General features: G+C 44.2%; 6 protein-coding genes and 1 long non-coding RNA gene across 14 annotated transcripts; 4 read left to right on the top strand and 3 right to left on the bottom strand.

Moving 5' to 3' along the window:
• Nucleotides 1–15,418: 15,418 nt before the first annotated feature.
• On the top strand, nt 15,419–16,635 carry G0S2 (G0/G1 switch 2). The gene is made up of 2 exons (XM_050957088.1): nt 15,419–15,495; nt 16,009–16,635. The coding sequence occupies exon 2, from the start codon at nt 16,040–16,042 to the stop codon at nt 16,340–16,342; it is 303 nt and encodes a 100-aa protein (XP_050813045.1). The 5' UTR covers nt 15,419–15,495; nt 16,009–16,039; the 3' UTR covers nt 16,343–16,635.
• Nucleotides 16,636–27,976: 11,341 nt separating this feature from the next.
• LOC127052942 (11-beta-hydroxysteroid dehydrogenase 1-like) lies at nt 27,977–33,760 on the top strand. The gene is made up of 6 exons (XM_050957086.1): nt 27,977–28,285; nt 28,952–29,082; nt 29,847–29,958; nt 31,118–31,303; nt 32,150–32,293; nt 33,540–33,760. The coding sequence occupies exons 1-6, from the start codon at nt 28,198–28,200 to the stop codon at nt 33,758–33,760; spliced, it is 882 nt and encodes a 293-aa protein (XP_050813043.1). The 5' UTR covers nt 27,977–28,197.
• Nucleotides 33,761–39,932: 6,172 nt separating this feature from the next.
• Nucleotides 39,933–49,312, top strand: LOC127052941 (11-beta-hydroxysteroid dehydrogenase 1-like). 4 transcript variants are annotated; one of them, XM_050957083.1, is made up of 7 exons: nt 39,933–40,092; nt 41,479–41,564; nt 42,556–42,686; nt 43,926–44,037; nt 44,575–44,760; nt 46,869–47,012; nt 47,910–49,312. In XM_050957083.1, the coding sequence occupies exons 2-7, from the start codon at nt 41,480–41,482 to the stop codon at nt 48,128–48,130; spliced, it is 879 nt and encodes a 292-aa protein (XP_050813040.1). In that variant the 5' UTR covers nt 39,933–40,092; nt 41,479; the 3' UTR covers nt 48,131–49,312. The 4 variants fall into 4 exon arrangements, with proteins under 4 accessions (XP_050813040.1, XP_050813039.1, XP_050813042.1 ...); XM_050957082.1 differs by having other exon boundaries at nt 41,476–41,564; XM_050957085.1 differs by lacking the exon at nt 41,479–41,564.
• A 1,834-nt stretch (nt 49,313–51,146) lies between these two features.
• Nucleotides 51,147–79,430, top strand: TRAF3IP3 (TRAF3 interacting protein 3). Of its 5 annotated transcripts, none has more exons than XM_050957077.1 (15): nt 51,147–51,436; nt 62,060–62,192; nt 63,046–63,103; nt 63,384–63,408; nt 63,951–63,980; nt 64,270–64,365; nt 69,077–69,148; nt 69,566–69,706; nt 71,059–71,196; nt 71,905–72,040; nt 73,077–73,139; nt 74,539–74,598; nt 75,478–75,626; nt 78,600–78,713; nt 79,194–79,430. In XM_050957077.1, exons 2-15 carry the CDS (start codon nt 62,075–62,077, stop codon nt 79,275–79,277), a joined length of 1,284 nt encoding a protein of 427 aa, XP_050813034.1. In that variant the 5' UTR covers nt 51,147–51,436; nt 62,060–62,074; the 3' UTR covers nt 79,278–79,430. The 5 variants fall into 5 exon arrangements, with proteins under 5 accessions (XP_050813034.1, XP_050813035.1, XP_050813031.1 ...); XM_050957078.1 differs by lacking the exon at nt 51,147–51,436 and adding an exon at nt 51,495–51,737; XM_050957074.1 differs by lacking the exon at nt 51,147–51,436 and adding an exon at nt 59,003–59,347.
• Nucleotides 51,246–59,039, bottom strand: LOC127052946 (uncharacterized). Its single transcript, XR_007774909.1, has 2 exons — nt 58,941–59,039; nt 51,246–51,444 (listed from the first exon to the last, which is right to left on the bottom strand). It is a non-coding gene; the product is annotated as an uncharacterized LOC127052946 (long non-coding RNA).
• An 84-nt stretch (nt 79,431–79,514) lies between the features above and the next one.
• C5H1orf74 (chromosome 5 C1orf74 homolog) lies at nt 79,515–84,312 on the bottom strand. The gene is made up of 2 exons (XM_050957087.1): nt 82,597–84,312; nt 79,515–81,782 (listed from the first exon to the last, which is right to left on the bottom strand). Exon 2 carries the CDS (start codon nt 81,650–81,652, stop codon nt 80,852–80,854), a length of 801 nt encoding a protein of 266 aa, XP_050813044.1. The 5' UTR covers nt 81,653–81,782; nt 82,597–84,312; the 3' UTR covers nt 79,515–80,851.
• A 1,961-nt stretch (nt 84,313–86,273) lies between these two features.
• On the bottom strand, nt 86,274–100,722 carry IRF6 (interferon regulatory factor 6). Its single transcript, XM_050957090.1, has 9 exons — nt 100,677–100,722; nt 96,735–96,785; nt 95,038–95,214; nt 93,503–93,707; nt 90,443–90,565; nt 88,471–88,617; nt 87,827–88,219; nt 87,221–87,339; nt 86,274–86,858 (listed from the first exon to the last, which is right to left on the bottom strand). The coding sequence occupies exons 3-9, from the start codon at nt 95,209–95,211 to the stop codon at nt 86,637–86,639; spliced, it is 1,383 nt and encodes a 460-aa protein (XP_050813047.1). The 5' UTR covers nt 95,212–95,214; nt 96,735–96,785; nt 100,677–100,722; the 3' UTR covers nt 86,274–86,636.
• Between the last annotated feature and the right edge of the window lie 7,784 nt (nt 100,723–108,506).

Raw genomic sequence — 108,506 nt, 5'->3', positions numbered from 1 at the left:
TGCACTGTAATGCATGTGAAAAACTCTACAATTAGCCAGCAAGTGGACTCCGAGCTATGAATTTACACTTCAGCTTTAGGAACATCTAAGAACAGTGAGACAGTTTCATAGATAATGTTCATGTAGATCATTATAATCCAGACTGATTCTGAGCAGCTCAGATGTTTACCTGGAGGGCATATATCCTGACAGAAGTTTGGAGATTAACCTCATTATTAGCCCCATTTTACAGATGAGGAGTTGAGGCACAGAGAAATTAAGGGCCATGTTTTCAAACGAGCTCAGTTCCCATCTAGCCATCTAAATAAGTGGCCAGATTTCCAAAGGAGCTCATTATCTAATGTGCCAGGAATAGAACCCAGATCTCCCAAAACCCAGTCTACTCCCTCAACCACATCCTTCCCTGTTTTGGATCCAATTCTGATCTCATTTACATGATAGCATCAAAGGCCTCATTTAGTTCTGAGCTGCTGTGATAAAACTGTCCAGTGTTACGCGAATACTAATTCACTCAGAGTTGGATTGAGACCCACCAACTCATTGCACACAAGAGGCTAGCGTGCTGCTTGGAAAGTAGTGGCTTTCAGGCACTGCCTCTGTGTGCTGCATTGGAGCAGATGCAGAGAGGCAGAAAGCTGTGTGTTCGTTTGCCAGTCCCCCAAAGCCATGCAATTCTCTGTTCTCACTCCCTTCTTTTAGGGTGAGATCCAAGCCCCATGAATATCGATGGCACCCAGATGAGGCCCTTAACCCACTGAAACAACCACCCCAATAGATATCTGGTCTCCAGCTGTTAAAGCTATTGCACCACAACACTGGCTGTTAAAAAATTTTGACTTTTAGATCCTCAGCTGGTGTATGCTGGCATAGCTCCATTGGCTTCGCTGAGGATATGCCAATTTGCTCAGGCTGAAGATCTGGCCCTTAATGTAGAGAGAACAATGAAGGTTCTAAAATAATCTGTCCCCTAAGGCTACAACATCTGAAACCTTAGCTCAGAGATTTAGGTGTGCCAAGTATGCTGTGTGGGCAGGCAGCAGCCCTGGGCGTGCCTGCATTGGACAGACTGTTCATAGGCTGATTAATAATGATGTAATACCACATTTTCCACTCTGGAATCTTCATCCAGAAAAGCCTCACCCCGCAGCCAGCAGCTCACAGCATGTCAAAACCAAGCGACTAAAAGTCCCCTGGCAGATGTAAACTCAGCGTCTGAACACTAGTGGCTTTGTGGAACACTGCATGTGGAGCAGCCTAGCTGTGGGACCAACCCCCAAACTCCAGATCCAAACCCTCCCAAGCAAATCCACCCATGGTAATAACAACATTTTGCACTCATATAACACTTTTCAGCAGGCCCCAGATGATAACAGTGACCTAACATGCCAAGTACCAACTGGATCCCTGTATCTCCTGGTGATAAATGCCCCCACAACCAAGCTAAGATGGGACTTCAGAGCATTGGTACCTAAATAAAAACTGTACCGTATCCTTCGGGACCAACACTGACTAATGGACCAAAGAGAGGCTTAGAAATCAGAGATGGGTCCAAACCCTAGAGCTGACCCGCTACAAACCTTGAGGAAGTCTGGATCGGAGCTGATCCCAAATCTGTCGCTGCCCCAGACAACCACTGCATATGATAAAGCCAGTCCTGCTGCAGGCAAGAGACCATCAGGCAGCCCGTGCCTGTGACAAAATGCAATGCCCCCCATTCTGAATGCCTAGCCCATATATCAAAGGGTGCTCTTGTGATCAAAGCACTGAAAACTGAGGCAAAAGAAGATTCGGTGACTTGCCCCAGGTCACACAGGCAGTGTGTGGCAGAGGTAGGAGTTGAACCCACCTCTCCTACCTCTGCCACACACTGCCTGTGTGACCTGGAGCAAGTCACCAAATCTTCTTTTGCCTCAGTTTTCTATCTGTGAAATGGGGCTAATAGTCTACCACAGAGAGGTGAAAATAAATTCATTAACATTTGAGATGCCAGGGAACCACATATGTCTGAGCACCACTGGTGTGAAGTACTTAGGGACTGTTCTGATCTGTTTTGGTGGGAACTGGATCCGGGCCTTAATACTCCATGTGAAGTTTGTTATCATAGCACCCGAATCCCATTGTGCTAAGCACTGTACAAACATAGAACAAAAAGACAGTCCCTGCCCCAAGTCTTGTACTCATTTTCCTAGGGATTTCCTCTAACGGCCCCTTCCAGAGCCAAATTGGTCACCTCGGTAGCAGCACACTAGACAGCTTGGACAGCACTGCTCGAAGTGTCCTGCGTGCTCTCCCCACTACATCCGGGGATCCTGAGCATTAGATGCCACATACCATGGTGATTCACAGCCTGATAAGGGGATGCGAAATCCCAGCCCACCATAAAAGGCAGAGTGTTGCAATTCTGTGGCACAGACGGGGTGGAGCAGAGAAACATAGACAGACCCGCAAAGCAGCTCAAAGTCTATACAAAATGTTTTATTCCACTCACCACCTTCTGCCCTAGGAGAACACAGACAGGAAGTAAACAAGCATCTGGTTAGTCCTGGCTGAAGCAGGAGCAAAAGTGAGGAATAGCCTGATTTCAGGAAGGTGGAATAACAACAGCCACTGTAACAGAACTAAGGCCTCTGGTGTAGGATGGTCCGGGGATGACAGATCTAACCTGGGAGTCAGGAGAACGGAGTTCAACTCCCCGCTATACCGCAGACATGTGCAATGTGGAAGAAGTCACTTACTCTCTGTGCCCTCATCTATAAAATAGGAATAACAGGCCTGCCTGTTAAATACTAGTGAGATAAGGTGGGTGAGGTGATACTCGTTATTGGACTAGCCGCTGTCGGTGAAAGAGACAAGCATTGTGGCTTGGAATCTTGGCTCTCTCACCAACAGAGTTGGTCCTATATAAAGATACTATCTCACCTGCCTTGTCTTTCTCATATCCAGGGGCCAACCCTCCTCCCACAACACGACAAATAATATTAAATAGCAGGGAATAAAATATATTAAAGACTGGGGAAGCATATAAGTACCTAAAACAGATAGAACTGCAGCACAGTCGTGCAATTTTATTTATTTATTTATTAATTAAGAGGAAGCATCTGTGGACATAGGAGGGGATTGGAGGGACACAACGCCAGACAAGTTTTAAATGTGTTTTTTTTTTTATCGTCTACAGCTGCACTCCCACTTGCTGAGGTCCCTTCAGCTCCTGCAAGCTAAGCAGGATTGGGCCCAGTCAACCCCCAGATAACTGACCTTCAATACAAAAATGAGTCACGTCAGGAAGTGGTTGCGGTGATTCAACAGCTAGTGCTCTATCCTCTTAATCAGCACAGAGACGGTGCCCCAGGGTGGTGCTAGGCTCCTGACAGTGCCCTCTGTGGGGTGCAACCCCCAAGACACCGAGTACGCATGGCCACTAACGATCTTATGGCACTTTTCCCCTAAGCTCGTTGTCCTGGCTGGACTGACCTAGGATTTCAGTTTTGCCTTCCTAAACTCCCAGTGAAGTTTCATTTGGATTGGAGAGTCTCCACTTCCTGCCCTAATCTGCGGGTTAGTGTTGCTGCGAGAAGCCAGATAGCGTCCATATTCCACCGCAGAGGCAGCACTTTGGAACAGGAAGAGCTCTCTGTCTTGAGAGGCTGACTGCTGAGCAGCAGCTGCCAGACAGAGCATCCATGTTCACGTTGCTGCCAAAGGGACATAGATTTTAAAAGACTCCATCCATCCTGCACTAGCAACAACCAATGAAGACGCTGCTAGTCTGGGTTCAACCGCAATGTGGAAACGGCCAAAGTGGGTTGAACATAAATGCTCCACAACCCGTTCCCTAGGAACTAACCTCCCAACAGAGGCAACTGATGGAGCAAGGGGTGGAATGATCACTCACACTTCTAAGAGACACACACAACACTCTTCTTCAATTAACACTCTCTGCAATACATTGCATACTGGCCACACAATATCACTGCGTCCTGCCCAGCCTAGGTGAAAGGAAACAGATGTAGGTGCCACATGTCCAAATTCCATGATTAAAACTAGAGCTGAATGTTTACTGGCAAAGTTAGAATCCCTGGCAGCAGAGCTGGAAAAGCCCAGCACTTTACCTCCCAAACCAGTTGAGTATCAATGCCCTGCACCACAGGTGCTGGAACTAGGGGTGCTGGGGGTGCAGCAGGACCCCCTGACTTGAAGTGGTTTCCATCATTTACAGGGTTTATAGTTTGGTTCAATGGCTCCCAGCATCCTCACTGTACAAATTGTTCCAGCACCACTGCTCTGCGTGCGCACTCCACAGCTGGAGCCAGCATAAACCCAGGTACAAATTCACCAACTTCAATGACGGTACACAACGGATGAACTTGGCAATGACTTTTCTTTTTTCTAAAGTCAGTGGGAGCCAAAACTCATGAGCATGCAGCTACTCCATGAATGGTTTTGTTTTAATTAATTTATTTACTCTTTCTGATTCAACTTAAAATTATTATTAGAGACTAGCAGTTTCAAGGCATATAAAATGACCCCGAAAGGAATAGACAAGAACTCTAGTTATGTAAGGAAATACTATCTGAGTCCATAGCTTTTGATACAGATCAGATGATAAGTTAAGACGGGAAGTCTTGAATGATTGTTTTCCTTTATTTTTTGTCTAGTTTCTCTCCACAGCTCCAGGTGGGAGATAAACTCAGTTGAAGGACAAGGGATGAAACGGCGACAAAGCTGGAGAACAGCATGTGGAACTACTTAAGCCTCTCTTGAAAAAATCTAAAACCTGTTACTGTAGAAAGGATGATGAATAGGTAGAATTTATATTAAACCATTTAAAAAAGAAACAAAGCTGTAGTTTGATATCATCATCCATCAGAAGAACTCCAAGTGCTTTACAAATGGGGTGACCAGATAGCAAGTGTGAAAAAATGGACGAGGGTGAAGGATAATAGGCACCTGTATAAGACAAAGTCCTGAATATCAGGACATCTGGTCACTCTATTTACCAATGCTTAGTGATCTTCACAAAACTCCTGCCACATAGGCAACCATCATTACAACCATTTTACACATTGGAAAAATGAGGCAGAGAGGTTAACTGACTTTCTCAAGGCCACAAAACAATTCATTGACACAACTGGGACTGGATTCTAGTAGTCCAGATTCCTAGTCTACCCTGCTCTAACTACTAGAGACCCCTTCCTTCCCAGAACTGTGACTAGAACCCAGCTGTCTTGACTCTCAGCCTGCTCCTTGAAGCACTAGGCAGATGTAAAACACAATCCCCCAATCATCATATCATCTGTTTGATGCTGTGACATGGTAGTTTCAGATACTGTATCAAAGCTGAGGTGCTAAAATGAAAATTGTTCCCTCCCCATCCAACCCACTTCCCTCTGTTTCTCCTCTCATTTTAAATAGAGCTGGTCAGGAAACTATTTTTTTTCCCCTGCAAAAAATTGTCAAATTTTCTTTGGCATTACTTGGGTTTTCAATGCCAGATGATCCTGGTTTTCTAATGAAAGCCCAATAAATCTCAACAAAAATGGATGGTTTTTGTGAAAATATCCATATTGTCAGAAAAAATCAATTTTCCGTTGAAAGAAAAGATTCGGCAGAAAATGTTTGACCTGCTCTAATTGTAGTCTCTTTTCCGTTATCCAAGAGTTCATTCCAGAGGGCTGTGCCGCACCTGGTTATGTAGGCCAATGTCTTTGCTTAGGATTTGAATGCAGTGTAAGTCAGATATTGATAAATAGCCTCAAACAGGAAGCATATCAGGCCTGCTTATTTATTGCTTTGGGCAGACAAGCTCTGAAATGATCCACCCCTCCCAGTTAGCAATGGCTCAGAAGAAACCACTGTCTGATTAACTGGTCAATGGGAAAACATATTACTAGATATTAGTCAACTGATCTATGCAATTGAATTGCCCAAATGGCTGGGAATGGACTATTTTGCAGTGCAGGTAAGTTATAACAGCTAGACCTCCCTAGAGAGAAAACAACAAGCTTGGGACTAGAGCTACTGGAAAAATTTCCATTGAAGTTTAAGTTCTAAAATCAAAACAATTTTTAGTTAAATCTAAAATAAAAAACCCACTTTTTACAATTTTCAAAACACAAAGATTTTTCAACTTTTTAAAAAGAATTGAACAAAATGAAACATTTCCATTTCTTTTTAAATTTTTCATGAAATATCCTTTTTAACCAGCTCAACTTGGGGGACAGATTAAACCAGTTCAGGACAAGTCCACACCCAAACCTTCCCCTAAAAGGAATTTCAAATGTTTAGGTAACTTTTTCAACCCATTTTTTTTTTCCATTTTCATACCCTTCCAAGCTTCCTGATACCTTCTCTAACATTAATAAACAATTTTAAATTAACTAGGCAGTCAGCAAAATAGTATTCACTACACTTTGTCTAGCATGTAGCTAAAGGAACAAATTAAAATATGTCTGTAATATGTGTCACTTTCAATAAAAATTCAAGTTAGTTTGCAGCGTGTATAATAAAGATGGGTGGATTTTTTCAGATTTTTAAATTTAAACAAAAAACAAGAAAAGCCTTTTTGTAGGAAAAAAGGTGAGTTTTCTCCCTCTTTCCCAAACAGCTGGTGTATATAGTCAATAGTTTATAATCTACGCTCAAAATGTTTTGTCGCAGTCCAGTAGCAGCATAACATGTATACCGCTGGTCAGATTTGATGGATAAGGGCATGGAGTAGAGCTAGTTGCAATTTTTCTGTTGAAATATTTTTGTCTTTGACAAAAAATGGCTGTTTGACCAAAATGAAAATTTCCACGGATAATTTTTACTTTGAAATTTTTCAATTTCTTGACAAAATCAGTTTCTTGATTGATTCTTCAGTTAAAATTGCTGATAAACATTTTCAGGTTTTCTCAAAAACTTAACATTTTTAGTTTTGCTTGTTTACAGTTTTTTGTACATATGTAATTCTTTTAAAACTTCTCTGAGTTTCTGTTTGTTTTAGGTTTGTTTGTTGATTTTTCCTAAGTTTTCTGAGAAAACTTATGTAGTATTTTTTTGATCCACTTCAGTTTGAGGATCAGTCTTTGAGGAAGGCAAGAGGCAGAAGTCCCACTACTGAATAACTCAGGAGTGACATTAATGAAATCACTCAAGAACCACATCCAGATTTTCCCCATCCACAAGGAACAGCTGGCCCAACACAGCACTTAATGGGAGGGTTACAGAGAACAAATGAGGAAATCCAGAGATGAGTTCTGCCTGCCAAACAGCCCAGGAACCCAACTGAAATTGCAGTTTTGAGCAGCAGTATGGTTGACAATTACCCATTTTCCACCTCTAAATGCTGATTTGTACACACAAATGTTGGCTTTACACGTGCAATTCAGGCAGCCGCTTTGGAAAACTGGGCCTTGTCTGTGAACGCTTCTGATCCCATCTAGGCAAAAGGTGATTTGCTTCATTCTTTTTGCAACCATTGCCACTCTCAGAACCACAGACCACGTGCCTTAGTCTGCTACCTGACTTCCCTACCAGTCCCAGCAACTACATTTTCCAGACACTATTGCCTTTATTATGTAACTTCTACTCCAAGCGGGGAGCCATCAAATCATTTACCTACTTGAACACGTGTTTATTAGAGACAAAGTCCAAACGCATCTGACCCTTGCCCGTATATGGGACATGTGGAACTGGGAGATGTGGCAATGGGCCCTTCTGCTTTAGCAATACAAGGATGAAAACAGTGCTGTGCAATATTTGGGGAAATTTCGCTATCTGCCAGAAAGTGGGCATTTCCCTATGTCTGACTGGGCTGAGCTTCTCTTGGAAATGAAATGCAAGATACTTGTGCAAAACCAGCATTTAACTGAATCATATTTGAGAATTTCCCTCCAACTCTTAAATAAGCAGGGCTGGATTTCCAACACACACAACAGCCTGATTTGCCTCTTTCTGGTCTTGTTGATAAAGCTGTACCAGTTTAACTAAAGGTGGCAGGCTGTATCGATTTAGTTAAAAGGTGCATCTTTGTGTGTGGACATGCTTACATGAGTTTAAACCTGGCTTGCGTTGGGTTAGCTTTCACGGATGTAAGAGCCTTCAGCGCAAAGTTGCACCTGTTTAACTAAATGGATGCAACGTCACACTTTGAATTAAGCCAGTGCTTAAACAGAGCAGAAACTGAGGGTGTGTCCGTCTGACAGTTCACTCCAACATTTGCTACTGCACAGAGGGGCCAACACCTTCACTTCCTGCAGCACCCTGAGAGTTTCCCATCCAAGGCCTGACACCGTGCTAGCCTGAAAGCCCTGACAGGATCACAGTGCAATATAGTGTGACTGCAGGCGTAGACAAGCACATGACATCCTATGTACTTACTGATGTGCCTTTAACAGTGCTGACGGCTGGACCGCTAAGGATACCAAAGCAACATCACTAGGGCTATACTACAAGCTGTGGAATGTTTACAAACATAAAGGGTCATTAAAGATCAACGCAAGGAGCTCAGCACAAGCCCTGATGGTCAATATAACTTTACGACTCAGGATCATTAATGAAACAACAGATCAGCAGCCAGACCTAGGTTCCTGACGCTCCATCCCTGCTGATGTGTCTGCAGGCATGAGCGACACAATGCACCTGTGGGCTTTACTGCAGCAATAAAGATTACACAAGGACACTTTCCTCGCCACACAGGTCTTTGATCGCAAAGGTCCCCGATAAGAGCTCCGGCATTTTCCTCTCTGGGATGGAGTGACAGGGTGATAGGTCCAACTTTGGCAAGAGAAGGGAGAGAGCAAATTGCACGCTTAGATGATCCAAACAGGTCTGAAGTGTTGAGCCGTGCACTCATAAGGAGGATGCAGGGATAGAGATGGGGTAAGGCACCAGACTGGGATTCTGCTGACACAGTGATTAAAAAAATCCTGCAGCACTGAATCTGAGCCTGGGGCAGCTGACATGGGTTCGGGTTGCGGGGCCTATACAACATCAGCATACATGTTCAGGCTCAGACTGGAGCCTAGGCTCTGAGACGCTCCCCCTCTGGGGTTTCAGAACCCTGAGTCTGAACATCTACATTACAATTTTATAGCCAAGAAGCCTGAGCCCTGTAAGGCCAAGTCAGCTGACCCAGGCCAATCACAGCTGTGCCCTGGATCTTTTCTCACAGTGCAGCCATACCTTGAAGCTTCTGTTCCTTGCTCTGCCACTTGGTGTGTAGCTTTAGTCATGTCACTTCACCTCTTTGCTTCTGTTACCTCTCATTGGGTAAGTCACTTCACCTCTCTGAGCCTCAGTTTCCACATTTGTAAAATGGGGATAATTGGGGTGGTGAGCTTTCATTCATTACTGTTTGGGAAGGTTTTGAGATGTTCCGATGGAGCGTGGTGTACACACATGCACAAATGCCTAGATATTGATGCTATGGTACCTGTGTTCTTTGTCAAAACTTAGAAAAAGGGAAAGGAAATGATGAGGTTTGCTAGCTTCCTTGGCTCTGCTCTCAAGCTACGCTAATCTACAATACCTGCACATGACAAATCCTTTCCTGTCACTTACTACAGCCTCATAATTGCAATATTTATTTGACTGAAATGAAAACTGAAATCTTAATAGCAAATGACTAATGCCACCAGCTGATTAGCTATTATGCACTCCCATCCTGTACACAAATCACAGCATTTATGCCCACATGACCAAATAAGAAAATAGTCTTATTTGCACAGAACTATGCGCTGTCCTGTCCTGTGGACAATAAAGGTGTGACCTTTTTTAAAAGAGTGGGTAGTCAGAAATTGTAAAACATTTCCCTTCTTATTCAGCACAACTTTGAGAAGCAGCTGCTCACTCTTCTGACCAAGATGTATTTTTTCCTGCTGGCACTGTAGAGTCTATGCAGCTCTGGGACACAAGGCTGGATTTTGTTGTGCCTGAAGCACACCAGTATTTTGTTGTTGTTGTTGCTGCTTTAGACCTCATTATGTCTAATGGAAAAACACCACTTGCTTGTCATCACATTTGCTACATGCCATCCCACTAAAACAAATCCTCAACATTTTAGCTATCTTCCACCCCCCACATTCCTTGCCCGTTGCTAACAGGATTAGACAGTCTGGCCCAGGTTGCATTTAAATAGTTGCAGATTAATTGTTTTCCCGGGGCCAATGTACATGGATTCTTTTTCCTAGGGAACTATTGCGATCTCTCAGCTTTATTTTCCTTGAAAACCCTTTATCTTTGATTATGCATCTTGCACTTTAGTTAAAATGGATTTATCCAGATTCTCTGTAACAGTGATGTCCATGTGTCTGGCCCCCAGATATTGCTAGCTCTAAAATAATTTAATTAAAAAGCACATAATTCCTATTTATTTAACTCCATTTGCAGCAGGGTACCCAGTTAAGAGAGTTAACTGTGTTGTTCTTTGCTTGTTATGTTTTGCAGCTTGGTTTCATAGCTTGGTTTCTTAGCACTGGGATTTCCCCTCTTTTCCATTATACTTATTTTCTCTCACCTTGAACTCCGCAGTTCTACAGACTTGGTTTGACAAATCTTTCCCTTCAGACTGGCTGCTCAGCAATTCCCAAATCTTTACAGAAGAGGGGAGATCAGTCACCCTCCTATGTTACAGAGCTCAGAATTCACCCTGCTCCTATGTCCATAATGACAGGTTTCAGAGTAGCAGCCGTGTTAGTCTGTATCCACAAAAAGAACAGGAGTACTTGTGGCACCTTAGAGACTAACAAATTTATTTGAGCATAAGCTTTTGTGGGCTACAACCCACTTCATCAGATGCATATGATACTGTAAGTTCCATTCTATGCATCTGATGAAGTGGGCTGTAGCCCACGAAATCTTATGCTCAAAGAAATTTGCTAGACTCTAAGGTGCCACAAGTACTCCTCGTTCTTTATGTCCATAATAATCATCTTCTCAATTCCCTTTGCTGTTCACTCCTTTTAATGTTCTTCCTGCCACCTAATTAACATCCTGTTAAATTTCATGCCCACAGCAGCTTTAATCTTCAGGCATTAACATTAATCATAGACATTAACCCTCTGCATGACACTGCTTCTCAAGTGTCTCCTTCCCAGTCTGAACACGAAAACTGCACCAATTTAACTAACTGGTTTTTAAAGGTCTGGTCTACACTTAGAAATTAGATTGGCCTAAGATACATTGCTCAGGGCTGAGAAAAATGTTGCATCTTGAGCACTGTAGCTAAGTTGACCTAACCTTTAGTGGCTAGGCTGACATAAGAATTCTTCCATTGACCTAGCTACTGCCTCTCGGAGAGGTGGATTAACTCATGAACTACAGCTATGGAAAAACACCTTCCATTGATGTAGGAAGCCTACACTACCAGAGTACTGTCGCAGCTGTAGTGTAGCGATGCCCTGATCTGATTTAGGGCTTCTCCATCCAGGAAAGTGGTACTGGCATCACCTAAGGTGTGAATTTAAACGAAGCATGGTTAAAATAAACCAAAAGGAGCTGCTCTTAAACTGAAATAAGAGTGTCCATACAGAGGTTTGCACCAGTTTAAGCTGATTGGCAACAGGTTTCATTTAAAGAAAAATAACCCACTTAAGCCAAAATAAGAGCAACCACACAGGGGTTTGCAAACTGATTCAAGTTGAACTGGTGCAACTTTCCTGTGCTGACAAGGCCTCAGTTAAACTTGTATAAATGCCTTTGGTTGGACACTCAAATAAAATTAAGAGCAGCTAAAATTAGTTTAATTTAACATTAAGATAATTAACAGTAGCCCCTCTAAATCCAGTTTAAACGTATCCACACAGTGAGGTTGCATTGACTTAACTAATGGGATGTAAAAAAAAATATTTTGTTAAATAGATGCAATTTCTGGGTGTGATGTGCGGTGGGATTGCTGCCAACTCACTGGATTTGATCACGAATCTCATATTCATTTCTTTTTTTTACCTCTGTGACTCCAGGGGCTGAAGCTTTATGTGAAAATCTCATTCTCAGCTTTCTTTTTAAAAACTAAAGTGGCTGCAGAGAAAAGCTGAGGAACAAACCTTAAATGCTCAAAAATCAGAAGGGAAGGGGAAAAACAATTTTTTTTAAATCTCATGGTTTCGGGGAGCCTGAGTCATAGTTTTTGAACTCTTGGGATTGCCAATACAGTTGATTAGTTTCTGGTTGCATCTGCAATGTACTAGGCTCTGTACAAACCGCAAAAGGCACAGACACTTCCTCAAGGAGCTAATACAAAAAGCTATGACCAGTCTCCCTTTCAGATCAGACTTTGTTCCTTAAGGAGCCAGTACAGTCCTGTCCTGTCAGACAGTGGCTATATAGCAGTTAATAAACAATCTGGTAATAATTACAATGCCCCTGAACTTTCTCTATTTGCTGTCTCCTCGGCATTTTTCTCTGTAATGCTCACTTTTCAATGTACTGAAGGAGAAAAAAAATGTCTTAAATATAGTGATCAGCTGTAAAATTTGTTGCCAAGTTGGAGGAAAAGGTAAAGAATGTAAAAAGAGCAACCACAGATACCAAAGAGAACCAGCTGGTTCTTTAGCAACCTTTGCAAAAAATCCAGCAATTCAGTTTCAAATGAACTTGGGGAATCTGTGCATAAAATAACAGAGCAGTTTCAATATCATAATCTTTCAAGGGTCCTTTCCCTGACTGACCGTAACCTGTTCCCAACAAGTAGCACCAGCAGTCCTTGGAAAGGAGAGGAGAGTGTTACAATGGTGAAGAAATTATAGTGCTTCTGCTACGTGCAGGATGTGTGGGGAAAGCATGTGAGTGACTCACTGACTAGCCCTCGCTCACATACTGAATGAAACTCTGGGACAGAATAAAGTCCCAGATTTCAGTAATAAGTATCTGTACATGTTAACCGCTGTACATTTACACCATGACCCAGATCCTTGAGACTGGCTATTTAGTGCCTCATGCAGGTCAGGGTTATAGGTAGGGGGACAAGCCACCTTTATGCTCTTTCCCCCCAATCACTCTTTGTCCCACAGTGTTGTCCCAAGGATCCTCACGGCTACTCCAAGTTGCACTGGCTGCCTGCAGCCCCAAGACCATGCTCCCTCCAGTCCTACACCGGAAGGTCTGAGGAGTGGAGGAGGAGCCCCCAACTGGCTAACACTGCCTTCTTGGCTGCTTCGTACAACCACTGTAGCTCAGAACAACTTTAACAGTACCGTTGCGTTTGGGCACACACACAGTCACAGTGTACAAAGTGGGATCCACAGCCACATCCCCACCCAGTGGCTCTGCTAGAACAATCTCTTTGACCCAGCTGTATATTACACTATTTTCTCAATGAAACTTCACTTCTCTTTCCACTATAATCAACCGGACAAAATTTCCCTCTTAGCTCCACACAGTCAATCTTGACTCTGATATGCTGTTCTCCCTGGCAGATCCACACATGGGGAGCGAGAACAGACTACCTGTATCCACATTCAAAACTACCCTCTGGATATGAGAGGAGAATTCTGCCAAATTTCCCAAGCAGCTCTGAGGGATCAGAAGGCATAGCTCCCGCTGCCTGCTCTCAGCTTTAGCAGGTATTCAGACCATCAGTCCATCGAGCTGCGTAAGGCTCTTTCAGACAAGGAATCGTTCTGTACATTGCTCAGCATTCACTGGCCCAATGGGTGATGTAATCTGCTTTATGCTGATGATGCAATGCTCTTACGGAGCAGGCAGCAGAGGAAATGTCCAAGTGCTACAGACAGTGTCATGCTTCCCATGAACATAGCGTACTGTACTTTCACACTCAGTTCAATAGAAAAGATTGCACGCAGCTGGCTCTCTTTTGGTTTCAGGATCGGAGAACTGAAGGCAAGAAACCACATTCAGCAAGTGGGGTGGGTGGGATGCAGCAGAGAAAGGGAGGGTATGTCTACACCAGGGGTCCACAACCTTTCAGAAGTAGTGTGCCGAGTCTTCATTTATTCATCCTAATTTAAGGTTTCGCGTGCCACTAATATATTTTAATGTTTTTAGACGGTCTCTTTCTATAAGTCTATAATATATAACTAAACTCTTGTTGTATGTAAAGTAAATAAGGTTTTTAAAAAGTTTAAGAAGCTTCATTTAAAATTAAATTAAAATGCAGAGCCCCCCGGACCGGTGGCCAGGACCTCAGCAATGTGAGTGCCACTGACAAGCAGCTTGCGTGCCGAAGGTGGCACGCATGCCATAGGTTGCCTACCCCTGGTCTACACTACACAACTACAGGGCTGTAGTGGAGATGCTTCCTACTTGGGCAGAAGGGTTTTTTTCCATTGGGATTCTGTGTGGTTAATCCACTCTGAGAAGGGGCAGCTAGACTGATGGAAAATTTTATTATATGCAGCATTTAGTTCATGTTGTAACTGAGACAATCCATGTAATCATTCAACATGCTCAGGATTCAGCTGCTAGTTTTCGCTGCTTCTTTTCCTGCCCATGTTTTGCTGTATGCCTGGGCTGTGCAATTTCAACTATAAAGTACCAAAAAGAGAACGATCAATGCATTCCCCAAGCTCCAACATACATACTGTAAATCAAGGGTTCTCAAACTGGGGGTTGGGACTACTTTGGGGGTCCCAAGGTTCTTACATGGGGGGCTGTGAGCTGTCAGCCTCCACCCCAAACCCCACTTTGCCTCCAGCATTTATAATAGTGCTAAATATATTTTTAAAGTGTTTTTAATGTGTAAGGTGGGTCACACTCAGAGGCTTGCTGTGTGAAAGGGGCCACCAGTACAAAAGTTTGAGCACCACTGCTGTAAATTACACTTTTCTGAAACACTAGGGCTCTCCCTGAACTTGATAAATTACCATCCAATGGAAATATTCCCCCTTTAAAGGTACACTGCTGCTGACTTTCCCCAAGTACCGGGAGGGACATTACAACGCTTTTTACACCAGTTTAGGAGAGACCTGGGCCGGTTCCAAACTTTGTGAATTTCCTACATCCTTCCCCCGAAGGTGGTGATTCTGCAGCTGCCCCAACCCAAGGCGCGACCACCCCTGCACGCCCGCCCACCACAAAGCAAACGCACCAACCAGCCCACTCCTCCCTGGCCGACCGCCCGAAACTGGAGAGTGCAGAAACGTTTGCTACGTGACTCCCATGCTCCAAGCCTGCCCAGAAGCCCCCTCCCGCTCCTTGTGCCCCGAGGATGGGTTAGGCGGAGTGATGCCTGCGTGATCCGGTCGTGATTCCCCCTCCCCTTCATGGTGCCTCTGCTCCGCAGCCGGCGACCCCAACCCCCGCAGCGAGCTTCGGAGCAGGGGGGCGGGCGGTCACCCAATAGAAACCCCGCTGGGTGCATGCTCCCGGGGCGTGCACAGCCCTGCTGGTCCCCCGCCTGCCTGAGCGAGGAGGAGCCGGCCCCGGGAGGGGAGGAGCCGCAGCCACCGGGGCCATATAAGGCTCGGGGTGCCTAGGGGAAGCAGCTGTCAAGCTACAGCGGAGAATTGAGCTGGATCCCTCGCTGCCAAGTCGCGGAGCAGAGCGCGCCCTGCGGTAAGTACAGCGGCAGCGCGGTGTGGTCCCAGGCCCGCTGAGAAAGGGGAGTTCAGTGGGAGCCCCGGGAATTTCAGACCCAAGCACTGGCGGCTGGGACAGTCCCGATATTTGAGGCTTTTTTTTTTTATATGGGCGCCTATTACCCCCACCCCCGTCCCGATTTTTCACTTATCTGGTCACCCTATTACTATTGAGCCATGTCTGGGAGTTCTTCAAACTCCGCTTTGCAACGGGGACTGGCCCCTGTGGCTGGAGAACGGCTGAAGGGATGGATCCCTGTGCGGTGAGGTTTTTGTACTGCCCATCACCGCCCTAGCTGAGTGTCTGCATTTTCCTGAAACAGACACTGGGCAATGACGGTGTTAATTAGCGTTCCTGCGTGTACCTTGCTGCCTGTGCGCACGAGGCAGACTCCGCTTTCTCTTAGAACCAGCCCTGCTGCATGCAAAAGGAAGCAGCACTAAATAGCAGCTGATGGGTTTCTTCTTTTTTTCTTCTCTTGCTCTCCAGGTTTTGTGACCTTCCAGGTCTGTGGCCCCAGATGGAGACCATGCAGGAGCTGATTCCCTTTGCCAAAGAAATGCTCAGCCAGAAGCCCAGCAGCAAGATGGTCAAGATCTATATGCTGGGCAGCGTGCTGGCTTTCTTCGGGGTGGTTATCAGCCTGGTGGAGACAGTCTGCAGCCCTTTCACCTCTGAAGAGCAGCTACAAGAAGAGGAGAAGAGACTTTCCCTGGCCAAAGAGCATACGGCCCCCCAGAAACAGGGGGATTTGATCGTGGAGAAGAGCAAAGAGCAGGATGTAATGCAGAGGAACTTAGTGATCAGGCAGCGTGCATCCTAAGAGAGACTGCCCAGTCAGTGATAGGCGTGCACAAGAGACTGCTGGCCTGTCTGATCGCCAGGTGTGAACTCCAGGGAGAAGGGAATTGTCACTGACTTCAGACGCAAGGGACTCTAGAGAAGGGACTATTATTTGCTGCCATGCAGCAGTTGAAAAATGCCACCCGTTGAATATGTACCCTTTTGTTGGTATAAAAAGGTGTAAGGTGCTTGGCCTTTTGCACCAACATGTTTTTTATTATGAATAAACCTTACAAATATATTTTGCATTATAAATAAATATTTTATACATTACCAAGCCTCTGTCTTTTGTCAGTCTCCAAAGAGGGATGGAGTCTTAATTCAGCTGAAGTTATTGAAATAAATTTTTCACAGCCTAATGCCTCCTGCAGGGTGGTGTTTATCAGGGCACTTAGGGAAGCATCCTAAGTTTGGCAGTGAAACAGTTGCTGAATGCTCTCACCTTCCAATTAGTATAAACACACACTCAACAGTGGGAGACCCTGGGTGGTTGGTTTCTTTTCTCCCCCTTTCGTTTTCTAAAGCCTAATTTTTTTTTTATACAAATCCAGATGTTCACATCTCTATTTACAGAGGTTGGTTGGTTTGGGGTTTTTTTAAGGAGGGAGGCAGGGGCAGTGTAGCCAGATGTTGATCTGTTACATGGGTGTAAATGCAGAAAGGGATATCTTCTAACAAGCTGCAGGACTAATGAAAAGAGCCTGATCCTGTCTCCATTAATGGTTATGGCAAAGCTCTCAAGGACATTAATAGCCACCTCTTACATAGTACTTTTAAGTACCATTATTCCCGTTTTGCAGAGGGCATAACAGACACAGAGCAGTGAAATGACTTGCCCAAGGTCACCAACCAGTCCAGTGGCAAAGCTAGGAATAGAACTCATGTCTTTTGAGTCTCAGTTCAGTGCTCTACCCGCTGGGACACACTGTTCTCACCAGATTGTCCTTTGATCACAATTGTCCTGCAATTTCTCACCTGCATGGTCTTGAATGCAGCAGACTGTTAGCACTACATGCTTTAATTAACAAGTGAATAGGTTAACTGTTTCCACTGTTCTTTTTTTTTAAAAAAAAATAAGATTGGTGCATATATGCTACATGTAACACAATGCTAGCGAAGTCAATGGGTCATCGAAGTATGGGAGGGGCACATCATTTTAAATGTTGATTTCTACTTGCTAGAATTTAGAAGCTGCAATGCTATCTCCAATACCCCCAAGGAGGCACGGCAACCATTTCTCACACTAATTTCCTGCCGGGCACACATCAGGAAAACACACAAGCAATGTGCCTCTGTCTAGCCACAAGGGGAGAAAAGATCCCTTTTCTAATTGCTACAGAAAATGGGAGACCATGGAAACAAAAAAGATAAGAAAGCAGGAAGGAACATGCTAGAAATATCCTGTATGGTTTCTAGATGCTAGTCTTATTTTAAGAATAAAAACATCCAACTTCAACCTTTCATCCATGTAACCAACACCTGTTGTCAAAAAGGGCACATTATATGGGGAGAATGTCTCTGAGCCTGTAAAAACTTCATGTTCTGAATTAAAATGCAAAGGTGCACGTACATTTTCCATCTGGGAAAAAACTGAGATAGAAGTCAACATAAAATAGCACTTGAGAAATATCATGTTTTATGTGCCAATCAAGCATTCCTCAGGGTTTATTTCCTAGACATGACAGACAGGGGCCAATGCCTCAGTCGCTTCACTGGGTGTTGCATGTGCAAAGGTGAAGGCACAATTTAGCCTGAAGAAAAGAGTTAGCTGAACCATGTCCCTGAATAATGCTAGATCAAGGACACTGATAGTTTTACAGCATACACGGATCCTTATGCTGCAGAAGGCCCGTGGCAGTAGAAAGAAAAACTCTGGGCCCATACTCCAATCCCCTTACTCACCTCACTGTCCAGTCCTGTACCTTACTTCAGAAATAGTCTCACTGAAATTGATTTTCATTGTGTTTTTACAGCTCCTAATAGCACAGGTGTGAATGTGATTTAAGAAAGAAGCCAACTGGGTCTTGACTTTATTCAAGCCTTTATGGCTTCAAACTCTTAATGTCTTATTCATTCACAGGACTAGACCTGCTTCACATGTTATACCTGGTTCAGGACAATAGGGAAACCTGGAAAATTTCTTCTTTGCTGTCATAACAGTAAGCCCCTGTGATGCAGAGTTCAGAGGCTTTGGATGAAGCCTCTCTGTTGAATGACCTGAATTTAATATGAGCCAGCAATTACTTTTATCAGCCTCCAACTCTGTGCAAAGGGGCACTTCATTTTGTCTGTGATGACTGGGAGAGGGCAATCCTGTCCTTCCACCCGCTCTCCCTTTGAATAAAAATAGAGTTATCTAATTTCAGGGTTTATGAGCTTACAGCAGAGAGATTTGTGCAACTGTCAAAATAGCTGCACTTTAGGCGGTTAATGGGATTAGACAGCTAGAATAGCCATGACTACGCCAGTATGTCTAGAATCTTCTGAGCAAGTCCTTCCTTCCAGGATGCAGCCTTCTGATCTACTGTGATCCTGGAGGTCATCCCCTTGCAAATATTTCCCCCAAAGGTCAATCTGAAAGATCAGTTCTGTATCTCATTGATTCTGCAACATGAGTTTGCACTTAGTGCACAGAAAACTGTGGCTTTCTACAGCCGTGCAAATTAGGCAAGTGTCAGTGGCTAAACTGCCGTGCAATAATGCCAGTGCAAAGTTTTACATCAAGCCATGTGTAGTAGTTCCAGTGCTTGTGAATTCAAAACAACAGTGGTGGGTTGCAGGAATCACCCACTAAAGAAGAACAGGTTTCACCAACCCTCTCTTTCTTCATTATGGCTAGAATTTTCAAAGTAGCCTGTCCTTTTAGTGCTTCAGTTTTTGAACCCCCAACTTGAGGCACCTAGCAATTTAACACACCTTCACTTGGGCATCCAAAAGCAGGAATTCTTGTGATGTTTTGGGGCTATACAAACAGCACAAACACTGTCTTTTGCAACTAAACGCCATAAGCAAATTGTATGTCAGATAGAGGATAAAGTGTTGAATCTGCATCATACATGTCCACTTGCAACTTCCAAAAAGATAGAGGGATTTTTTTTTTAACATGGGCTATTGGGATATAGCTAAGAGCACTGGGATGGAATTGATTAGAGGGAGATGTAGGCTCAAACTCAGGAAAGGTGAAGTTTATGGTGTGAAATAACATCACTTGGACCATTTGAAATTGGACTGCGCTAAAGCATTTAGGGCTAAGCTTTAGGAACAACCGGGCATTGTCTGACGGATGAATGACATCCCCTAATATGATAAGTTTTAATTTCTATTATTCTGTTCTGTTTAGGGCATATCTAAATTTGGCTTATTCTAAACAATGAATCAGGAAAAATCCCCTAGCACGTTACATCCCCAGGGAATGCAGCTGGAGTGAGATCTGGTGTATAGCTTCCCGCAAGCTCACCAGGCACATCTCAAAAGAGGTTATGTTAACGATGAGACTTCACTCAGGCCTTGGTAGCATGACGGTAGCGTGCTGCAGGCACTGCGACCTTCTCTCACCTGCCAATGGACCGCAAGAGCATGAGTGGCTGGCTTTTTAGAAATGCCTAACTTGATATTTGCACGCTGGGGTCTGCTTGGTTCAAGGGCCTCCCAACTAAATTTAGGACTTCAGCAATCAACAACTCGAGAGAAACAAGCCAGGATTTTTTTCAAGGGCACAGGAAACATGGCCAGTGTCCAGGGCTCCCCCGGGCAGGCTGTAGTCAGGGTCCTGGAGCTTATCTTTCCCAGGAGTGAGTTGGGCTAGGTCACCCAGCAGATATGAAAATCACAAACACACTATTCTCCCTGTACTAGCGACGTGCAAACTCCGGTGGTACTTGTACGTGGGGAGCGCTCACTGAGACCTTCGAACAGGAATACCACCTGAAACCTGCCCCAATCTTACCTCCACACAGGCCTTCCCACCTTCTCTGCTTAACACAGATCTTCACACCACTTGCCAAGCACTGTCCCCATTTTGGATAGGAGCATTCTGCTGCTTCATTAATCCAAGGTTTAGCACATAACTGGGATGAGGCTTGACACTGGAATGAGGTTTTTCGATGAGGTGAAGTGGTCTGAGGAGTGGAGTGCCAGTCCCTTTGGAACAGTGAAGGCAGTCCCATACCTTCTCCCTGAAGAACTAGCAAGGCGAGTCCCCAATCTCGCAGAGCACTCTGCTAGGGGCGTCCCCTGTCCTGTCACCTGAACATTGCACCTCATCCAACTGCTGCCCCTGCAATGGCTTCACATGATCGCCCCCAAAGCACAAGGCCCTCAAGACTCATAAGAAACACAGGAGCTGCTACTGAGCCGAAACCTCTCAGATACACAGCAGATTCCCACGCACCTGCCACCGCATTTGCATTGTCCAGCTGCTTGTTTTCCCAACTTGCTCTTTTGTGGTTTTGACTGAGTTTCCCAAATCACCTCTGGAAGCACCCAGTGGCTCAGGGGGCTGAGTGAACTGACTGTCGTCTCAGGCCCATGTGAGTTTGAGACAGCACAATCAGCTTCCAAAAGGCAATGGTGCAATGTTCCTCACAGCCACGTTCATACGTGGCATTGCACGGTGACGGGGCTTGGGCTCAAGGACAGGACGGGGGGGAAGGTGTTTGAGGCATAAGTAACCCTTCTTGCAGCCCTACTGTCTACGCTGACCATGCAGTGAGACCTGCACCTACACAAGCACATGTAGAAAATATTTTTCAGTGCCAGGGTACTCGTGTGCTGTGCACAGGGTTCAATCATTTCCAGTACGGGATTCCTAGGGGCAGCTACCCTGATGCTGAAAAACAAACACTACGTTGTCCTGGGAGCTCAGGTTCCATGGCCCATTCAGTCCTAACCCCTACTAACACTGGGCCAAGCAGTACCATCGTGATGCACACCTCTGGCCACTCTGAGCTGCACTGTACCCAGGGGCAGCTCCAGGCACCAGCACGCCAAACGCGTGCCTCGGGTGTCAAGCTAAGGGGGGCGCTCTGCCAGTCGCCGCAAGGGCAACAGGCAGGTTGCCTTCGGTGACATGCCTGCAGAGGGTCCGCTGGTCCCGAGGCTTCAGCAGACCTCCTGCAGGCTGCCGACGAATCCACGGGACCGGGGACCGCCTGCAGGCAAACCGCCGAAGGCAGCCTGCCTGCCATGCTAGGGACGGCAAAATACCTAGAGCCGCCCCTGACTGTACCTGCCTTTCGTTGAGCAATGGTCTAAGGCTCGATTGTAACCAATAATGACCAGGAAGTAACATGCCCATATCCCATTCCCAAAGCCCAGGAAGGTCTCTCTTTAGTAAGCACCGAAAGTTCAGCTGGCGACATCAGCTTTTTTCTTTATGATGTAACAGAAGCAAAGCTGCTTTTTTAAAAAGCCATTTTAATTTCTACTATTTCTATTTAATTTCAAACTATTGCGAATCCACCAGTTTTGCCTTGCATACATAAACCTGACTACATGTTTTCTTCCTGTTCACTGTATTTGCTTCTAATACTCAGGCCAGGGATGGCTTGTGTGGAGAGGAAAGCTACAGTAGATATGATTTACAGCTTCACTGACCATCCATCAGGACATTTAAAAATGCACCTTTAAATTTACATTAGATCCTCTCTCTAACAGGCTATGGGTTTCAAGGAGTGGAAAGCATCCCCTGTGCAGAATGGCCAGCATGTCTATGCACCATTTATTTCCTTCAAGTGGGGCATAAATTGGACTTACAGGGTACAGAGCTGACCCTCTGCACCAGGGTGCATTTCTCCAGAGGGGAACAAATACAATAATGCCGCTGACGTTGGTTCAGAAGCAGGGCCACCCAGAGGATTCGGAGGGCCTGGGGCAAAGTGAGGGAGCTGCAGTGCTTGTACTCACCCGGTGGCAGTCCGGGTCTTCGGCGGCATTTCGGCGGCAGGGGGCCCTTCAGTTGCTCCGCATCTTCAGCAGCACTGAAGGGCCCCCTGCTGCCGAAATGCTGCCGAAGGCCCGGGACCGCCGCCGGGCCAGGGCTCGTGGGGCAAATTGCCCTACTTGCCCACCCCCACCCCCCAGGGTGGCCCTTTTCAGAAGTGGCTGCGTATTCTGCATGCTGCCAATGGGCTCACTTCAAGGGCACTCCTCACTTGCTCTCATAAATACTTTACTATCAGGTTGCTGGTTTTTCGCGATGTGTTCTGCATACCTCTGAGCTAATTTAGAAACTACGGACGAGAAAGGGAATGAGAGAGGTGGTGCCTGGCACACGTGCGTGTTAGAAATGTGACTGATAGTTATAAGATCTGCCCCTTTGGCAGCCTTCTCAACCAAGGAGGACGTGTTCATAGCAGCAGCAGCCGCCGCCAGGAAGGTGCTGTTCACAAACAACATTCTACATTTGGAGAGCAAGCTTTGCTGCCTCAGTTTGGTCTCCAAACATATGAAACCGAAGCCTCGCTCCTTGATAAAAGGGAGATGGTGGCCGTTCAATGCAAACCACGTTCCAGCTACAGTGAGCGAAAGCGACAACGTGCTCTGAGTGTAACAGAACTGGCTGGACAATCATTTCCCCCTCCCCCCCACACCCCCGGGAAAAGTTATTGAAAGCAAATTGTTATATAGTTCACAGCAAAAAAGTTAGGGATGTGTTTACGAAAACATCATATAAAAGCCATTTTCCACTAAAAAACGGTTTTGATGGAAAATTCTCCACCGGTTCTAGAGCTCAATCCTGAGGCTGGAGTCTGAAGAATCCAGAGTAGGGTGGGTTACTTGTCACTCTTTCTGCTTCCATCCTTTCCCTGGCTCTCCTAGCACCTGGCAACCAACCCTGAGGCCTTGTAAGGCTGACAGCAAACCTGAAACGCAGAGCTGATCAAATGCTGCAAAAAAGAAAAATTGTGTGGGGATATGAGGCCTCTTCCTCCACACACAGGCCTGGAAACCAGGGACTCCTGGGTTCTAAGCCCAGTGCGGAGACCAGGCCCTGGGCAAATCACTTCTTTTCTCTCTGTAACTCTTTCCCTGGTTTTGCAAAATGAGAAATAGCAACACTTGTTTACCCCTTAATCCTCCCAAAGCACCTGGGAGCCAGGCAATGTCTGTACCATACACAGAGGGTGTAAATAGCTACACAGAAGGGCCTTTTATGTTTAAGAGAGGTGTTAGATTTCAGGTAGCACTCAATCCCCTCCCCTCCCTGTGAGCTCCTTCAGTTATTCAGGGTAGCAATCTAGGAAGAGCATGTTAATTACACTAGCAGATGATGTTAAACCGGGGAGGGAGACTGTGAGCCCTAGTGAGAATAGACAAATAGGGACCTTGAGAAAGATGGGCAGGAAATAACAACAGAAGACAGAACATCAGGCGAGCCTAGAATCTAACCCGCTTTAGGAAATGCTGCTAAACTTTTCTCTTCAGAAAAGGCTTTCCCCCTATCACCTCCTCCTCACCAAACACCCCAGTAAAAGCAGCCTGAGACCAACAAGTCAAATAACCAAATAAACAACATTTTAAAAAACTCTACCCCCAAGCAAAGTTTTTGCCCTGAGAAGGGAGATGAGCCAGAGACTCCATGGAGCTCACTAAGGACTTCACTATTGATTTTACACAGAAGGCAATCAGATAGCATAGTGCTGGCCGTGGTGTAAAACCAACCATTAGATTAAAGTGTTCTTATTACCCCAGGGATTAGTGGGTGCACTAAGCCACAGATGCCAAGTGGGATGGAGGAACCTGGGAAGGGTGACAGTCAGCCGATGAGGTGAGCTCCCGTTTCTGCGTAGCCTCCAAAACAGGCCCGTGTGATCTGGGATTGCATCTCATTCCCTGCTCTCCGGTGATGCCACACCAAGAATACTGGGCTCAGCTCAGTTGTATATAAATGTTTAGATAAAGTGAAGGGATGGAGGGATCTAGAGGAAACAGCGAGGACCTAAAGCAGTCCAGTCTGGCAAAATAATGGGCAGGTGCTAATCCTCCGTAAGTATTGAAAGGAAGCTCCACACCACACCATGGGGGGAGATGAATAATTAGGGGGGGGCAATAGAAATAACAGGAGGCAATTAAAGAACAAGATATTTGGAGTAAATAGCAGGAAGGCAAAGCCTCTTGAGTGAGAGCCAGGCTGCAGAAGAGCCCCCCGGGGAAATGATGGAAGACCCACTGTTTCAGAGGCATACAATTATACTGGATAAACCTGGATATTGAAATTATACTGGATAAATGTCCTATCGAGGACAAACCTTCCTTGCTGGAGAAGGACTGGGCCAGATAGGACATTTTCCATCTCTAGATCCCATACGTCTATGGTCAATGCAAATCACTAGTTCCCCACAGGTTTCCATACCAACCAGTGCCATTAATGGTTTCTTCTGAAAAAAGCCCAGCTATTGGGAGGTACTACAGAGGCCAGCAGCCAAGAGCCACTCACCTGGAGAATGAAAGGTGTGTGTTAGCACCTCCCCCTATCCCAGCAAGCTCCCCCCTGCCCACCTGTTGCAATTACAGTAGCGCCAAGAGCAGCCTGTAGGTTAAAGCTCAAAAGCAGCTTTGTCGGGAGGAGGATAGGATCCCTGTCAACAATACACAACAGCCTCGGGACATGGTTGGGCAGCACATGAACCAAGCAGGGCTGTCCACCCTATGCATTTCACCAGCCCTGCATGTTACATTGCTTGCACTGTTAAAAAAGCTGTCAGCCCACTGCTCAGACTCTGAAGCCCACCCCCGTCCATGGGCTTCAGAGCTAAAGCGCCATCCATGCGGCTAGTTTCAGAGCACTAGCACAAGTTCACATCTGACAGCTGTATAGACATACCCAAAGAGCACTGGACTGAGAATCAGCAGACAGGGATCTATTGCTGGCTCTGCCAGGGACCTGATGTGAGACCTGGGGCGAGGAATTTCCCTTTTCTGAGCCTCTGTTTCCCCTCCCACCCTTTGCCTATCCTGGGTATTTAGATTTCAAGGTCTTTGGGAGCAGGGACGGTCTCGCTGTGTGTGGGTTTTTTGGGCACAGCATTTTGCATGACAGGGATCTGAGCTCAGCTGTGGCTCTAGACTCTACAAATACAAATAACAATAATATCCTAAGAGAATGACTTGCCCTTCCCACATAACATACGTATCTGGCCCGCATTGCTGTGGTATCTCAACGCCTCACCATCTTGAATGTTTTTACCCTCAACATCCGCCGAAGAAGTAAGGATGTGCTATTGTCCCCATTGTACAGAGGAGGAACGGAGGCAGGGAGAGACTAAAGGCCAGATTTCCAAAGGTATTTAGGGGCCTAACTCCCATTGCAATCAGTGTAAGTTAGACACCCGGAAACCTTCGCAAATCTGGCCCTCCCTGACTTTTCCAAAATCACACCAGAACTCTTCAGAAGAGCAGGGAATTGACTCCACCTCGCCCAGGTCCTAGAGCCCTTGCCACTGGACCATCCGTCCCTTCCACAAGTGCTGCAGGCAGTAGCGCCGGCAGCCTTTTTGGTGCCCTAGGCAGCAGAAGGTCCCAGCCCCAAAATGGCGCCCCCGACAGAAGCGGCGGAAGGTCCCACTCCCAAAATACCGCCAACAACTGCAGCGGCTGGATGTTCGTCCACAGCAGTCACCCCCCCCCCCGAAATGTCAGTGCAGTCGCCTAATGGGTTGCGCCAGCCCTGGCTGCATGTAACAGAGAGTTAATTATTTTATTGTTGAGCCAAAAAAAGGAAGCGGCCAATTCCACAAACTCAGGGGTAGAACAAAAGAAGACAACCGGGGAAGTGGCAGGATTTCCCAGAATGCAATGACATTTATCTGACCAAAATGTATTCTAAGTGCTTCTTATCAGCAGAGGATAAGTTAAGAGTGAAGAGAAATCTACACTTTAAGAGCAGTGTCCCACTGGCAGCTGGACAGACCTCCTGAGTCTATTAACAACCCAAATCATTTGTTCCTTCAAAGTTATAACAAAGCAATGTCCCTGGTTCATCACTGAAGGGTTGCTTGTGTGTGTGCTGTGCTGCACACAGCCACTGATTTGTTATTGTAGGGTTGCTCCTGAGTGCTGAGTTGGTTATAACCCCTGATTGGTTATAGAACTGGGATGTTTGGGGAGGGTGCGGTACTTCAGGTTAACTCATTGGCTATGTGGAAGAGGATACGCACTGAGGTTTCTCTAAATAGATGGGGATGGGGTGTACAATTTCAGACCCAGCCGGAAGGACCACAGGAACCCATTGCATTGTGCATCTGTAACACAAACCATCTTGCCTTGCAGACAAGGCTTTTATCCTTGTAAAGAGAGCTTTCTCCACAGGGTCCAGAGAGGTAATCTCGTTAGCAAATGCTGTAGCCCATGAAAGCTTATGCTATAATAAATTTGTTAGTCTCTAAGCTGCTACAAGTACTCCTATTCTTTTTGCCACAACCTATATGTGCCATGGCACTGAGCCCAGAACAGCACATAACAAGATGTACTGTACTGTCCAGGAAGATCCCAGAGCTACAGCTAGGCTGATATTAGCTTAAACCGACACCTATTATAAGACCTCTGTAATCGACTTTGCTGAGACACAACACCCTGAGCCTTTGGCTGTTGCTCTGGAGTACTCTTTGATTTTTCCTCTTTAATCGGAGAATGAATTGAGTGCTAGTGAAAGATGCTGGACAGATTCCCCCAGACAGCAAAGACCTGCGTTTACCCATACAACAGGGTACAGCATGCACAGCATTCCCAGCCTCCATCCTGAACTGGAGGGACCACATCTAGCAGGGAGTTCAGTCCGGACTCTCTGAAACCCTGGCTCCTCTGGTGAGAGCACCAATTAGTGGCAGTCAACTAGACAATAGGATACAACAAGCTAAATTTGGAAAGCATCTTCTGAACAACCTGGGGCCTCCAGCTCAGCAGCCACAATGGCGACCATTTGCTGACTCAAGGCCCTAAAGGGTCTGTCTACACGGCAGCTAGGGGTGAGCCTCCCAGGGCTGGGAGGCAGACTTGCGCTGGCACGGCTTGAGCTAGAACGCCAACCATAGCAGTGTGGCTGTGATAGCTCAAATGGCAGCTCAGGCTCTCACGCTCACCCAACCCCTTGGGTCAGAGCCTGAGTCTCTGACCGTGCTGCAGCATCCACACAGCTATTTTTAGCACACTAGCTCGAGCCTTGCTAGAACAAGTCCGTCTACACAGGCTGGAAGGCTCACTCCCCAGCTGCAATGTGGACACAACCAAAGTGTGTTAATTAAACGATACCCAATCCAGAGCACTGCAATGCTGAACCAATACCCCCAACTGGTGGTTTTCATGGGACCTAAATTGCTTTCCTTGTGCCTGAACTGCAATACAATTGTAAGCTCCTTGGGGCGGGGTCTGTGCCCTCTTATATGTCTGCAATAGTGCCTGAGTGCAGTGTCAATGCTTAGCAGACAAATGATAATACAACGCAACGTTCTCCCACCTTCAGTAGCAGTCTCCAATGACCCTACACTGAAATCTGATGCTTTCCAGCAAAGGCACACCTCTTCCAGGATGTTGTGCAAAATTCTGTACATTAACGTAGGGACAGGAAATATTAAATAAACTGGCCAGAACCAAAGCGAAGCTGTCACTTAGCCTGAGATTTATCAACTCTGAAGAGGAGCAAATTAAAGGTTTTGATGGACCCATCAGTCCCACCACCGTGATTTTCCAAAGGTTGAACCTTTGGGGAGCTGCAGTCGTTTCACTAATAGGTTTTTAAAGATTAGGCATTGGCGCTTCTGTCTGGAGCAGATCTGCAGAGGAGTAATTGTTTTTTTCCTTTTTCTTTCATGCTTTATTATTTCCTGATTCTGCAGTGGGATGGGTCTGTTGAGAAAGATTTTCATTCCCTTTGTAGGATTGGTCTTGGCCTTCTGTTTTTATTCAGCAAGGGAGGATTTTAAACCTGGTAAGTTATTAAAAGTGAATGTATTTTAAAAATTAAACAGAAGAAGCCACGTTTGAATGTTTTACACAGGATGTGTACAGAGCCTGAAATGAAACATGTCTGGGCATTTGTAATGCTGCAGATAAGAGAACACTCTGCTTTGCAGAGCTTTCGAACTACATCAAGCAAGTAACACAGAGAAATATTTTCTTAGGAAACAGGTGAAGTAGGAGTTCTTATTATTTAGATTTACGGGAGCTTTTAACATTCAGTTTCACATGGTTTATGTTTGTAAAAAAAGCTAGAAAAAGGCTATTTTACAAATATATATTTTTTTAAAATATTTAATAACTTTGAAAATATCTTTTTTGAAAATGGCTGGAAATTTTAATTATCACAAAAAATAATTCATATCCTGATTTGCAATGTGATGGGTTTTTTTAAATGATCTGGCCATGTCCGTGTTAATATTGCTTTATTCACATTAGGAATTTTAACTATTCTTCTTATTGCAATTTTCTTGGGACAAGGCAGAGAGTTTGCCTGGTGCAGGGTGGGCATGCTGGTTTGGGCAGGTTGGATTGACTTGTTATCCACTTTGGTTTCTTGACCCAGAGGGCACGGGGCGGGGGGGAAATCTTTCTCTGGTATCCTGGTAAATTAATATCCCTGGGCCTTGCTTTTCAGAGATGCTGAAAGGGAAGCGAGTGATTGTCACTGGAGCAAGCACTGGAATTGGAGAGCAAATGGCTTATCACCTGGCACGGATGGGAGCCCATGTTCTGGTCACAGCACGGACGGAAGCCAAGCTTCAGAAAGTACGTACCAAGCACACACGCACAGGTCAGTCTTATGTCACGCACATAGATGTACAGACACGCATGCACACCCACCATTGCAATTGCGTGATATGCGGATCAGTACACTCACATGCTGATTCTCACACATGCACAGACATACACACATGCTTGTGAGTGTGCAAACACATACACGTATCCATGCTCATGGTCATGCACACGCATGAACTCTTCTTTTAATACATGTGCTGGTATCCGTGCTTACACCCACTCATGTACACAATCTCATGTGCACTAGCACACAAGCATGCACACTCACTGCATTGCAGTAATATACACACGCCCCCACTCATCCTGCAGGCACAGGCTTCCACTGCGGAGCAGACTATACTGGTAAATAGCCAGGTTGCTTCAGATTTCCATGGTACATAGACTTTGAAATCCCAGGAGGTTCCAATCCCATTCTCGGATCCTTCAGTGCCCACTGTTTAAAACCAGAGCCAGTGTGTTCAACATAGTAACACTTGGCAGGCAGAATGTACTCATTCTACCCACAGAGCCATGTCTATCTAGGGTGACCAGATGTCCCGATTTTATAGGGACAATCCCAATATTTGGGTCTTTTACTTATATAGGCTCCTATTACCCCCTATGTCTGTCCCAATTTTTCACACTTGCTGTCTGGTTACCCTATGTCTATCCGACCACAGATGTAACACACTGAGGCTCTCAGAGGGTCATCAATGGGAAATGTGTTTCTACAACATTCCGTTCACGTGTTCCAGGTCATCACCCGGTGTCTGGAGCTGGGCGCAGCCTCCGCGCAGTATGTGAGCGGCAGCATGGAGGATGAGGCCTTTCCCGAGCATGTGGTGAAGAAGGCTGAACTAGTGCTGGGTACGTTAGCAGCTCACTGTCTGGAAATTGCCATCTGACCTTTAACAAGTGATCAAATGCAGAGAGATGTGGCCTCACTCCTTAGCCACATCACTGTCTGCCACATTCAAAAAAAACAAAGAAGAAGGGCAGGAAAAATAGGAGGGATGGGGAAATGTCCTTCATCCTTCTCATTACATTTGTGTATGTGTGTGTAATGAGAATGAAAGAACAAAGGATTATATTCCTATTTGTGTCTCACATCACAAGTGACCAATCCATACATTTAGTAACTATACTGAGTTATGGTTACAATTATTATTAAATGTATTAACAGGCCACTTGTGAATGTGAGATACAAATAGCATTGGAGAGAGGCAACCATAGCATAGACAGGCTCTGTGCATGTACCCACCCCAGCTCTGCCAATGCAACTCTGCCCTGATTAGAGCCATCATCTGCTGTGTCAGTCTTTGTCCTGCTAATGGACTGCAATCTTGCCCTGCTGGCCCCCCCATGCTGTTCAAAACCTGGACCCATACACACAGCTCTACCACTCAGGCTTGATCTCAAGGGCACTCTTGATTGCAGTCCTACATCTCTGTAACACACTGCTCCTGGATCCTCATCCCAGAGCAGTGGGCATTACATTCCTAGGCCTTCCGTGCTCTTTAAACTGTAGCAACCCTGCTACGCCAGTTATAGGTCACTGCACAAAGCTGTACAAAGACACACCTGTCTGCTCTCTCTTGCCACACATCCTGATGCTGCACCTGTGGGCCCACATGCAGGTCAAGGAGGACCTGTGTGTGTCCCCGCCACCCACTCCATCCTAAATGAGCCGAAAGTACAAATCACAACAAAGTGTTTTTGTAATGTATTCTGAAGATTTGGACTTGGTGAGTGCGCACCACCTGATTGCCACATACTGGCAAGCAGAATCAGGATTTTGACCCAGCTCTGCAGAGATGAAAGGCCTGTGCAGTGACTCAAGAACTTCCCTTAATATTAAAAATAATAAGAACAATAGATGTATTTCATTCCAAGGAGTAGATTCCTGCAGAGATTCATAGTGACTATAGGAAAAGATATGTAGCGTACACAAGCGGTGTGCTCTGCACTTCCTTCATTCTCTTTCCCCCTAAATTAAAGCATCACTGGCTCTCCTCTTGGCTTTCAGGAGGCCTAGACATGCTGATCCTCAACCACGTTGGCAACTCGTACTTCAATTATTTTGACGGAGACGTGGGGCATGTGCAGAAGCTTCTGAAGATTAACTTTCTCAGCTACGTGGCCATGACCGTCTTGGCTCTGCCCAGGCTGAAAGACAGTGGGGGCAGCATCGTGGTGGTTTCATCCATGGCAGGTGAGCCATCAACGGGGGCAGGCAGAGACCTTGGGGCTGATTTTCAGAAGTGATGGGCACCCAAAAATCCAAGGGATGTCAATGGGAAAGGCAAGTACTCAGCACCTTCAAAACGAAATCACTCTTCCCTTGGGTTTTGCTCCCCCTCATGCTTAGTCAATAGAAACTGAACACCTTGTTGTGCTTCTTGATCACAAGCAAAGGGGCTCACTGGAGGAGCGAAGCTCAAGCACTTCAAATATTGGCATTACAGTCTGACCAGAACAGAGCGGAAATATGTGGCTCTCTCTTTGTATGGGCTATTTGACTGACTAGACAGGGTCATTTTGTTTCTGTGGATCAAGTTCAATAGCCGGCTGACCCTCTAGCTGATGGTTCGCTGGCTTACGTGAAGCATCTTAGGTGACAGGTGTCCCTATTGTAAATCTGCCATCTTAGTCAACCCCTTGCTGGTGAGCTCAGCTGAGGAGCCAAGAACCCAAAGGGCCACTGAGACTGATTCAACATTGTAGGTGATCTCTCTAGGTCAGGTCTGAGCACATCAGTTGAGAGCACTGAAGGTGGGAAGCTTACGCTGCTGCTGCCCTCTCTGTGCATGAACAGGACGTTTGGCTGGGCTATTCAAAGGACCTTAAGAGAGTTAAAAGCAATAGGATTTCAGTGCCTATTTACCTTTGTGTTCTCTGAACCCCCCAGCCTGTGTCTCTGGGGCAGTTGGCATGACACTTCACCGGCACTCAACACACTTGGTAAGAAAGAATGTTCCGTTTAGTGCAGAATCAAATAAATCTTTATGCAGCACTGCAACAGAATTTAACCGTGTCAACATTGTTGCTCTGTGTCTAGGTAAAGCTGGGTTTCCATTTACCGCTCCCTACTCTGCAACAAAGTTTGCCCTAGATGGGTTTTTCAGCTCCTTGCGGCAGGAATTAATCATTCAGAAAGTTGATGTTTCCATCACGCTCTGTATACTCGGCTTCATTGATACAGGTAAGATCAGTGCCTTGCTGATTTGGAACTAATCACTCTCCAAGTTCAAGCATTTTGAACTAACTTTCAAGCTGCTTCACAACTCTCCCCTCCACTCCTTCTCTTCTCTTGCCTCTGCTCCACCAAAGCTACTTGTCAACTCCCCACAAACATTCTTGTCTTCTTTCCATGTATTTGGGGTGTCATGAATGTCCTCTCTGGACTGATCTGGAAGGACACTACCCCCACCCTCCTCCAAATCCTAGTCTCAGCCTGGCCTACACAGAAATTTTATACCAGCAAAACTGTCAGTCAGCAAAAAAAGCCTGGCATAATTATTCTGACAAAGCCAGCAGTGTAGCTGCAGCTATGTCAACTGAAGAGTGCTTCCATAGACATAGCTAATGTCATAAGGGGAGCGACAGCAATAGCAAAACTCATTCTCTGGCTCTACTGCGTCTACACTAGGGGGCTATGCTGGAACAGCTTCAGTGACATAACTATGATGGTATAAAGCTCTGTAGTGTAGACATACCCTCAAGACCCATTTCTGACTCACCATTTCAAAGAAATCAGCCAATGAATAATGGCTAGGCCAACCTGACGTGCAGTTAGGGTGAGTCTGCGGGCCAGATCCTCAGATGCCATAAATTGGCATAGGTCCACTGAAGTTAATGGAATAACACCAATTTACACCAGCTGAAGATGTTGCTATATATTTATGTTCTGATGTAATTACAACGTGAATATATAAAAAGTGAACATGCACGAGAGTTGCTTGCAAAATGGGAGCAGCAGGGGGGAATTCACAACATTTTGCAAAATTCTCTTCCTCTGTTGAAATCTCCAAATTTGATTGTGTCTTGTCTTGTTTTTACAGGCTCTAGTATGCCTATCAAAATCATTGAAAGTGAGCTGGCTCCCTCTCCCCAATCCTTGTGTGGCTCATCTGCTTAAATCAGAAGCTCTTGGGGGCAGGGATTGCATCAACCTTTACATCTGTACAGGGCCTAGCACAATTGAGGCTCTTGTCTAGTCCTGACTGGGGCCTCTAGTGTTACCACGATACATAACAACAAGAGTGGGGTTATGCTGGCTGTTCCCAGGCTCACTAAGCCACGCAAGGCCCAACTCATGTTAAATGGCTTAAAAACAACAATTAAAATAAGCAAATCCAAGCTGGGTTCAGCTGGCCCCGGAGGCGCAGGGCTCACTAGGGGAGAGCACTGCAAATCTAACCAAAGCTCCCTTTGTTCTATTGTGCTAGAAAGTGCCATGAAAGCAGCTTCCGATGTGGTGCTGGTGTCCCCTGCACCGAAGGAGGAGTGTGCGCTGGAAATCATCAAGGGAGGTGCCCTCCGCCAACGGGAAATTTACTACAAATACGCAGCTACCAAAATCCCCCTCTTGATCCGGGACTGGGCTCCAGAACTCTTGGATTATCTGATCAGAAGAAGCTACAACATGGAGAACCTAAAGAAAAATTAATCAGTCTGAGTTCTCCGGTGCCTTTCTGCTCATACCTGTCTCTGGGGTTACCTTAATCAAGGCCTGGTATACTGTGGAGCTCCCTAGCCCAGGCTCCTTCTCACTGAGGCAATGCAATGCTGAGATCCCTCATCATGTGACCCTGGGATCACATGGCATTTTACAGTCCTGAAAACCAATGCAGCATGCCTAGGGTTGCCAGATGTCTGGTTTTCGACTGGAAAGCCCGGTCAAAAAGGGACCCTGGCAGCTCCAGTCAGCACTGCTGACTGGGCCATTAAAAGTCTAGTAGGCACTGCAGCAGGGCTAAGATAGGCTCCCTGCCTGCCGTGGCTCTGCACGGTTCTCAGAGCCAGCAGCATGTTCCCCCTCTGCAGGGGCGGTGCCAGGGTTTCTGGCGCCCTAGGCAGAATTCGGGGGGCGGCATTTTGTGCGCTCCCCACAGGGCACGCGGGAGCTTCCGGTTCGATTCCCATCGCGCTGCCGAAGAAGGACCCTGCGCCGAAATGCCGCAGGCAACAGCGGCAGTCACTGAGCTGCTCAATTGCCTGCCGCTGTTTCCTGCAGCACGTCGGAAGAAGGTCCTTCTTCGGCGGCGCAATGAGAGTGGAACCAGAAGCTCCCGTGAGCCACGCGGGGAGCGCACAAAATGCCGCCTCCCGAATCCTGGTGCCCTAGGCGACCGCCTAGGGTTGCCTAATGGAAGCGCCAGCCCTGCCCCTCTGGCTCCTACGTGTAGGGGCATCCAGAGGGTTCTGCACACTGCCCCCGCCCCAAGAAACAGCTCTGCAACTCCCTTTTGCCATGAACAGCGGGCAATGAGAGCTGTGGGGGCAGTGCCTGCAGATGGGGCAGTGCACAGAGCTGCCTGGCCACGCCTCTGCATAGGAGTTGCAGGGGGACATGCCACTACTTCTGGGAGCTACCTGAGGTAAGTGCTGCCCACAGCCTGCACCCCTGACCCTCTCCTGTGCCCTGACCTCCTGTCCCCAGGCCTGATCCTCCTCCCACCATCTGAATCCCTCAATCCCAGCCTGGAGCACCCTCCTATACCTCAAATCCCTCATTGCCAGCCCCACCCCAAAGCCCGCACCCCCAGCCAGAGCCCTCACCCCTCCCAAACCCCAATCCCTTGCCCCAGCCTGGAGACCCTCCTGCCCTCAGAACCCCTTGGTCCTAGCCTGGAGCACCCTCCTACACCCCAAACCTCTCATCCCCAGCCCCACCCCAGAGTCTGCACCCACAGCAGGAGCCATCACCCTTCCAACCTCCTGCCCCATCCCAGAGCCTCTTCCCACACCCTGAACCCCTCATTTCTGGTCCCACTTTAGAATTCACACCCTGTACCCCCTCCCACACCCCATCCCCAGCCCAGAGTCCTCACCCATACTCTGAAACCCTGGAGTCCTCCCGCCCCCACCCTCGTCATCTCCCCCCCCCCCGCACCTCCATCCCCTGCCTCAGCCCAGAGTCCCTTCCTGCACCCTGAACTCCTCATTTCTGGCCCCACCCCAGAGCCTGCACCCCCAGCCAGAGCCCTCACCCCCTCCCATACCCCAATCCCCTGAGCCAGCCTGGGGAAAATGAGTGAATGAGGGTGGAGAAAGTGAGTGATTGGGGGGGGGGAGATGGGTGAGCGGGGGCAGGGCCTAGGATAAAGGGTGGGGAAGAAGCAGGGCCTTGGAGGAGGGGCCGGGCAGAGGCGGGACAAGGGTGTTCAGTTTTGTGCCAGTAGAAAGTTGGCAACCCTAAGCATGCCACTCCTGTCATTACCGGATACAAGGCATGCACTCCTGCTCCTGCAGCTGGGAGCATGGTGAAGTCATGCGGGCCTTGAAAACGCATGTTTTGAAAAGATTTCTGAATTCAGTGCCCTGGGATTGCATTTCCTACTCTACCTCTTCCTTAGCTCACATTTCTCTGCATTTGAACAGACTTAAGGACTAACTGACCTCGCCAGCAAAATGCAATGGCCATTGCCTTTACCTCACCCACCTTGTCTCAATATGGTCTTTATGAGACATTTTTATTTAAGGGAATTAGGCTCCAGTTGCACCACCGATTGTTAGTCTATGTTAGGGGTCCCCAACACAGTGCTCACGGATGTCATGGCACCTGCTGGGGCATCTATCTGTGCCCACGTACTGGCCGGTGGACGAGCATCTGCTGAAATGCCGCCGAAAAGCGACATCACCAAGAGGCACCACCACTGAAATGTCACTGATTTTCGGTGGCATTTTGGAGGCAACGCCTCTTGATGACGCTACTTCGGTGGCATTTTAGTGGCAATGCCTCTTGATGACGCCGATTTTGGCAGCATTTCGGCAGATGCTTGTCCACCGGCCACAGTCCTCGATGGTCCTGAAAAGGTTGGGGACCACTGGTCTATGTATATGTCAGCTGTGTATGAAGAGATCTTTGCAGAGAGGGAATGATTATTTTATCCCATAGCTCCCTCTCCTGGTGCATAAAATCCTTGCAGCCGGCAGATTTGAAATACACAGAAGAGAGGCAATGCCTTAACAATATTAGAACGGCCTTTGTGATCAAGCAGACTGTGGGAAGGTCATTTCCACAGCAGAAATCTGGCAATGTTTGTTTTAAAATTTTTGTTTTGATTTTTTTAAGCTAATAGACAGCACTTTGTATTTTAAATTAAGATTGCAATTCCTTCAAAATTTCTCTAGATCAGGGAGCCCTGGCTGTAAACATGGAAAACCACAGTATCTGTCCCAGGAAAAGTCAGACAATTTCTACTGCAGAAATGTATCAATGTTTACTCAAGAGAAGACTGCCCCCCACCCAAAGCCAAGTGGCCTGATTTTCAGAGGGGCTGAGTGCCTGCAGGTCAACGGGAGCTTGGCATCCAGGGGCGGCTCTAGGTATTTGGCTGCCCCAAGCACGACAGGCAGGCTGCTTCGGCGGCTTGCCTGTGGAGGGTCCGCTGGTCCCGCGGCTTCAGCAGACCCTCTGCAGGCATGCCGCCGAAGGCAGCCTGCCTGTCGCCCTCATGGCAACCGGCAGAGCGCCCCCCGTGGCTTGCTGCCCCAAGCACACGCTTGGCGTGCTGGTGTCTGGAGCCGCCCCTGTTGGCATCTCTAAAAAATAGCAGGCCAAGACCTAACAAAAACTACCCAGCATTCCAGCAAACCCCATTGCTTTAGCTACAGTATCTGGAATAATATAACTGCATAATACAGAATATATAGCAAAAGAAGTATCCAGAATGTCTCTGACCCCATTTCTGACTTCTTAGGAACTGGATTATGGTTACATAACAGCTGGCATTTGTGGTGACTGGCAGAGCAAGCAATCGCCATCAAAGGTGACTGCTAGCAGACAGCAGCGCTGGCTTTCTGTTTCCCTTTTTGTAGCAAATAATTAGTGCTGATGGAAATTTTCCAAATTTAAATTACATTTTTCCCCCCATGTACAACAAAATTGAAAAATGTTCATGAAATTGTTCCCCTCTTTTTCCAAAGAACTCTAATAAAAGTGTCATTGTGAAACTATCTCCTGTCCCCAAATCTGAGCTGAAGATTAAGGAGAGATGGCTGGACTCTGCACCGTGGGATTTGTTCATAACACATGCCCAAGATTGAACAAAGCATGAAAGACAAATCTCCCACAACTCCACCACCACCCTTCCAGCCAGCCGTGGCCCTACAAACACACAGAGCTGAGGAGCATGTACCAGGGGAAATGTTGTGACATGAATTCATTATTAAAATAAAATTCACTAACTTTACAGTTGTGCATATTCCCCCTCCCCTTCCTTTCTCCATTACATCTTTTTGGCCCATACTACCTGGATGCATTGCCATTGACTCTGGCTGAGGCCTCATCTACATAGGCAAGCCACACCAGTTTAACCTGACGGTACGTCTACACTGCAAACACTACAACGGCACAGCTGTAAACTGTGCCACTGTGGTATAGACACTTTCTACATCGACGGAAAGGGTTTTCCATTGCTGTAGTAAACCCGCCTCTCGGAGAGGCAGTAGCTAGGTTGACAAAGGAACTCCTCCATCTACCTAGTAGGGTCTACATTGGGGCTTAGATCGGCATAGCTATGTTGCACAGGGCGTGATATTTTTTACAGTCCTGAGCAATGTTTCTGAGTTCTAGGTTTAGTGCAGGCCTAAAGTGTGAATTTGAAGACATAGTTGAACTGGTGTGAGCCCCTGTGTGGACATACCTATTTTGGTTTAGGAGTGGCTTTCTCCAGTTAAGTTAGGGCCTGGGTCTACATACAGTTTTGTACTAGTATAACTATTTTGGATGGGGTGGTGATTATACATATTACAGAAAAGTAGTTATACCGGCACAAAGTTATTCTGGTGCAGGTTATTCCCCCCTTCTCATATGGGAGTAGCTATCCCAGTATAAAGCATCTTTGTACAGTGTAACTATGTCCACACTTGTGGGGTTGTACCACTTCAACTATACTGTTAGCAGCCTGATCTATGCTTACAATTTACACTGGCATAGCTATACTGGTGAGGGGTGTGATTTTTTTTGGGGGGGGGGGGGGGGAGAGACTGATTTTGCTGTTCTTGTATAAGCCTTAATGCAGATGCATTTATACCAGCATACAAGTGTTTTTGCCAGTACATCTTATGTCTCTTGGCAATTGGTGTCAGCTATGCTGGCAGAAACACTTCTGCTGGTATAACCTGCATGTACTCCAGGAGGGTTTGCTGCTATAGCTATGCCAGTAAAACTTTTCTAGTGTAGACAAGGTTACACAGAATCATAGAATATCACAGTTGGGAGGGAACTCAGGAGATCATCTAGTCCAGGGGTCGACAACCTTTCAGAAGTGGTGTGCCGAGTCTTCATTTATTCACTCTAATTTAAGGTTTCGCGTGCCAGTAATACATTTTAACGTATTTAGTAGGTCTCTTTCTATAAGTCTTTAATATATAACTAAACTATTGTTGTATGTAAAGTAAATACGGTTTTAAAAATGTTTAAGAAGCTTCATTTAAATTAAATTAAAACACAGAGTCTCCCAGACTGGTGACCAGTGTGAGTGCCACTGAAAATCAGCTGTGTGCCACCTTCGGCATGTGTTTCAGAGGTTGCCTACCCCGATCTAGTCTAGCCCCCTGCTCAAAGCAGGACCCATCCCCAGACAGATTTTAACCCCACTTCTCTAAATGGCCCCCTCAAGGATTGAACTCACAATCCTGGGTTTAGCAGGCCAATGCTCAAGCCATTGAGCTATTCCACCCCTCATGGTTAAAACAATATAATTTTTATGTGTAAACAATTGTGGATTGGGAACAGGCATAAGCCACTCTTAAACCTGGTCAACACTAGAAAAGTGATATAATTTTAACTGTTGGTTAGAAGTGTGTGGGCGGGGGTTATTTGCTTTTTTACTGAGATTGTTATACTGATGTAAACCCCAATGTGGATGCAGTTTTAACACTGTAAGTTGTCTTATAACTGTATAGCTTATTTTGCTTCCCAAATGGAAACAAGCTATACCACAATAAGCACTTTTATACAGCATAACTGCATCCACGCTAGGTTTTTCTTTGCAACATAAATATAATGGCATAGTTAAAGCAGTAAAACTTCTTAGTGTAGACCAAATCCTTAAACTGAAATCAGAGCATCCAAACAGGAGTTTAATCAGTGTGACTATATCAGTTTAAAAACTGATTTTAGTTAAGCAGGTGCAAACTTTCCAGTGCAGATAATGCCTGAATTTTGTTTATTTACACCAGGACAGAATTTGCCCATCTCTTCTTATTCACTTCCTCCATCCTCCACTTCTCCCCCTATCCACCACATTTCCATTTTCTATTTCCTTTTTCTAATTATTATTCTCCTAGTCTCCTTTCTGGGTCCCTCCCTTTCTCTTTCTTTATGCCTCTTTCCTTTCTTGCCTCTTAGCCAATTAACCAACCATTCTCCCTGCTGATCTCCACTTTCACAGGACAAACAAAAAAGCCCTACGAAACACTAGTTGAAGATTCATTTAGGGTAACCAGACAGCAAATGTGAAAAATCGGGACAAGGGGTGGGGGTAATAGAAGCCTATATAAGAAAAAGACCCAAAAATCAGGACCATCCCTATAAAATCAGGACATTTGACCACCCTAGATACACTACTGTTGTTCCTCCAAGAGGAGTTCATTATTTTCCGGTAAAAACTCCACCTCTTTTCAGTGTGCAAACATGCTGATGCCTTCCAAAGCAGGGACAGGGTAAACACAGCAAGAGGCAATCCACTCCAACTCTTGCCATTTTCGCTGATGGAGAGCAGGTCTGATACAGCAGGTTAAAGACTTGATGGACGCAGACTGGTTTTAAAGGTGAGCATATTTTTTCTGTCATGCAGACACTCACAATCAAAGTCCAAAGTTTATATATGGCTGCTTTTCTCTGAGGCAGCTTCGCAGGGTTTGCCTGCTGTATTGCTTGACTCTGTGGAACCCTTGTTTTTAGGATCTGGATTGTTTTTCTAGTTCAGTTTGTAAAAGAAAGGATGTTAAATGGAATGAGATTTTAAAGGGATTGTGTTTGGAAAACAATTCCAAAAAAAGAGCCCGTTTGAGTTTCACGCTGGAGCTGAGCAAAGCTGAGACGTTGCCCAGACTTGTTTTATTGCAACTCCCCAGATAGCTGAGTTCTGAAATTGCGCTGTTTGCGGACAGCACTTGTATGCATAGAAATGCACTGAAAACATTGCACTGTGCCTCCCTGAAATGCAAATTCCACTCAAAGGTAAATTAGTAGCAGTAACTTTCCATTCGTTTTCTATAGAAATTTAGGATCTGATCCTGCAATCCTGATGCACTTACTTCTTTGCCCTAGCCTTAGAACTCCAGCCCTAATCTAGTCCACCAGAATTCACTCCTCTGCACCTTTAAACACCTCCTTAAGAAAGCCTTCTTCAGAGAAGTCTGCAATCTCTATTTCCCCAAGGAAGGGTTTACCCACCCACTGGAACTACAAGACTTGGCTCACATGACTGCTCATTCACTCTGGTTTTTAGTGCATTCCTTCCCTGCATGTGTGTGTCATCTGTCTACATATGCTCCTTAACGCATAGACCGTGTCATTTTATAAGTATTAAGCATCTAGCATATGGTGTGTATTATACAAGCGGTAATAATAAATAGCAGAATCCTGCAAAGTTTGTGCTGCAATCACTAGAAAGTTCTGCCTATATTTTTATATGGCCCTCATTCCTATAGCATTTGAGCACTTCCCACTCATTAATGAATTTATCCTCAAAACACCCTCCCAGAGGTAGGGGAGTACCATCCCCATTGTATAGACAAGGAAACTGAGGCACACAGAGGTTAGGTGGCCTGCTCAAGAAAGTATCTATTAGAGCCAGTACTTGAACCCAGATCTCCTGAATCAAAGTTCACAAACCCACCCTTCCTTTCTCAGAGGCTGGTTCCTTCTAACAAAAGGACACTTTTCCTTCAATGTGCTCAGAGAACACAACGGCAGTCCATAGCAGGAACAGGGTGCAACAGGAAATATGAAGTCCAAAATGACGCTGTTGTTTAAAGGTTAATGATTGTTAACCTGGCCAAAAAGTAAACAAAGGCTATGACGTACATTTGCAGTTGAACTTGTTTTCAAAGCTCCTATCACTTGCTCTCTCCATTTCAGAATATTTATATGCTTTTGTGGCAATCAGCTCTTCAGGGTTTGTCTTTTTTATGCTTGTTTTTCTGCAGTAGGATGGGGCTGTTGCTAAAGATTCTTGTTCCATTTGTGGGATTGGTCTTGGCCTTCTGTTTTTATTCAAAGGAAGATTTTAATCCAGGTAAGTGATTAAAGCAAATGCCCTTTAAAACCATGACAGCAAAAGGGCACACTTGAGAGTTATAATAATAGATCTGCACAGAGACAATGCTGCAGTTTCATGAGCCTTTCAAATTCCAGACTGTAGCCTTTTGAAATGAAGTAGTATGTCCAGGAATGTCACCTGAAATGGTATTCCTTTCTCTGGTAGAAAATGACAAATTACACAGTAGTATAAAAGTGCAGACATAGTCTAGCTTCCCAGATGAATAGAGGGGATTATTTGGGGCTTGCTGGAATTTCCAAGGTAAGTGATTTGAAATCAACAAAGTTATAAACTGTGTTGATACTATTGCTAATAAAAATAACTGGACACAAGGTTTAGCACCATGAAATCTAAAATGTTTCATTTTCAAATTAAAGATGAGCCTCAGCTGCAAAATTCAGCTCTGGATAAAAAACATCTTCACGGTGAGATTGTTTTCCATTCCATCTAGATTTTCATTCTGAACCTATCATCCTGGTAGAAGAATCCAGGGCCAGATCCTCAACTGGTGTAAATCACCATAACTCCACTGAGGTGAATGGAGCGATGCTGATGTACACTAGCTGAGGAATTGATTCTAGGGGCTGGGCTTGCCCCATTAGAGAGGTCCGTTGTGAATTTTGGATCCAAACTTTTAAAGCTTTGGGATCTCGGATTTTACTTTGTTAAAGTCATTAGTTTGTTTAGTTGTTGGAGTTTACAGCTAGAGCAAACTAAAACTAGATACTAAGATTTAGTAGGTTTAAAATGGAAGTGATAGTGCATCAAAACTGTACGTTTGGGTGAGTTTCCACTGCTCCCTTGATGGTTTTTTCCCTTGGGACTGAGAGGAATAGGCTGGGTTGATCTGAGGCTGGACTTGTATGGTTTGGGACAGAAATGTTGGTTTCACTAGTCTTTTGGGCACAAGTGTTTTTGTGGGTGATGTTAGTGGGACATGTAACATTTGCTATTTGCTACTCTGCAGAGATGCTGAAAGGGAAGCGAGTGATTGTCACTGGAGCAAGCACTGGAATTGGAGAGCAAATGGCTTATCACCTGGCCCGGATGGGAGCCCATGTTCTGATCACAGCACGGACAGAAGGCAAACTTCAGAAAGTACCTGGCTAGCCAAACACTCCTGTGGTGCCTAGATACTATGGTGATGGGTGTATATATATATATATGGATGTTTGTTTAAAGAGATATGCACGTTCAGATTCATACACAGTTTATAGAGATGCAATAACATCTCAATGAAGATTATAGGCTTTTGTTGGAAAATATCCTATTTCAACTCCCACACGCTGCCATTTTAAAGCCTGTTTTTCACTGACCACTGCAGGGTTTCTTGCACCTTCATCTGATGTACCTGGGGCTGGCCAACGTAAGACACAGATCACTGGACAAGATGGAACCCTGGTCTGACCCAGCCTGGCAATTCTTATGTCCCTGCCCCCTCCACTCACTAATTTTTACACAGACAATTCTTCGCACAGTCAGTTTCTCATGTGTTGCTTCTGCCCAGAAGAAACCATTACTGAAAGTTTTGAGGTCTATTTGAACAGGGCAATTTTTGAGCTGTGAGATTTTGAGAAAGTGGTGATTTCTCACTTCTTGTTACTTGTTCTTATGGTTTAGCCCAGTTGAACACTGTTGAATGCAAAAGCTCCATGCCTGTTTTAGCCCCTGATTCTGCAAAGGGACCCATTTGCCCTGCTCCTGGCCCCTGAATGGAGACCAATTAGTGGATTGCATTGTAGGATCAATGGTTTATACATAGCTTCTTGGTTAAAAAAAAACTAGTGCACAGAGCTGGCTTTACCAAGCTGGAGTGCTAAAAACTTTCAATTATCAGAGCTTGAATTTTTAGTTACTAACATTTTTAAAAGATAAGCAGAATTGAAGAGAAGTTATTTTATTTATTTTAATAACCCATTATCTTCTTACCTAAATATTAACAGGAAAAGTTGGCAGACATAACTGCTAACACCTGACTGCTATGCTGGGGTCTCCAGTGTGTTATTACAAGGGCTGTGCAAAAATAACCATTTGCAAAATTCCATGACATTTTTTTTTTCACAATTTACAGCCAAGTCAGTGTTTGCAGAATCAGATGTTTAGTGCTTGCTGTACTTTTTGCAGGCAGAGCTACAGGACCAAATGCCTGCCTGGTCTAATTCCATTGCTGTCAATGCATTTATACCAGCTCTGAATCTCACTCAGTGAACACAGACGGGACTTACCCAAGTAGGAGAACATAATCACTCTGCCTACTGAGCCACTCAAGTGTCCCTTTGAAATGCTCAGAGTACTAACAGTGGGGAAATCCATGTCTACATGTTGCATTTGTCTCAGGTTGTCACACGGTGCCTAGAGCTGGGTGCAGCGTCTGCTCACTTTATGAATGGCAGCATGGAAGACATGGCACTTGCAGAAGACGTGGTAAAGGAGGCCAAACAATTGTGGGGTACGTTAACTGCTTGCTGTCGGGAAATCACCACCTGCCGCTTTCACAGAGGTGCTTTTAGCACAAGAGACAAATAACCCCAATCTTATTTTTACTTCTCACTAAAGCCCAGGCTAGAAGTATAGGTCTCCAGAGATGAAGGACCACTACACTGATTCCATGTATTGCTGACACTGCTATGGTCACTTCAAAATATATACTTATAATAAGTATTGTTATTAACATTGCTGGCAGCATACACTGGATGATGTGGTTACGTTGTTTACTTTTCGTTCTTCACAGGATTTTATAGACAAAAAGGATTTTTGATTTTTGAGATACACTTACATACCCAAACCACTGATGCAACACAATGCGAGGTGTATTTCGTCTCTGGAAAAATAACAACCTACTATAGCTATTAGTTAAGGGAGTTTTCTCCTTTAGTTCAAATGGTAAAAGGAGAGTGTCCTGGGTTCAAATGCTGCTGGCATAGGTTCATTAAACAGTTTCATCATTTTCTTCTAGCTGAAGCTAAAACACCCACTTTGCTTTCAGGAGGCCTGGACATGCTGATCCTCAATCATATCGGTTACACCTACTTTAATTACTTCGATGGAGACGTTGAGCATATACGAAAACTCCTGGAGATTAACTTTCTCAGCTATGTGGCCATGACAGTCTCTGCACTGCCGATGCTGAAGGAGAGTGGGGGCAGCATCCTAGTGGTTTCATCTACAGCAGGTGAGAATGAACCAGGCTAGAGATCCTTATGTTCACTAATGCTTGATTCTTTCCTTTGGTTTAGTTCCTCCTGAGATTCAAAGGAGGCTTCTTCTGACATTGTTTTTCAAAAGAGAGGAGGAGGATCACCTGAGAAGACTAACATACACCTCTACCTCGATATAACGCTGTCCTCGGGAGCCAAAAAATCTTACCACGGTATAGTGAAACCGCATTATATTGAACTTGCTTTGATCCACCAGAGTGCGCAGCCACGCCGCCCCCCCAGCACTGCTTTACCACATTATATCCAAATTTGTGTTATATCGGGTCACGTTATATCGAGGTAGAGGTATAATTGATTGGGACTATGGGTTCAATGTGACAAAGTCTGTTTACTCAATGCAAAAACAGTCTGTATGATTCATGTACTCCCCTTCTTCTGACCCCACTCTGCTGAGCGGCAGCACGTCTAGCATCTTGCAGATCAGCTTTCCAGTGGAGGAGAAATCCATGATGCAGTCTGGGTGTACTCCAAGTGCACTGGTTTTACTTATGCACATACACCGCTCCTAAAATGAGATGGTCAAACAGTGCATAGGGCAGTCTCTGCTTCCAGAAATCTCAGCCTAATGCCAATGCCTGGTTCCCAGAGAGCAACTATGCCTCAATAAGAACAGGAGTACTTGTGGCACCTTAGAGACTAACAAATTTATTTCAACATGATCTTTCTTGAGCTATAGCTCACCTCTTTGGATGCATAGAATGGAACACACAGACAGGAGATATTTATACATACAGAGAACATGAAAAGGTGGAAGTATGCATAGCTACAGGAAGAGTCTAATCAATTGAGATGAGCTATCGTCAGCAGGAGAAAAAAACTTTTGAAGTGATAATTAAGATGACCCATAGAAGGTGTGAGGAGACTTAGCATAGGGAAATAGATTCAATTAGTGTAATGACCCAACCATTTCCAGTCTCTGTTTAGGCCTGAGTTAATTGGGTCTAATTTGCATATTAATTTGAGTTCAGCAGTCTCTCTTTGGAGTCTGTTTTTGAAGTTTTTTTGTTGCAAAATTGCCACCTTCAAGTCTGTCACTGAGTGGTTAGAGAGGTTGAAGTGTTCTCCCACTGGTTTTTGAATGTTATGATTCCTGATGTCAGATTTGTGTCCATTTATTCTTTTGCGAAGAGACTGTCTGGTTTGGCCAATGTACATGGCAGAGGGGCATTGCTGGCACATGATGGCATATATCACGTTGGTAGATGTGCAGGTGAACGAGCCCCTGATGGCATGGCTGATGTGATTGGGTCCTTTGATGGTGTCACTTGAATAGATATGTGGACAGAGCTGGCATCGGGCTTTGTTGCAAGGATAGGTTCCTGGGTTAGTATTTATGTTGTATGGTGTGCGGCTGCTGGTGAGTATTTGCTTCAGGTTGGAAGGCTGTCTATAAGCAAGGACTAGCCTGTCTCCCAAGATCTGTGAGAGTGAGGGATCATCTTTAAGGCTAGGTTGTAGATCTTTGATGATGCAATAATTGACTCTAAGTATGAGTCCAAGGCATGGAGCAAACTCTCCCTTTTCTGAAGCTGCCTCTACACACAACCTGGCACAACCAAAGACTAACATTACCACCATGTGTCTTCCTAACAGTAAACATTCACTTGCACACTAAACAAAAGATCTTGTAAAACTGCATAACAGCGCCACGTGATAATATCTGCCATCACAATACATATTGTTTGTTTGCTAGGTTGTGTGTTGTATACAGTAACTGATATATATATGGATGTGCGTTCTATGCAAGGGTCACATTTCTCATGAGTGAATTATGGAGGTCATTCAGACCTCATGCGGATAATACCTTTATATCACCCCATCTCATCATATATTTTGTACATGCCACATATTACAGAAAAACTGTTAGGAATGTTTTACCCCCTTCCCCCTCATCTCAGTGTTACTGGATTTACTTATATCCTTCAGCCTATTGAGATAGTTAGTTCCTGTGAGTCAAAATATGACAGCTGCTGAAGGATAAGAAAGTCAGAATGACACGTTTTTGCTTCTGTGCACTGAAAGTATTTAGCCTCGTAAACATTGTTGTTGCATCTCTCTCTAGGTAAAATTGGAATTCCATTTGTTGCTCCCTACTCTGCAACTAAGTTCGCCCTGGATGGATTTTTCAGTTCCTTGAGACAGGAATTAATAATCAAGAATATCAGTGTTTCCATCACGCTCTGCATCTTGGGTCACATTGCTACTGGTAGGATCAGCACACTTATTTGGCCTTGCTAATTAGAAGGGCTTGTACATAACAGTACCCAGGCATGAAAATATTACTAACATCCAGAGAGTGGAGAATAGTGTCCACATGTTACCTTTTTTTTTTTTTTTTTTTTGGTAGTATGAATGTTTTTAATGAAACACTGTACTTTTAAAGAAGAGTTTCACTATTCTCCTTAGAAGTTTTTACAATACTGAACCCAAATCTCCTAAAAATTCATTGCTTCAGCTACAAAAATGAAGGAACTGTTTTTAATTAATTCAGTTTATCACCTTAACTTTCATGCAAACCTCTTTAGTACATCTCAAAATTGCATCAATGATGATTTTATAGTCACAAGAAATTCAGCCCAAATATGAGTGTCTCAGACTTGCTAAGGAAATTATTATTGTATTTTTACAGCACCAGTAAGTGCTAAACACAAGTAAAAGATAAGATGTAAAATTTTCAAACACATCTTAATGACTTAGTAACTTAACTCCTATTTTCAAAAGGGACTTAGGCATTTAGGACACTGAGTCACCTTTGAAAAGGGGACTTGAATATTTCTGAAAATGTTGTTTATTTACTTTTGCTAATTTTATTACTAAGTTATTCAGGTCAAAAGGCTTGGATAACAACAATACAAATTTTCCAGTTGTATAATTACTCAAAAAGCAGAGGAGAAGTTATACATCTCACCAATTTCCCTTTTTTTTTTTTTTTTTAAGTTGAAGTTTTGTTGAAATCTCAACATTTGGTTTTTTTAACCCACTCTATTTAATAATTCATTTTCAGAATGCCAAAATACCTCCTTAAATGTTGAACTTTAGATTTCATTGCTCTGCACAGGTTTGTGATGACAGTTCCCTTTCTTGTATTTCTCCTTCTCCCCAGAAACTGCTGAGAAAACTGTTTCCCATGTGATGCAGAAACCAGGTGCACCGAAGGAAGAGTGTGCACTGGAGATTATCAAGAGTGGAGCACTGCGGAAACGGGAACTCTATTATCCATACACCGCTGTGAGAATTCCCCTCTTAATACGAGACTGGGCTCCCGAATTTTTGGACTCACTCACAAGAAATAGTTTAAATGTGGAAAATGTCAAAAAAAGTTAGCTTGTCACATGCAGCAGGGCCTAACTAGAAAACAAACCTAATGGCACGAACTTCAGCTAAATGGGGACATTTTATTTTCAGTCTAAATATTTTGGGTGCTATCTGCAAAAGCATCTAAGGGACTTAGTAGCAACAAATCCGATTGGCTTTCAATGAGATTTGTACATCGAAGTCACTCATGTGCTTCAGAAAATCCCATCTTTTTTTTTTTTAAATATTTTCTCTCTGGAGATGAAAAGAGGGGGCAACTTGAGGCCTCTGAAAAGCAGCAAATTCTCCGCCGTCTGTAGAACAGCATTAGCAATGTCTGGGTTCATGTTTGTGGGGATGGGGTGTGGGTATCACTCACTTTCAACCAGGACAGCAACTCTCAGACCTTCCAATGCTGCAAACAGCCCACACTGGTTTCAGTAGCATACCTCCCATTTGCTCTACTGCACAAAGTTGCTTAGTAAGAAATCTGCTTTTTTAATTGTCCTTGCAAAACCTAAGAGGATCTCATTCTCCTCTCACTGTGCTCTAACTGAGTCAGCATCAGGTCCCACAGCATTCCTTCATGCTAAACACTAATTGTTGTTGTTAGTAATATTTATCTGCATTGTAATAACGCCTAGAAGCCCAAGCAGGGGTTGGGGCCTATTTTTGCATTGGACACACATCATAAAAAAAGACTTCCTGTCCCAACAAGCTTACAGTCTGTAATTCACATTAGCAAGATTGTATGTGTATAGAGGCCAATTGTGCATTCCATAAACACCCAGAACTCCCATCAAGCCAGACTTCAAATTCCCACCAACTTCAGCAGTACTCGGGGCAGAACCTTTAAAGTTTAGGGATCACATCGTCCAGCTCTGAAGTGCAGGTGCCTCTGTGGTTGAAAACAGCTGCATTTCAGGGGCAGGGGAAATGTCCTAAGCTCTGTGAAATTAGAGGTGGAAAATCTGTAGCAGCACCAAGAATGTATAGCCTAAAGAGGCTGCAACCTCATTTTGAAGTTCTAATTGAAATATACATCAGGAAAGTATAATAAGAGCTATAAAACTATTCTTGCTGCTGGGCAAAGCACAGTGAATTTATGTTTGTTAAAAATTAAGTGCAGTAGGATAGAAACTCATCAGGAGTCTCATAAATCATCAAAATTAATAATGTATAAAGCATAATGGAGTAAAGAGGATGTGAATAAATGAGACTTTGTGAAATGTGTATTTTACTCTATTCGTTTACTAATAGTTGGTCTATTACTTTGGTTGTTTGCAATTTTATAAAATCTCACAAAAGTTTGATCTAAAAATATAAATAAAAAATAAAGCCGTGAGACACAATCCAGCAGGTTCCAGGGAAGCATGAGGAAATCAGGGGAGTTTCAATGAAACACACAAATCTGAAATGGATTTGTGTTTATTCTCTTGGGGCCAAAACTAAGTTCACTGAAGTCAATAGGAGCCCATCCATTGATTTCAATGAGCTTTGAATCAGGTCCTTGCTGCTGAAAGCATTCTGCTTTAGTTAACAATGCAAAGGGCAAATCACAAAAACGTGCTATGAATGTGGTGAAATTTTCCCATGCTTTAGCCTGGAGTGCATGCATTCACTGGTTTCGTGTCCAAAGGCCTCTCTCTTCTGAGGTAGTTCTTTTATTGGCAGTGGAAACAGCAATAACACCTAAGCTCAGCCTAAACTTTCTCGCCCAAACTAGGCCGTTCCTAGGATTTCCCTCCAGGACCTCTCTGTTCCAGCTACTGTTTCCTCACTTCTGCCCACACCTTCCTCTCTCCTATTCTGGGTGGAATCACCTACCCCCACGACCATCACAGTGAGTCTGTATCAATTCAGTCCGCATTGCCACCTGCTGACAGCAGACCCCAATACACGGATCCTCTCACATCCTGGTACTGAAGCAAAACAGGGACTGTAGGCTCCTTATTCCCTGCAGGTGAAAGGTGTCATCTAGAAGATATCCCATGGAATGGAGGTGCCTCAGAAAGCAATAATGGCTGAAGGATGTTGGGTTAATATTGGGCAGCAAATTCTAGGTGGCCTACTATTGCAGTCACATGGCAGATCGGTGGCCAGGGTGACTCTGGGCTCCATACACAGCGAATCAGGTGAGCAGGGAGACACTAGTCCCTGAGAACACACCTGGAATAGTGTATTGAAGTTCCAGGCCCAATGTCTACCAGGCTGAGCTCTACCGGAATGATGAGTGGCAGCAGATATTCCCCTCTGACAATAATAATTGGCGCCCTCTGGGCCAAATAATCCCACAGGAATTTCAGAAACATCAAATAAGAAACTTAACAAGGATGGTTGAAATAGGGGGGCAAATACAGAGAAAGCAAGAGATTTATGGTGAAGGGAAAGGGGGTCTGCCGTTCAGCCCAAATAAGGATTTATTTTGGGATGTGTAAATCCTGGAAGCAATACTAAGGGAGACTCTTGCTTTTTATTCTAGCACTGTTTAGCCATAGATTTGGCTCAAGCATCACTTCTGGATGAGTCCTTAGAAAATAAGGCTGGAGCTATCATAAAGAAGATGGCTGCCTTAGAGTTTCATTTCCTTCCATGTTTACCTGGACACATCTGTTCGGTGGGGAGCGTTCACACCAGCATCACTCTGACCTTTGTCAACTCTGCCGCTGGCCTAACCTCAGATGGCAGAAATAGGAATTTTGCACTACAGAAGACTGTTTACAAGTAACACTACTTTCCTTCCCAACTTCCCAACATGCATCTGAGGAAGTGGGTATTCACCCACGAAAGCTCATGCTCCAAAACGTCTGTTAGTCTATAAGGTGCCACAGGATCCTTTGCTGCTTCCCAACACCACGATTCCTCATGCCAAAGGTGGCAAGCCAGAGTCAGTCACAGCTCATCCTGCACAGCTTCTCAGGACAGAGCACCGCCTGAGGGTGCAGCGGCTGATAAATGGAGAAACAGCAAAGGACACTCCTGGACCCTGGCGATAGTGGTATGCAGCCCGTCCCACCACAAGATAACCGAACAACTATATTGTGCAGGGCACCAATGCTCCAGCCTCTCCTACCATGTCACAAACTCTAAGCAGAGACAGGAACCTGGGTTAAGTGTTGCGGCTTAGTACATTTCCTGTTTTAAAAAAAAAAAAAAAAAAAAAGAGCAGCAAAGAGAAGTCATTCAAACAAGATGTCAGTTGCAATGTGTTAGCACCCACTAACCCAGGGCTCACCCTTCTCCTTTCTGGCATGGGGCTTAAATGAGGCCGGGGAGAAGAGCAGGGCCTCTGAACATCTGGCGAATTCACCTAAGGGCTGCCCTTGCTGCGTAGAGGTAAGAACCTTTAGATCTGTGGCTAGCTATGGATGTACAGAAATAAACGCTGACCCTGTAAAGGGAGGCAATTTGTGTCTTGTTCTTTAACCCGGAGTTTCAGCCTGCATGATTGACACTGGGAGGTTGTAACATGAGCCAGCAAGGGATTTTTTTTTCTCTTGAAGTTTGAGTGTTACAGCATGCAAAAGAGAGATAAAGGCCACGCTTATTAATTAGGAAGAGTAATTTTGGGTGGCCACGGAAGAAAATAAAACCCATAAGTCGCCAGCAAGGGCTCCGAAGTTTGCTCAGCTTGGGGGTGAGTACTAGATCACACGTTTCTTTACGTTTCTTTCTTGCTTTAAACGTTTGAAGGTATTTTGTGTTTAAATCAAGCGTATAAACAAGTCCCACTTCCTGGGATGCACAATAAGCAGGCTCTGTAAAGAATGTAGTCAGAGCAGGTGAGAAGGTAGCTGAGCAGCTTGTAATGAGAAAGAGTCTAACAAATGCAGCCTTTGAGTATATGTCACACACCCGGATGAATAGGCAGCAGCACTCATATTCAGCACTGGACTGGGCCATTTTTTAAATATGAAAATATAAGCAGAGAAAAATATCTTTTCCAGGGCCTGAAAAGTTTGGAGGCCAATTGTCTTTTTATGGGGAGGGGGGAAGGAGTGAGTTCACATCCAGATCCAGTTTCTAAGGGTTTTCAGCTCTAGGGTGTTGGCATAGGCCCAATCATTATGTACTTCAATGTCAGCGAAGCTGTTCACCAGATCTACCCTCAGCCTGCTGTGCTGAGGAAGATTGGGCATGAGAGAGAAAGCCCAGAACAAGGGGCACAATGAAACTATTAAGTCAAGAACATAAAAGCTGTGTGGAAACAACATTTTAAGTGTTTTATGTGAGTTGCCCAGTTCTGTTATTTCTCCAGCTGAAAGTCTGCAACAATAAAAACAAATGAATAGCAGATTTTGATGAGACGCAGAGGGGGACGAGTGGAAAAATTAAGTGAAAAAAAGGACATTTCAGGGACAGTGAGAGGTTCGAGAGTCAGCAGCATCTCCAAACAAATAATGCAAAAAAAAAAACCCCTCAAAACCCAAAAGTTCAGGGCCATTTAGAAAGTGATTAATTTCAATATTATCTTGGAAGTCTTCATTTTCCTAGTTGGCTGGGGGAGCGTTTAAGGTGATGCGTTGATGGCTAGTTTGCATATATTTCTCCTACATAAAAGCACAAGCTCTTCGGATTGTTATTAAAAGGCTGTTCTCATATTGGAAAGGAGTTCTTCCAGTTAAAGGAAAACATTTCAGTGACATGCTCTGGCTGTGCCATTATAAAAAATGTGTTTATCTAAAGTGGTTTTTTATAGGCAGCTATACTATTCTGTGGGGCAGATTATCATCAAATCTCCTCATCTTTCCTCCTCCTTCCCCAAAACCTTACAAACTTTTTAATTGATGCCACTAATTGCCCTCAGTGTTTCCATCAAAGTCAGTGATTTTCCAGTTGTTTGGGACAAAGAAATGCTAGTGAAATCGCTTATTTTTATTTGCGAGTGAACAAAATTTAACCTGTTTTTTCAGAGACTAATTTTTCTTATTTTTTCTTCACTTTAGTTGATACATTTTTTCTTTCAGGCAGTCAGACTCTCAGACTCAAGAGTGATGGGAGCATTATAAGTACCTGGATAGAGAGTTCCCAGAACTTTGAAAGGATTTAGATAGGAATTTGATCTTATCTATCTACATCTCAATTAGTCTGTCTTTCAGCTCTGAGTGCAAGAGTGTATGAAGCTGTCTAGTTTACTAAGACATTAAGGACTGGAACAAATGGTTGCTATGAAACAATATAATATATGTTAATGAAAATCTGAAAAATGTTTGCTAGGAATGGATATTACTACCACACTCTTAGCCTACTGGTCCAGTGGCAAGAGCCCATGCTCTGAGACTTTATGTATATGATGGGTGCCAGTTTATGTTCTTTCCAAGTGAAAAGATGCTGGCATATGTCCTCCAAAGCTCTGTGATCTGATATGAATAGGAAACCTAAAGCTGGAAGAGAGCAGCCTCTCCCTATTTCCAATCTCAATTTCCAACCAATCACCAGACACTATCAAAAAATTATTTTATTTTTTGTTTAAATGACTGTAAAAGGGCTGACTGCTCACAATTACACTGGTGTAAATCAGGAGTGCCTCCACTTAGTGATGTTACTCCCAGTTGACTTCTATACAACTCAGAGCAGAATGTGACCCTAAGGTAAAACCTTGGGTACTTATCAGAACTGCACCTTAATGATTGAATCATTTGATGTTCCTCAGTCACTAAGGCTGGGATTTTTCAAAAGCATTCCGCGTTGGCCTAACTCTGCTCCTGTTAAAGTGAATGGTAAAACTCCCACTGACTTCAGTAGGAAGAGTTAAGTCAATGCTTCACACCCACTGAAAATCACGCCCTATGGGTATGTTTACACTGTAGCTGGGAGCATGTCTCTCAGCCCAGGGCTTGAGCTCCTCTTTGCCTTTTCCCTTCAGTCAGGGTCTGTAGCTCTGGTTCTTAGTTTCCAAGTGTTCTTGTCAAGTGTGTCTTCCAAGCTGACAGCAACCTTCTTCATATCTTCCTTCAGCATCTCAAACCACCTTTTTTAGGAGATCTTTGTCCTGTGTCTACTAGTTTTTGAACTCTCTGGCCAACACATCCTACATCTTGTCATTTCACATGACCCAGTCATCTCAGTCTATACTCACTCAGCTTTTCTGTGATGGAGGCTACCTGAATCCTGGCTTGTATCATTTCATTGCATAGCTTGTCAGCTCTTGTCTTACCCAGCACCTGCTTGAGCATTCTCCTGTTGGCAGTGTGAAGTAGTAGTTGTTCTCTCTGTTTCACTGGTCAGCATTCTGACTCACATATCATGGCTGACTTAATCATGATCTTATACACTTGGCTCTTTAGTTTACCTGGCATATCCTTATTGCAGAGAATTCCTGTCAACTCTCTCTATTTATACCAAGCACTCGTCAGGTGATTCCTAACATCTGCATCCACATCCCCATCATGGCTCCACAGTATACTGAGGTATGTAAGTTATTGCACAGCCTTTAACTCTGTACATCTAGTTTTACTGGCATCATGTTGTCCCTCCCAACAAAGCATTGCACGTATTCTGTCTTTTGTCAGCTGATTCTTAAGCCATTTTCTTCTAATGCAGTCCTCCATAGTTCTAGGTCCTTTTCCAGTTTGTATTCATCTTCATAGCACAAAAAGTATGCTCCATGGAGCCTCTTCTCTAATGTCTTGCATTGAGGCGTCCATTGCAATCACAAACAGGACTGGGTTTAAGGTGGATTCTTGATGTAGAGCTACACTCTCAGTGAATGCTTTTCACTACTGTAATGCTATCTTCATACATATCCATCACAGTCCGAACATGTGTCTCTGGTAGATTGCACAACCGAAAGCATCACCAAAGCAATTTTCTAGGAACCTTGCCCTAAACCTTCTCTAAATCTACAAACATCAAGTGCAGCTCCAGGAATTTATTCCCATACTTCTCTTGCAATATTCAGGTTGCTAATACTGCCTCCATTGTTGACCTTCCAAACATAAATCCAACTGGGTTGTCATATATTTGATACTCCAGCTCCTGCTAAAATCTTTTCTCTAATTCTTTCTAGCCATTTCACAGTGTTACCCATTAACTTGATGGTGTGACCCTGAGAGCCCCTTTATGCCAATTAGCAAAGAGTGCACCCAACAGAATATTTAGCCAAACTATGTCTCAGAGTATCCTAAAAAAACGCGTGTGATGTATGTACGGGTTGTGTATATAGAGTTATGTATTTATGCTGGAAATATGTTCTTAAAATATGTTGTGGAGGCAGCTGATAAATTAGCCTGCCCTAGACAAAGGAATGTGGATTTACCTGTCTGCATGGATCAAGCAAACATTGGAAGAGAAAAACATCATGGCTTGATTACAAGCACAGGCCAATAGAAAGACATTTGTATCAAAGGTAAACAAAGTGATCAAGTGAATCCAAAAAAGCAAATTGACCCAAGGATGAAGAAGGGGCTTGGCACTTGCACCCCGAAGAATAAGCAGCAGGGGAGAGGAACTTTGTCTGGATTTATTTTCAAAGAACACATTTCAAAGGCTTTTTGGACTAAGGAGACAAAGGGATCAGCACCCTTTGATGCTGTGAATGGTGGATCCTTCTGCCTGAGTGGCTGGGGTGCTCATAGCTTGATGTGAGTGAGAAAGCTGCTCAGGCAAAGATTGTAGCTTGCTAAAGTTAAGTTTCAGTCACTAGAAAGTAGGTTTGGTTTGGTTTGTAACCAGACCTGTCTCTTTTCTTTTGCTCACGATCACTTAAATCTATATTAACGTATTATTAGTTATACTATAAACCATCCCCATCCTGTTATATTAAAGTGAGGCGCATATCCTCAACTGAGCCAACAGGCTGAGGTGTATTCTGTCTCTTTCAAGACAGGAGACTTTGTTCATTTCGATGAGTGTCCAAGTGAGAGGGACTGCAGGCTGCAGAAAGATGCCTCTAGGAGACTCAGGAACCAGGGTTCACTAAATGTTACCTGCAAGGCAAAGTTTAGAATGGCAGAGTCTGGAGATATTTGCTGGTGAGGTGGACAGAGTGGTGTAGCAGGAGGCTGTCACACTGTTTAAGCTCCAGAAAAACTTTCTCTTGCTGAGGCAGAGCGGTAACACAGTGAGCCTATGGTTCTGGACTCCCTGAGAAGAGCATGACAGATGGGTTGGTAATTACTACATTCCTGCACATCTCCTTTACCCTTGAAGATAGGGACCAATGTGCTCTTCCTCCACTTGTTGGGCATTTCCCAGTACAGAAGGTTGAAGAAGTCTGTCATCATCACCACGACCTCATGGGTGAATGCTTTAAATCAGGGGTTCTCAAACTAGGGGTTGGGACCCCTGAGGGGGTCACGAGGTTATTACATGGGGGGTCACGAGCTGTCAGCCTCCATCCCAAACCCTACTTTGCCTCCAGCATTTATAATGGCATTAAATTTACAAAAAAAGTGTTTTTAATTTATAAGGGGGGGTCGCACTTAGAGGCTTGCTATGTGAAAGATCACCAATGCAAAAGCTGGACAACCACTGCTTTAAATGCCTCATTTGGTACACCGTGCACTCCCACTGCATTCCCATGTTTCATCGTCTTCAGTGCTGAGGTTCCACACTGGTCATAGGTCTTATGAAGCTGTTGCTTGCGCATACTTCCCACAACTATTTCTTCGCATTCTCTTCACTGAGCAGTTTCTCATAAAACCTTGGCCATCTCCTAATGATTTCGCTATCTTCCACCAGTTCTCTTCTGCGTTCTTCTTTGACACACTTCGCAGCTGCCAAGTCTTCTGAGTTTCTTGGCTAATCTATATATTCCTTTCTCCCCTTCCTCTGTTAGTAGTCATGCATAAAAGCTTCGAAATGCTTTCCACAACTGCGTTTGTTTGGGGGGGGGCGGGTAGCAGGGCTTGAGCTAGTGTGCTAGAAATAGCAGTGGGGAAGCTGCAGCTCCAGTTACCAAAAAACTACCCACGCTCAGACAGGCTTGAGAGTCCATCTGCCATCTGAGTTGCAATGTCCACACTGCTGTTTCTAGCATCCTAGTTTGCTAGCAGGAGTCTGTCTCACTGGGTGGGGAGTATCGTTTCCAGCTGCAGTGCAGATATATTCTAAATGGCCAGTTATTCAAAAGAGCTTCGCACTCAAGGGCTCCTATTATCCTCAGTGGGTATAGAGAAGATTCTCCATCGCTCTGAATGGGAGCTGCTGGCTCTGAGCACTTTTGAAAATCTGGAGACGGGAATTTTCTTTTTTCACTCATTTGCATCAACCCACAGTAACTCCACTGGAGTCAATGGAGATAAAACCAAGGTGAGTGAAAGGAGAACCAAGCCCTCAGCTTGGATCCTGTTAGCTAGTCAAAATAAAATGGATATTCCATCCCAGGGCTGCAGTGTGATACTCCTCCCCGCAACGCCCAGAACCGAGCAGGGCAGACCCCTCCATCACACACTGTGTGGGCACTAGGACCCAGGCGATGCCCTCCACCTCCTGCACCCCACCAGCTATGTGTCCTTGAGGAAAACGTGCAGGCTAATAAGGAGGTGTAGGAGGGAAAATGTAACATTTTAGGGATTTTGTCAGTGTATGTCATGTTATGCTCTGTTTTCTCCCTCACTGGTGAAGAGAAGACCCAAACACCTTCCATTTGGCCACAGTCTAGTAAAACAAGTAAGAGGGAAGCTTGCAAGTGAGCAAAGAATTCTGTAGGAGGAAGTGGAGGGAAGGGATTATCATTCACTCTGCACATGTACACACTGTAGGGAGGTAATGCCCAAACAAAGGAGCTCATTCTTAGGGCAGGCCTCTGGTGCAACCTACCTGCTTTGCTTGAACTAGACACAAACAGAAGTGGACGCAAAGGGACAGGGCTGAGCAGTGCCATTCAGCTCTCCTGCTTGCTCTCCCCTCATCTGGAGTCCAACAATGTTTCTAACAAGAGTAAACATTCATGTATTTAATATTTACAACAGAAGGGGACGGGAGGCAGTGCCACTAGCCAGGAGAATTAAGGACACGGCATTACAGCCAGACAAGCTTTGGTGAGGAAAAGGAAAGAAAAACGTGCAGAGTGCAAACTGGAATGTACCATTTAAGTCAAGCTATTGCAAAAGGTGAGTGGAAAGGAAGAGGAGCTGAAATAATGCAACACTCAACATTAGGGTGACCATTATCTTCAGATAGGGCTCTTAAAACTGATGAGACAGAAACAACATGGGATTTTTCCAAAGGTTCTGTAGAAAAACCCATGCAGACAAGCTCCATGTCCCAGGCCTCTCTGGGTGTGCACAGAAGGCAAACAGGATTTAGAAATACGTGCAGCTGCATGAAAAGTAAATAATATAATAGCAAATTTCCTACATCTATAGTTAGTCTTTGAAAACAGCGTGGAAAAATATATGTATGGAGGAAAGGAATGCAAGGCCACTACTACGGAAATACCAGGAGCCATTATTCTTGCTGCAGTCTTACTCTTTTAGGTGGGCCAAGGGGTTATAACTAGGAGCAGCAGACTGAAACTGAGCAAAAAAAAATTTAGACTAAACAGCAGGAGGTATTTGATAATGGCAAGATCTAAGATTGAAGAATAAATCTCCCAAGGAAGGTGGTAGAAACTTCATCATTTTGAACATGACTGAAACTGAACTGGATAAAGCACTGGAAAATCTACTTCGGGAGCAATCCTTTATTAGCTCCCAAGTGCGTGCATGTGTATATTTATCTATGGCTGGGGGTAGAGAGATGTCGGGAAAAGGATGCCACCTGCATCCACTGAATAAGGAGAATATTCCTAGAGTTGGTGTCTCTCATACATTTATTCAGCCTCCAGCCTGATCATTTGTTTTCACTTAAAATGTCTGTCCCTCCCCTACTCCCTTTGCTTTCATTAGGATAGAACTTCACCAAAGCAGCCAGGAGATCATCACAGGTTGGTGTGTTGTGTGTGGAGCCGTGGACAATATGATCAGTCAAACTGAGACGTCCCCGCGCCGGTGCAAGCGTCTGAGTGAGAGTTACGATGAGAAGTGCGAGCGCTGGCAACGGACCCGTGAGAGCTTGTGGAGGAGAAACAATGTCACCACATGTCGCCATGTGAGGCAATGTCGGAAAAAGGAGGCAGAGGAGCAGTCCCAGAGCCCACGCCAGAAAGAGTTCCTGAAGAGAAGGAACTTAGCCACCGAAGAAGAAAAGAAACAAGTGAGGTTTCTTACTGGGACACCGGTATCTCCGAGACTAGAGTGTGCAACAGGCATCCCCAAGGAAGCATCCTGCTGGATGGATTTGAGGTCACCCACATCCCTCCAGGTAACAGCTGCAGCTATGACAATCGTACTTTTCATAGATGGTTGGCTACTTACTATGCCATTGATAGTTACATACTATCCAATGTTCACTAGAATCAATGGGAGTCTTTCCATTGACTACAAGAGGTTTGGGATTACGGTCTAAATATTTGATGGCAAAAATTGAGAATTCAATAACAAAAATGGATATTTCCTTGACGATTCACAAACTTGATCAAGGGCAAGATTTTGTCCTGTCACTCTTGTTGTGTTCCTCTCCTGCTTTCAAAATCTTGAACTTTGACCCAGAGGAAGATTTGCAGCCATTTCTCGTAGTTCAAACCTAAATTTTGGTAGCAAAATAATTGTGCAAATTGTGCAAATTGATTCTCATTCTCATCAAAAGATCTGAGATGATCACTCTAAGCAGTTGGCTTTCTTTGGATGAACCTATGGAAGCATGGCTTCCCACCAGCATCTTTAGTGGGAGGAATTTTCTCATGTTGAGTTAGTAATGAGTGTCTGATTGTGTCCTAATTTCAGCATCCTTCTTACAAACTACACATTATCCTATATTTAGGCTTGGAAGTATTAGATTTTTATCAGTAAACATTGGTAAACATTCATATCATCACACATATACAACCAATAAAGTATTTTCATTGATAGTAACCAAAATTTACAGATAGGTAAAGTTTTAAAAATGCTGTTTGAGAACTTATTGGCGTTTGATTTAAGGATATTTACATTGTATATTTTGACAAGTAATGTTGACTGACCCATAATTTCTCTCAGCTGTGAAAAATTAAATGGATAAAAATCAAAATGACTCTGCCAAGCCTACCGATGTTATACGCAGCCAGCAGTGAACCAGATGAGCCAATGCATTTAATAAAACCAGATTACGATCATACATAAATGCTCCAGAGGCAGACAATCAGGTCGTACCTTCTAAACTCACAGCCTTTCAAATGAAATAATTCCCCCATCTGTTTTCGTACCTAAGTAAAGTTATCCAAGGGTCTTTTAACTTAAATGAACAACCAAGGACAATAACATAAAAGCACAGACATGCCCTGGGGGCTCCTCTACAAGGCATGAGTGTGGAGGATAATTATTTACCTCATGCTACCGTTTACTTCTTTTGATCGCTGGGTTTAATTACATGCCAGACAGCAAGACCTTGGAGCAGGCGTTCACATGCTTGCAGCCCATGTGCCTGTAACTTTGGCTGCAGAACTACTCTCATCCTAGTACCTGCAGGGGGCTCTGAGGAACTGAAGTAAGGGAGAAAAGAGTTCATGCTCTTACTTCCAGAGATCCTGGAGAGGCACTCAGATATAACTCTGATGAGTGCAGAACAAATATCTAAGCCTACAACTAGCCAGCTGCTAGCAGTAATGCTAGCCAGGAGCTAACTCAGGGCATCAAAAACTCTTTTCTTAATCTCCGTGTGGTTAGTGAAGCAACTGGCCTCCTGGCCTCTCAGAGGCACTTTCTTTCCCTGCTGCTTCACAGTCTACCAGCAGTTAGCAGGTTCCCCCACTGCCCCATCAGTGTTGCTGAGTGGCTTCACCTTGCACTGACTCCAGTGGGAGTTGAGGGTGCTCAGCACCTTCTGAAAAATTAGGCCTCAAACCCAAAAATCACTGTATCCTTCAGTCTGCACCCATGTTATTCCCCAGGTCAGTTGCACAGTCTATACCAGGGGTCGGCAACCTTTCAGAAGTGCCGTGCTGAGTCTTCATTTATTCTCTCTAATTTAAGGTTTCGTGTGCCAGTAATACATTTTAACATTTTTAGAAGGTCTCTTTCTATAAATTTATAATATATAACTAAACTAGTGTTGTATGTAAAGTAAATAAGGTTTTTAAAATGTTTAAAAAGCTTCATTTAAAATTAAAATGCAGAGCCCCCTGGACCATGGCCAGGACCTGGGCAGTGTGAGTGCCACTGAAAACCAGCTCATGTGCCGCCTTTGGCACGTGTGCCATACAGAGCAGGTGCAAGGATGTTTCGCGCCCTAGGCGAAACTTCCACTTTGCGCCCTTCCCCGTCCCCCCACCCTGAGGCACTCCCCGCAGCAGCTCCCCACCACTCTCACCCCGAGGCGCCCCACCTGTGGCAGCTCCCCACCCCCCCTCCACCCTGAGGCACCCTCCACCCCGCCATAGCAGCTCCCCCCCCTCGGCCTGGGGAGCCGTGCGGCAGCTGCCCACCCCAGCTCACCCCTGCTCCGCCTCCTCCCTGAGCACGAAGTGGCTGCTTCACTTCTCCCACCTCCCAGGTTTGCAGCACCTAAGCTGATTGGCGCCACAAGGCTGGGAGGCGGGACAAGTGAAGCAGCGACGGCGTGCTTAGGGTGGAGGCGGGGCAGGGGTAAGCTGGGGCGGGGAGTTCCCCTTTGTGCCACCCACCCCCCTTACTTGCTGCAGGCGGCCCTCCCCGCACCCCCTTGCCCCAGCTCCCTCCACTTAAATGCCGGCGATGACCGGGGCAGCCGAAGATCCAGCCGCCACAGTCGCCACCAAAGAAAATGCCGCCTCCCAAATCCTAGCGCCCTAGGCGACCACCTAGGTCACCTAATAGGTTGCACTGGCCCTGGTGCCATAGGTTACCTACCCCTGATCTATACAATTCAAAGTGACACCATGCCACTTGGTTAGTTGCTTCCCCTTCTCTCTCCTTATTTTTAATAGGCCATTATAAAAATTCAACTCTCATTTCATTTCAGAACTACAGAACCTCCATGGTCCTTCACAAACATCCCCAGCACAGCCTCAATGATCCTCGCATGCAGAACTGGCACTCCTGTGGCATTTCATCACAAAACATCCTCCCCAAAGACATCTCCAAGCTTAGCCGAGGTACAAGAAGACTGGCTAAATGAGGCTTAGGTTTTGCAAAAGGGAACTCAAGCTTACTGGGATCTGGGGCTGCATTTTATTTAAACCTCTGAGGTTCAAGGGAATCACCTGGATTATTTTGGTTTGGATTCCCAAAGCAGGCAGAGAAAGTGGATCTGTATTGATAAAGAATCCCCTCAGGTGCCAAATCACAATGTGCTGGAACCTGCACCTCTGAAAATCAATGGGTGTTTTGCCTTTGAATTGCATGGGAGCAGGATCAGACACAATACTAACACATGCCAAGAGTTCCTGTTCCAGTGTTTAAGGAGGATGTTCTGTATCAGCCAAATCTGACATTTTTCCCTTTCCAAACCCTGCATGATAAGAATATGTTGATTCACCAGGTGCTATTCTTTGTGCTGAGTCAGTAATGACCTCGGTGCCCCAGCCTGCTGCAAAATGGTACTGTGCTGTAGAGGGAGCCATCATTGCATACAGACGTAAAATGGAGGCTCTGAACACTTACGATCATTAAAATCTCCATTGTGCTTTTCTCAGAAATAGACGTGTTTGACAGTAGCTTGGCCAAATTTTAGCTTAGGTAAATTACTTAAATTCCACTTGCATTTTCAGCTGCATACTCCCGCTCTAAATTGTTGTGTTATGCTGCCGTGTGCAGTTTAAACTGCCATGTGTCATCCCAGAAATGGCTACATTTCTGTAATGGCTGAAATAATCCCTATATATAGTTGGTAAAGTACTTTATTAGCCTTCAGAATGAAAGGCGCAGCTGTGAATGAGGGGTTTTATACTAGCTATCTGCTGACAATTTAGGAACCAGTAGCCCACCCTCTCAATTTTATCTTAACAGGCACTCAAACATTAACAGATTCTAGTGCAATAAAGAAAAATTCAAGCCAACAAACAGAGTAAGTATTTTGTCATCTATTCTATTAGGAGCACATTTTTCCTGCTTCTGCGGGGCTGGGGATTCACGGATTCCTGAAAAGGCACTTTGACGTACTTAGATGCAAGGTGCTATACGAGTGAAAATAATTATTTTTATTGGCATTATTTATTGTTCTATGAATCGTCATATGATTGCTCCTCTTCCTAGCAAGTATTTTCAGCGCACCCATTCTTGTGATCTTTTTCATAAATCTGTATCACGTCCATCTTAAGAAAATCCTTGTCTTTTTTTTATTTTAGCTGTGGCATAGCAGTGCTAGATAAGGTAAGCAAAATGTATGAATAAACTGTACGGAAATGCCTACGAGAATCCTGTGGTCCTAAGAAACATTAACGTTAATGGGCCAAATTCTGCACTTCCAGGGTTTGAACAGTGTCAACGAAAGCAGGATTTGCTCCTGATTATTTCTTATTGGAATGTAGATGACAGAGATTGCTGGAAACTAATTTACTGACAGGAAGATCTATGACAGTACATCTAATGCAGTAGACAGAGAGAGTCTTGTTCCAGGGAAAGCACTGATTGCAGTAAAATACCTACTTTGGGTTGAGCCAATGAATGACAGAACAGCTATATTATTGCACAAGCCTAAGCACAGTAAAGGTCTGTACAGCTTATTACCATTGCCCAGGGAATGTGATAATTTAGGGTTCCCATTTAATTCTTGTTAGAACTCATACCACTGATTGCAGTCTCTGGCGAAATCTTTTCACTTATGGACTAAGTGATTGATTTAAAAATATAATCAAATAGAAGGTTTGCACCAACTGAATTTGGATTTTACTACACTTCTCTTTCACTTTTAGGAAATCATTCAACTTTCCAACTACCTCAAGGTAAGCACAAAAATGATAAATATGGTTCTAGAAATGGGTGGAAGGTGCGTGTGAGGATGTAGCTTTTACTAAACTGGTATCATGCACTTAGTTTTAAGGTGGCCAGAAAAACAAAAGGAGCAGCTACTGAAGCCCAGGGAATAGGTTCCCAAAACACAGTGAGGAGTGAAAATAGCTCTAATGAGTCCTAGAGGGGAAACAGGTCACCCCTGGATGTCCAGATGAACTAGGGTCAGTGAGACACATTCAGAGCACCTATATTAGCCTAGCTTTCTCATTTTGCCTACAGGAGGCGTTACATCGAGAGCTGCTGCTGAAGCAGAAGATGGTGATTTTACAGGAGCTTTTATCGACATTGCTGCAAGCATCAGAAAAATCTTGGAAGGTACCAAATGGCTATGCTGCGTACAGATTATGCCAGGATCTGCCAGGGCAGAGTCCCATGCGTGCAAGGGGGAAAACTCCATCAGGTCTTGCTTATTTCTGCCAGCTGAATTCCAGTTCTGTTTCTGGTTTTCTAATTTTTGGATTATCCTTCTCTCCTAAAGGAGAAAATGGTATAGCTCTGAAGCTGAGCTGTGTCTGCAAGGGGACATGACTGAACTCAGAACTATTTAACTTGTGAATATCATTGTCCTTCCTCACAAAATTGTTTCATTTTAGGGCCAACTGAAAAACAACTCTCCATTGTTATGAAAACTTTCTTCTTGTTTGAAATTTTCACTCCTTTTTTTTAATGCTTTTTTTGAACAAAAAATGTTGGGATGAAACGTAAGTTTTCATTAAGTTTTGAACTAAAAATGTTTCTCGTTGTGTTTCTTTTTTAAAAAGTTTTGAGGATTTTTCCCCATTTTCTGTCACTCATGTTTCTCCTCCTTTTCCAGTAGGAAAAAAGTCTAAGATCGGGGGAGGGGGGGAGGGGGAGAAGAGATCATAAAAAAATCTTAATTGCCACCCTGAAAAAAGTTTTCACTTTGAAACAAACTTTTGTTTCAATTTTTTTGAGGGGGAAGGGGAGACCAAAAGATTTGAGCCAAAATGAATTTTTTCACATCATTTTTCATTTAGATTGAAGCACCATTTTTCAATTGAGAAAACACTGACTTTTAAAAAAAAAAAAAAAAAACAACCACCCCATTTTGTGTATTGAAACAAAGGGGGAAAGAGGGATTTTAACAAGAGGGATAGCCTCCGTAAGCTCTGCAACAGCTTGTTTCTGTGTGTTCTCCTGCCAAAAGCTGTCAAGATGAGTTGCTAAATAACAGTGCCAAGAATGAATCCAGAACCGAACGGAGCAGGCGTCTCAGTTTAAACCGCCAGCGTATGGGAAAGAATTTCATTCTGATGAAGGTGCTAGACACAATCCTGGAGGCTGAATATATCTATTTATCCACCAAAACAGATACAATAGAGAGAGCAGCAGAGCAAGCTTCTCCCATGCACTGTATCTCAATCCATTCTTGATATATGTTGGAGGGAGCCCCTTCAAGTTAAAGTCTGTTCACTTCTTTGCTGCTCTGTTGAGACAAGCAAACAGGAGATGACGTAGAGCCAGCTGCGGCAGCAGTTTGTGTTATATGGACACTCTTCACGAAGCACAGGCCCGGGGCCCTGAATCAGCAAAACACTTAAACACACCCTTAAGTGTTCTGCTGAATTAGGGCCTCCATCCCGCCATATCTAGTTGCCGTGGCTCATCAAACAGGTAGCGGATGGTAACAATTTCTGACTTCAGCTGACCCAGAGTAGATTTTTTAACCAGCAGCCTGGAGGTGACATTAAGCAACTACTTCTGAAAAGTGTAAGCCATTATGGACTAAGTCATGAAGCAAATTTTAAAATAGAAATTTAAAATCAAGTTGCACTGCAAAATATTTGCTGTTAAAAAACATTAATTTGGAACTAGACTGAAAAAAAAAAGATCTGACATAGTTCTGTCAGAGCAGAGGAGCCAAGTGATTGGGTGAGATGGAGCAAAAAATGTGTTAAGATGTACTGCGGTTTGAGACTTCCTCCGTAAAATGCTTCTGACAAATATAATACTAGCAGGAAAAAACACACTGACACACACGCTGGCAGGAAGTAGCCATGAAACCTCAGATTAGAAACAGGTGGGTGCACTTTGCTTCTTAATGTCTTTGCTATAGAAAATAGATTTCTCTGCTCCCTCTGCTTTAGCCTGTCATGAGACAATCAAAATGTATTTGTTGCTGGTGGTGTAGCCAACAGAGCAAACAAAGTAAATGATATTTAGAAATTGGTCCTCTGGGAATAATTTAGCACATAGGATGAAAAGAATAGGCCAGGGGGAAAAACGCTCAGAGAGGCTTCTGCAAGACCATGGCTGGCAAATGAAGTTGCCAGACTCTTAGAGGTCCCATCTGGAAATCTCTGTATAGCATATTAGGTGACAGTTGCCATGTCCATAACTATCTGAGGCACCAAACCTTGAGGCAGCATTTTAGAACCAGTAGCTCCTATAATGGAAAGTCTGAAGGGAAAAGAAAAATGTGATCATGCTATACAACAATGGTCTGGTCATAATTACACTGAGAATTCCTGTCAGATCCTACTTAATATTTGTGGGTGCATCTAGACCAATATAATGAATGTGTTCATCAGTACAACAGGAATATATCTAACAGTTGGGCCAAGGGGCTACATTCAGGACTGTAGGGTTCCATTTCCTCTGGGTTTTATTCCTAGCTCTGCCACCACCTTCAGCAACCCACATAACCGATCTGTGTCTCCGTTTCCTCATGTGCAAGCAGCAGGATAACAACCGGGCTGTTGTAAAGCTTAATTACTGTTTGTAAAACACTTTGAGACCTTCAGACGAAAGGAGTTAGCTAAGTTTCATATTGTTACGGTAACTAGTGCTGATTTTTTTAGACTTGTCTTTTGAAGTGTAAAAACACCACTGGAATATATTTTTTCCCATCCCCCAAAATGCTGTCTGACCTTGGGAAATTTGGGAAATTTTCTGCATAGTTTAAAGACTCTTTCCACCCACTCGCTGCCACTTTCAGGGTTCACTTTTCTCCATTTTATTTGGCATGGGCATGGTGTTTGAACAAAGGGAATGCAGTCCAAAAACAATGCTTAAAATTGCTTCTTTAAACCAGGAATTTAAAATGACAGGTTTAAAAAAAGCAAAGAGGGAGGGAACATTAGATACAGTCTACCAATCATTGGCTAGCCAGGACACCACAGAAAACATGCTGTGATTCGCTGACAGCTGAACAGGGATGCAGCAGAGGGAGGATTTTGCAGCCAGGTATTTTGGAGTGGTGACTGACCATAGATGTCCCAATTTTGGGGAGCCCAACCTGAGATCCAGAGTACCAAGCATCCGGCGCTTCTATTCACTCCACATAGAATTGAGGTCATCCAGTCTCTGAAAATCAGGCCCGAGGGGTACCCAAGGATTGAGGCATCCAAAGTCAGCAGCCACTTTTGCAAACACTGGGCCTCCGACTAACTCTGAGCTCCCTTCTGTGCCACCTTCAGGCTGTTGAGGCAGGGATCTGCGAGAAGTGTGAGCTGCCATCTTAAGAGAACTCAGACCTGAGGAACAACCCTAATGTAACTGTGAGAATGAACAGCTAAGAGGGGCATTTGTGGTGTCTTCTTAGCAATCCCTTCTGGGCTGGTAAATACAACCTGAGCCTTGTCAACAGTTTTAAGTTTCGCCACCATGGGTATGTTGGTCAGGGGTGGGTTTTTTCCCCCCACACGTAACCATCATAGCTGTGCTGGCAAAAGCCCAGTGTAGACACAGTTATTCTGGCGAAAGACTCCTTTTGCAGAGTAGAGCTTACTCCATTCAGGGAAATGGTCTAAGTTACGGGGACCAAAGGGCTCCTGTGGATGAAAGCTGCATCTCCATTTGGGGGGAGGAGGGAGTTTGCTGGTATAAATCTACTAGTACCAGCAAACCCTGTCAAGTATAGACAAAGTCTGATTCTCCCATCTGGCCCTCTGTGCTCTCTTACTCATATATATAGAGTGGGTGAGAAATGCAACCACTCTGACTTGGCAGTGCTTTACATCCACTTTCCACAGGCTTAAAAAGACTATCAGTAGAATCTGGCATGAAGTCTCTTCTGGTTGCTTGCATCTAAAAACATCTCTCAAAATTCCACCCCCTTCTTTTTATTTTATTTTATTTGTTTTTTACAATTGGTCTCTAGTTTGTTATGGGAACTGACAGCTGGATTTATTGGACTTTACACTTTTGGGGCTGGGATGCGCAAACATCTCTGTGTTGACAGAGTGCCCGGCCTGCCAGGGCTCGGATTTTACTTGGGACCTCTGGATGCTACCATGATATAATATTAAATAATAACCCAGTGGATGTTAAGCGTGGCTTCACACAACAGTGAGCGGCAGGGGTGTTGACATCCTTCAGATCAGAGGTAGAAGACGAGAGTCTAGGCAAGCACTTCGCTAGAAGCCTTGCCTGGATTTGCATACACCTTGCATTTTACAAATCCAACTGCAAAACCTGATCAACATTGGAAAAAAAATATGACTCAGTTTCCCCATTCCTCTCTCCACCCTCAACAAAGCTCCTTGTAGTACAAACCCAATCTGTTTTCTATGGAAGCTGCTGAGACAAGATGCTGCCACCAGCTGGAGCCGTAAGCCAAAATTTTGTTGCAAGATTGAACCGTGAAGCAGAAAACAAGGCTGTGTGGGCTGGCTTCGGAGCAGTTCTGTTCTCAGTACAGATTCATCCAGAGCAACCATGTGACTCCTTTGCACCTTTAACTTTTCTGAGAGCTCCTGCGTTCCTATAATTGATAGAGCTGGCTAGGAAAAAATGGGGAGGGAAGAGGAACTGCAAGTGTTTCCTTTTTTTTCCTTTTTTCAAAACTTTGAAATTCTAAATTTTTCCCCGCTTATTTTCGAAATTTTGAAAGTTATTCTAAACTTTGACTTTGAAAATAATTTGGCCAACCTTGTTATGATACTAGGAGCAAAAGAAAAATCAGAAACATGAGTGAGCCAAAGTATGATGGATTCACTTAGAAATCTGCAGAGGTGGTTGTGTAATTCAGTATTCCAGACCTTGCCTCAATTGTTTCTTCCAGGGTCAGCTGAATGAACACAAACTAAAGGGTAAACTGAGGGCCCTTGAAAATCAGCTTCACACCTGTGCCCAGGTAACGTATGACACTTTTTTTTAAAAAAAGCAAAGAGAACAGATAGAAAAAATTGCATCCAAGTAAAAACAAAGAACAATGTAATTAGATCAGGTCTTACTTTCCAGAAGGCTTGTATTAAATAGGGTGAAAAAACTGTTACATTGTTTGCTGCAGCTTGTTGCATTTATCCATGTACGTGCTAATACTCAGATCCAGTGAGATCACTGAGACTGGGCAGTACCCCATCAAAGGTAGTGGTGTTTGAGACATTTAAAACTGAATCAGGACAAAGTTGTGGAGAATGTATTAGAGAGAGAGCAATCCTGAATTGGATTCTGGTGGATCTTTTTGAATTTCTAGGCTTGTCTCTCACCAGTGGGTTAAGAGTCCATTGATCATATTTAATCAACTGTCAATTCAATTGTCCCTTTAAAGAATTACTCAAAGGACAGTGTGAAGAGGATTCTGATGGAGATGGAGGACCAAAAGCAGACCTACGAGCAGAAAGCAAGAGAAGCTCTGCAGAAGCTGCTGGAGGAGAAACTCCAAGCACAACAGCAGCTACAGAATACTCAGGTGAGGAAAATGAATCCCACAACAGATGTCCTAGCTAGATGGATGGGCCCGTTTTCAGGCTGCTGAAAAATATAATCACACAGCCAGTTCAATAACATTGGGCCCAATCCTGCTCCCAGTGAAATCACTGGAAAATCCCTGGGCTTTAGTGAGAAGAGGATTGTCCCTTTTACCATCTTCAACAACTGTGCAAAATAATATATTTTAACTACTGAACAAAGGCAAAAATGGTTGTCCTTCCCCTCTGCCCCCTACCCTCCAGCCCCATACTTAACAGTGCAATGCCTCATAATAAGTTTGGGTGCGTGTGTGTAGGCATATTTCAGTTGTCTGAGCCAAATGATGGGTGATTAAATAACATGGTGGAAAGGAGAAATGCTGCTGCTTTGGGCAGCTTCATGGTTTGTAACCTCGATGTTGCTGTGTTTTTTAAACATACGTCCAGAGCTCTGGCCGAGTGCCCTTTGGTGTGGCTTTTTTTAGACCAAAATCCTAACAAATAATGCATGCATTCAATGAAGTGGGTATTCACCCATGAAAGCTCATGCTCCAATGTGTCTGTTAGTCTATAAGGTGCCACAGGACACTCTGCTGCTTTTACAGATCCAGACTAACACAGCTACCCCTCCGATACCTAACAAATAATGTCACAGAGTCCTCCTGTGCCACATTTGTCCACTGGGCCAGTGAACAAAGTAGCATTTTCAACACTGGAAAACAAAACACTATGACAAAGCAGCACAGAAATAATCTGTTTTAAATCTACAGAAACACACAAGAGTTCAGGTAATCCCCTATGTCAAACTCACGGCAGTTATACTAAACATTCCTCTTGTATATACTGTCATATATGTACCTTTAACTTCCAGAATGAAAAGCTCCTGCTTGTTTCTCTCCCCCCCATCAAGTGGCACCGTATTCTAATGCATCTCTGTGCTACTTCACTACACAGAAACAGGGCAATGCAATCATGTTATATTACAAATGCCCAGAACCTCCTTTCCCCTTGCATTTCCCAGAGGTGTTACAGTGCTGTCAGCATACAACCTTGAAAGAGAAAACCCTACACATTCATGTGTGCGCACGCTTGGATTTTGCTGCGCTGTATTCATTTCAATGAGGGGAATGGGGAATATTTAAAGGAGGGGCACCAGGTTGAGTTCATTGCTAGTTCTATCAGTTGAGCTTGTGCCTGTAAACGTATAGGTGCAAGATAAAAGCCGGCATTAAACAGATACAAGAGCTGTACCAGTTTAACTAAACCAGTATAAAATCACACAGTGCAACAACGTTGTGTGTAGATCAGTCCTAAGCTAACAACGGTGCGTCCTGGATGTTGTTTTGTTCTTCAGAGGACCCTGGCAGTCACAGAAGATGACTGTGCTCTCTGGAAAGAACACTATGACACATTAAAAACAGAGTGGAGTGAGACAGTCACTAAGCACACTGAACTGGAGAACAAACTCCATGTTTTGCAGAACCAACTGCAAGTAAGTTCATTCTCTACCATATGGTTGTCTTGTTGCCTCTGCCGCTCTGCTCAGGTTGTCAGAGACCACGGATGTCTGACCATGAACGGGTTAAATTCAAACACAACTCCACCATGGCAAAGGTTTTATCTATATCCTCTTCTAAATCACAGTATTTAGGTGATTATAAGATTTTCCCCAGGCTGGAACTTTGTTTTAAAAGTCTATATACTCATTAAATCTCTCTATGTAATGTCATGTGCGCCATATGACTTTAACCCTGATGTCCCAGCCATCTAGTTCAGGTAACTGAATTCCCCTTGAGACTGAGTTTCACACTGTGTTCTTTTGTGTGGCATTTCTATTTACTGTTAAATAGCCACCATATTCCACTTCAGAAGAGGCTGGATTGCAATTATAGGCCAAGTGGGTCCTGTAGCAATGGAATCAATTACACAATGAAATACATGTTTCTAGGTGTGCAGAAACTTTGGCATACACCTATGCAGGCCAGAGATTGAGGCTAATTTGAAAACAAAGCCTTTCGTTTTTTGGTTAAACAATACTGTGTTATTTACAAGTCAGACAGGACCAGATTTTCAGAGATTTTGAGCACTCAGCTCACTTTGACTTCTGACAACCAGGCCCACATTGTGTTTTCTTTGAATTGTTAAGTATAACTTCTTTACCAACCAATGCCCTGATGCTGAGGTTCTTTCTTGAATATAGTGGGCAGACACCCAGAATGATCAGCTCTACCAGACCCTGCGTAACTTGGAGAGTGAGCGTGAAGATCTCTATTCGAGAATCGAGGCTCTACAAGCAGACAACCAGCTCAGAATGGAGCACGTCAGTGCAATGGAAGGTACCGACTTTGCAAAGGGAAGAGCAGGATCAGTAATGGCAGAGGTTTCTCCCTGACAAGTTACCTTCAGGAAATACTTTAAGAATCCCAGTTGCTAAAGCTCGACATAAAAAAATACCTTCTTTTAAGCATTTTGAACATCTCAGCTTGGAAGCAGACTCTGGTTTCCAAAAGGGATCCTAGATTAAGTTTAATCCAATTTTCTCCACCTAGCATGACTGAGCTATGAGGAGGTCAAGTGAGTTTCCCAAAAGAAAGGGTGGGCTGGGAGCCAAGAGATCTCGGTTGAATCCCCAACTCTGTCACAGATTCTCTGTGTGCTCTAGTCTACAGCAAGTCACTGCATCTTTATGCCTCAATTTCCCTATGGTTGTTTCATATGGTTGTTGACAAATTCTTTAACATTTGAGCTGCATGGGAACAGTGCTGGGCATTATGAGGCCATAAATAAATGCTAATCATATTGACAAGTGGCAGTTCAGACAAGCAGTATCATGCGTCTGTCGAAGTGGGTATTCACCCACGAAAGCTTATGCTCCAAACGCTGTTAGTCTATAAGGTGCCACAGGACTCTGTTGCTTTTTACAGATCCAGACTAAAACAGCTACCCCTCTGATACTTGATAGTTCAGACAGGGGCACTGAAATTCAGTTATTACTAATGTGGCTATTTTAAGTATATCAAATAAAAGTAATGACTGATAAATGACTAATGGCAGCCCCATCTACCTAATGGATTAGGCTTGCAAAACATAATATAAACTAAAACCAAAACATACAGCATTATTAATAGAGTGTAAAGAGCACCAGAGCTGCCATCACTGGTTAAACGGCATTTATCTGGGCATGTGTGATTAACAGGAAATCGCTGGAGTCTTAAGGGAAAACATTAGCTCAGTAAGGCTCTCAACACCTTTCATTCCACTGTACAGAAGTTGTACAGATTTGGGGAGAAGAAAACCTGCAGCATTTACACAGATTTCCTCAGAGATTTTTTTGTCATCCCTGACTACTAAAAATTAATTTGTTAATTTCAGGTAAATTGCAAAATGAACAAAAGCAAAAGCTGGCGCTGGAAGTGACAATCACTTGTTTGCACAGTAAGTAGCACTGCAGGGCACAGGCCTGCATTTTTTAAATGCATTAGGTCTGATGCTGCTGTTGCAGTGTAACTCTAGTGAGCTCATGAACCCTGGCTTACATGGATAAGATGAGAGTTAGGCCCACTGCTCTGTGAAATGCCCACTACAGGGAAATGCAAGAGCCTTCTCCAGTTGCATCTGTTCTTCTCCATTCATGGATAAACTCCCCTGCACAGAGACTGACTGGATTGTCTTTCCTATTCGTTATATAAGAGCAGATTTGCCTATCACCCAGAGTGACTGTGATTGGCTGTAACAGTTATCAGGTTATCAGAAGGTCTCAGCTGATTGATTCTGCACACAGAAAATCCAGAGATCTGGAGGGAGGGAGCGAGGGATGGAGGGAGGGTGTGAAATACACCCCCCCCCCCGCTCATCTCCACTAGGAACATCACCAGCGCTTGGCATTGATCATTAGCACAACTCAACCTCATTTTACAATGTGTCTTTGACACAGACTTTATCCCAGATTGTCTTAAATATTAGCAGAGGGAGAAAAAGTACAAGAGAAGAGGGCAGAGAAGACTGTTTTCACCTGACAATGAAAAGAGATGGAGATACAGTGGTGGGCAAAAGGGAAGCTGTTTCAGACAACAGGAGAGTCAGAGGAGTTGGCTCTCACTTTAACACAATCTGGCTACTGTTAACAGGACACTGGGACTAGAGAGAAGGGGAGAACTATGAGGCGTGACAGACACAGATAGCCAAGCTCTGTGGCTGGAGCAAGACCATGGAGGGTTTAACATAGAAGGACCTGGATTTTCAAAAGTGACTAGTGACTCTGACAGGCTGACTTTTTGGGTGCACAACTTGAGATGCCTTAAGGGGGTTTGATTTTCAGACAGTGCTTGGCACCTGCTTCCTGAAAATCTGCTCCCTTTAAGATCTTTCAGCTTGATTGCCCCAAATCACGTCATTTAAAAATCTTGGATATGGAGAACCACTTTGTATTGAGTCCTGCATGCTAGAGTCTATATTAATTAATCATAAACAAATAAGATTTTGCCTTTCAGAGTAAATCTGTTCAGACTTCACAGCATCTGTTTGGGTATTTTTGTATAAAAATCAATATTGGCAACAGAAGATCTAATTCTTCTGTCTTAGGGGATAGCCATACAACACTTGAGCTTTTAGCAGAATAGTCTGGGTATAACCGGTGGCAGAATTTCCCAAGAAATTGTATGAATGAAGCGAGTCAAACCACCCACACAGTAGAACCAGTTTACAGTGAACTAAAACAAACAAGGAGGGCTGAGATAGGAGAAGGGGCAGATTAGAAGAGAAAGAGGGAATACCCAGAATGAAACCAACTTGTGTACATAGTTTGGGTGATAATAGTGGCTTATTCTATTTGCAGACCAGTTACAGAACCAGTCCAAGGAGAAGGCGGCTCAGGAAGAGGTGGTAGTCAGAAAAGGTCAGCAAACTTTGTAACTCAGACTCTAGACAACTATTATGCTTCTAATCTCACATGAAAAGGTTAAACGGTAACTTCGAGTGAAATCTGTTTATCTGTTTAGCATAAAGGAATTGTACTGTTCATAACAGGTTGCTATGATTCCTAATGGATACCAAATTTAGCCTCACTATATTCAAATACGTGTATCTGTGATGGCAAATGCCTTAAACAATAAATTGATTTGATTTCAACACTCCTTCTTCAGAGGCCCTGCCAGTCATTGTTTACTTGATATGCTCAGCTCCAATTTCAGCTACCCCTGCACACCAAGAAAACCATCATCAACGTTTTGAACCCCTCCCCACCAAAGGTAGCTTACTTTGCCAGACTACTGTCAAACACTTCATAATTGTTTTAAAAATAAATATTTCTAATATTTCATAGCCGAGCACGAAGACAACTCAGCCATATCCTGCATTCATTTCCAGATGCTTAGCACCTGAATACAAGTTAAAGATAATCAACTTGTAGAACAAGGGTAGGAAACCCACAGCACACGAGCTGATTTTCAGTGGCACTCACACTGCCTGGGTCCTGCCCACTAGTCAGGAGGGCTCTGCATTTTAATTTAATTTTAAATGAAGCTTCTTAAACATTTTAAAAACCTTATTTACTTTACATACAACAATAGTTTAGTTGCATTTTATAGACTTATAGCAAGAGACCTTCTAAAAATGTTAAAATGTATGAGTGGCATGCAAAACCTTAAATTAGAGTGAATAAACGAAGACTTGGCACACCACTTTTGAAAGGCTGCCAACCCCTGTTGTAGAACAATGAAGAGGCTGACCAAAAGCCTGGACTCATTTCTGATTGGAAGTCTGGCTGTTTTTTTAGATCAGGTTTTAACTATGCAGATCCAACCCCCCAGTCCAGTCAGAGAAAAACAAGATGCTTTGTTAAAGCATCCTGATGATGAGGGAGAGGAAAATCTGAAGGACCAGGTGCAGAAGAGGACAGCCCAACTCATTGCAAAGGAAAAGGAGGTGAGAAGGTGATACAATCCGTTAATGAGATTCAGTGTTCTCATTAGGAGATTAATTGCTATTTTTAAAGGCTTCCAAGGCAGAAATAAAACTGACGTGTGATGGTTTTTAGGAGTAACCATACAAATAGCATCTAATTCTGTAACTGGAGACTCATGGTCACTACATTTTGATTCTGACCTCAGCTAAACCCCCTGTTGGGTTTCCTCTAAGTATTTCCAGGTAGAATAATAGTCATGCAATAACATCAAAGCAAGCCCTTTACATAGCCTTAAAGTCACAAATATTTCATACCCCGAATAAAACCTTCACATACACAAGCTGAAATGTACGTTGGCATGTGAGTTAAATACTGCAGAGGTCGATCTTGTACATAAGACAACTCAGGGCTATCATAAAACAACACATTGGTACCCATCTTCCCAGACAATTGAATTCCCCCCACCCGCCAAGCCAGCTCCTTTGAGACTTATCTCCTGGAGCAGAGAAGTGAATGATAGAAACACAGCTTTTGTCCACCAAAGGGAATTAGCAAGAGAAAATACCCAAAGGCATATTTTAAAATTAAATACACACAGAGAGCTGTGGGATGCAGGAGCAGTGCTGGACAAGAACAAGTCTCTCCAGCAAAGTGCTCACAATGTGACAGCACATGCACAGAGCAATGCCACAGGGAGCAGACACCAGGGCAGACTGATTGGGGTTCAGGGAGCAGAGAGGGTACAAGGGACCTGTATGCACCCGGGTGGGGGACAGGTAGAATTCTAGAGTAAGTGCTTCCTAAGCACAAGCATGTGTTAGCAGCACCTCTGATGCTGGATACCCCTAGGGGAGTGCTGTGGGAGCTGCTGTTATGGGGAGCACACACCTGCCCCTCACAGCATGCAGTAGTTATCATCTCAGTGGGCTCCCCCAGAACCACAGAGCTATTCTGCCAATCTGCCCTCTGCACTCAGCCCCTGGCAGCTCCAGTTACTCGCTGCTCATCCTAGACATGCCTGTGGCTCCAGCACTTGGAATGTAAAGGGTCAGACAATTAAAGTGAGACCTGGGGAATTGTGGCTCTGGGAAATTTAATTGCTCTGCTTTAATCTCTCTTCCCCTACTTCTTTATGTTCTCATCAGCCCCACCCCCTTCAGAGGAGCTGTTTAGGTGGGGAGGGAGAGCTGAGGCTTTTTCTTTCTTCATTGACCATCTAATATAGTGCCTAGAACAATCCCCAGGCACCAAGGGACTTATACACAGGAATTTATAAAATAGGCTTTTACCCTTCTCTGTGGCAGATGGAGCTCAGTGTGTCTTACTAAACCCACACTGTCTCCTTCAACGACTACAAGCACCAGCCACTGCAAATTAGGTCTAAATCAGCTGGGGGCAGGGCGAGTGCAAAATACCATTAAATCTAAAGGAAACAGGTGAGAGCAGGAACTGGCTAGAACACACAAAGTTCTTGCTTTGCCAACAGCTTATACAGGGCTACATTACAAACAGTACTGTGCACCATCAGGAATAACTTGTGTTGCACATCACATAGACCACTGACTCCTCATACAATGCAGCCTCAAAACTATCTGACCAGCCCTAGGCACACCTGACCTGCTATGCATTGCCACAAACATCAGTGCAACCAACACAGAATACACACAAACACCAGGAGGTCTCCACAGGTAATAACAGTGCCCCCCAGCCATAGCCAGAATCTTGGTGCTTTGGGGGGAGCTGCTGAAAGTACAACTTCCCCTCTCCAACATAAAAAGGAAAAATCTAACAGCCACTCACCTGCTGGAAGAATGCAAGATGCAGCCAGCAGCAGCCCCTTCCAAAGCAGCCATCTTAGGGCTGCAGTTACTTGATTCTGCCCAATTTAAAGGGTCAGGGGATTGGCCCTGCTTTGAGCAGGGGGTTAGACTAGATGACCTCCTGCGGTCCCTTCCAACCCTGATATTCTATGATAAAGGCCTGGTCCACACTACGCAGTTAAATCGATTTAAACAGTGTTAAATCGATTTAACGCTATACCCGTCCACACTACAATGCACTTTAAATCGATTTTAAGGGCTCTTAAAATTGATTTCTGTACTCCTCCCCAACGAGAGGAGTAATGCTAAAATCGATATTACTACATCGATTTAGGGTTAGTGTGGATGCAAATCGATATTATTGGCCTCATTCTTTTACAGTAGCTACCCACAGTGCACCGCTCCAGAAATCGACGCTAGCCTAGGACCATGGACGCACACCACCGAATTAATGTGCGCTAGTGTGGACGCATAAAATCGACTTTATAATATCGGTATTATAAAACCGGTTTTAGTTAATTCGAAATTATGCTGTAGTGTAGACGTACCCCTAGGCATTGCTCTCCCAGCTAGAGAATGTCAAAAGGTCACTCCCACAAGGCATGCTGGTGGGAGGGAGGGTGAAAGTTCTGGGGAGAGCTAATAATGACCAATCAAGTCACAGAGGAAAATGTTTTTTGGGGGGAAGGGCTGCTTCTGTGTGATGCCTCTCCCTTCCCTCCCCTCAGTCCTACTGATTTTGCTCCTACCTTCCAGTTAGTGAAACTCTGCATGGGGGCAAGCCATTTACCTATATGAAGCCAGTTGCAGACCTGAGGACTTTCTCTTCTGCTGTCACAGGCAGTGGGATGGGATTAAGTGTGTTATGTTTTGGTGGGGGAAATATTACTTTTTCTTCCCACATGACTTGAGGGCTGCTGAAAGGTGCCAACGTACTAGAACTACAGGCTAAAGACCCCAAGAAGGGTAATATACGGCAGAGGCAGTGTGTGCGTCCCCTGGGCTCCTCTTAACAATAAACAGCTGTCCTGCCCTAGATGTCACAATACTAGGGGTGAGAGGGAAGATCACTCTCCACTACATCAGTCCTGTTGCCCTGGGAACTTCACCGAGAGCAGCCAAATTCTTGGTACACGTGGGCCATTTCCTAACATTCCTCTGCTTTGTTTCCAGTGCGCAGATCTCCGCTTTGAGCTGGAGGCCCTGAGCGACGAGTACCGCTCCTGCATGACCAAGTTACGTCAGTGTCGAGACGAGCTCAATCAGTTCCAGAGCAAGCAGTCCAAAGTAGGAGTTCACTTTTACTGTGTCCAGTTACCTACTGCAAACATCCTGAGCAGTTTGATACCTTTGCAGGCACCACGCTGGGGATGGGCTTGGGGGAAATTTGTTTCTCAGCTCTGTTCTACTCAGTTTCTTGTGCTGCACGCATCACTGTACCGTCTGGGCCCCCTCCAGTAGTGCATTAAGCAACATGACGACACATCCATCACATTGGTTCCTTCCTCTCCCCAGGAGCAGCAGATCCATGGGGGTGTCTTGTTTTGATAGGATTTGTCTTTCTTTTAAATACACATTGCTACATGTTTATGTTAGAGAAAGCAAAGTCAAAGAAACACATTGCACTTGGAGCAGAAGGTGGTGAGGTTTGTGAGGTCATCTGGACAACGGAGGAAAGATAGCGCCTGTGTTTTTACACCAGACGTTAAATTAAAATTTTCCTTTTTGTGTACTGATTCACTAAACACACTTAATTCTCTCTTTCAGAGACAATGTGGCCACTGGATCCCTCTCCTAATGGTGGTGATAGCAGCAGCCATGGCGGCTTTCTTAGCCAATTTTGTACCATGAGAATCCATCAGTTTCAATTACCTCAGCATAGCAACTGACTCAACTTTTTTCACTGTAATGTATAAAAATTTTGTAGGGTTTTTGGGGGGATATTTTTGAGCTGGTCTCACTCCTCAACAAATTCACACTGGTCCAATAAATGCGGTGAGATCATTCCTCTTGCTTGGTTTAATTTTTAATTGAAGGTTACATTAGAAAAGGTTCAGTTTCTGTGCTGCAGCAGCCATATGTTTTATTGCACAGTATCAGTCACTTAAAATCTCCCACTGCGGGAGGAAAGAACTTAGTAGGAGACACAAAACCTTGCACCCTCCCTGCCTTTTCTGTCCGTCTAGACTGTCTCAGCTCTTGTCCAGCTCCTCATCAACTCCTAGTTGTTCATTGTAGCCTCATCCTCTCCCCTCCCCGCCACCCTCCAATCCATACAAAGCACTACAGGTTGCTAATTTTTTTTTTTTTAATTAAGCGTAGGGAGAAAAATTGTGAAATGTCAATACCATGTTAATCCAAGTCAATGCTGGGTACTTACTGAAATTCCTTTTATAGCTGAGTTCTGTTGCTTTGACAACAGCACGTATCTTTAACGCACACATCTGTGCTGTGAGCACAAGCAGTCTATGGTAGATGGGTTACACTAGATAACATAGGCAATTAGTAACAATATTTATAAAATTTTACATGTTCAAAGCACGGTACAAATATGGACCCCTTTTTAATCCTCAGATTGTTTCTGAGAGGTAAATATCCCCATTTTACAGCTGGGGAAACTGAGGCACATATGGGGAGAAATCACTTGCCCCAATGGACCCAGAGGAAAAAATGAGATTAGAACTCATGGCTTCTTGACTCCTGTCACTATGGTCATTCTTCTAATCAAACCGCCATTAGGAGCACCTGTTGATGTGGTAGGGCAGGGAATGGAATTGAATTACCACAGTTCTATTTGGAAGACAAAATGAGGTGGAGTTCAATTGTGCCATTTGAGTGAGGTTACTAGGCCCTGGTCCGCACTATGAACTGATGTTGGTATAACTACATCACTCAGGGTAGTGGAAAATCCCCACCCCTGAGCAACACAGCTATATTGACTGAACTCCTGGTGTAGACAGTGCTATGTCGAACAACTTCTCCCGTCACCATAGCTACCGCCTCTCAGGAAGGTGCAGTACCTAGGCTGAAGGGCGCAGCTCTCCCATCGGCATAGGTCACATCTTCACTAAGCACTACAGCAGTGTTGTAAGTGTAGACAAACCCTAGAAGTTGAACACCCTACAACTGGGATCCATCCATGAACTGCCTGCAACCCAGCTGTGGGTGCCTGAATCCACAAAGTGCACTTCCAGGAAAAGCAAGTGTTCAATATATCAGTGACAGGGCAAATACAGGTTCAGCATCTAATATGCTCACCCTTCACATCCAGTACTCTGGGCCCTAAATTCCAGGTGTGGGGGAGAGCTGTGGTTTCAAGATATTCTTGGGGGAACCTTTGTCCATAGGGCAGTGTTAAGTGTCCCGCTAGATTTCATGCTTGGCACCCCCCAAGCCTGTGATGAAAAGAAATGAAGAAACTAGATTTACAAAGCAACAGCGGCTAGAGAAACCACCTCCGTTGAGATACAGAGGTTTGCAAAGTCATTCTGCACACTAAATACATCCTTCAGATTTCCACTCCATGCATCCAAGGCCTCCTTCATGGCAAGATACAGGTTCTCTGGGACACTAAAGGAATAAATTCGGACTCTGAGTTCTTTACTTATCCTACAGCAAGAGGCCTGGACAGTAAAAACTCTCAGTGGGGTCAGAGACAAACAGTTGTCAAACCCCTGGTTGGTAGTGAAAGTATAGGAAGCTGGGTAGCCCAGGAGAACACCAAAGATGGTGCATAGATTCCAATCGGAAGAGAAGATCTCACTGGTAGTGACCGGCTGGGATGTGATATTTGGCAGTGTTTTAACATGAGCCAGTATTTCAGCAATGTGGCCTTTTATAGATTCCACATACTCTGGCTCACAATGGCCAGGACATGTCCTAGACGCTGAAACATCAATGAAGGGCACTTTGTTTGTGAATAACAGCATTTCCAGCCACAGTGCCGTCTTCTCCAGGTTGAGTATCAGAACATTGTCTGCTATATTTAGAAGGTGCAGCCGATGCTTTGTCAGGCCAATGCCCTGGATCTGCAGAAGGTAGTTCTCGATTTTGTCTACTCCAACTGAATTGTAATCGTACAGGAGAGCGGGTTTCAATCCAGAAGCTACAGCTAAGATCTCCCCAGCCAGGTGCAAGGAGGCAGCTGGAGATAAACTCTTCTTCCTTCCTGGTCTAAGGTTCTGCTGAGCTGCCGCAGTTAGCAACTGAGGGGACAGTGTTGCCATCTGCTCCCTAGTTTCAGGATTATTCTGGAACTGGCTGATCCAGAGTGAAATCTTGAATCACTGTTCTCTATACCTCCACAATCAACTTTTCTTTAGGCTTCTGCTGCCCTAAATCACTTCCTGAAAGATACTGAAATAAACATTATTAGCATTTAAAAGGGATCCAATGTATTTGTGAGCTTCTGAAAGTTAAGATTCCCTGCCCTCCCCCGGCTTTAATTCCTGCAAAAGCAAATATATCCCAAAATTCTCACATTTTCACCCTTGGGTGCACAAACATCCATTAAATCCCCATTTATCCTGCACAAGGCAGGGACAAAATAAATTATGTCTACCTACATTATAACAAAGATTCTCTGGAATGTCATCCCATCCCTTCAAGCTCTAGAAGCAATTTACAGAGTCCACTCCAGGATTTGGGGTTTTAAAGACTGAAGAGAACAGATTGAATAATAGCACAAAGTGTAGGACAACACGGATAATATACAGGCCCCTAAAATTGGAGGTCCCTAAACTGTGGTCCACGATCTGCAAAGCCCTTGCTGGTGGTGGCAGAAAGCCAGCTGGCCAGGCTCTCCTCCTGGTTCCCAGCTGAAACAAAGAATATAGGAGAGGAAATGAAATGAAAGACGGTTTTTCACTGGGATCACCACACTGCAGAGCATTTAGCACCAGTATTTCAAAGTAGACTATTCTTAGCAACAGTTTGCACACAAACCCTCTTCCCCAGAGGTCCCTCCAGTTCAGAGCTGTGCACTGTCTGTGTGCACAAGGGGGGAGGAAATGCCTGATGAGAACAGCATTGTGTTGATCAGTTTCTCAAGTGGGCCCGTCCACGCAGATACGCCCCACCGTGTGTGCATCGGCTTGCGTATGGGGCAGAGGAGGAGCGTGCAATCCTGCTGTAGGACCCCAGCCGAGCCCAGGCTCCCTTGTTCACTGACCGGCTGGTGCTTTCCTTTCTCCACTGCAGGAAGCGAAGGGCAGGACATAGGAGCCGACTAAGACCTCAGGCTTCCGCTTCCCCTCACTTGCTGCTCCCTCATCACCTGACACAACAGTGGCCGGGCGAGTCCCGCCTGCTGTCTGCACTTAAAGAGACAGGCTGTGTTGCGGCTGCACACGGAAGCTCCATGGCCACTCCTGCAAGCTGCACCCCTTGGAGATAGCTAAGCTAGCCCCAGAGCAGGCTACAGGACCGGGAGGTTTCCAAATATTGCAGATACAGCTACACCTTTGCTCCTGGGGACTGTGTGCAGATGCAAGTGAAACGCCACATTTAGAACACAAGTAAAAACACCTTTCCATATTGCATTTGCAGAATCCTCTTCTGGCTGCTCCGCTAACAAGGGTTGCATTGCATCGCATCAGAATCATATTCAGTGCCCATTTCAGAGACAAAAGCCAAGCACTGAACCAGCAGCGGCCAAAGGACCACGCAAACCTAGTGTCCAAACACCTTGTAGTGAAATTTTTCAGGTGAAAGATTGTCTAGGTAGAAGCATCAACTAGAGTGTCACAGAGAGACAGCTAGACTATCCTATTTGGCAAGTCAAGAGGGTTCCACAAACCTCACCTCTGGGCCTGGCTTGCCCCCTCTCCTGCTAGGTATTTCCCAGTAGGTCAGAGAAGCCCATTTTCAGCATTAAATTGCTGCCTCCCACCCTACTACAGGGATAAGTTCCACAGAAATAACATGCAGACAGCACCTGCTCCAGGCTCTTGGGAGGTTCACCCACTCAGCAGCTCAGAGGTCCATCCTGATACACCCCTTTAGCAAGAGGGGGCATATTGCTACCCAACCTTCCCCTCTAGCAGGTCCAGGACATAACAAAGCCTCAGTGAGCCTGGTGCAAGAATAGGTTTGGGGCCCCAGCCCATCTCAGCTGACCCACCCCCAACCTGGCCCTCAGCAACCTTCACACCTCCTGCCTCTTTCCAGATGAGCTCCTTGCTGCTGTGGTGGCAGCAGTGAGAGTCCAGGGCAGGGGCTGTTCCAGGGACTGAAAACCTGACAGTGCCACTCAGACAAGCCCCAGGCTGCTAAGAGCCTGACCACAGCAACAATCTTACCCAGGAGATAGGGGTGAGAGGACTTCCTCAGATACCTGGGTGGCAGCCTACCCTGGTCCCTGGGCAGCCCCACCAGCCTCATCTGCCCCTGCCACCCTTTGGGGCAAGCACAGGTGATCCCAAAATCTACCACTCTAGGCACCCTCTGCTGCATAAGCCCCATAACTTTTGGACCCTGGCATGACTAGCACTACTGTAGCTAAACCACTGTAGCTGGCTTTTAAAAAGGTTAATTCATATCACATCACCCCACTTTCCCCTCTGGTAGCCTGCGATCCTGTAAACTGGAAGGCAAACTGTACCTCCACACCAGCTGATCTAAAGGCAGCTGAGTTCCCTTTCTTATACATCCCATTTTCAGGATGACAGAAGATTTACTATAGCACATGGTTATGAGGGTAGGTAAACCTCAAAACAGGTAGCAATTCAGATTTTTATCCAGAGTTCCTGTTCTAAAAACCCCGAAGACCTGTCAACAGCTTAAGGTGGGAGCTTAGATACAATAGGTAACCTAAAAGCTAAACCCTTGTAAACGTACCCAACACAGTATTATTTTGTAAACAAAAAGCACAGAGGCAACTAAAATCAAGAAGAAAATTTAAATGCATTTCCAAACCTCAAAGTATTTGGATCTACCATGGGATTGGTTCATGATTTTCCCAGATGGGGTTTGCCCATCTATTTCTTATGGCACATTTAGTGAAGTCATGCTCAATGTACTTTGAAATGCCAGTTTGTACATTAATAGATATACTGCTGTTTTGCCTGTAGGTGTTGTGTATTCTGGAAGCATCCCACGGTTTTTATGGTGCTTAACTACATCAGTTTTCTTGGGTTACAGTAAATCAGAAGGAAAGTACTTCCTGCAATAAGTTTTAGTAGACTTAGAGGTTGACTCAGCAGTAAACAGGTACTCATTCACCCATGAGTATGGTACAGCAGGGATGTTATAAATCTCTCAATAAAGGTTTATGTAAATGTGTTATCCTTTGCTTCCGGATAGAAGGTGCTACGCTATGCGCCCTTTTTGCTAGGTATAGGGAAAGTAGAATCTTATTTTTTTGCAGCATGGTTATATGGTTAGTCTATTTTTAAAGTCAACTGACAAATGCATCTCTTGCTTTACAAATCCAAATAAGTGTTCTGCTTATCTCTGTTAACTAAATAAGGAAAAAGGCTAAGTTCTATTTAAGTGGGTCCTTTTGATTTAGCAGTTTCTTTCCACATCTCCTAGCAAGGGAAGCCTGTTAGTTTAATATGCAATATCTCAATTAACTTTTAAACCTCCGCAAATGCATGCATAAGCAAGATAGCATGAAACTGTAGGGAACTGCCTGTCCCAAAAGCTATTTTCTAATAGCAAAACAAACTTGCGTTATCTTTCCATTCTTATCCGATTATCAGTTTGCATTAGGTAACTTAATGCCTTAGATTTTGGGTAACACAATCTCTGTGAAACATCAGTTACGGTTAAATTTCATGGACTTCATAATCACTAAAGCACCCTTCTCTTCAGTGCCCCCATGCAGCATCTTACCATCATTCTCTGCTTTAAAGGGGAAAAGGTGAATTGAACATGTTTAAAAGGGCAGACATAAAATACACTGATGGATAGAAAGCATGGCACCTGTCCTTTGTTAAACAGTGCAATATAACAATCTCATCATATTTACCTCCTGGGAGATGCACGTATACAAAAACATACATTGTACATTAAATGAAAATGATTACTTTTTAGCTTTACAAAAGGTATGATTTCTTCTTTCCTATTTTCTCGCCTTTTAAAATTCAGCTTTACTAAGTTAAAATCTAGGCAGAAGAACAATTTTACTTTCAGTTTTTCTGGTTTGTCAATGCTGTATTCATGCAACTGAGTAGCACTTGTTACTAGAAAATGGAGCTGAGGGCTCACGTCTAGCCTTTATGGGAACATTAGCACTGCCACATGCCCTAAGTGCATTTCCCTCACACAAATCCCATGATTACATCATATACTGACATTCAAGAATATGGTTCCTAAGTGTTTCTCAGAGAATCAGATGCATAATGCAATGCTTTAGCATGCAGAACACTCACCTAAGACACTTCACTAAAGGGAGATCCAGGAGTACTTGAGAGCAGCACAACTATAGTCAGGAAGTGAAATAGGCAACTGAATAATGAAGAAAAGTTACACCTATTAGCCTCTTTTCTCCTATTTATGCATGAGGCAGTTTATACAGAAATATAGGTATTTGGGTTTGTGATGACACAGGGAAAGGGAGAAGAGAGGTCCTGGAGGCCAAATTTAGGCTGTTAGATAAGATATTGAAGTCCAGGACCTGCATGGTAGCATTCTCTGAAGTGAAATCACAGAATCAGAAATGTAGGGCTAAGAAGAGACCTTGAGAAGTCATCAAGTCCAGCCCCCTGCATGTATCAATATATAATGCATGACTGTAGATGAAGCACCAGACAGTCATTTGCTGCTCCAGAAAATTCAAAGTAACTATTTTAATCTTGGTCCATTATTTCTCAAAGCAATTTTAATAGAGAATAAAAAGCACATTGACAGTTGATAATTAAAAAACTGTTTTTTTACATTGATCAACTATTTTATACACAAGGCTGCAAGCATTAGCTATTTAAAAATATTTAAGATGTTAAAACCTGTGATTTATACATAGATTGCTTAAGCAAACTAGCCTGAGATCAAAAGTGTAGTGTAACTAAAGGTACTGCTTCAAAGCCTTTCATTTTATTCTCTCAAAAAAGTGAATTTCATATACTGTTGAAATTTGACCATCTGTATATAGGATTTACACAGGTTTTATTTATATAGGGGTAAGGCACCATTTAAAAATATCCTTTTCTATGTACATATAAGAAACCAGAGAGTAGAGCAGAGTTAAGTCAGAGACTTGAAAATACATCATTGTGCTGGGAGTGGCTGAGCAATATGCATAGTTGGTGCCTGCATTGGCCAGCCCTCTTGGTGATTCTGCAGGAGGCGGTACAGCTGTTTCAGGTGGGCAACAATGTTGTCTTTAATGTCAGGTGTGGAGATCTGAAGCCGCACGCTGCCGCTGTCAAAGGAACGTGTGAAGTCACCAGAAAACATTTCATAAATCATCCGAGCTACCACTGGAATTACCTGTTTAAAAGAAAGCAGTTATTTTAGCCTAATGAGGATGATAACCTAAAAGTGACAGAGTAAGGTTCCAATACACTCAGGTATGCCAAGACACTTCTGTAGTGGTAGACTCTTTATCCATAGAACAGTTTCATTATCACCTGAGCTGCAGAAACATTCCACTTCACTGTAAGTGGATTCCATTTTACTTTGATTTAAAAGCCAAAAGAATCCTCCAGCTTGCAGTTCTGGTTTCTTATCTCATGAAGAAGTTGTACACTGTCACATATGCTGATATGGAGAAAATGTATTAAGGAAATCGGTACTTGATTCATCCACTTGTTTTAACAGATGCTTGTTTGGCAGAGCCATAGCTCCCTTACCTGAACCACTATCAGCTTTCTCTCCCTGGGTTTTCCATCAGGCCATTCTTCTCCAAAACAGAAGTAGATCTCATAAGGTGGCTGTTTTTCTACCTGTCCTTTCTGATGGGCAATCAGCTCTAAGGAAAGAAGCAGTGTGAATGTCAAAGGGGGCGTTATGTTTCTGGTGGTGGTACAGTATCCTGCTCCACCATCTGAATATGAGTGCTTACTACAAAGCATCCTGTTCAGAATCTCCACTTTTATTCCAGCGAAAAACGTTTACCCTTCCAGCATCACTTCTCTCGCATCTCAAGAGCTTTTTTGCTCTCCTGGATAAAAGGTTCTCCAGGAATTACACTAGCCACCAATGCTGCTCAATGAATAAAATAAGCAGTTAGTTGTTTAGCAGAAGACAATATCTGTTCACTTTTCCCTTCTTACCCTAGGCCTTATCCAAAGCTCATTGAAGTCCGTGGAAAGACTCCCATTTACTTCAGGGGGCACTGAAATGAGGAGTAAGACTATCAAGACTGACCCCAGGCTGGCTATTCCAGCCTAAGCTGGAATAGCACTGTTAGCTGAAAGGCCAGTTCTCAGCATTATTGCCTATTTCAAGTTACTTACCACTTAAAAATGTTTCCAGACAGAAGAGTTTGACTTTCTTTTGTCTCTCAATCAAGTTTGGTGCGATGGATGAAGGAGCACATGGTCCAGACCAGTACACCTTGCACTGGCAGAGCCGAATGGCATAGATGGCATGGCCACTGACCTCCAGAATCAGTCCCCTGTCCATAACATCTAGTAGCCGACTTGTGAAGATCTTCTGCTTTTCGTTGGTGATTTGGTCTGTTCCTGGAAATTTTACTTGCTCCAAACTAATAGGTCCAAACAGCTCTTCTTGGTCTGGCATAGGGCCCAGTTCTCCATAGAAGAGTCTACATCCCTGGGGGTTGCTTACAGTCGTCGTCTGCCCAATCTCTTTTCCTCGATACTCAAACTTGATTTCTAGATCTGTCACTAAGAGATAAATTGTTAGAATGACTTTGTTCCAGTTAAGCAAAGACCTTGCCATGCACCAGATAAGACAGGGTAGAAGTTATCTGCAGGAAGAACATTACAATATAAATTAGACCTGATGAAGTATATTTTAAATATGTACAGTTATCTGTGTGCAGAAGTGTAAGAGGTCAAAATGCAGTAACACTAAAGTAAATCAGACTATTTTAGCCACAGTGACAGATGCACTAGAAATCCACAGATACACTTACTAGGAAGAGAGCTAATCCAGAGCTCAGGAGAGCTGAAGAAATCATGCTGCAGAGCAGATGGAGGCATCTCCATATCTAGAGGTTCATTCTTTGGCCACACTGCTTCAGGGCTGCAGTTTTCCACACTGGCTGGCCCCATTGGGGAATCTATACAGAAGAATCAAGTAAGTTTGAGAACAAGTATATTTTAAAAAACTAAAAAACTTTGACAAATTACATTCATCTGCAAAAAATTAGCACGGCTGACCCATTTTTTTTTATTAGCATTTGACAGACATGCCTGGTCTGTTAAAAACTCATGCAGAGATTTCACTCTATTTAATAAAGTTATTAGAAACATATTATAGGTGTTATAATGATACTCACTCTCTAATATGGTAGCACATTGTTAATAGAAAGATCTTATTACTATATTCCTGTATAACGCCTTTAAACAAAAGCTAGCTGTTTTAATGAGTATTTTGTTCTAATATTTACGTAACAAGTTTACAAATCCTTGCTATCTTCCTAAGTAAATAAATAAATAGTTAAAAAAACTAAACATTTATTTGGTCCAGTAATGACTGCATTTTTATTAACATGACTAATTTATCTAGACAGAACTGTGCCGCAGAATTGACAAAGTGCTATCATTAGCTTTCCATAGTGTCAAATATAGAGGGACAGAGGCATGAATAGGAACATCTGCTCTCATTCCCTTGTTCCCAAATTATTCAGTTAAGTGCAGAAGTTGCTCTAAGGCAAAACTAGTGCAGTTGTTTGGTCTTCCACCCTCTAATCAGAGAGCTGGTAACACATGAACAATGATTTTTCTTACACCACTTCTCCCCCAACACTGCTTCAGGTCAGGTGGAAGCATACTGGTAAACATCTTCCTAGACTGGAAGGGAGTTCAGTATCCAGACAATGTCAGACTGCAATGGTCTGAGATGGCCAAAGAGTATCAGTGGATAGGCAACATACAACAACCACACTAACTGAGAAATGGACTAAACAATCTCAACGCAAATAGGTTCAAATAGCTATAAGATGGTAAACTTCAGTCACTCTCTAGGAGTACTATTATGACAGCTAAGTACTAGTATTATTGTATTTACTGGAGCAGTTTCTAACACAAGGAATGTCTTTAGTTTAATTAAGAACTAGCAACCCTTCATAAAAACAGCTCAGGTCAAAGATTTAGAGAATGGGAAAGGGACAGCTTCACTGCATCTTGTCTAACCAGACTGTCTAGAAAATTTTAGACATCAGTTCTGACCCTTCGGAAACCTAATAAAAAAGTGCATTTAAGTTCTGAGACAACATTACAATTAAAATCTGCCAAACCTGAACCTAGCTGCATAAAAATATAACAGCAGCTATTTAAGAAATCACAGACTATCCATTATTACAGGATATTTTGATTTGACATATAGAATAGAGCATCCTTTTGCTTTTTAGCGTGCAGCAGTTTTCTTTTTAAAAAGCTTTATTAGAGGAATCAAGTTGGTATAGATGTAAACTGAAGTAGTGAAAGAACAGATTTGTGAATGTGGGATATAATATTGGTGTGTTAACAGATTTCTTTACGAGGCAAGAAGCGAAGGATAAGTTGGTCTGAGAAGAAAAAACTTTCAGAAGTCTATTTTTAAGCACTCCCTCTCATTTTCTGATAGAGTTACAAGTTTTCTTTAATAATAATACCACCTAGCTCTTATGTAGTGCTTTCGATCCACAGATCTTAGAGTGCTTTACAAAAGAGATCAGGATCATCATCCCTGTTTTACAGATAGAGGTAAAGTCGTTTGCCCATGGTCACCCAGGAACAGAACCCAGTTTTTTCAAGCCCCAGTCCAGTACTTTATGTACTAGGCCATACTGCCCTCTATCATAGTATTGATTAACAAACAGACAACTAAATTAAAATGCTGATTACATACATTGGTTTACAAGTCCATCGCTTCACTGACACATAATATCTTATTCTACTAACCATTGATATTAAGAAATGGAAAGGTATCCTGTATGGGAACATGCTGAGATGGATTCAGTTCCTCTTCCTCCTCCTCATCAAGGTCATTATCTTTCTCATCCCATGGAGCAGAGCCAGTGGAGCCTGTACATAACCAGACAATATGGGGTTAGCAAGCAATACCGAACTTCATTAACAACTGAGAACAAGAGACATAGAACATCAGTAGGGGGCCAACAGATGCACTCGTTGAGCAACAAAGAGATCGATCTCAGTTACAAACTTAAGTCAAAGCTTAGTATGAAGAAACTGGGCAAAATTAATTACTGGTCAAATTCCATAGAAGTGTTCGAATTTTGCCCAATGTGAGTTTAGTTTCTCTTTTCAATTTTAGCCCATTTACCTTGAACGGTTTCAAAGGTCAGCAGCACACAGTGAAGATAGCAGCTATTTGTCAGGCCCTGACCAATTCCCTTTTACTTCCAGATTGTGACATTTTTCACTGGCAAAAAGGGTATCGCTCACAGCATTCGCCTCACACCCCCGCCCCCCCCCAGAAATCTTAGAACAATCCTTCACTGTAGTGCACTTACTGGTAAATACTGTAAATTAGAAACTAGTTTTGTGGAGTATCAGATGTTAACTTGCATGCTTTACCAACATCAGAAGAGTCGGGGCACGTGCAGAAATAAAATAACTGAGGTTTTTGGAAGGGCACCTTCTGTTATCTGTGGCCACTCCTGCCACCCCACCCCCCAGCAGCCCAAGGAGCTCTGACACTGACACACACACACCCCGAGTGACTGGAGGAGCTCACCCTGCCCCTGCCCCTCCCAGCTAGGGTGACCAGATGTCCCAATTTCATCGGGACTGTCCCGATATTTGCTTATTTGTCCCAAATCTCGACCAATGTTAGGTCGGGACACTGGACAAACAAGCAAAGGCTCCGGAGCCCGGAAGAGATCGCGCCCTCCCCCAACCCCTCCTTCCTCCATTGGCTCCCTCCCCAAATCCCCACCTCTTGCCAAGCACGCCATGCCTACGAGACGCAGGGGAGCGTGGGGCCGGGGTAAGTGAGAGTCCGTCCTGGCCCCGAGCAGGTGGGACTCGGGCACGGTACCTGGAGGGAGAGTAGGGGGGTGGCCCGCAGGGCCAGGTGGCGGCTGTTCTCCCCACCTGGGCAGCAGGACTCGGGAGCAGCCGCTGCTGCAGCTCCCACTGCCATGGGGGGAGGAAGTGGCCAAGCATGTGGTGCTCGGCGGCTGCAGCTTTGGCGCCAGGGACCGAACCCCCCGAGCCCAGGCCTGCTGTGGGGACCCAACAGCGCGCACGCTGCACTCAGCTCCTGGCCAGTCACATCTGGGCTGGCTGCCCAGCTGGTGCAATCCCGCAGCGGAGGCATCTGCAGCCCAGCCCCATTTGTTCCCCAACGGGACCCGAGTGGGATGTGGGGGCTGGGGCCTGCTGCCCTCACTCCGGGGTCACCCATTGGATTGCACCAGCTGGGCAGCCAGCCCAGACGCGACTGGCCAGGGGCTGGGCGCAGCATGCGTGCTGCTGGGTCCCTGCAACAGGCCCGGGTGGTTCGTGGGCGCCAGAGCCGCAGCCGCCGAGCATGGCCAGCGGTCGCTTCCTCCCCACACGGCAGTGGGAGCTGCAGCAGCGGCTGCTCCTGAGTCCTGCTGCCCAGGTGGGGAGAACAGTCACTGCCTAGCCCTGCAAGCCACCCCCTACTCTCCCTCTAGGTACCGCGCCCGAGTCCTGCCTGCTCGGGGCCAGGCCGGACTCTCACTCACCCTGGCCCCGCGCTCCCTTGAGTCTCCCAGGCCTCCCTTCAGCACTTGCAGAGGGAGAAGGAATCGGGGGTGAGGGATTTTTCTTTTCTTTTTTTTTTTTTTTTTTTTGCTCTGCCACCATTTCTTTTCCCCTCTGCCCCTGCCCTGCCCCCCCATGTCCCGATATTTGACCTGGGTGATCTGGTCACCCTACTCCCAGCCCCATTGGTTATGGGAGGGTGGGGATACCCCTGCTTGGCCCCCCCGTGCACAACCCTGAGAAGAGTTATAAATAATATGCATTAAAATCATGTTTAAAATAATTTATGTTAACGAGGTAAGATGCAGACTGAGAAGCATAACCACCCCGGACTGTGCAATATTTAATATACTAGGAAATAAAGGCCTACACCTTGAATACTGCGTACAGCTCTGGTCACACCATCTCAATAAAGATATATTAGAACTGGGAAAAATACAGAGACGGGCAACAAAAACAACTAGGGGTATGGAACAACTTTCATATGAGGAGAAATTGAAAAGACTTGGACATTTCATCTTAGAAAAGAGACAACTAAGAGGAGATATGATAGTAGTCTATAAAATCCTGAATGGTGTCCTAAAAGTGAATAAGGAAATGTTATTTACACCTTCACATAACACAAGAACCAGAAGTCACCCAAGGAAATTAATAGGAGGTTTAAAAACTAATATAAGGAAATACTTCTTTATACAACATGCAGTCAGCCTAGGGAACTTGTTGCCAGGGAGGTTGTGAAGGCCAAAAATATAACTGGGTTCAAAAAAGAATTCGTTAAGTTCATGGAGGAGAGGTCTATAAATGGCTATTAGCCAAGATGGTCAGAGACTCAAACATATGCTCTGGGTGTCCCTAAACCTCTGACGGCCAGAAGCTGGGACTGGATAATAGAGGATGGATTACTCAATTATTGCCCTGTTCTGTCTATTCACTCTGAAGTATCTGGCAGCAGCCACTGTCATAAGACAGTATACTGGGCTAAATGGACCAGTGGTCTGACCCAATATGGCCATTCTTATGTTCCTATGTAAAGAGCTAAGCTCACTCCAGTATAACTCCATCAATTTCAGCAAAGGGGGATGAATGTGGGTCTAAATCCTTTAGTTTAATTAGTCATCATGGACCCCCTTCCCCCCCCAACCTGTCAGCAATGCTTGCAACTTTGTTTGCAGAGGTAGCTGAAGAGTTAATATATCAGGGGAACAAGGCCCTTGTATTGGACTGATGCCTGCTTAGTAACTTGCACTGTGTCACCCTTTTCCTCACCTGGGTTAATGATTGATCCTTGGGACTGCGGGATATCACACACTTCATAAATTTTAACGGGATTCATGGGCACTTCTTTCGTGCCATCATACATCAGGTTGAACTCTCGGCTTTTGTTAAGAGCACATCGGAGCTGTGCTTTCCACTTTGCAGGGTCTGGATCGTCAACTCCTTCTTGGTACTTCCCTGTTTCCACAGCCCATGCCTGGGGGCAAAGTACACAGTGTTCATCTGAGTCCTGTTGTTATGCCGATTTTTAATTGTGTCAGGTTTCCAAATAAATACATTATAAAAAATTGTCGTCGTTTACAAGAAATCTTCTAAGCTACAATACTTCTTAGAGCAGCTAACAATTAAAGTACCTTTGTTTCCCTGCACATTATCTTTCTCTCCTAACATAAAAAAGGCTCAAATTTTTATGAGTGACTAGTGATTTTGGGTGTCCAACTTGAGATACCTTAATGAAGCCTGATTTACACAATGTTGAACATCAGCACTTTCTCAAAAATCAGGTCCCTTCTAGATCTCTCAGGTTGGACACCCAAAAATCACTACTCACTCTTGAAAATTTGGGCCATAGTTTGTTGGGTTAGAACAAGCTGGTTTAAATAGGGGGAAAATGCACTAGCCAAGATACTAGTTTTCTTTTAAACAACCCTAAACTCTGCCTTAGTAACTTATCTGCAGCACGTGGCTGGATGCTACCGTTACACAGGCAGAATTTGTGTAACAGTAGCATCCAGCCACACATTGCAGACAAATCCTGTGATTCCACATGAGACTGCCTTGGGAGACATTATAACGGGACAATAGTGGATATCAGAAAAGGGAGGCGCACTTGAATTTGTTCACTGCAAATTTATTCCATATTCTGATTTCAGATCAAATTATGCACAGAGGAAATATTAATCTAAATGAAAGTTTGCCACTAAATATTCGGAACAAGCCAGCCACTTTCCAGGAAAGGTAGATATTAGAGGAAACAAATCTGTTAAAAGTCAGCAGTAACTAGGAAGTCTTCTACAATAATGGAATTAGGCTGGTAGTTTGAAAGAAACACGAATGAGTACAGTGATACCGTTAACAATTCTCTCCCCCAACTAAATGCCAAATTTTGCACTCAGATGCATGCAACATTCCTTCTGAAGTCAAAGGAACTGGAGGCATTTAGAGGGCAAATCTTGGCTACAAATTGTTACTAGAAAGATCATCCAATAATTATTCCAAACAACTCTCAACACTTCATCTCCAGCCTAGAGTTGTTGCCTATGTGTTGGAATTCACAGGATTATAGGTAGCAAAGAGGTGTGTTCAGTTTGTGTAGGAAGTTAAATACAAAGACTCGTGGTGTCGTTTGCAAGTTTCTGGTCTGACTTATAAACATTAGGTAGCAAGAGACTAAAGCATTACAAAGCATTTGTTTTTAACAGTTCATGCGGAAAAAAAATAAAACAAAACAAGATTCAAACTGCTTAAAAGTAGCTGGAAAAGCAGTGTAACAAAATTAGGATTTTTTTTTGCCCTTGCTCCCCCACCTTAAAGATGGTGTTCTCCTCTTCATGTTGAGGACTGTGTCGAGTTGCATGCTTCCAGGGGATCTGAAATCGCTTTGCTTCCCGATTAAGCCATACGAGGCCTGGATACATGCCACTATCTACCTGGGCTACTAGCCAGGGTTTCAAACGAACTCTGCGTGGATGTAACGCCATTATCTATAGAAAGACAAAAACCAATCAGTAGGAAAAGCATCAAGAATTAACTGAGTCTCTTATTCACTAATAAAATTAACTGTTTCTTGAAGCTGAGCAACAGAAACTGAATTAGGAATATCATATGTGATGGTTAATTGCCAGTCTTCTATATTTATTTGAAAGCATGTTTTAAATACGTAATAGCTATTAGAATATAATCTGGTTTAAAATCTACTAAAAACAGTTACTAATCTGTCACTAAAAAAAGGCCTTAATGTTTTCAAACAGTTTAAAACAGTCTGGGTTAAATCATTGTAAAAGCAGAAGCCTTCTACATTAGAAGTTGGTGTATAATTTGTGTTAATAATTGAGCAAAGTGAAGGATAAAACCCAATCAGAATGTTGTTTTAGATGCTGCAAAGCTTATTATGCAAGAGATAAAGCTAAAAACAAACAGTGGAAGATAAGATATTAGAGTTTAAAAAAAACTTGAACTACTTGATCAGATTATCCACAATCGCAATATTCTTTTCCCTCCTCAACTGAAATAAAAAACATGCCCCCACTCAGCCCAAAAATTCAGCAATTGCAGGGTAGTCTCAAATGAGTCTGTTTTGTAGCGGAGGATACCAAATACAGATTTAATTTGAAAGTAGTTGCACATCTACATGGTGTATTCCAAACAGCCATGAAAGTCATCTGTAGTTCAAATCTTGCAGCTATTGGCGAAGGACATTCATATCTCTCATTATTCAATATGCCAAACTACACTAACTAGTACATTTTTAGTTTGGTTACAAGAGAGCTTTGAAAGGAAATGAACAACAAAGATTTACTTTTTCCCAAGTTCAGGTTTTGTGAACAAAAAGTTTTATTAAACTTGTTAACAGAAATACCTTCTCTTTTTAAAAATCAACTGAAAGTTTGTTGAGATTTAAATAAATACTCATCTACTGTGTTTGCAACTCAAACATTGCAGTATTTTACCAGTGTATGAGAACCAGATGTCAAATGAAAAGTAAAACAAACAATCTAACATGTACTCCCAGTTTGAAATGAATCAAGTAAACAACTAGACAAGGTGAAAACTAGTTAAAAAAATCACATGAAAATTGCATGTAATCAAGACTTATAGTCTATAAAAAATTCAAGGTATTTAGAATATAGAGAGCATTCTTCAGATAATTTTACAGTATATTAAATTTCAGGCTCAAATTACTTGAAAAGAGGCTTAAATTACATGTACATGTTTAAAGTTTGCATTTTTGAGTGGCGCAAAACTCTTCTTTATAACTATTTTTATCTGGCCTGATTTTTAGCATACAAAACCTTGGTTCAAAAGGACTTATGTATTGGGTGTATAAATCTTACAACACAAATATTTTTCCTAATCAAGAATAGTTGTTGAAGACACATGAATCTCTCACTATCTACTGAGGATTATTAATGTAAAAGTCACAAAATATGATTTCAGAATAGGTGCAAAAAGCTTTAAAGAAGCTACCGTAAGACTAAATACATCAATGTATTTGTAGAAATACCTGCAGGTCCAATTCCAAGGCACGTGATACAAGTGATCAGAGAGAGTTAATCTGTAACCAGAATAGAGTTTGTTTTATTTATCAAGTGGGAAAAATACTTAGATCCTGTTGCAAAATGCTGTTTTAATTTAGATTTAAGAAATAGGTTAAAAGATGCCTATTCAAGACTTCAGATGCCCTAACACAGCATTGTTAATAAAATAATATCCCAACAGCATAAAAGAATGTCAACAAGAAGTCAGCTATCCACCTACAAAAGCTCCTTTCTGTTCCTTTATAGCTCTGGAAAGCATATCTTGAGCTGTCTCCAAAAATTGTAACAAACATACATTTTGTTGCATCCCTATAAGGTCATCAAGTTCTGTCTACTTTGGACTAACGGTTTGTCAAATTGGTGTGCAGCCAGCCATGGTGTAAAACTACAGCACACCAGACTGCCTTGCACTAACATACCATGTGGCACACTCCAAGACTTTCACTGAATTGTAGCAGTGACCACATGAGACATAAGCACACAGCAGGTGGGTGCAGTGTAGACTCATACTCCGGCTTACCACACACTATTAAAATGGATGCAGAATACACTGGTGAAAAGGACAAAAAGGAATCTCCTAGTGAATTTTCAGCATAACAAAAAAAATATTGTGTAAAGTTAAACATGTGTGTTCGCTCCTAACTCTAGTCCCATCCATACAAAACCCCTTAACTCAAGTGTGGTAGTGCCTGTAACTTGAGTTATGACTAGCCCATTAGGAGGTACAGGTTGGTTACTGCTGAGTTAGTACAACTCTGCTGCTAATCCAATCACTCCATATAGCTCAAGTGTTCTTCTGCTCTCACTAACTCAAGTTAACTCTGCAGTGAAGATGCAGACCTAGAGCCATATCAAGTACAGTTAATTTCAAGATTTATACACCCAATACATAAGTTTTCACACTCGAGTGATGTAGCTTGGCCCATCTTACTGTTAAGGGTAGAAAAGGCTGCTACCCTAGGGTTGCCAGTTGTGCCTGGATGTATTCCTGGAGGTTTCATCACATGATATACTCTTGAATTATGATTAATCTTTAATTCCTGGGGACTCCAGAACAATCCTGGAGGGTTGGCTACCCTGTGCCATCCTGATATCCAATCCAGGAAGCCTGTTGTATCGATGTTGTCCTACCTACATACCTCAGTTCTCACTATATTCCCCAGCTGCAAGGTTTGTGTTGCAAACAGTGAACTGAAAACTACCTTTAAACAGAAATGAAACTGACTTGCTTTTCATTGCCTAAGCCAGGGGTAGGCAACCTATGCACTCCTGCCGAAAGTGGCATGCAAGCTGATTTTCAGTGGCACTCACACTGCCTAGGTCCTGGCCACTAGTCTGCAGAGGGGAGGGGGCTCTGCATTTTAATTTACTTTTAAATTAAGCTTCTTAAACATTTTGAAAATCTTATTTACTTTACATACAACAATAGTTTAGTTATACATTATAGATTTATAGAAAGAGACCTTCTAAAAACGTTAAAATGTATTACTGGCACACAAAACCTTAAATTAGATTGAATAAATGAAGACTCTGCACAGCACTTCTGAAAGGTTGCCAACCCTTGGCCTAAGCCAAGAGATATCACAATTACACAGACAGCAAATCATGGAAAGTAAATTGGATTAGCTGAGGTACAGTCATTCCTACCCCAGGGTCTCTTGCTCTCCTTCATAGCTTTTCCAAACATATTAGCGGAAGAAACTTCCCAACAAGGGACAGCAAAGCACAGTAAGGTACATCATTGGAGCGCTGTACTTTTTCTCTGAACCACTGAGTGGATGGACATCACTACTCAGATCTTGACTATACTAGGGAAACTTGGCAGAGGTTTCCTACCATTGCCAACACTGGTGCAGCTCCATTACTGTTAGCCAAATTGTGAAGCCTAGTGTAGACAGGCTGCAGGCTGCCACTAGTTTAATAAACACCAAATGGATAAATATGGTTAGGATAACAGTGCTTAAAATGCCAGTGGCCAAACATCAATGGAACAACATTTTCCTAGTGTAGGTCAGTTTTCAGAGACAAGACACTAGATTAGAGGTGGCCATTGTCCTCTCTCTGTGGGAATCCCCACATAGCTAAGGCCTTGTCTACTTCAGGAAACTGACCAGCTTATAACGACGCTGATCAATTTCTACATGTAGACTAGTCTCAAGGCTTTCCATGGCCCACCCATAGACTAAGGAAAGAGTGGTCAACTACACGTGGCAGTAAGTGACCTAAGGCTTTTTATAGGCTAAGAAAAATTGTGCTTTTAACACCAGCATAGATACAGATTAATTTTACCATAAAAATAACACAGCCAGGCTGGTCAATTACCAGCCATGTAGTAACCCTGCTGCCAAGACTATCATTCAACCTGCTAGAATCAGTCTAGACATGTTAAACTGCCTGCACTGGTGCTTACAGGGGGTCTGAACTGGGTTAATCCAGCTCAGTTGAAAAGACATACCTTCTTTTCCTAGTCTGGACAAGGCCTAGCTCAGCTTAAACCATTTTCCCTCAGGGCTTCCCCTGAGGCATAGGGGTCATCCCCAGGGCAGACGGTGGTGGGTGTAAGCCATAGCGTGGGGGCTGGCTGGGATGGAGTCATGGGGTAGCGGGAAGGGGCCAGCTGAGGAGCAGGAGACTGAGGGGTTGGAAGGGCTGTGGGCAGGTGGGAAGGGGCAGGTGGGGGGGCATGGGGCTGAGGAGTGGGAAGGGGCAGGAGACTGAGGCATACAAAAGGGTTGTGGGAAGGGACAGGCTGGGGGACAGGAGGGGGCTGTAGGGAGGGGGGATAGGAAGGGGCAGAGGATGGGTGGAAAGGGGCAGGTTGGGGGGCAGGAGGTGGAAAGGGACAGGCTGAGGGGCATGGGAAGGGGCAGAGGATGGGTGGAAAGGGGCAGGTTGGGGGGCAGGAGGCGGAGAGGTGGGAAGGGGCGGGCTGAGGGGCATGGGAAGGGGCAGAGGATGGGTGGGAAGGGGCAGGTTGGGGGGCAGGAGGCGGAGAGGTGGGAAGGGGCGGGCTGAGGGACAGGAAGGAGCCGTGGGACAGGAGGCTGAGGGATAGGAAGGAGCAGGCTGAGAGGCGTGGGGCTGAGGAGTGGGAAGGGACAGGCTGGGGGGCATGGGAAGGGGCAGAGGATGGGTGGAAAGGGGCAGGTTGGGGGGCAGGAGGTGGAAAGGGACAGGCTGAGGGGCATGGGAAGGGGCAGAGGATGGGTGGGAAGGGGCAGGTTGGGGGGCAGGAGGCGGAGAGGTGGGAAGGGACAGGCTGAGGGGCATGGGTGGGAAGGGGCAGGTTGGGGGGCAGGAGGCGGAGAGGTGGGAAGGGACAGGCTGAGGGGCATGGGAAGGGGCAGAGGATGGGTGGGAAGGGGCAGGTTGGGGGGCAGGAGGCGGAGAGGTGGGAAGGGGCGGGCTGAGGGGCGTGGGAAGGGGCAGAGGATGGGTGGGAAGGGGCAGGTTGGGGGGCAGGAGGCGGAGAGGTGGGAAGGGGCGGGCTGAAGGACAGGAAGGGGCCGTGGGACAGGAGGCTGAGGGATAGGAAGGAGCAGGCTGAGGGGCGTGGGGCTGAGGAGTGGGAAGGGACAGGCTGGGGGGCATGGGAAGGGGCAGGAGGTGGAGGGGTGGGAAGGGGTCGTGGGGGGTGGGGACAGGAAGGGGCCGTGGACGGGTGGAAAGGGGCAGGCTGGGGGTCAGGGGAGTGGGGGGCGCCGGGGAGAGGGGGAGGGGGGCAGGGCGGGCAGGGGCTGGAGGGAGCAGGGCGTGCGGGGGGGGGGCAGGAGGGAGGAAGGGGGCGGGGAGTGCGGGGGGAGGCTGGGGGGAGTGCGGGGGGGCAGGGGCTGGGGGAGGAAGGGGGCGGGGAGTGCGGGGGCAGGGGCTGGGGGGAGGGGAGTGCGGCCGGACTCTCGCTCACTCACCGCGCAGCCGGCTCCGGCGCTGCCCCAGCTCCTGGCTCGGCTCCGCCCTTCCTCCCTTACCTCACCTGGCCAGGTGCAGCCGGGCGCAGCCGCAGCCCGCCCCGCCCCCGGGAGCCGCGCTGGGGAGGGGCCCGGCCACGCTCGGGATGGGGCGGAGCCGGGGAGTTAGGGAGCAGTGAGAGCGGGGGGGGGGGTGGAGGTGTTGGGGGCACTGGGGGGATTTTGAGAGCTGTTGAAGTGGGGGGGTTGCTAAGGGGCAGTGGGGGCATTTAGGGGGCCAGCTCCTGTATCCATGCCCCATGGATACACAGTTTCACAGGGTGTTGGGGGGCAGTGCAGAGGGGCAGCACACCCACCACACGGCACCTCTCGCTGGACTGGATCCAGAGTGGCAGGATCTCTGGAGCTATATTCAAGTGTGTTTTATCCCAGGGAGAAGAATCTGGGCCTTGGATTCTACTCCTGGCTCAGACTTGCTGGAAGATTGGGCAAGTCACGCTCCCTCTGTACACTTCAGTTTCCCTGCTTCTGAGATGGGGGAACTTACTTTTGTAAAGTGATAATAAAAACAGCCTGCTTGTAGCCCATCTGCAGAGTCATACCTGTTCCATTGGAAGTAAGTGCTTGTCTGCCCAGGAAAATTATAGTGGTATAATTATTCTGCTGTAGCTATGCCAATATAGTGCCCTGTCTGGACACTCTGTTATGGAATAAAAGTGGCTTTATTCCAGTATAATTACTTTGCTTTCAGTCAGCTTATATGTGTAAACAAGCCCTAATTAAGCTGCCACTGTTCCTGTGAGCCCTGTGGGAACCAGCATTGCTACAAGGAGAGAAAGCTAGACTATAGCCTGGCTCCTGCATCATCCACAAAATTGTTAGCCAAATTACAATTTCAGAGCCAAATTCTGCCTAAGCAACACCTGGGAAAACACAACAGGGTTTCACGAGCAGCAAAAAGCCTGAATACACTAGGCTTTCTCTCTAAAATTTCAGAGTGAGAAAAGGTGCTGGTGGCAGCTAGTGTTTTAACGGTTGCGCTAAAGGCCTGATCTGGGCAAGGTTGGAGGACAGAGTCCTTAAAATGCTGGGAGACTGCACCAACTCAGCTTCTGCTGGTGAAGCTGAATGTGGAAATATAGGAAGAAGGGGACAAACATCAGGGCCCAAATGGGGCTCTGAGTGATCGCTACTTCCCACCACCCAACACAAATGTAATGAGGTTAAGTGGTGTCCATATAAAGAAATTAAAACTACTGATTATTCCTCAAGCTAGGCCTTTAATGACTTATGGCTATAAATGCAACACAGACAGAATAGGAAAAGAAAAATTAAAGACCAGCATTGAATAAGGATTAATATAAATGGCAAATTATATTGCAAACAAGCACAAGTACAGGTAATGTTATGCATTAGCTATTTATTACTATAAAAGCATGTTCTTAACATTGTCAGTTTTTACTGATGACAGGCATGAGTACATGCAAAGCTATTATTACTTATTAACTATTAACCTTACAAGTTTTATTCCTACCCTTAATAATTATAAGTACAAAGATACTATAAATTGATTAATAACTTTCTACTATTTCTAAACTTTTACTATTTTTAATACTGCAGCACTAATATAATCTGAGATTAAATTATCCCAACGCTATCATTCTTTAATACTACAGCGTCAGTACAACTTGAGATCAAAACAGCTTGAGCAACCCAGACTTCTGTACTCCGTTACCTTATTTTGCATGCAACCAGACTTTTTCTTTTAAAATCTTACCCTGCCAAGAATATATTACCTTCTAGTCAACCGCTCTTTGCACTGGCCAGGTGCAGATAGTTGGTGCAGTTCAGGTTTCCTCGGTTCAGGGGGTGTGGGTCAGACCAATCAAAGAGAATAACTTCTTAGACCAAGACGCGCACACACACACACCTGAGGTTCTACACATTTAATCTCATCTGCCCGCTGTGTTTTGAAACAGGTCAACCAATCAGGTTAGGCCAAATTTAGTTTTGTCGCTTGGCTGTATAATTCATGTTTACTTATTTTCTTGTAGCCAATTATTGTTTTAGTTTTATAAATTATGATCAAGGAGATAGCTTATTTCTATATAGCCCACTGTTTCGACTGTGGTTTTTCTTAGTTCTCTAGGTAACTTGCCTCTAAATGGGCTATTGGCTTGATTGTGGGTAAGGTTATCTTGATGACCTATGCCTAAAGGCCTAGCCCATCAAACCCACATAGGAATCAGTTTTTTGGCTGCAGCGTCTCTTAACCATAAGTTGCAGCTTAATTTTGCAAAGCTTGTTTTTTTGTTTTGTTTTGTTTCTAAAGATTCTTTTGCAAAGCTCACTCTATAAAGCTTTCAGAAGTTTTAGGCCTAACACTGACAATACTGTTGTTCATCTTAAGCTTGACGACACTCTTGCTCAAATTAATCACACTGAACAACTGATAGCACCAGTGGGAGATTATAGGAAAATAGTCTGGAGTAGATGCAGCCATTAAAGGCATAACAGAAAACAATGGAACTGCACAAATGTAACCAACAGGGGAGAACTGGGTTTTGCAGAATACTTATTACTAATGATGGTGAACAAGCAGACAAGTTTGACCCACATCCTACAATGAGATTGCAGGGCTAGCAGTTAGGAGGGAAGCACGTCCCCTCATTAATAAACAGTACGTATATGATTATTTGATATATTACAAGTGTGGCCAGAGGCTCTAGTCAGGGTTGGAGTCCCATTGGGTCAGGCACAAGATAGACACACATGAAGATATGGTTTCTATCCTGAACTGCAAATTATTGAGAAATAGAGAGAAAGAGCCCCAATCCTGCCATTTATACAGTCTCTTTTCAAAGTAGACCTGCACTTTAAGATCCTTGTTAAAAAAAAAACCTTTAAAGGACAAAATATTATTATAGCAAATGAGGTGCAGGCAGTCATGTTCTTGGTATGTTTCAATATATTCTTCTGTTGCACTCTCTCTTGTAGAAATTTGAACCTTTGTTCTTTTTCTCAATTTGGCATAGACAGATCTGTCCTAACAGATCCCTAGCATCAACCACTGAGAAACTTTAAGATGAAGCATGATTAACAGATGAAAGCACAGACAGATGGCATTCTCAGAAATCCGTAGAACTACTCCCTCCCCGCTTCATAACAAAGCTCCATCGCTGCTCATAAACATACCTTTTGTTGTGATTCCACTACTGTGCATTACTTCTCCCTGGCACATTTTCTGGCTTCAGTCAGCAAATGATGTCTCTTAGCAATCCCTTACTGATTTTACCTTCTTTTTTCATAGTTGGGGAGCAGTGAGTCAAGGGTGAATCTTGGTTTCGAGAGAGCAGGTTGAACATTACAGTTCAGTTTCAATGAATCAGCAAAACAGCAGGAAATTCCCTTCTCCTTACTGCTCACGCAGCTACCCAGCACCTAATGCTGTTCCTAATTTTGGAAAGCCTGGACTTTGCCTAAGGTTTAACCTTGTGCCAAGGTTTTACGTTTATTTGAAGTTTCAGAACTTTTCAACAAACATTCAAAACATAATTTGCATCTCTCGAGTCTTTTGTTGTGTGCTTTACAATTTTTTTCATACAGAAATCACAACCTTCACTACTGAAATGCAACCCCCTCTGGGGTGAAAAATGGTAGATGTTTAGCAGTACATGGTACCATTACCTCCTCAGTAGTATCAATCTGCATTACTGGATTTGGTAATTTGTTCACTGTGCAAAACTGTGTTTATTTAACAGACTGGTGCAATATTGAGGACCCAGTTTTGGGTGGGGCCTTTTGGGTACTACTGTAATAAATTATAAGTGATAATAATATCTGCTATACTGTCATTTTTTTCCCACATATAAAAAGCATGTGGCAACCCAGATCCCCTGGTGATGGGCTCAGAAGAGGTGAACGTCTAGATAGATCAATAGATAGCTATTGGCATAGATCTTCCCACTGCCAGCTGTTTTGATCCATTCTTTGCCTTTTGAATGTGTCTGGGCCCTTCTATTGCTGCTCCAGCCTGGCATGAAATATCTGCTGGCTCCTCTGAACCTTGGTGCAAAATCACAGATAGCTGCTTGTGAACTGGCTCTGGCTATTGCCTGATTTTATAGCTAATTTTCCAAAGAATGAGAATTTTACAAGACATAGGGTAGCTTGTGCAGGCAGCTGGAAAGAGGTAGCAAATGAGCCTACAGAAGAAAGAGAAATAATGAGCCTGATTCTTAGTTTCTCCATTCCTGCACTTTGGGCAGCAGTGGGGCAGAGGGGGCATAGATCTCTTTAAGTCACCTTTGTATTTCCTGTGTTCTGGGGCCATGATAGAGCCTGCCTGGCCCTTGGTGTAAATTAGAGATGTTTCAAGTCTTCTCCAACTTACAGTCTGCTTCCATGGCTCCCAGTGGGCCCAGTGAAGCAGAAAATAGCCATGACAGTGTGCTGTGACCACACACCCAGATCTGTACACTATGCCAGCACCTGGGAACAGAGCTGCTGTACAGCTCTTACCTCGGCTTATGCTCACCTTAAGGCCTGCTTAGACTGACAGAAAAGTTAAAAGGGATCTTACTGTAAATGAGAATGAGACCCAGTTTGTTTAAGAATCATGGAACAACAGAGCAAATGAGTTACGCTTTGTCCATCCTTGCATACTTATAAAGATTGGCATGACTCTGCCTGGGGCAGAAGACACCTGGTGACATCCTCTCTCCTCTTTGTGCCATTTTTATGCTCAGCAAAGACAAACATGATTGCTAATGCAGATGCCAAACAACTCAATCTTCCCACACCTCTGCAGTCATTTCCTGATTTCCCTCCAGGCTTCATCAAAGCTGGCATGTGGGAACATGCTCTGTTAATGGACTGAAGGATAAAAAGCAGTCTAGTTTGCCTAATTCTAACTTTTCATGCTCCTGGCTGGGAAACACAGCAGCTTCTGAGTTGTTGTCACTGGTGATAACTTAGGGATGGCTCATCTGGCAGAACCCTCATCTGGATCTCACCGGTTCTTTTGCAGCTTAGTCATCTAACAAACTGCTCACTATACCATTGCACATCTCCAGTCTATGTGTCATTTTATCCAGCACTGGTCATCCCCTGAGGGCCATCTATTCCTTATCACATGGAGCCCTAGTCATTCCCTGAGTATCAGCTATTTACTATAGTTCAGAGTTCTTCAGAGATCTCTTCTTTTGTTTTTAAAACTAATAATCTCTGCTTACATTTACACCAATTTGCACAGCTGAAGTAGTGCAGGAAGAAATCCTCCAGACTGAAATAATTAAAAGCTATCCCATACAATAATATACTGGCAGAATGGAGATAACTTTTGCCTGTGCAAAAATCTGCAGTGTAAAAAATCTGAATAGTTTGGAATTCATGTAGTATGCACAGGAGTTTTCATACCAGCAGCTAGGGGTTTAAAATTACTTGGGAGGAGCAAAAATAAATAGAGAGAAGCCATTATGTTTGGTGGGAAAATATCACAAAATTACCACAAGGCAAAACCAAGTTACACAATGAGGTAACATAATGTCCCAGGCATGTAGAACCTTGTTTTGTGCACACGGTAGTCACATTCCAAAATGCAGCTGTTTTTCAAATATAACAGCAGAAAATGATGAAATGCTCTACACCGCTGGCATTCAATCTTCCATACCAAGATCCCAAGTTACAACAGCATTTATCTATCTACCGGCCGAATAATTTCTCACCCAATAATTTCTGCATCAAGCTCACAACTTCTGTTTGAGCTATAGCATACCTTTTTAAAAGATGTCTAGTTTGTTTTCATATCTCCAAATGATGGAGAACCCATCACATCCCTAAGTAAGTTGTTCCAATGGTTAATTACCCTGACTGTTAAAAATGTATACCTTGTTTCTAGTCTAGGTTTGACTAGCTTCACGTTCCAGCCATTGGAATTTCTGATGTTGCATGTTTGTTTGCATTTTATATAAATATGATTTGAAAGAGGAGAGTAAAGGCAGAGTAAACATATAACATGTATCATTAATCACGTATCAACATGTATAATTTATCCCTCGGTTATTGGTATATAGTGCCAGATTTAGCAACTGGCTAAATATAGTTTCATCTTTTCAGTGAAAGTAATTAATGCAGGCTTATCCAATACCTGATGAGGGTGTACCTGATGGCTTCCCCTACTTCCTTGCTATCATTCCTCTTCAACTGGCCTCTTGCTGTATTGAAATGATGCTGCAAAGACTTCCTAGTTTGGAATAATATTTGCAGGTCTGTCACATATAATTGATAAATCTTTTCTGACTGTTGCCAAATCTTCTAATTGAAAAACTGACTCGGAACAGGCATGTCTCTTAAAAAAACCCACATTTTCAGTAAAAAAAAAATTGTTTTCCAGTAAAAAGTTTCAAGTTTTGGTTGCAGTTTAGGTAAAACTGAATGGTTCTGGTTTTCAAAAATTACTTTTTTTTACTGAAAACCAAAAATATTTATCAAAAACTGCTATTGAAATTAAAAATATTTAAGTTTTTTCATGAAAAACTGAAAAATAATCACAGGAAATTTTGAAGAAAAAAAAACCTGAAACATTTTAAAAAATTCACATGAGAAATAATTGGCATTGTTGACAGTCTCTGATTAGGACAGCAACACAAAGTATGTCGATTCCTTTCTAAGGAAAGACTGCAGACCTTTCCAGTAAAAATTAGCTTTACTCAGGGAGTATTATTAGCCCCATTTTCCAGAAACAGTACTACATTAAAGCACACTAGGGGACTTTTAGTTCACCCTAGGAGGGTCTACACAGACAAATTAGCATGCCACAAGTTGGTACACTTTAGAAATCATACCGTCATAGTGTGCATTGTTGCTCAGCGTAGACAATCCCTCAGCTTCCCATTCTGTAAAATGGGGTAATAATGCCTAACTTTTTAGGAGCTGTGATCTTGCAAACCCTTGTGCATGTGCTTACACTATTAATGGTACTAAATTTAAGCACATGCATAAGTATTTACAGTATCACAGCTTAATTTCACTGGGCCAAATCCATCCCTGTTGAGGCAGGGTGGTGCCAATTGGATCTCTCTGTACCATCTTGGTACATTGCACTTCAGTGAAATTCACTTGGCACTTTGCTAGGGGAATGCAGCTTTAATCTCACTGGTGACTCCACTGGACCCCATTTGCCTGCTCTGACCATGCCCTCCGCCCTTGTACAGACTCTGATGTGAATCAACATGGTGCTTATAGAGCCTTGATTGGAAATACTGTAGAAATGCAAAGTATGGATGTGCTTCTGCAAGCCCTCACCTAGGTGTTTAGTCCCATTGACTTCCCTGGGGCTCCTTGCATGAGTAAAAGGTCAGCATGAGTGAGTAAGGAGTTGCAGGACCAGGAGCTATTCTTCTAAACAGCAGCCTGATTTCTTTGTGGTAGCGTGTGCCTAGCTGAGCTGTTGAACCAAGTTCTTCCACATTATAAATTCCAACCTACTGCTAAAAAAGTGACTTTAATCTTCATGCCCCTTGCTACTGTAAGTGTGGAGTCTATTGTTTCCTATTAACGCTGCTCCAATCCTCTTAGGGGTAGAATCCTATCTGTGAGTCAGGAGGGCTCAGGCACATTTATAGCAATAGGTCATTTGTTTCCAGCTACATGGTAAGACCCATTGAACTCCAACACCTGGTGCAGCAATGGATAATGTTCTGGTATTGTCATAAAAACTTGACAATAAAATAAAAAATAATATCAGGCACATGGAGAAATGAGGGCCCAATCTTTGGGAGTGACGTATTAAATTGTAAGATGTCTGGTACAGGGGCTGTGTTGTCTGTA

Source organism: Gopherus flavomarginatus, chromosome 5 (genome assembly GCF_025201925.1).
Source record: "Gopherus flavomarginatus isolate rGopFla2 chromosome 5, rGopFla2.mat.asm, whole genome shotgun sequence".
Lineage (NCBI taxonomy): Eukaryota > Metazoa > Chordata > Testudines > Testudinidae > Gopherus > Gopherus flavomarginatus.
The sequence above is the reverse complement of the archived record's forward strand: the minus strand, read 5'-3'. Positions and strand labels throughout refer to the sequence as shown.

Bases quoted from the DNA above. Each gene is read 5' to 3' on its own strand.
- G0S2 (XM_050957088.1), top strand. From the start codon at position 16,040: ATGGAGACCATGCAGGAGCTGATTCCCTTTGCCAAAGAAATGCTCAGC.
- LOC127052942 (XM_050957086.1), top strand. From the start codon at position 28,198: ATGGGTCTGTTGAGAAAGATTTTCATTCCCTTTGTAGGATTGGTCTTG. The intron at 31,304-32,149 runs GTGAGCCATCAA...CTCTGTGTCTAG, and splicing joins GGTGGTTTCATCCATGGCAG to GTAAAGCTGGGTTTCCATTT. The intron at 32,294-33,539 runs GTAAGATCAGTG...CTATTGTGCTAG, and splicing joins ACTCGGCTTCATTGATACAG to AAAGTGCCATGAAAGCAGCT.
- LOC127052941 (XM_050957081.1), top strand. From the start codon at position 41,417: ATGCTTTTGTGGCAATCAGCTCTTCAGGGTTTGTCTTTTTTATGCTTG. The intron at 42,687-43,925 runs GTACCTGGCTAG...CATTTGTCTCAG, and splicing joins CAGAAGGCAAACTTCAGAAA to GTTGTCACACGGTGCCTAGA. The intron at 44,038-44,574 runs GTACGTTAACTG...CTTTGCTTTCAG, and splicing joins GGAGGCCAAACAATTGTGGG to GAGGCCTGGACATGCTGATC.
- TRAF3IP3 (XM_050957074.1), top strand. From the start codon at position 59,003: ATGATCAGTCAAACTGAGACGTCCCCGCGCCGGTGCAAGCGTCTGAGT. The intron at 71,197-71,904 runs GTAAGTTCATTC...TCTTGAATATAG, and splicing joins TTTTGCAGAACCAACTGCAA to TGGGCAGACACCCAGAATGA. The intron at 73,140-74,538 runs GTAAGTAGCACT...TTCTATTTGCAG, and splicing joins GACAATCACTTGTTTGCACA to ACCAGTTACAGAACCAGTCC.
- C5H1orf74 (XM_050957087.1), bottom strand. From the start codon at position 81,652: ATGGCAACACTGTCCCCTCAGTTGCTAACTGCGGCAGCTCAGCAGAAC.
- IRF6 (XM_050957090.1), bottom strand. From the start codon at position 95,211: ATGGCGTTACATCCACGCAGAGTTCGTTTGAAACCCTGGCTAGTAGCC. The intron at 93,708-95,037 runs GTGGGGGAGCAA...CTTTGCCCCCAG, and splicing joins AGGAGAACACCATCTTTAAG to GCATGGGCTGTGGAAACAGG. The intron at 90,566-93,502 runs GTGAGGAAAAGG...GGTTATGTACAG, and splicing joins AGGATCAATCATTAACCCAG to GCTCCACTGGCTCTGCTCCA.